The sequence below is a fragment of the Megalopta genalis genome, chromosome 15 (genome assembly GCF_051020955.1).
Source record: "Megalopta genalis isolate 19385.01 chromosome 15, iyMegGena1_principal, whole genome shotgun sequence".
NCBI lineage: Eukaryota > Metazoa > Arthropoda > Insecta > Hymenoptera > Halictidae > Megalopta > Megalopta genalis.
Genome location: NC_135027.1, coordinates 2,818,652 through 2,925,533, shown reverse-complemented (window position 1 = coordinate 2,925,533; position 106,882 = coordinate 2,818,652). Strand labels below are relative to the sequence as shown.

General features: G+C 44.6%; 9 protein-coding genes across 20 annotated transcripts; 5 read left to right on the top strand and 4 right to left on the bottom strand.

The window, feature by feature from the left end:
* Nucleotides 1-821: 821 nt before the first annotated feature.
* On the top strand, nt 822-42,789 carry LOC117228144 (uncharacterized). Of its 2 annotated transcripts, none has more exons than XM_076526694.1 (3): nt 822-1,938; nt 33,922-34,566; nt 36,123-42,789. In XM_076526694.1, exons 1-3 carry the CDS (start codon nt 1,518-1,520, stop codon nt 37,403-37,405), a joined length of 2,349 nt encoding a protein of 782 aa, XP_076382809.1. In that variant the 5' UTR covers nt 822-1,517; the 3' UTR covers nt 37,406-42,789. The 2 variants fall into 2 exon arrangements, with proteins under 2 accessions (XP_076382809.1, XP_076382808.1); XM_076526693.1 differs by having other exon boundaries at nt 823-1,938; nt 33,922-34,653.
* Nucleotides 42,790-55,514: 12,725 nt separating this feature from the next.
* On the top strand, nt 55,515-57,543 carry p53. 4 transcript variants are annotated; one of them, XM_033485772.2, is made up of 3 exons: nt 55,515-55,721; nt 55,888-56,140; nt 56,220-57,543. In XM_033485772.2, the coding sequence occupies exons 1-3, from the start codon at nt 55,639-55,641 to the stop codon at nt 56,943-56,945; spliced, it is 1,062 nt and encodes a 353-aa protein (XP_033341663.1). In that variant the 5' UTR covers nt 55,515-55,638; the 3' UTR covers nt 56,946-57,543. The 4 variants fall into 4 exon arrangements, with proteins under 4 accessions (XP_033341663.1, XP_033341664.1, XP_033341665.1 ...); XM_033485773.2 differs by having other exon boundaries at nt 55,518-55,721; nt 55,917-56,140; XM_033485774.2 differs by having other exon boundaries at nt 55,684-55,810.
* Nucleotides 57,483-59,354, bottom strand: LOC117229338 (uncharacterized). 2 transcript variants are annotated; one of them, XM_033485770.2, is made up of 4 exons: nt 59,108-59,354; nt 58,815-59,031; nt 57,881-58,732; nt 57,483-57,805 (listed from the first exon to the last, which is right to left on the bottom strand). In XM_033485770.2, the coding sequence occupies exons 1-4, from the start codon at nt 59,350-59,352 to the stop codon at nt 57,566-57,568; spliced, it is 1,554 nt and encodes a 517-aa protein (XP_033341661.2). In that variant the 5' UTR covers nt 59,353-59,354; the 3' UTR covers nt 57,483-57,565. The 2 variants fall into 2 exon arrangements, with proteins under 2 accessions (XP_033341661.2, XP_033341662.2); XM_033485771.2 differs by having other exon boundaries at nt 57,483-57,796.
* Nucleotides 59,354-61,169, bottom strand: LOC117229342 (oxysterol-binding protein-related protein 11). Its single transcript, XM_033485777.2, has 2 exons — nt 60,797-61,169; nt 59,354-60,617 (listed from the first exon to the last, which is right to left on the bottom strand). Exons 1-2 carry the CDS (start codon nt 61,029-61,031, stop codon nt 60,265-60,267), a joined length of 588 nt encoding a protein of 195 aa, XP_033341668.1. The 5' UTR covers nt 61,032-61,169; the 3' UTR covers nt 59,354-60,264.
* A 99-nt stretch (nt 61,170-61,268) lies between these two features.
* vret (vreteno) lies at nt 61,269-66,802 on the bottom strand. The gene is made up of 15 exons (XM_033485767.2): nt 66,449-66,802; nt 66,201-66,255; nt 65,777-66,039; nt 65,513-65,692; nt 65,315-65,447; nt 65,047-65,216; nt 63,711-64,982; nt 63,434-63,647; nt 63,189-63,356; nt 62,975-63,089; nt 62,721-62,908; nt 62,417-62,648; nt 62,176-62,342; nt 61,843-62,083; nt 61,269-61,771 (listed from the first exon to the last, which is right to left on the bottom strand). Exons 1-15 carry the CDS (start codon nt 66,493-66,495, stop codon nt 61,581-61,583), a joined length of 3,636 nt encoding a protein of 1,211 aa, XP_033341658.2. The 5' UTR covers nt 66,496-66,802; the 3' UTR covers nt 61,269-61,580.
* Nucleotides 66,803-67,217: 415 nt separating this feature from the next.
* On the top strand, nt 67,218-79,559 carry mbc (dedicator of cytokinesis protein myoblast city). Of its 6 annotated transcripts, XM_033485762.2 has the most exons (23): nt 67,235-67,316; nt 67,385-67,443; nt 67,987-68,234; nt 68,328-69,073; nt 69,267-69,423; nt 69,506-69,676; nt 69,739-70,119; nt 70,199-70,414; nt 70,482-70,804; nt 70,879-71,227; nt 72,120-72,218; nt 72,469-72,659; nt 72,722-73,072; nt 73,135-73,411; nt 73,492-73,739; nt 73,815-73,946; nt 74,025-74,304; nt 74,368-74,591; nt 74,677-75,283; nt 75,346-75,455; nt 75,980-76,105; nt 76,851-77,109; nt 77,219-79,559. In XM_033485762.2, the coding sequence occupies exons 2-23, from the start codon at nt 67,395-67,397 to the stop codon at nt 77,678-77,680; spliced, it is 6,006 nt and encodes a 2,001-aa protein (XP_033341653.2). In that variant the 5' UTR covers nt 67,235-67,316; nt 67,385-67,394; the 3' UTR covers nt 77,681-79,559. The 6 variants fall into 6 exon arrangements, with proteins under 6 accessions (XP_033341657.2, XP_033341654.2, XP_033341652.2 ...); XM_033485763.2 differs by having other exon boundaries at nt 67,220-67,443; nt 69,270-69,423; XM_033485761.2 differs by having other exon boundaries at nt 67,220-67,443.
* LOC117229340 (uncharacterized) lies at nt 79,408-81,720 on the bottom strand. Of its 2 annotated transcripts, none has more exons than XM_033485776.2 (8): nt 81,412-81,720; nt 80,937-81,307; nt 80,404-80,853; nt 80,222-80,281; nt 80,100-80,141; nt 79,933-80,016; nt 79,788-79,841; nt 79,408-79,682 (listed from the first exon to the last, which is right to left on the bottom strand). In XM_033485776.2, exons 2-8 carry the CDS (start codon nt 81,291-81,293, stop codon nt 79,581-79,583), a joined length of 1,149 nt encoding a protein of 382 aa, XP_033341667.2. In that variant the 5' UTR covers nt 81,294-81,307; nt 81,412-81,720; the 3' UTR covers nt 79,408-79,580. The 2 variants fall into 2 exon arrangements, with proteins under 2 accessions (XP_033341667.2, XP_076382713.1); XM_076526598.1 differs by having other exon boundaries at nt 79,788-79,848; nt 81,412-81,718.
* Nucleotides 81,721-82,461: 741 nt separating this feature from the next.
* On the top strand, nt 82,462-85,387 carry Nelf-A (Negative elongation factor A). Its single transcript, XM_033484845.2, has 6 exons — nt 82,462-82,710; nt 83,043-83,475; nt 83,551-83,964; nt 84,038-84,234; nt 84,318-84,417; nt 84,506-85,387. Exons 1-6 carry the CDS (start codon nt 82,477-82,479, stop codon nt 84,736-84,738), a joined length of 1,611 nt encoding a protein of 536 aa, XP_033340736.2. The 5' UTR covers nt 82,462-82,476; the 3' UTR covers nt 84,739-85,387.
* A 219-nt stretch (nt 85,388-85,606) lies between these two features.
* Tpx-3 (thioredoxin peroxidase 3) lies at nt 85,607-87,070 on the top strand. The gene is made up of 3 exons (XM_033484858.2): nt 85,607-85,992; nt 86,148-86,368; nt 86,440-87,070. The coding sequence occupies exons 1-3, from the start codon at nt 85,948-85,950 to the stop codon at nt 86,894-86,896; spliced, it is 723 nt and encodes a 240-aa protein (XP_033340749.1). The 5' UTR covers nt 85,607-85,947; the 3' UTR covers nt 86,897-87,070.
* The last annotated feature ends 19,812 nt before the right edge of the window (nt 87,071-106,882 follow it).

Below are 106,882 nucleotides of genomic sequence, written 5' to 3'. Positions count from 1 at the left end.
CATCGCCGAGGGATCGAGGGGAGGGGAACAGCATCCGAAGAACGAAGAGAGGCGCGCGAGGGTTCGGAAGACGTGGACGAGGGACAGAGGCGAGGCGAGCAACGCACGCGAGGAGACGCGCGAGCGGAGAGGATCGCGAGAGTGCCGGAGAAGGAGCCCGAAGAGGGACCGCGGCGCGGCGGCTCGGCGTGGTGTCGCCGAAGAGGAGGGGCGGACCGCGGCGGGGGAAAGGAATGAATGGAAATCGCGAGAGACACGCGGGAGAGACGGATGAATCCCGGGGAACGGGGAACGGTGAGACAACGGGCTCGGACGGACCCGGCGAGGGCCGGAGAGGCCCGGCGGGGACCGACAACTTGTATGGGGCGATGTCGACGACACGTGACGCCGAGCGGATCCTCGCGAGGACTCTCTCGCCACCCGCAACAACAGGAGCGGCTGGTTCGCGCGGGAAAACGGTCGCGCCTCTTCAGCCGAGGACAGTGCGCCTCGAACCGTCCTGGACCCCTCCGGAGCCGGCTCGCGGCCTCGGTTTTGCGCGCAAAGCCGATGCGAGCCGCACCAACAACGGCCGGAAGATCCTCCGCGTGGAAAAGGGGGAGAGGAACCGGAGCGGAGGCCGTTTCGCCTCGATCCAGACCGGAAAACGCTCGAGGAGGGAACGAGACGGCGAGAAGACGGGGCCCGACGTCGGACAGGGAGGGAGAAACCGACTCGCTCTAAGCGGTCGCGGCGGAGGAGGAGAGGAAGAGGAGTAGGAGGAGGCGGTGGAGAAGGAGGAGGAGGTGGTGGAGGAGGAGGAGGAGGAGGAGGACGAAGAGCGAGAAAGAGCAGGATCTTCCAGTGATACGATACCGGGCAGCACGCGCGCCGGCACGTCGGCTTTATCGCGCGCCAACTCGAAACCAACTTCTTCGTACGCCTCCGACCGAAGCGCGCGATTTCGAACCCCGCTCTCTGCTCTATCGCCACGCGACATCGATCCCGATTCCCGAGGCAACGTCAGTGTCGCGATCCCTCGATCACCCGAAGAAATCCGGCGGCTCGATCACGTTGGGATACGGATTCGGGAAACGGGGACAGAGGAGCACACGCAACGACCAGCCCGCCCCGAACGGAGAAGGAAGCGAGATCCGATTGTGCCGCGCTTTCTACGAGAAGAAAGGTGTCCTTTGTCGGAAACCGTCGTCCTCGTCGAGTGGAAAACGTGTTCCGCGAGTGTCTTCGGGGACGTTGGCCGGCGTGGTCCTCCGGTTCGCCTTGGTCCGACGAGCAGGTCGCGGCCGGGGGTACGCGACGCGGTGTGCCCGCGCGTCCTCGGCGACGTCGTGACATGTGCGATTGCCCGTCGTCGTCCTCTCTGCGTTGGTCCTCGTCCTCGGCGTGGTCGTCGTCGACGCGAGGAGGGCAAGGTTGGTCAACGGCGGTGCTGCTGGTAGAGGACCGGCGGCGCGACACCAAGAGCACGTGGACCCGTGGCACCGCGACGAGGGCCGGCGGCGCGACAGGTTGAAAAGATGCTGGCACTGGCGATGCGCCGCGAACACACGACCGGCCGCAGCAATTACGAGCCCGCGAACCCGCTCGCGGGTTTCGATCACCTGCAGCACAACACCGGCAACCCGTTCGCGGTCGTGCCGGCCGCATCCGCGGAGGGCCGGCTGAGGGACGCCGGCCCGGAGCCCGACGGCGAGCTGCAGGAGTTCGTAGACATCGCCCAGGTCCAGCAACTGTTGCAGCAACAGCAGCAGCAACAGCAGCAACAGCAACAGCAGCAGCAACAACAGCAACACCATCACCATCATCAGCACCAGCAACAGGTGGCGGCCGCGGCCGCGTCCTGCATTTGGGGCGCGGTCTACCCACCGCCGCCACCCACCCTGGGATACCATCATCATCACCACCATCATCACCACCATCCTCCGCCGCCACCCTCAGGTAACGCTCTTTCCACCTATCGTAGCAAACCGCCTCGTTGTTCCTCGCGGACGGTTCCCGGTCCGTTTTCTGGACGCTGTCCTACAAGCTTGCTACCGGGTCGTAGCTCACTTCCCCAGCGATTTGTCACAGTTTCTCCGGATACCGATATCCGCGTGCTCCTTATCGCTCTGATATTTCGTTGGCTCGCTCGAGAGGATGTTGTACTCGCTATCCGACCCGGCTCCGTGGCGTTTTTCACCGGCGGCCGAGGTACGCGCGCTTGCGCCGCGGCTACCGGTATTGGCGCCGATCTAAACACTCGCCGATAATCGATCTTTACGAGCGTCGGCACGTCGAAACCTGTATTTCAAGACCGGCTATTAAGTTTCTTGTCACCGGTCGAGACCAACGCGCACCGTCGTCGTACCGGCGCGGCGGCGTATCGCGCGCCGTGTCAACCTCGCGGAGCCTCGAATCTCGGGCCGAGCCGGGCCAGATTGCGATGCCCTCGATTCTGCCCTCGCGAGAACGCTATCGACTACCTGTTGATCCTTGCCGTTGATCTCCTCGCAACGCCGCGATCGTACTTCGTTCGAAGTTGTACGATGATCTAGAACGATTCTGGGGCTTGACAGTTGGGAACCGTCCGCGAGGTCCGTCAGGACAGAAACAACGAGATTAGCTGCGCTGGATTGCTGGGAAGCTGAGACTGGATCTTCGCGCATTTGCAAGGGAATTTTTGTCGATCGATCTACAAAGGCTAGCTTCTATCAGAGTTTCATAGCCGTCGCGTAGTTCCGGACGCGAACTGGCATCGAGGATCAACAACCTCGAAAGAAACGTGACGTCAGCTTCCCAGCAATCCTGTAAGATTAAGTTTCTGAACAACACAGTGCCACGTAATCGGACCGTGGATGTTTCTACGGAGAGACCGATCGAGAGTCACCTGTCCCGCAAACATCCACGGTTTAATTACAGCGAATCGCGCGGACTCGGCGATCTCGTGGAAATCGTTACGGCGACGGAACGATCGGTCGACGTCGGAACGTCCACGGGATCGCTGCGTCTGGTCCGTCGAGACTTGAACTCGGTTCATTGTCACTATCAGCGACTTTCCTGCTGTCCCAGCTGCCCGGAGCCCAATAATCGCTTGCATGCTCTTCCGTTTGCTTCGCTTATCAAACACGAAACGCTCCGCTTCGCGCGATCCTCGCCGGTTTACGGTGCACTCGATCGGAAGGGCGCGCGATCGATCGCGAAAATATGCACGGCCGACGCGAGAACACCGAACATCCGGCGAAAGATCAGCGCGATCTTGCCGTCGGATCGCTGCGGTCGCTGTTAGATCGGCCGCTCGCGGGACATCGACGTACACAGACCAGTCTCTGCTGTTCAGAAAATCAGATAATTATCCTGCGCGATAATTACTACGGACAACTTGCTACATAATTGAAAGCTGACGCTGAACAGACGCCGATCTCGCTGTCGGAAAATCAAAATGCGAGAGCAGCGCGCGTCCGTTGACATCGTTTCATTCGCGGTGACTCATGCGCGGTTGTGCTTTTCAACAAAACTCGTGTTGCGTCAAAATCATCACGTCACGTGTGCACGTCGCCACGGCGTCCTTTGCTTTCTTTCGTTAACAATCTGTGATCACCGGACGTCTATTAACGCGATTTTCAATCTTAACATTCTTTTACGGTATGATAATCCCAAACGAAATTACTAGATCGTGTTACCCTGGAGCAACCTGCTGCTGCTGGTACACGACTGAAATTGCTGTTCCGGTCGAACGATTCATTAAAAACTTCTTAACCCTTAACTACTAAATACCAATTAAAAGTTACGCGATCGTTATCACCGGCCTCGCGGACTGTTAGCGTTTATCGCGTTGAATAATAAATTAGAATCCATTGTTCCTACTTTGCGCATCGATAACGAAGTGGTGCAAGTGCAAGTTTCCTTACAGTTACGGATGAGAGATACAAATAAAAATGTACAAGTAATTTGTAGCGGTCTCGCAGACCGAAGAACGACAGATAAGGATTAATTATAAATTATAGACTCTCGGGAACGATGAAATTATCGGCAGCAGATAATGCGTTAGAATCTCGCGAACAGTGCGGACAAATGCAAGTAACAGGTTTCCCTGAACGAGGCGAGCAGTGTGTAATCGTCGCGGATTAATTATTTACGCGCATGAAATTGCTACTTCGCGAAATTACAACTCGGTCTAGAACAGCTGTCTCCGAAGAAAGAGGTACATGCCGTGCGATAGAGGAGCGACTTATTTCTCTTGACCAGAGGCAAACATTTCTACAAAGAGCCGATGAAACTCGCGCGTGTTTTGTAAATTACTGCAACGGTTCGCAGTTACTCGAGTTTGTTGACTCAACAAGCACACCTTGGGTTTCCGTCGATTCCCCGGACTGGTTCCGAAGTTTTCTCCGCCGGCAACGAACACACTGTAAACCATTTTATTATTAACACGTTAAATATTATTCAATCGTTTGCAACAACTCGCATGTTAGATCGACGTCGCGCAGCACGAGATACGAGTGGCAAATATTATGGCGAAGCGGGCACCCTAGATCACCCAGTCGACAGACCGGCGAACCCGCGGCGATAGTGTTAACGATAACGTTAACCGGTGATTAATCGCGTGATTAACTCTTCCGCCACGAGGCGCCATTGTCCGCCAGGTGTGAATGTACGTGTTCTAATTCGATAGCGGTCGCGGACCCGTGGGTTTCGTCGTTGCGGTCTGCAAAAACGATCGGCCGGCTCGCGATTCAGAGATCGATACCTTCGATGATCGATCGTTAGCAACCGGTTGCACGGAACCGTTTCGAACGGGGCTGCTTTGTCCGCCATGTCTTCACCCCGGTCCCATTGTGTTCTTTTGCCGATTATTGATCTCGGGTTCCTTTTAATCCGCAACCGCCCGAATCCGCTCGTCTTCTAGAGGTTAACTTAACCTGTTCGATCGCGGCGAAAATATGTCCTTGCTTGACGTGGGTCTTCTAAGGGATGTGCTTCTAACAGACCATAAACAATTTTACAAACTGACGCATTTACGCGTCGCTTGGCTGAGGATAGAAGGTTCGCTTTCATTCGATACTTGCGCTATCGAGCCGATAAATTCGATTGCTCCTCGCGGCAATGGTAAAATTTAAATATCTCGGGAGCAAGGAAGTCCTGTAATCTGATGTGTTCTTCTTAACTTGACAGTACAGTCAATTTTCAAATCTGTTGAGATACTTTATTATATATTAAAAAAGGTGACAAGAAGTCGCATATATGCGTCGCTGGTAGCAAAAAGGGTTGATCAGTGCACAGTAATTTTGGTACTCGATCCGCCGTCTCGGAAACAGTGCCATTTTCCTACTAAATTGTCGGATTATGAAAGGTCGAAAATTGGATAAGAATCTCGTGTAGAGTAATTTGGCTGATTAAAATTGAGGGAGCCGAGGGGTCTCACCCTTAGGGCGGCAGGCTATGGTTTTCGCGGGGCCCGTGGTCCGGTGCGGCGCGAGTACGCGTGCACGCGCCGGGGGTCGATTCGAAAGATAAGAGAAAAGAGGTCAAGCAACGCGGTCTTCGATCTTCCGACGCGCCGTAATGTCATTAAGGATCCCGACCGTGACGATTAATGAAAGAGGCTCGATCGTCAGTGGCGTAAAAAGCCGGCGAAGCGAACCGCCGCGCGCCGTCCAGCCAGGAACAGTCCGAGACAATGCGATAAACCGTGGAGAAACTGCCAACGGCTTGCCGGTATCCTTATCCTTCTTGCGATGTTGCTAACGCGGCACAACGAATATTTCGAAAATACCGACGCGGTATAGCAGTTCGCGCGTGCTATAAGATGGAAAACAACGCGCGATCGTTTCCCGAAAAAAGTCCGGCGGACGAAAACTACTCTCGGGGTACAAGCTCGCAGGATATTAGGGATTCCGATAGTTTTCGGGGACGGTTCCTGACATTCAGGTGTAAATTATGTATTCTCGAGGCCGGACCCCCCCGTAAACACGAACGCTCGACGCCGTTGGCCCGAATTCGTACGGAAAGAAAGATTGGAAGACGGGCCGGGATCCCCCTCCGAGTGGAAACCATTAGAAGAGCGGAGGATCGTTGTTGTCGGACCACGCCTAACCTATCCATCCTATATAAATGGAATTATTCGCCCCTACATCAAGAATACGACGAGCACGGGGCTGGGGAATCTTTATACGGAATTAATCTTGTCCCCGACCTGGCCCCGGCCGCGCCGCGCCGCACCGCGTCTCGTCGCGTCGGCTCGGCTCGGATTCTGTCGTAAACACGACGAACACGCATAATCGGCCTGATTCGAGACCTAACCAAAATCGATCGTTAAACCGTGGTCACGTTCCTTTCTTAACCCATTACCACCCACCAATAACGCGATTTTGATTAGAGGCTTCGCTTCTTTGAAATCCGCACCTCGACCAACGCAGATCGTTTTCTACAATCGTGTTAGATCCCTCAATCGAAATCGGCCGATTTTTATTAGTGCCAAAGAGTTCGTCTTTTTTAATGCTGTTAACACGATTTACAGTGAATAAGTGAAATAAGAGGAGCTCGATAGTTTTCTTTGCAATAATTATTTCCAAAGAACTTGTTACATTGTAGAATCTGATTACAGTAAATTCTCCCTAATTGACGCTCAGCTTGGAAACAAAAATGGACAATTTGGGAAGTGGAGATACGTTTTTATAATTATATTTTCGAATAATCGTATCTCCTCTTCCCAAATTGTCTATTTTTGTGTACAAGCTAAGCGTCAATTGGGGGGATTTTAGTGTAGTTTGATGGTTTATGAACGAGATTATTCTAGTTTTTGACAAGGTTTTTAAGAAATGCTGATTGCCTTCGATCTTAAAAGATATATTATAAAACTGCTGGTAGTTCAAATCTCTAGTTTAATCACTTTCTAATTCTCCAGAATGAGTTCAATTAGTAAAATCGATTTAATAGAGTTGCCAATGGCGATTCGAATTTTTCTGTCACTGTTTGACAAGATCGTCGGCGAACTTTCCATTCGAACAAACACTTTATTCGAATAAAATGAAACAAACTGGGATTCCAAGGATTTCAAGAGATCCTCGAAGAATTTTATCTTCCAATCAAAAATGTATTTCTTACGGTCGCTGAACAGTCGTTGAAATCGATTACGCAGACTTCTCTATTTTTCTGGTTGCTTAACAAGCTTCTATAAATAAATCTACCAAGCCGAATAGATTCTTTGTTGCACCAAAATGAAAGAATCGACGCCAACATTTTGTCAAGTCACTGTTCCGCTCGATGTCGACCAAATCTCCATATTCAGAAACATAGGACCACTTATGAATACCACACTGGGTTCAATCGTGTGTTCTTAAATGTAAAATAGCGTGCGCTCATCCATCGATTGTTTCAATCGTCCACCCCACAATTTAAGGCCGTATGTACTTAATATAGATCCAACACATTAATGCAAGAAGTTGCAGTTATCTCATTTTTATTTAGCCTCTATATTTTTTTATTAAACCTCTATATTCTTCGATTTTGCAACAAATCGGTGTCCTTCCATACAAATTCTGTGAACGAATACAAATCATTTCCATCGAACGACAAATCAAAAGATCGATCAAATCGTAATCGCTTTCCAGTAGATTTATCGGATAATCCTAGATGTTCATGCAATAGTAACGAACAAGATATTGATCACATTGTCTGACAATGTCCTCTTTACGAATCTGAAAGATCTAAATTATATGAGCATCTTAGTAGCTGTAGCTGTTTAATAAACTGTTTCTACCAATCATCATGTCTGGTTTCACTTGTCGAAGCGTGTGCACGTATCCTATTATTCTTAAAAAAAAAACATGTAATATAAATGCATAAATAACCCATGAATTACTATTTAAGCTTTACGATTAAGTACGATTCGCTTCACTGTGCTAGCGAATAAATCTCATCTGAGATTTGAAAGCTAACAATAAAAAAAAAAACATCGTAATCCCGACAGCGAAAAGTAGATCGTCGTTTCCCACCAAGCGTACAGCCAGTCCTAGCCGAGAAAAATCCGCGCGAGCCCGTAGCGATCGGTTGATCGACGTGTTGCCGATCGAAAAATCCGATCGTCGTCGGATCGTTATACCGTGATCTCACGGGGCACCGTGAATGGCCGTTGGAATTCCGTCGTCGAGTATCTCGGCGAGTTCGCAGGTAGCCGATAGGCTAGAGGAATTTTTTCCCCCGGCTGGTTCGCCGGAGGTAGAAAACGGGCGGCGGAGAGAAGGGGAGGGGGGGGGGGCAGGGAGCTTTCATAGATCATTGTTTAAAGTGTCGTGGCTTTGTATGGTAACGCGGAGTAAATCGTATGTACACTCCTGACATTTCGTTATTATTGTACGAGCCGTAAGACAGGAAATCGTACATCATGCACGAACCTACGGTGGGCGGGTAAAAGGGAACGAGTCACCTTCTTCTCTCGGGCGTTCGGCTCATTGGCGTTCCCCGCGATGCTAAGTGTTTATACGCCCTCCGTCTTTCCTCTTTCTGCTGTCTGGAAACCGAGGGATCGAACCTCTTTCCACGTGGTGGACCCGTTCCTCGTTAAAAACGGCCGACGCGCTTCGTTAACACCTGCGCTCGCCTCATGGTCCCCTGCAATCGTCGCCACGGAAACATCTTCGACAGCCCGCGGAAATCGCAATTTATACAGGATTTATAAGGCAATCGATTCCGACCGGACTGTCGTACGAAGCGCGAGCCCCGCGCTTTAATAGCAGATTTTTGACGAAATTTGGTCTTTTAATACCGCGCGCCGAGAAACGCTCGTAAAATTTTAATGGGATTCGCAACTTGTTTCGCGACGTTCAGGTGACGGAGCCAGATTGCGCCAATGAAATCAACGGTGTAAGAACACGATTTACATAAGTTAAAGAAGACCGTCTTCCTGCAGTCGCGTCACGCTTTAAAGGAGGAATCAATGTCGCCTGTAGTTCGTTCCGAAGATATAAATTTTCGTCGTCCTACAAGAATGTAGGATTCGTAGCCGAATAAATCGGTGTACGTTCAAACCGTAAGTTTCCATGCTCGTCGGGCGGCAAAATATCAGTCCTCAAAATTGATCACCGGCCCCGCCAAAAGAGAAACTGATGATACATTTCACGAAGCCGGTTCATCCTGTAATCCAGTTCACTGATCGAATTAGCTGTTATCCGCAATAAAATGGAATACTATCCGACAGGCGAATCATCTCGGAGATCAAGCCGGATCGTTCGATGGAAATGATCCAACCAGACGCTGCCATCGCGCCTCCCACGGTTCATTTCCCTCGTCTAGCGAATCGCGAGCCGACTCTTGACCAAATGACAACCGTCTGGCGGTCTGCATTCCGTTTCGCGAACCGTGTCGCCTAACCGCGTGTCTCGCCTCGTTCCTTTCGCCGAAGGCATTGTCTTCTATCCGGCCGGTCCCCTAAGTAATTAGTTTCCCTTCGGTCCCGCGAATCCGATTCCTCTACCGTCGATCGCCCAAGAAAGTTCTTCGGCGCTCCCTCCTTTCGATTCCGTCGCAAAGAGCGCGGACGTGTTTTACACGAGACGCGTTAATCCTGCGAAAGAGGGCCTTTCAATTACGCCGGGCGAAACGGTAGCGTCGAGTGTTGTGTTCTGCAGCCGCCATGTTTTCGCACGGAATCGTAAACCGTGATGGCGTCTCGCCCCTTTCCCGATTTCCATAGAGATTGGCCTCCGCGATTGTTCCGCCGAATCGCTGCGAGATTGTCTCTTCCGAGCAAATATGAGGGACGCTCGGATATTTGCGAGACGAGACGATTCTACGTCTTCTACTGTGGGGCTCGAGGGGCTCTCCGCCAGCGAATGGGTCTATCCTGACCCGTGGTTGCTCGAGTCGCTGCACGGCTCTGCGAGATTCTTCGTAGTTGGCTTTCGGACGAAAGGCAAAACAAACGTCGGTGAAAGTCAATTCAGTGGAAGATAATAAACTCTGTGACAGCGTGGCGAGAGTTTTGCGTCATTCGCGTCTTTCATTCTGCCAATTTCTACGTATCGTGTGCGCACAATTAAATCCTTGCGCTAGAATCTTTTTCACGGCTACGCTGGTTGACGCGTCTTTGTGGCCGGAGAAAGTTTATATTTATCGCTTGTCCACGTTAAACACGGAACGACGACGGAAAAATTCAGGATAATTCGAGTTTCGATTCCGATTAAAGGAACAATGCTCATATGTAATAGAATACTCGAGATCTTCGTAACGATGTTACAGCGATGATACAGCACGGAGTTAAGCGATGACATAGCAAAAATGATGTTTCCCAAAAAGGAATCGCTACAGATCCGAACACGCGATTCGATCGCGTCTTTCGACGTTTCCAAAGCATTGTTTCGGGTAGTTTGCCGAACAGTTCTGCATAAAGACGGAATTTTCGAGTCGGAAGCGCTGGTCCGCCGAGAGCGCGATTTCTGGCGGGCGATCATTTTCTCGAGCATTGCCAAATTTCCCGGGACCGTGGGATCTTAGATAAATCGTTGCGTAAGCCGTCCCCGCGATTTCCATCCGCGACACCTACGTCCTCCTCTCGACACAGCGAAAAACCAAGCCGTGAGTCACGAGCCGGCGGATTCGATTCCAGACGATATTCTCTTCCGCGCGAAGGATCCGCGCATCACGGACCATTAAACTCGCGGATTACATATTTTTAGCCCGCGCATTTCCCGGTCCGATTGCGAATCGGCTTTCGAGTTACTCGATCGATCCGTTTTCTTCGCGAGAAATGCTCGTTCTCGTGTCCAGAATTCGCGGTGAAACCGTTGTTCGATAGCCGGCTAAGCCGTGTTAGCAGGCAACACTCGTTACGTCATTCGATCGTCAACACATTGGATATAATTTTCTTGGTACAAGATTAACGAGGCTGTTATGTTCACGCTATAATTATTCTCCTTAATTCGTGCATCTCCTCGTTATTCTCATTAAATGTCTCGCTATTCTATCGTTGTTTGTCATCTTGCTTTCCGTAACGAGTACGAAAACGATCTGTTCTAACGCTTTTATGCGATTATGGTAAACAACGACTGTAAAGTTTCGTTAAAGCTGACTCGTATAATTGACGCGGTCTAGTAACAACGCGATCCACGCGCGAAAATCTTCGTGCGACAATTCGCGAAAGATTTTTCATCCAGTATATCAGCATACTACGGATTTTATGCATTTATATAGCAAAAACGAGTGTAGCGGATGTATAAAATTGCGAACAAGAAGAATTGAACAATATCGTCGCACCGTTTTCAACATACCAAAATTTCTAACAGAAACAATTTATCTTCGTTCAATCTCTGTTTCTCGCGATCGCCTTTGAAAAGCTTTATTTTGCACGAAGATCCGCAATCTAGTTATCGGACACGGCGTCGTCGCCGACGACATCGCCGATAAACCGCAATATCGAGCCACCTACAGTTATCTAATCAGGTAAAAGTAGTTCAAACAGCTGGGTAGTAGTTCAACAGGGGTTGCAATAAAGAGTTAATATTCGCCGCGTCGTCTCCGTCGGATCAACAGCGTTGTTCTCGCGACGTTTATATTCGCGGTATTGAATCATCGGACCGGGGCGCAAGTCCAAAAAGCACTTTTGTGGAAAACGCACGACGCTTTTCCTCGGTTTTCCTCGAGGAGGTGAATCAGTTGCCGGTATTAAATACAATCGAGCAACGTCAATGCTCGCCGATGGAGTCAGAGAGAAAACGTTCGCGCATTGTAAACACTGGTGTAAGCTCGTCACACTTGGCGCTCGCCGTCGGCCGGCCGGCCTGCCGGCCCCGCTTGCCAAAATCATTCTCTCCGTCGTCGTCACCGATGATGCCCGATGCCGTCGTCGTAACGAACAACGTCACTGGACCGTTGAATCAGCCCTCAGGAATAACGATCGGATTGGATTCCGATGGATGCCGCGGATTTTGGAACTCTCGCGCGACTAGAAATAATACCCTGACGAATAACGTCGGATTCCGTTCCGGTGACGCAACCGAGTCGCATCCTTGGAAATTCCGACGATTTCGAATCGTGATCTTTTACGGCGATGCAACGGTCCGTCCCGGTCGCCATTTTTGGTCCTACGAACGGCAATAATAATAATAATAACGCCGTGGAACTGTTCTTTGCCGAACTACCGTTAACTTCAGCGCTTATCTTGACGCTTTATTTGTTATTCCCCGATCCTGTGATCGGTCGATACCATTTTTTTTCCTTTTTTTGGTCACCGTGAACTCGTATTCTCAATTTCGATCTTCCGCAGGGTAGCGGAGCCGGTTACTTTAAGCGCACTGGTTACTGTGCCTGGGGTTTGTTTTCGGGCACAATTAGCTTTTAAATTGTCGAATGAGACGCACTAAATTTCTTTTTGTACGGAGATAAACAAAATGAAAGATTAACAAAATTTTTATTGAATAATATACATAATGAGGATTCAAAAATTTGTGTTAAAAATAAACGAAAATAAAAGAATAAAAAATGTAAATTTTAAAACATTTATATAGTCGATGCAGAAGACAGCTTTTACGTTTTATAATAATTTCACGAATTCAAGGTAAAAATTTTGTTGATTTCTTTGTGATTTCTTTTATTGAGTAGTCTGTGAAAATTGCGTGCATCGAGGGCGAGCAAGAAATATTTGTATAATTATTAAACTGCGGATTTATCTACGAAATAAAAGCTGTTTCAGTTAATTGTAAGAAACGTAGATTAGATGAAAATATCTTCTTCGAGTGATTTGAATAGATCGAAAGTAACGTAAAGAACGCTTTCACAGCTTCGCATTTTGTTGATACATTTTTCATAAAACCCGCAGTCCAGTTAATTATTCTTGAAGCAGCCCCGCTCAAAACGCATTGAACTGTACGACATCTACAGTACGGCCACGGCAGCAACAGAGAATAGTACTTATAGACGCGAATGTGAAAGGTCACGGATCATTGAAAACGTTATTGGCGTAAATGATGGACCGCGGGTGGCCCGTGATCGTCGAACAGAAGAAAAAAATCATTCAATTACGGCGCGACGTTTTTTTCTTCTGTCGCTTCGTCCAACGGCCCGTCGACGAAACAAAGACCGGAAGGTGGCCGGCGATCGTAAACGCGATTCGTTATCCTTTCGCCTGGCCAGGACATCGCGAGGATTCTCCGATCCCTCCTCCACTCTCCGTTAGACTCGAGTTCGACGTACGATCGGGGTTTCATTTTCGTTAAAACGATCGCCGGATGATCGTCTTAGCCACTCGCAAAAATGGTAATTTTTCTAAAAAATCACGACGAGAAAAGCATCATTTAATTCAAAGTAATAGCTTTCAGTGACTGTATTTTAATTAATCAATTATATACATGAATTTACATATTATTTAATTCAAAGTAATAGTGTTTTCAGTGACTGTATTTTAATTAATCAACTATATACATGAATTAGAAATTATCCACTGGAACGTCGACACTTCAAAACACCCACAAAATAATAATTTGCCTAAAAATTTCTTTCCCTTCTATTCTCTTATTCATCCATATTTCCACTATATAACTATTATTTTTCTTTCGTATTTTATATTTTAACTTATTCTATATTTAATGTCTTTCTTATATATAATCATTGTTCTTATTTCTATTATATATTCACTTCTTCTACGATCACTATACTCGCGTGATTGCTTTTATGTCGCCTGTGTTGCAAAGAATCGTCCGTGCATGTGCACATAAATAGTTATTATAAATTATAATTATAAAAAGTCACAGTGTGAAGGAAACAATTGTGTGTAAATTGAGTTGATCACGCGTCAAGGGGTAGAACGGTGATCGATCAATATTTCTCGACGTTTCAATGGATCGGTTCTCGAAGCAAAGAAGAAAACGAATCGTTACAGTGTCGAAGCGTCGCGACGCGACGCGCGTCGTTCGAACGACGCGACCCGTGAAAACGGAGTCGCTTACGCGTGCGAGCTAACGACCCGTGGGTATTCGAGCAGAGTCGCGTTATTCCCAGTTTCATCGCAGGTAAAACCAATTTCCGCGAACGCCAACTCCCGTTTCAACCGTCGTCGCTCCTCTTTATCCGGGGGACCGTTAATTAAGACGAAACGTCCGACGGCACGTCGCTACTCGATCAGACCAAAGTTCTACAACCTGGCCGTTCAACAGCCAGTCAACAAGGCTCCGAGTCATGTCCGCGGGCCATAAATGTAATTCGTATAATCTCGCGTACACACGTGGCGCATGAAATGGCACTTGTGAATCGTCGTACGACCACGAAGACATCGAGCGAATTTTTCCTAGATTTCAAGTCCTATTCCCAAGCATCAAGTATGATCTGTACGATCCGAATGTCAAGTTCGAACTATCAAAGGGATAATATGACACTTGCGAAGAATCGTGCGGCCGCCGATATTTCCAACAAGTTTTTCTTACAATTGAAATGCTATTTGCATGCTTCGAAAATACTTGATAGATCCTAGCCGATGGATAAAATGGCCCTTTCGTAAAATCACACGACCACCAATACACCTCCAACAAGGTGTGTACTAGACTTTAAGTCCAATTCGTAAGCTTCGAGAATACTTGATAAACCCTAAAATGCCAAGTTTAACCTAGCCGATGGATAAAATGGCCCTTTCGTAAAATCACACGACCACCAATACACCTCCAACAAGGTGTGTCCTAGACTTTAAGTCCAATTCGTAAGCTTCGAGAATACTTGATAGACCCCAAAAATGCCAAGTTCAACTTAGCCGATGGATAAAATGGCCCGTTCGTAAAATCACACGATCACCAATACACCTCCAACAAGGTGTATCCTAGATTTTAAGTCCAATTCGTAGGTTTCGAAAATATTTGATAGACCCCAAAAATGCCAAGTTTAACCTAGCCGATGGATAAAATGGCCCATTCGTAAAATCACACGACCACCAATACACCTCTAACAAGGTGTGTCCTAGATTTTAAGTCCAATTCGTAGGTTCCGAAAATATTTGATAGACCCCAAAAATGCCAAGTTTAACCTAGCCGATGGATAAAATGGCCCTTTCGTAAAATCACACGACCACCAATACACCTCCAACAAGGTGTGTCCTAGACTTTAAGTCCAATTCGTAGGCTTCGAGAATACTTGATAGACCCTAAATGCCAAGTTTAACCTACCCGGAGGATAAGGATGGCCCGTATGAAAAAATTGAACAACTACCAATACCACCGACAAATTTAACCTGTACTATAAATCCCATTGGTTGGCGTCAAGTATACTTGCGGGCCCTAAACGCCAAGTTTAGCTTAGCCGGCGCGTAAAACGGCCGTTCGAAAAAAAACCGTGGGACTGCCGGGGACGCGAATGGGACCGAGGTTCCCGCTCGCATGATCGTCCGTCCTCTCGCGTTTCTGAAGTCCGCGCGCGAAAATCCTCGCCGGTCCAGCAGCGTGTCGTCGGTCAATGACACGGACGCGGCCCCGACGCCGTTGGACGCCCGCGAATCCGTGAACCTTTCGCGCCGAATGGATCCCCCGACCCCATGTAAATCGTCGATCGAGGCTGCTCGATCATTTCGAAGCCCCGGGCTGGTAGCACTGACTCGCGGACGCTCATGGTATCGAGCGGGGGACATTTTTATGTAAAACAGAGGGGACGGAGAATGATCCTGCGACGGTCCTTCCAATTCAGAATGCATCTCGCCTAACCGAACGTGAAATCATTCTTGCCTCTCCAGTATTTCTCTCTCTGTTCTTCTTATCGTTCGTTCCAAGTCGGTGAAAATCTGGATATCGACCACGGAGACCCGAAGACGTTGAAACTAGGATCCTGATTTTATCTGTATTTCGGAGTCCAGATTTTTTTAATTATTATTGATTCAGCTGTTAGGCTTGCGTAGTATTGTTGCGAAGTCCGTTCGATGTCACTTTTATGCGACTCTACGAGCACAAAAGGTGCGAACGACGGTTTATCGTGGGTGCTCTTTGAAAGTAGCGCGAGCTACTTTTTCTGTAACTATTGCAGCCTGCAGAACTCGTCTTATGTTTGCCATTCATGTTCTAATAATGGAAAGAAGTTTCCTATTGTTACACTGTAAATTATTATTATTATTATTGTTTACTAATTTAAGGGCGACAATTAATTAAATTATATGTTAATTATTTAAGGCTATACAGTAATGTCTCCCTAACTGACGCTCAGATTGTGCATAAAAATGGACAATTTGGGAAGAGGAGATACGATTATTCGAGCCTTGCAGCTCGTTTTTATAGTTGTTGACAATCGATAATTATAAAAACGAGCCGTAAGGCTCTAATAAGCGTATCTCCTCTTCCCAAATTGTTCATTTTTTTTGGACAATCTGAGCATCAATTAGAGAGACATTACTGTACCCTTTGGTTTACGCACACACACACACAAATAGGTCAACAAATACGCATAAATAGAATTATTACAGGTAAATATGAAACGTTAGATGACAGTGTAAATGTATAACATATGATCGTGTAGAACACCGATTCTTGATGGACGAAAGAGAATTTATGATGCCAGAAATGTTGTCGCAGTCCACAAGCGGAACCTGCATTCGGTTTGTCAAGGGGCCGTGTTAATTGTCGAGCGTTTCGATCGTCGCGGTAACGCTGCACCGCCCATGGATCACGGGCGCCCAGATTACGCCGAAAGTGATCGATGGGCTGCATCCGAACGCAGTCGGACGCGGTCTATTTCTGCGACGCTATCGATTCGTCCCTTTTTCCCTTTCCCCGTGGCGTGGGCACGTCTCGCCCGTGCACTTGGACGTCAACGACGATGTGTGCGACGCGTAGCTCTCTTATCGGTCAATGCTGACGTAGGACCGTAGCTCTCGCCTCTATAAACCATGCATAGACGATAACGTCGGACCTATGAATATCGCTCGCGCGATTATTTTCGCTCCGTGTCCACGTACTACGACCCTCTCCTTCGCCGGGCTTTGCCCACGATCGAATTCCTCGCGGAACTTTCCGACCGTTTCAGAAAACCGCTTTCCCCGATTCGAGGGAACGCGTCGAATTTAATAGTCATCGAGACCGCGAGTCTCGGAAAGGGGGTGAAAGCGTTTAGAGTGGCCGAAGATGTTCGTAGTTCGGGGAAATCGATCGACGAATTGGCAAACTTGAGTTTCAATTTTGTGATCGAAAAGCTTCTCTTGAATCACTTTTTCGTAGATTTTTGTTGGACGTCCTTTGTCGACCATTTGACGGGTCACTGAACATTGGAAAAACTGTGTTCCATCCCTTTATGCAAGAAATGTGTGTAAAATGTGCAAGTATGTGTACGGAAGAGGTTTCCAAACGTGCGAAGTGAAACAAGAAGTGTATACCTTAAGTGACCGAAATTTTCGAAACGATAAGAACTTGATTATGAACGAGCCTATTAAAATTGGTAAAAATTGCTGTTAATCAGTGATTGAAAATTCGTCAGATAGTGTTGTTTACCAATAAAATTCCACGAAGATGGATATCGGTCCCCGAATTGTGAGAAACGTCGAGGATGAAACTGTTCGAGCGAAACCAGAAAATGTCTGAGCGAAGAAAAAAAAACAGTCGAAGAAGAAGCAACGTCGAAGACGTCGTTGGGAATCGTGTGGCAGAGCAAGGAGGCTTAACTGGACGCGTGTAACGCGCTCGTATGGCGAGGAATCAATAGGAATCGTTTGAAAATAGTTCATTGATTGACGTATGCGGCTGAATGTTACTCGGTGCCGACGAACCGCGAGTGAAACGCAACCCGAAGTCGCTCGCATTGTCTTCTGACGCAAAGATAGAGCTTATTAGAGCCTCTGTGACTTGGGCACACTCGTTTCTTCGATTAGAATTCCTTGGGAATCCGTGTAAAAAGCGAAGGGAATTCGTTTCGAAACGTTCCGGAGAAACACACGGCGAAAATGTTCGTGTCGGATTTTTCGATAAAGCGGTATTTGCGGTCTCGCGTGGGTGCGAAAATTGAAGTTCGGTGCGAGAGCATGGCGGGAGAACGAAAGGGAATCCAAGATTTCCCTCCTAACAGTTAGACAATTAATCCAATTGACCTATCGCTCAGACAGACCTAACCCAGACCTGTTGCTTCGATCTCTGCACCCAGCCACCAGCTGGGAAAGAACTATTGGATTCGCCGGAAAGTTCGCGCGGTTTTCAGCGATTCTCGAAGCTGTGCCTTCCGAAATGCGAGCAATTTCAATTTGTTTGCCTTTTAGACAAGGTAGTGGTTTGTCAGGTAGCACTTCTGCCTCAAATTACATCGAAAGATTTTGGCAATCTAGTTCAGTTGGCAAGTTCGGCGATGATTGAAAGATGGAAAACGAAAAGAAACATTTTCAACACATAATTTTATTTTCTTTAAAAAAATACGGAACGCTACGGAGACTTGTAAAAAGAAGATCTCTAAGCTAAAAGAATGTAATCGAAGAACACGTGTGCCAAATTTGCGGCCTAAAAAAGGCTTTGTATTCGGTTATAAAAAAAAACCGCACGCATTTTCTAGTCAACCAAATATAATCGAGCTTTCGTGTCCCAGAAAATTGCGAATACAGCGAATGCTCGAAGATCGAAGCTCCTTCGAGATAAAAGAGCGAACGTCGCGTCGAATTAAAAGACTCGATTAAAAATCGAATTGGCCGGCGAGGCGGAACCCTCGGCCAGGGAAACGCGTGTCTAGACGGCTCTCTCCCGAAGCCCGATTCGATTTTTCTCGGGCGCGGATCTATTCGTGGCGGAAAGAGGCCGCAATGTCGAGGTGAGCTCGTAAACGACACGTTTCCCTGTTTTATTTCATTGCCATTCGCCGGGGCGAGAGACGCGGGCGACGCTCCGCGTGAACCTGTCTGCGGGACAGGGAACGAGATAGGCTCGAGAAAGAGAGAAAGAAGGAGAGAGAGAAGAGAGACGAGCTCGCCCGAGGGATAGAGAGAGACCGATAGGACACGGGTCAGAAATAGTCCCGGGACGATTGTGTGTGCCGTTGGATCGTCAGTCGAATTCCACCGACGGTACAAGCCTCGTCGATTGATGCTGTGCCTTCGGGAACGCGAGCCCCAGCGGCTATTTAAACGCGGATCCGCCGATTTTCGTTTCGCGGTGAAACCGTCTGCCATCGGCGGCCGTCTCCTATTGGCTGACACATGGGGTGAACCGCGGGGATCGGATCTACGAGCGATCGAGCAGGATTGATCCGCAGGTAACGGTGATTGCTGTGAAACGATGCTCGGCCGTTTGTTCGAGTGCTATAATACTCGCCAAAATTTTTACTCTTCGAAAGCAATGTTGGCATTCTTATTGGACCTAAGTTGAGAACAATGAAATTAGGGTGGGAATCTCTCCTCTCTTTAAAGGTTGTTCTTTGAAGCAAGACCAGCCAATACATTCAGTGTAATCGAGACAAGAAGACAACACAGTCTATTTTCAATCGTGTTTTATTGTGTTCGGCTCGCTCGCATTTGCAACGAACGCATAAAGTCTGTCAGCAAGCGTTCCCGGTCTATCGTAGTTTACCAGATTAAACGAAAACAATCTGCGTGCTGCCTAAGGCCATTTTGTTTCTAGGACAGCAGGAATGTCTCACAGTAAACAATAGTTTGGCAGTGTCTCGTCATGACTCACCGTTTCTGCTTGCAAGCGGCTGCCTTCTATTTCGCACGTTCCAATCACGCGCGCTAGTAAAAACGCTACACTGTTGCTTTCGGGCATCAACAATCTGGGAAATAATCGTCGTTCGACAGACACGTGAGCCGAACATCAAGGCCAAACACACACGGTGACCCACAAATAGATCAATTTCCGTGGGAAATTGATCGTTCCATGGAAAGAAAGTGTATCTTCCACAAGCATCTCGTAGCCTGAAAATGCTCGCGTTTTCTATATTTAAACACTGTGAAAAATGTATCGTTTCCTTTGTTTGCGTTGCAGAACGTGCTTCTACGAGATCGCATCTCTTCCGTGCAATTGTTCCCCGGCATTCGATAAAATAATATCGCGTGACGAACTCCGACTGCTATTTTCAGAAACGATTTCCGAAGCGATTATAAAAATTCCCCGCGAGCATCTCATTGATAGCGTGCGGCGCCGGGGTCTCGAAAGACGGTGAGAACCGTCTTTGATTCGGTGTAAAAGCTGAAGGGAAGAAGCGCACCGGCTGTCGCGGCGACAGGTATTTCACCTAACCAGCCTTAGGTTCGTGCCGGCGCGCCACGGCGGAACGTCACCCTCTCGAGTTCCACGCGACCCGACTATTTCCACCGGCTTATTTTTACCTCGTATTTTACATAAAGTATTTCCATGCTGCGTGTATGCCGGTCGATCGTATTTTTAGTGGGTTCACACGGCCCCCCGGCGCCCCTCTCGTTGCCGCGGTCCTCTCTTTTCCAGCGGCGACGTTGACGTTATCGCCGACAATTTATAAATACGCGTATCCGCGTCGGCCGCGATCTTTTCGCGGCTCTATCGTTTATTAATAACGAAGACACCGGCGCGCGGCGAGCGGCCGGGGAAAAAAGTGGAGCCTCCAGCGCGAGAAAAGCTTGTGGAAACGCGTAGGCACCGCACGTTTTCCCCGAACCCGGGGAGGAAAGCTCTTGACGCGAGTGCACAGCCGCCGCGCGTCGTCGCTCGATCGGCCATCATAATTTTAGAAATAGAACGTAAATACACCGGCACGCCGCGTGAAACTCGAACGTCAACATTCCGGCCGCACGCCCCCCCCCCCCTCCCCGAGGACCCCTTCGAGACGTCGAGGATCCGAGGATCGAGGGATCCCGATCGAGGAGACGCCGCGCCGCGCCGCGTGCAAGCAATTAGCGCGAGCCAGGATCTTCATCGATCCTCGAGTGACGCTCCGCAACGGCTTTGCGCCGTTTTAGATGACCGATCCGGTTTATAGACGCTTCACGGACTACGGTGATACACCTGTAACCTCCTGGTGTCAGCGGTGCTGGGTGCTGGGGGCGTCTTTTTCTCGGCCGCCTCTGCGAAGTCAATGCTTAAGGGCGAACGTGTGGGCTCTTTTTAATTGCACTTTTTCTGTGAACAGGATACGCCGTTGTTATTTTTGTGGAAAGGTTATCGCTAACTTCGGTGATTCGAGCGTATTTTTATCCGCAGCGGACGCTTTGGGGTGGCAGTTTCTAGAGCAGGATTTCATCCCTTAAAATTGTGCTCGTGCAGCTGAGACGAATATGCGTCTCGAGCATCTTGCTATTTTACGAGACTGTTCGTTATTGAAAGAGCAACAATGTTGTTGTAAATGATCGTTGGAATAATGTACTTCAGCTGTCTAAACAATCTGGATTCATTAATCAAGATTTAGCAGGCTTCGATGAACAGTCAGTGCCGTTTTAGACTGAGCGCCTATATTAGCGCCCCTTTATATCTATTTTAGATATAAAGCGCCTAAAAGATTCGCGTGTATTCTTTCCGTAAAGAGGAAGTGGGGTGAGACGCCTACCAGGGGCGAATAACTAGAAAATCTTGACATCTCGCGGAAAAATGTACTTGAACGACATCTTCTCCCTCGATGCAGTCCTGGTAGGATGTAATTCCTGCAAAAATACTCGACACGTATTTTCTTTGTCTCCATCAATCTTATGAAAGAGCCGGATATCTTGGAAATCGAAGAAGCTAAATGAACTCTGCAAATAGCAAGATCGTGTATTTTTTAATAAGCAAGTCGATTTACCGTTTGTCCCTTCGTGAACGAAAATTGTTTAACACGATCGAAACCTTCCTCATTTTACAATGATACAAACAAAATTATCGTTCGAAATCGTCGAATAAATCACATTATTGAAGCAACTACTGTCGAAAAAACTGTACAAAGTTTAAACAAGTCGGATTTTCTCAATTTTATGAGACACTGCACGAAAGCATTGAGCACATATAAATTGCTCGCAACACGTGGAATAAGATGTGCAAGTCCCAATGTCGTCGATACGTCGTCAAAGGCTTAAGAAAGAAAGGGCAGCAGCTCGACAGAAAAGTAACTAGGAATTCTCGCGTGAAACGGGCCACGCGTGAGCCCGTCGCCGGCATTTCCCATAAGTCTGGCAAAATGGACTAGCAGCCTAACAGTTTCCTGCACAGTTTCTCGCTCTAAAAAAAACGAGACGAGGAGAAAAGACGGCAAGGAGCGCGTCTCGCGGTTTGTCTCGTCCAGTGTGTACCCTCGACGGGGCCCGCTCATTGTAACGAGATTACGCATTAAACGGCCGAGAAACGAGGAAGTGCCAGGTAAATTACGGCCCTCTGCTCGATAGTAAATTCACCTATACGCCTCCGCGGCGCTGGATTTACAGGCTCCTCGAGTATCGCCGTTTTAAGAACGCGACCCGGCCGTCCGGTAACGCTAATATCGCTCGTAAATATAATGTCGAACGGATCCGCTGAAGTCCTCGACAGGATCCAGCTTTGCACTTTGACAAGTATGTCCTGTCCCCGTCCTCTTCTTCCCTCCCATTCTTCCTCCTTTCCTTCTCTTCCATGCGGCACACACAAAATACCCCTAAACTTGCGGAAAATCTACGGAACTCGGAGAACCATGGATTTTCATCGAGAGGTTAAATTCGTTCACATTTTTTAATCGTACGATGAGAACGACAAATTCGTTGTAGCCGACGCAAATATTGGACGCAATCGTCGACGCTTGATTTTCGAAGAAATTGGCGACCGGTCTTGACACTTTCTCGAAAGCTTTAAAATCCACGTGGTGCCAAGATGAACCTTTTGATGAGATGAGTCTTTTCGTCCGTATTCTCAATCAAAGACAAAAAAAAGAAAGCAAGCGTGAGAGCTCGAGTAAAATATTAATCGCAGTCTTCGGCGCTCAATCTGCAACCAAAATGGCGGCCAGCCGCGAGTCCTCCCTAAAGATCCACGTGCTAAGAAGAACCACGGAATTCTTTCTTCGAGAAATCTTTCCAGCGACGCGCGCGATCTCGGCGTCAAATGTAGCTTGAATAAAATATAGACCAGGATCTAAGAGACCAGGACGCTAAACAAAATGGCGCTCGTGCTCGAAGGCTCCCCAGAGCGTAAAATTCAGGTGGTTCCGAGAGGAGCGTCGGAATTCTCGCTCGAAGAGATGATTCCGTCGGCATTCCGTCCCGTTGACCGTCGTCTCCCTCTCTCTCTCTCTCTCTCGCTCTCTCTCTCTCTCTCTCTCTCTCTCGAGTATTCCAAGTTCCACGGTGGAATCCCGAGATGTTGGGGCTCCGTCGGCGAGTCGGCCGCGTTGACCCATTTCCTGTAAATAGACGCGCTCGTTCGCGCGCGTCTCGTCGCGGGAACCATCGCGGGAAAAAGAAGAAGAAGAAAAAAGAAAAGGTTGGATCATCTCTCGCGTCTCGTCGACGCGATCCGGTTGGTTTTCGCAGCGGCCGGGATCGTTCGCGAGACCGCTGCCCACGTAATTTCCTTAATGGGCCGGCCCGATTAAGACGAAAATCTCTGGATGGTCCGCGGCGAACGAGGCGCGGAGCGACGCTGATGGATAACGGAGGCAGCCGGTCGCGGGCAACGATTTTACGAGGGCCCTTGAATCGCCTGCGTTTTGTTTGATCGTCTAAAGAGGCTCTCTCTCTCTCCCTCCCTCCCCCCTCTCCCGTCTTCGCCGCCGTCCTCGTCTTCTTCAGCGACGATTACGACCTTGCAACCGGCGTTGCGTCATCGCGATCATCGAAGAAATCGGCGGACGATCGGCGTTTCGCGCGAGACGCGGTTACGCGCTCAAAAGGATCTTCCCGCTATTCATTATTCTTCGTCCGTCGAACGATTAATCTTCGGACTAGATTCCTTTATTTTTCGCCGGCCGATTCGTTGATTCGCCGATCCCGATCCGAAGCGGGGTCTTTAAATAGCAAGCAAGCGCGAGCATAATGCGCGACGCCGATGGTCGCCGAGAGGAAACGGGCAATCAATACGCGATAACGTCGCTATAAGGAACGTGTGATTGTCGGGAAGCGACCGCCGGGAATCCTCCGGGGCCGCACCGGAAACGATCGTTAATCGAGGAGACCTGTCGCGCAAAAACGTGCGAAAGAATAGACCGAGCCGTGCTTCGTGACTCACCCGCGAGACCTGCCGACAGGATCGGACTTAAATGGCCGGCTCTCTTGCTGCACCGAGATAGGCGGAATCGGCCTGTCCGAGTTTCTCTGCATAATTAGGTGCGCCTCGGAGATTGCTCCATTTATTTCTTTCTCACGGGCCGAGGAAAAACGCGGTCCCTTCGCGGTCCCTTTGGACCCGGACCCGCGGACTGAACGGATTTCAGTGGACGGTGGTCCCCGCGCCGGGCAAATTAACCGTCGACTCGGACAATCGTTGTGCAAGTTTCGTGAATTTCTCGTACAATTTATACTGTTATTGCGGAATGGCCGGACGTAAGCATTATAAATAGGCGCATAATGCGAGCAATATTATGTAAATTGTCCTCGTGGTTAGGTGCACTTTTCCGCGACCATATTTTTCTTTCGTTCTGACACGCTGAAAAGCTATTCTCGTCGCAGACGACGACGCGTGCACCGTCCCGGAGGGCTCGGAGATTATTAACGGGCCCGAGAAAAATGTTTCCGAATTTCGCGCGAACTCTGAACGCTGTTTCCAAAGTATCCGACGCGAAATAATCGCGCGTAATTCGCGAGAATTCGACGTTCGTACGCGTCGAGAAGCGCCGCATCTTCCAGAAATGGACTGGAAAGAAGCGCGTTCCCGCGGAAGCGAAGAAAAGCTTCGCAGGATACCGAGAATCCTAACGGCTCCAGGAGAAATGTGAATGATACGTATGGTTGTTCGGCGTCCTTAATCCACCGTTCGCGATCGAGGAATCGATTAATGCGCCCCTGAAACGGCGAGCGGCCGGCGGTTCTGTTGTGTGCGTGAATCACGCACGGCGGGCTACCACGAAAACACGCTCGTCCCTAATTGCGTTCGGATGTGGGTTACAGGCATGCTACTACGACTTCTTGTTCACCGTTCTCGCGATTACGCTCCGGTGGAGCATTGAGTAATCAATACGAGCGTCTCGAATCACGATATACCGAAGAAGAAGCGGGAAAGCGAAAGAAAGAGAGAGAGAGAGAGAGAGAGGAGAGAGGGGCGGGAGAGTGAGAAAGAGAGAGAGAAAGGAAGACGGAGGAGCGAGAGTGGGAACCTCGTTAACGCCAGGATCAAACGTCCTTTCTCTAATTCAACGGGCATCCTTCGACGAACGGTCGTGACCCTCGGCGAGCGGGCTCTAAACGTGAAACGACTTCATCGGGGGGATAATCGATTTTCCCGAGGCGTTGCCCTTGACGCGCCGTGTGTTTTCCACGATCTTACGCGTTTCTTGCCTGTTTAACGACGCCGAATGATCGATCTCCTTGGGAACTTCGTCTCACGATCGCCGGTAACGCTCGCGCGGCCTCTGGATCGCTCGAAAATAATCGCCGCGCGACTTTCCACGTTTCCCGCGCGCGCGAACCGGACATCGTTAACACGTTGATCGAGGTGTCCGCTATTTGCACACCGTCTCGTTGCCTCCTCCGGACCACGTTTTTATCCGTGTATTTTTACCGCGGTTGTGTTGCGTTGACAGAACGGTAAAATGTTTATACAGCGAACGCATCGATCGCCGCGCGTATAATGTAATTTTGCAACGAGTGCCATTTACGACGCACGCCGGACGACTGTTGTTAAGGATGATTATCGGCTCCGCCGTGCACTTTGTCGCCGTCGGTTACTTACGGCGCTAATTAATTTTTGTCCGATTCGTTGTACTTGTTTCTGAAGTTCTGCTGCGTTTAGCGGTCGAGATGCTGCCGCGGCCATTCGTGCACGGCAAATCCGAGGACTCGTTACGCAAAACGGTAAATAATGGAATAAAAAAAATGGGCGACTGGAATTTGTTTGTATAAGGTTTCGTCCCCGCGCTCGGTCGACGTGTCTCTTCATCGCTCACGTTTCCACTTCTCTAAGTCCGACGACGACATTGCGTAACGGCGAAGTTTCCGAAGTCGGACCGCTGGTGCTCGCGCAGCTTGCACAGGGTGCCGCGTAATCGTCAACAGTTCTCAGCTTTGCTTGGGAAAGTGCGACAAGAGAGTTCGGAAGGTTGTGCGTATCTCGTTGGCCTCCGTTTTCGGGCGGATCCGGATCGACCGAGTAGAATAGGCCAGCAAGCGACAGACACGCGAATCCTATCAACGCGTTTGGTATCCCGAGGCTTCCGAGAGTTCGCACTCGACAACAAAACCACCAGCTTCGCAAGCGCGACGATAAACAATCTTCTCCGCGACCGTTCGTTCCTTAAAACCTGTGCCAAAAGCCAAGTCGCTAGACTACGCCAGTAAACGTTCTATGAAATCGTGACGATTTGTGCACACGCCTGACACGTCGAACGAAACTGTAAGCCTCCAAGAGTGAACCAGGTCTGAAATCTCTCGGAACACTGCATCTTCCCGAAGTCGCCGAAACTGTCGACAATTGTTATCCGCGACACCGACCATATTTCTGTCACCGAACCGGCAACCGTCCCCTAAAATCGCAGGAATCTCTGCTCGCACGAAACAAACGGTGCGCCACTAAAAACTCAACGAGGTCTCGCTCGAAAGCGACCAAAGTCGCGCAGTCTGCGGACGAGTGCCAATCGCAACGGTGGCCATTTTTCCCGCGCACGATCCGGGCCGGGCCGTTCCCGAGGCTGGCCCGATCGGCGATCGTTCGCCGAGACCTCTGACCAGGTGCCAAAAAATGTTCTACATCGGTTGACTGACTCATCTCGAAACGGTGGCCGTTTCTCGCGGGAAGATCGGACGGTGCGCGTAACCGCTAGTCATCTCGGGTATTTGGGGATGCTGGGTGGCTCAGGTGGTTGCGTGGCGGCCCGAAATAGAGGCGGTCGCCCGCGCAAAATCGCTCGGAGTCGCGCCGCGAATAGTCCGCGCCCACCGGCTTCACGAGAGCCGCCGTTAATTTTAGAAAACGTTTTGTTTTCGTGCCAGAGCAGAGCCGCGACAGAAGCGGAGAGAAGAAGCGTAGTTGCGTGAGTCGCGAGCCGCACGTACACGCGCCGCGTGCCTACTCGCTTCTTCCTCGCGGGATTACGTCGCGCGTTCCCGAGATCGATGCACGCGCGACACCCACGCCCCGCCGCAGACAGTTTCGCTCTCGCAGCCGAGGATTCGGATGCCCCGACCCGGGGACTATAGTTTGTTGCTGGTGCCAGCGAAGTTCGCGGCCGACGAGACCTGGCCTCGCGGGTAGCCGGAGATTCACCCGGTATCGTACCTCTTTGTCTCTCAAAAGTTAACAGCCTTGCCGCCGATCGACCGGGCCACCTGACTAACCCCGTGACCTGTCCGTGCATCTTCATCGCGTCTCCAAATAGCACCGGGAGAATCGAATAGTTCGTCGGAGCTCGTTCGTCGGAGAGGATTGGGACGCGATAACGTGTCGAGGGATTATAATTTGTTGTCGGTGCATCGTTCTGTTTAGCATCTTTAGAGGCGACGCCTCGATCACCGCTGCGATAGGCGTCGCATGTATACGTGTTCATTCATCCTGTGCGCAAGTGTCTTCCGACAGTGTCGAATGCTTCGTTGGAGTTCGCTTTTAGAAAATAGAAACACGAGTCGCAGCTTCGCGGACTTTAGTTTGTTGCCAGTGGTTCGTCCTTAGCCGTCGAAGTGGGCGATTTAATCAACCTTGCGACCCCCTTTAGACGACTTCGTCGTGTTCGCAAATATGAACAATAGATCGGGCTACCTCGTTGGAGTCCGTCTATGGCTTTATCAAACGTAGCACGTGGATAAGAAGAGGAGTGTGGGCAACTATTGTGTGTGCATTGGTCATGCGTTTTTTCGGGAAACTGGTTGCGGTGACTCGCGTAACGCGATTAATTGGTTCCGCGTTATCATAAACTGTCTCATACGAGGCTCTATTTCAGAAAACGAGATCGGTGTAACATTGTGGTCGGCTACCGCCAAGGAGACCTAACGCTTATCGGGATGATTGATCAAAAGCTAATGAAAAAAAGGCGGTCCGAATAAAATATGGTAACGACATCAAATGAACCAAACCCGTCGTTTACGCGCAACTGGAAACAATTAGTATATCCCCGCGACGAGGCGAATGCGGTGAAAGGAGTAGATTGACTCGTTACTCGCGCGATACCGTGAAAAAGATTGCGAGTAACACACGGTCGAGTTTCCGAATTTGGACCGGCTCCCAGATCAAGCATGTATCTGTTATTGGCGGTATTAATTAACTAGGAATTACAAAGTAGCTACAACCCGGCCGTCTGTCTCCAATAAGAGACATATCCGCGGAGTTATTGATATTATTAATTAACTGTGAACTACAGATTGGGTTCGGTCGGAATCTGGTCTACGCGGACGACTTTCTCCTATTCGCAAACAAAACAGATCTAAACAGATGTTAGACCATGGACACGTGACTTTTAGCGACTATTTAATTGTTCTAGAGTACTGCTGTCATAAAAAGGGAGGTCCTATCTGCAATATTTGGTAGTTTGATATATTAGTAAACGCGGATATTTTAGTCGAGTGGGACGATAATATTATGTAATTTATTAAATCCTAAAACCTCACGTGGAAAATTGAAACTTAGTATAGGTATTAGGAAATAAATCTAATAAATATAAATATATATATAGCGATCTAGAAGCACCAAAACGTCAAGTTACCAAATTTTGCAGATAGTATCTTTGCTTCAGGACGGCGCAGTAACGTAATAATATTATGGTATGACGCTACAAAACGTACATATATGAGATAAAAATCATTCTCGAGCCATCATGCTTCTCTCATGACAGGCGATGAACGTGACTCACTTATCACATAGTCCACAGATCGATTAAGCATCATGTTTCTGAGTCAGTCCGTAATGAATAGTGGCATCTCCAGAAACGACCGATTCCAGATTCTTTATTCTACGCCGCGTACTCCCATCTGCTTCTCAATTCTCCATGTCGAATTGATCCGAATTATCGTAAAGTAATCGAGTTAGCGAATTCATTACATGAGATTGCAAAACTGCGTTCGAAGAGACACGATTGAAACTAGCTTTTCAGGACACCGTTGTGAACGTATAAAATCGACCCAGGAAAAGGCCTCGGCCTTTGTCGGGTCGATGTCATCGTGCAGGATCTGACCGAACGAACTCTCGTGACTTTCCCCCGATCAGGAAGCAAAACCAGGAAAAGGGAAAACTGTGGGAAAACAGAGCAAGAGTGAAATAATCCGGTCACCAGGAAAGAATGCAATGAGCCTGTCCAAACGAACAGAGAAAGATGAAGACTGTAATCCATCGTCAAACCGCATCAAATCAGGCCGAGCGACGTCTCGTGACTTTCCAAATCCGAGGAGGATAAACGAGGCAGGATGAAAGGGAGGAAGGAAGGAAGGAAGGAAAGAAGGAAAGAAGGAAAGAAGGAAGGAAGGAACCGCGACCACGACGATTCCCTGACGGCGCCTGTGACTGCGTGTTCTCGCCTTTTTCCCGTGTCGTGAATCGTCGCGCGCTGCTTTATCTCCGTTAGTCGTCGGGGAGAAGCCTCGTGCATCGCGAGTGAACGCACGTCGCCCGATAAACGCTCTTCCGTCTTATCGAATCGCTTCCGTTTACGCGTCCCGCGGACGTGCTCGTAAAAGGCTCGGATTAAAGAGAGAAATTACCGAGTGGCCGTGTCCCAAAGGCGAGCGAAACGGGCGGGGACAGTCCGACGGGACGACAAAAAAGTGAAAAATGAAAGACGGCGGGAGGGGGGTGGGGACCGGCCGGAAAGGGGGCGAGGAAAAGGAGCGAAACGTCGATGGAAAGGGGGCAGAGGCGAGCGAACCGGAGCAAGCGAACAGGCAGGGAATGAAGTTGAAACGGCGGAGTGATAGCCAAATCGAGAAACACGGGCGCAGCTCGTTTTACACCGATCGGCTGCCTCCTACGGTGTGTCTTTAGTGCCGTGAATTGACAGCGGTAAATCCGATGGCCTTTTTTAGTCACCGCGTTTTGTACCGCGGCCCGAGCCGGGCCCGGCTCTCGGCACCGGATCGCCATTCCGAGCGAGCCGAAAGAATCGCGGGATAAACAAAAGAGAAGACGCCGGGCGAGAGGGAGAGCCACGACGGAGCGGGAGGAAAGCTCACGAAGGATACCCGGCCCCGGGGAAACAGGGAAAACAGGAGGAGAGAGGCGAGTGTCACCGTGCAGGACGTAGGACGACGACGGGGAGAGGAAAAGAAAAAGAGACGGAGAATGGTCGCGTGGCCGTGCGTGGCCCCAAATAGGGCATCAGGTGGTTGCGCGACGCCCGCGAGAGAAAAAGATCGTTCGCGCGTGCGCAGAGGCGCGTGTGCCGCTCGTAACCGGGCGAGCACGCACGCATGCACAAGCGGCATACGCTAGAACGGCACGCGCGCTCTTACAGGTGGTGCCGGCGCGGCGAGACGCGGTGCGAAGCGGACTGCTGTGCACAGGAAATTGCTCCTTTGTCGAGCGAACGCGGCCCGGGACGGAATCGAACTGAGCAGAGCTCGTTCGCGAGGATTATACCCTCCCGCGGGACGATCAAAACACTCGCGCGCCGGGATCGGGACCAGCCAGACGCGGAGCGCAGAGCAAGCTCACCTGTTGCTTCCGCTCCGCGAGTTTGGACGACCTCGTTTCGAAAAAGAACGATAATTAACAAGATCGCAGTCGTCTAAATTTCCTCGCAGTACTGGGTGTATAAGTTTGATTCAAGAGAGGGGGAGGGGGAAAGTTGTAGAAATGGACACGGGACGATTCCAGATGCAAAAATATGTAGAGAAGAACGAGTGACGTTTTCGCGGTTTCGAGAAAATTAGAGCGGAAGTTAGGCTTCGTGGCTCTACGATCTTGCGGAAGTAGATGCGGTATGTTATGGTCGGACGTGCCAGCTGATGCTTGGTCAATGGCACGCGGGTTCGCTGAATCATCAAACTCGATTTTTTTTCGAGAATCATTCGCCTCGCGTACGGCTATTTCAAGCGGACGCCGTTAGAGTTTGATATTAATAAGTTCAAGAAGTAATTGGCGAGTTGTAAGACGAGAGCGTCTAGAGTTTCAGCCTTAGAACCAGTTGAAGCTTGAACGAAGTACGTTGACTCGAAGCCTGAGAAGATGGAGAAACGAAGACTGCAAAATACCAGACCATTGAGGAGCTTCGTGAGAGAGAATCGTAGTTGAATAGGCCAATCGAAGTAACCTTCGATCGGACAAAACTCTGTCTCTCTGTAAACCTGGACCAAAAACGAACATTTCTCAAACTTAAACGGAATACGCCAACGGCGATACGTTTCGCGGAAAGTTTAAAATCAGTAGTCCTGCCCCGTGAGTCCAACTTTGATCAGACAAACCTCTCGTTCGACACTCGTAGACGTACTACCAGGCCGAGGCATCCTCGCAGCATCTAAAAATCAGTAGTATAGTCCAACACCGGTCGGCCAAAAAATCGCCGTACCCCATTGCTCGAGAAAATCGTGCGCCAAGCAGGCATGATAACGCATGCTTTTCGTACGCTAACAGAGACTACTAACATGGGCAAAGTACACCGAACGGAGCGCCGTTTCTGGAATCCTCGCGAGCGACTAACAGCTTCCATCCCCCGGCGAGCGTGCTTCGATCGATAGCGTTGCGCGCGAAGGTACACGGAGTGCCGGTGGCCGCGGGATCCCGAGCGTTACCCGACGCCTGTCACAGCGTCGAGAACGACGCTAGCCGTCCATACGCCGGCGCCAAGAGCGCGTCAGCAGCGTCGAGCCGCGTCGAGCCGCAAGGCTACGCGCGGTATCGCGGGGAGGGCGCGGAGGAACTCCGCATTCAGTGGATTACAGGCCGGAGAACGCGGCGGAAGACTATCGGAGAGGAGGGAAACTTTCCTCCCCTCCCGGATAAGGGAGGGGGAGGGGGTTGAGGAGGAGGGAACAAAGGAATGCCACCTGACGGTCCACGAGAATAGAGACCATAAACAATGAGATCTAATTTAAACGAGCGGACAGCGGCGCGACGGGAACGCGACTCGAGCGTTCCATCGATCGTCCTCTTGCGTCACTTTCTCGTCATCCGCCGAATCGGCCATTCCCGAACTCCCGTTTGCCCGCGCGAAAATGCCTGACAAACGTCGCCATAGAACGACGCGGTTGTGACGGAAGCGTCACGAAAGTTTCAAAGTCAGCCGAACGAGGAAAATGCGGCGTCGGGAAATAGGACCGCGATTCAAACTCGCCTCGCCTCGCCGCGAGGGAGAGCTCGCTCGCGCGCCAGTACCTACGTCACGCTCGTCTACGTCACTGGAGAACCGAGATCCCCGGAGTGGGGGCCTCGCCGAGCGGTGGGGCGAGCTGAGGGGAAGGCAGGAGCTTGCTGAGCACGAGCCGGTGGTGGGAGGGCAGAGAGATGCCAGCTCGCAGCGGCTCGCAGCGGCTCGCTACGAGGAGGGCGGGTGGTGCGGGGTGGGGGCAGCCGGCGCGTGTGTGCGTCGGCACGGACGCGCGCGGCCGTGTACTTGTCCCCAACACCGGTGCGCGTTGATAGGGGACCGCAGAGCGGGGATTGGCTGGCGGTCGGCTCGCCGCTTCCAAATATGGGACAGTCTCCGCGGTCCATTCATAAAACTACGGGGCGCGCCGCCGCTCGGCTCAGTTCGTGCGCGACCCCCACGCATCGCGCGTCCTCCGACGAGATTCCGGACTCGCGCGATCCGCTTCCTCTCGGCCACGCACACCCAGCCACCGACAGAGAGGTGTACATACCTCTGCTGCCTACGTCCGCGGGTAAAACCTGAACGGACCGGAGAGACAGATAAAGAGCGAGAGAGAAAGAGAGATAGAGAAAGAGATCGGTGTAGAGAGAGAGAGAGAGAGAGAGAGAGAGAGAGAGAAAGAGAGGAGACGTAGAGGGGGAAGAGACGAAAGAGACGAAAGAGAGAAGAGAAGAGAAAAGGACGGAAGACAACGGAACGACAAATAGGCGCGCGGTCGCGCGCGCCTTCACCTACGTGACAACACAGGCGCGCGAGATCATCGTCGCGCACAGGACTCGCGAAGCGAAGAACCGATCGCAGGAAGACCTCGAAGAGAGAGATCGGTCGAGCGTGCCTGCGACGTACCGAGAAACCGGTGACCATCGTCGAGGAGGATTCGGGTACCGTTCATCCCCCTCGCGCCGCCGGCTGTAGATCCTCCTCGCGCGCGTTTATCCCTCGCGCGAACGATCCTCAGGATCGGAAGGACGATCGGTCACGACCCTCGGTGAGATTGGATTCTTTTTGTCGTGCGCACACATTACTGTTTGCGGTGGTGGTTGTTGGTGGTGGTGGTGGTAGTGGTTTGTGGTTGGTGGTGGTTGTACCGGTGGTGTATTTACCCGGCGGCGAGAGATCGCCCGAGTGCGCTCGCGCGCGACGCTCGCGTCAGAGGGAGATAGAGGGAGAGAGAGAGAGAGAGAGAGAGTGAGAGAGATTCGTATAGAGAGAGAGAGGGAAAGAAGGACGGAGAGCGATCGAGGTACACGGTTTTTGCCGCCCGGCGTCCGCTCCCTCGTGTCTGCCTCGCCGAAGCGGAGGAGAGACTCGCGGCGCGTGCCGCGCGACGGATAAAAAAGGGGGAGAGCGCGTGCTACGTTCGCTTGACTACTAACCCAGTGACTCTAGAAGGGAAGAAGGGAAGAAGGTACTCGAGGAGAAGGACGAAATAACCGATCGAGAGTTTCCCGAGGATTCTCGAGGGACATAGGCGACCACTAACCGATATCCGCGCGTAGAGGCTTCGTCGCGAGAGTAAGAGAGTGAGAGAACGATTAACGGGCGATAGTGAGCGAGAGAGAGAGGGAGAGAAAGAGAGAGTGAGAAAGATCGTGTTAACCGTACCGAAGGCGACACCGAAGGAGGACAAGATTTTAACCATAATAATAGCGTTGAACGATACAACCGCAGGCGAGGACACGCAGTGCGGTACCGAGGAGGTTTCCGCCGGCGGACAGGCAGGCGATCAGCTACAGAGGATGACGATGGACGGGATGGAAGTGGTGGGCTCGCAGCCCCACGCGGCCACCAGCCCGTTTTTGCTCTCCTCGCCACCCCTCGGGCATCATCACCATCATCATCATCATCCCACGTTCAACCTGCAAACGGTGCAGCTCAGCTTCGACGCTTGTCTGCCTTACAACACGGCGACATCGTCGAACTCGATCGTGTGCGGCGTCGGGGGTGGCACCTCGTCGCCGGCACCGACCACTTGCCCGACCTCCACCGGATGCAACAACAACAACAATAACAACAACAACAACAACAACAATAACAACAAAACGGTGCCGACCCTGTCGTTGGCCGGCTGCGTGCCGTTGCACGCGCAACACCAAAACAACGCGGACACCACGGACCACCATGTCCGGCACCATCATCACCATCAGCATCATCAGAGGCTCGACGACCACCAGCAGCACCGGCACATCGATGCCTCGTCGCCGTCCAGCGACACCGGCGACGCGAAGCGGCGCCTGCAGGCCGGAAACGAGGAGAAGGACTGCTCGAGGGACTGCCGGGACGATCTGCAGGAACCTGTCGAGAAGGATAAGCCAGGTGACCTAAACACGCCGGTTACCACCAGCAGCGATTTACCGTCCTTCTTCGGCCCCTCCGCGCTCGTCGAGCCACCTCCTATTTCAGGTACCTAAAATCTGCAGTCCTTTAAGAAACAAACAAACAAACAAACAAAACGAAAGACATCGACGTCTGACTTCTTCTCACGTGCCGCCCTGTCCGCATACACACGCATACATGCGCACGCACGCACGCACACACACACGGACGCACGCACGCACGCACGCACGCACACATAAACAAACACAGGTTCTCGCGGGTCCTCCGATCGGGTGCGCCACGCGTCTTCCACGAAAGAGAATCTTGTGCATCCCGGAGCCCAGTCTTCGCGCGTAATGCACGGCTCGAACTCCGGCGACCTTGCACTTGCACCCTGCGTTTCACGAACGCGGCCGTTCCGCCTCGCCCCGACTTTCGCTTTCCGCATATCCGCCAACTCTTGCCGCTGCTGCTACCCTCGTGGCTGCGCGTCGCACCCCTCCGAAAACCCGGCTTTCCCGCTGTCGATTTCACCGGGGCCTCGGGGAAATCGGCGGCGAGGCAGCGAGCTCCGAGAGCGCGGCGCGCGAGGCGTTGTGCGTACATGTATAGTGTGGCGGCCGTGTTTGCCGACGTGACGTATATCGGTCCGCTCCGCGAAAACGGCTAATATCGAGCCCGCCCGGCTCTCGCGGATCAATACTCGGCGACCCCGACATTCAGAAACCCTCCTCCGGCGTCCCTGCATCGCCGCTCTGCCGCCTCAGCCTCCACCTCCACCTCCCACCGCCCCTTTGCCGGTTTCATTCATGCTCCCGTCTGCCCCCACCCTGCCCCCTCCCCCTCCGGAGCAACACAACCACCCTCCGCCACGGTAGCCGGTAGCCGTATCATCCGCGAGTTTCTCTGCGAGTACCAACGGTGTTCTGCCTTATCGTCTTATCGTTCGACTTCCAAGTCGATTTCTCGGCATCGATTTGGACTTCGACGTCGATCCAGTTTCTTCCGCTTCAGGCTGGATCGTTCGCTGACGCCCGCTCCCGGGCGCCGGTTGGCCTGGGTAACGGCGACATGTCCCCGATGAATGAAAACAGATGTTGCATTCCCGTAGGGTCGCTCGTGGCCAGGACGACTTCGCACTCGTTAAGATTGCGCGCGGTTCGGAGGGCTGTAGCTCTAGGTTAGGATGCGCCGGATGACTCCGATCAGTTTCTCCGGCCGTCTGGGAGACCGACTTTGTTCTCGGTAGTCGGCGAGAGAGACGATGATTGCGCACAGTTAGGAAGGAAGTAACGGGACGACAGGATGCAGACGACAGATAGAGCCGGCCAGTACGCTCCCGGCTGGCAGATAAAGCCACCCCCGTATCGCACGGTTCTTCCTGTCGATTCGCCTAGCTCGGCCCGGTGCGCGCATGCACGACGTCCCGATTCTCTTCGGATACCGAGCACGACGCGCGACCGTTCTCTCACCTGTTGTCTCTCACCCCGCGAGCACCCATGCACCCGGCTACGTTGAGCACGAGACTGATCGTGGATTCGATGGATCGTTTTCAGGCAGCCTGGCGGGCGAGGACCTGTCGCTGGAGGAGGCGACCCCGGAGGACGATGAGACGGCGGCCTCGGCCGGCAGGGACCACCGGCAACACCATCATCACCAGGACTCCCAGGACACCGGAACGCCCGGGGCGCCACCTTCGACCAGCCCGCCCCGGCATCATCAGACGCAAGAGGACGCGGACCGGTGCAACGTGCTGCAGGGCGGCGTGATCTTGTACTCGTCGCCGCACTCGACCTCCTCGGTGTCCTCGGCGCCCGCGACCAGCGTCAACATCTGCAACGTGCCCACCCTGACCTACCGCGGCGTGTTCACCGCGACCTGCACCCAGTCGTCCACCCTGAACACGCTGCAGAGTCAGCAGCAACAGCCGCAGCAGCAACAACAACCCCAGCCGACCAGCCAGGAGCTCTGGGGACCGTTGCCCTCGCCGACGCTCACCTTGACGGGTCAGCCGTTCCTTCACCCCACGCTCCATTCGTCCCATTACGGCGGCGAGACCGTCGAACTTCTCCAGGTCGAGTCGAAGCCACCCCCGCCGCCAGGTTACCACGACACGCCGACCACCACCCCGGCCGGCTGGCTGACGGCGCACGAGGACGCCTACGACCCCAACCTGCTGTCCCACCATCACCCCCATCACCATCACCAGGAGACCCAGCTGAAGCAGGAGCCGATCGGCACCGGCGGCTACGGTCCCGCTGTCCAGCAGCAGCAGCAGCTGCAGCAGCCCCAACCGAGCCAGCAGCAGCAACAGCAACAACAACAGCAACCGCCGCTGCCGGGCGGCGCCACCAGCGTGCAGCTAGCAGCGATCAACCCGAGCACATCCAAGGGCCACGAGATCCTCACGCAGGTGTGCCAGCAGAGCGCTCTGCCGCTGAGGCTAGTCCCGGTGAAGCCGAGGAAGTACCCGAACCGACCCAGCAAGACCCCGGTTCACGAAAGGCCGTACGCGTGCCCGGTGGACCGATGCGACCGCAGGTTCTCCCGCAGCGACGAGCTGACGCGTCACATTCGCATCCACACCGGCCAGAAACCGTTCCAGTGTCGCATCTGTATGCGCTCGTTCTCAAGGAGCGACCATCTGACCACCCACGTGAGGACCCACACCGGCGAGAAGCCGTTCTGCTGTGATCAATGCGGCCGGAAGTTCGCGAGGAGCGACGAGAAGAAGCGGCACGCGAAGGTCCACCTGAAGCAGAGGCTGAAGCGCGAGGCGACGCACGCGTCCGCGAGGAACCATCCGCAGAGCCACGCTTCGCCGCCCTGCAACCAGTAAGGGGGCGATCGCGAATTTAACCCTGTCGTTCTGGGCTGTGCAACAGTGCCATGGAGCACCTGGGCGGACACGGCTGCCGCCCACGGCTTCGGTAGGAAAATGTAGAAGGGTGCTGGAAGCACCCGGACAAGCAGATCGCTGCAGAAGATGCTTGGCTCTCGTCGACGCGGCAAGGTGTCTGGGATTCTCGAGTCCGTCGCTCTGACCTGTCCTGTCCTGCTTGCCATTCTGTCTGTCTGTCTGTCTGTCTGTCTTGTCTGTCTTGGCTGTCTTGTCTTGTCTGTCCGTCACGGATCGACGCCCATTCCCCTCGACCTTGCCAATTAGTGCTCACCCAAGGCGCAGCTTCTCCCCTCGCCGGGCGACGAGCAAACGACGGAGACCTTTAGGCGGAACGCACAGACTGCCGTCAACGACTGATCCGTCGTCGATCGTCGTCGGCTCGCAAGCGATCGACGGCCGCAGCTCGCGCGAGGATCCGCTTCATCCATCGTGTCTCAACAAGAATCTGTCTGGAAACGATCGCGGCTTCGACGGTCTGGACCCAACGAGTCGCCGCGCCGAGATCCTCGGCTGTCGCGTTATCGTAAGAAATCGTTCTGGAACATCGTCGTCTTGTAAATATCGAGAGCTTTATTTCGCGAAGGACGCGGCAGCGTCGTCGCGCGATCCGCTCGATCGTCTCTCGCGCATCGTCGCGTATCCAGGGAACATGAGAGCTGGGAATGTGCGGCGCACACCCGGTATTCGATCACTCGACGACGGGTAAACGGTTTGATAACCTGTTCGGTCGAAACGGAGCTGGCTGGAAAATTCGTTCTCGCACTGTCGGCGATATTCGGATGCTTGCTGACGGCGATTCGACCTCGTTGTGATAGAATCAAAAAGAAATAATTAACTGCGTTTCCTAACGCTAAACTCGCCGAGTTTCCAAGTCGCTGAAATTGTAGGAACACTTTCGCAAGTTCGATGAATCTCTTAAAATCGAGGCATACGTTATAATGAAAATTGCGAGAGATCTATCGTTTTATTTATTGTTGTAAAAAGAAAACACGTTAGTTAATTTTTAGGGCTCGGTGGGTTCGGCGTTCGAATGGTTTCTCCTCTTTGCGGTTAGAACATTGGAAGGAAGATTGGGAGATTGTCTCCCGTACTTGTGATATTCATGGATGTCGAAAACATCTGTCTCTGTGTAAATGTTAGAGACACTTGATCGCGTCCATATTGGCCATCCCATACATGTGATTCCGAAACAGGAAAGAGCCCTCCATCTGGCATAGATAAGAGTCGAACGAAAGGAATTTAGGCAAATCGTTTCAGCTAGCGTTCGCTCGACGGTTTCTCGGCTGAATTTGCTGTTCGGCGTGGAACTGGCGCAATGATAAAAAAAAGCACTGGTACGAGCATAATTGAATTTGATAATTGCGCGACACGCGCGTCGGTTCCCGTTCGCTGGAGATTTCGCGGGAGACAGAGAACTCGAACGTTATCAGCATTTCAAGATTTATGCATTTCAAGATGGCTCCGGAACTGTTGTCGCATTACGCGCAACTTATCGAGATCGTTAAAAATGGAAATCAATTTCAATTCGATTCTTGCTGGTCGCAGTCGCGACAGAAAGAGCTCGCACAAATAAGCGCGTGTAACCGTAATAAAGCGGTGTAACGCCACCGTTATCGTAGCAATCTCGCTTTAATTTCGTCCGGTCTCATCCCGCTTTAAGTTCGGTCCCGCGAAATCCCGAACGATCGAACGCCGGCGCGCGGATCATCCACCGAGTCACGGCCGAAGAAAAACGTCGGAACAATGGTCCGTTTAATTCTACCCTCGGAACTCGAGTGATCGAATACTCTTCCGGGATAGGGTAACGCCGATCCAGAAGGATCTCGTCTCGCATTTTTCGCATCCGGTTCTTCTATCACCGGGGTCGTCGGCGCAGGATTCAGCTTTCGAGACCAGCTTCGGTCGCGGGAATTCCTAGCTCTGTCTCTCTCTCTCTCTCTCTCTCTCTCTCTCTCTCTCTCTCTCTCTCTCTCTCTCTCTGCCTTTCTGTCTCTCTTTCTTGGCGGCGTAAGCACTGTGTCGTAGTCGTTTCCTCGACGACGACGACGACGACGACGACGGGATCGGTGTCGATTCTCCGAGCTCTCCGAGTGTTTTTCGCGGCGAGAGAACCGCGAGAGAGCGACGAGGACGGAGATCGCGAGGCGACACGAGCCTGAGAAGGATGGAAAGATGGGGAGAGAGAAGCAGAGAAAGAGAGACAGAGGGAGAGAGAGAGAGAAGGAGAGAGAGAATACTCGGTTACGGGCAAGCCGTTGGGGATCGTTATTTACGGGGCGGTCGCGTTTTATGCCCTTGTTTGCGATCGAGGAACGATCGAGATGCAGATGCGAGAATCGCGCGTAGATACGCGCACGAAATATTCCGGTGTCACGAGATACTGGCGACCAGCCACTCGGCCGAACGACGTCGAATCGATACCGCCCGCAGCTTCCGGGAATCAGGGAAGGAATTCGTCGAATTAGATAGAGAGAGAGACGGGGCTGGGTCTCGATCGCCATGCAAACGACCGCGTAAAAGAAACAGGAAAGAAACCTCACTCTCGCGCGCGCGATCAGCCGAGCGAACGAGCGAACGAGCGAACGAGCGAACGAGCGAGCGAGCGAGCCAGCAAGCGAGCGAGCGATCCAGGGATCTCGAGATCCCTCAGACGATTCGCGATCGAAACCGGGCCCCGGTCACACCGTTCTACACTGGTGCACGGATAACTGTCGCGTCGTGCGCCGGGAGCTGCCACGGTTCTTCAGGTATTTCACCTGCGAATCACCTGGAAACAAAGTCTGAAACACAGAACACGCCGGAGAGTAGAAGTTACACGGCAGCAGTCTGTAAGCCGACGGACCGGAGAAAACGCGCACGCGAACGAAGCGGATGATCCAAGTTTTGTTGCACGGAGAAATTGTTGTTGGACGAATTTGTTGATCGTTGTTGATGTTGATCTAGTTGTGTTACCGCGATGAGAAAATTTTACTTACGTTGATCGTCTTGTTTATACTTTATTTGGATGTTCCAACCGCGTTATTGGCATCAAGATCGGCTATCGTATATGCGCTTCTTGGGGACGTCTGCGCGTTCTGTCTAGAAATTATGGGACCGGACGGACGGCCTCTTGTTTCGGAAATTAAGGGATCTTTGCGAGAAAAACGGCTGGATAGAACGTTGATTATGCTAATGTGATTATATTCGGCGATAGCGTGCCGATTCGCCTTGCGTTCTTCTATACCTGCTTTCGCTGCTTCGCGTATCGTCTACTCGCGTGAAACGCGCGGTCTACGATCGATCGGTATTCGTTGAGGTGAAACTCTGAAGGTTTCCGGCGAAGCAAGCCGGCAAATAAATCGCGAAGAATGCAACGGTTGTCCATGAAGGACGGAAGGAAGGAGAGAAGACGATTTGAGCGACGATTCGAGCGACAATTTCCGATGCACCACGGTAGTTTCGTGTGAACCGAGCGTTCGTCCGTCCTCTCGTCGTGCCGCGAACGATTCGACATGCCCGCGCTTTCTTGCCGATCAGGGAATCTCTGTGTATGTATATGTATGTATATCCAAAAATATTTTCTATGTATTTTTATAAGCGCCCCGAGAGAATTGATTCGCAGACGGACGATCCTCGAACGATCGTGCGTAAAGAGAATTTAGTTCGATAACCGACGAGAGAGAGAGAGAGAGAGAGAGAGAGAGAAAGGGCGAGACGCACGGCCTGATCTCGTCGCGAGAATCGATCCACATGCATACACAATCGTACACACGACGCGCACACACATTCACAATCTCGCGCGCACACAAATACATACACACACACATTCACGCGTACACATACTTGTACACATTTTTGCGTCCTTGAACCTCGTGTCTTTCAATCATACAATCGAACAATCGCTTCGTATCGTGCTCTACCTCTTCGAACGCCACGTCCACGTGTCTCGTTCCTAGTTCGAACACCCTCTCGTGCTCCGGACACGCTAAAATCTCGGATCCCCCACCACCCCCCCCCCGCATTGTCTTTCACCCCTTCGGTGATCCTTACTCTTTTCCCTCGGTGCTGTCGCGATCCTTCAACGAAAGAGCCCATCCAACTTTTCTCGGCTGTCGAACACTCGAAGTGAAGACGACGAAGCAGAAGAAGAAAAAGAAGAAGAGAGAGAGAGAGAGAGAGAGAAAGAGAGAGTGTGTGTGCGGGTCCTCTGTTTTTCACCGCGAAGCAGCAAACCCCACGAGTGAATCTTAATTAGTGATCGGCGCGGTGATCATCGTTGTTTAACCACGGGAGTTTTCCTCTGTAAATATGTATATATATATTATCAGGCGTGTTATACATATGTATACATAGGTTACGTGTTCTAATCAGAACGGGGCAGAGACAGTGAGCGTAGGAGAAGAACCTGTTGAAAAAAAAGATCTCACACCATTCTTCTCCGTTTGATCTTGTTCGCTACTTTCCCGACAATGAAACAAACAAACAAACAAACAAACAAACCAACCAACGTACCCCGTTCCGCCATCATTTTACGTGTAATATAAAGATATGAGTTTAGCGACGATTAATATTATGTATATGTTGCTCTATTTATTAACAAAAGTCTCTCTCTATATATATATATATTATATATATATATTGAAGAAAGATCTATATATATACATATATATATATTGTTAAAATTAAAGGATTATTTTTATTATAATTATTCTATTATAATTCTATTAATAAACGATTATGGTTATCGGCCGCGTCGGACGCCTCGGATATCCGGACGCTCTGGTCGCGCGTTTACTCGCGTCATATTGTCCGCTATTGTTCTAGATAGGTCGGAAAATACTTGTAGAACGAAGGAGCGTGTAACGCGCTCGCGCGCGCGCGCACACACACAGGCGCATACAGCATACACACATACATACACACACGTCTCTTCGAAGCAGCGAGAATCCGAGAGAGATAAATATATATGTGTATATATATATATGAGAGGTAGAGAGAGAGAGAGAGAGAGAGAGAGAGAAATTACGCGTGCGTGTACATAAAACGTATCAACGTGTGAATGTGTTGAGGAGAGAGAGAGAGAGAAAGAGAGACACGGAAAGAAAGAAATCATAGTGAGAACGGTACAGAGACGACACTTTTTTTTACGAACGATATTACGCTATAGTTGGATAAATTATGTGTAACTATTATGCCATACACGGTGCTCCGAGTGCTACGGCACACCGGGAAAAAACAATCTCTCGACTACCTGTATATTTTGTGTTGTAATCATCGTTGCCGTTTAATCTGGCCCGGTTCCCCACGACGATTATTAACAAAAATACAAAGTTAACATTGAACGGATATGTCTTGTTAATTCTCTCACCAATCGATCCACCAATGCGGCATCCTTGCGTCCATCGGAAACTGTTCCCTTACGTGAAAAATTTCGTTCGATTCGTTTCATTGTTCCCATTCTCAGAAATTATCTTGCACCAGAGCATCCAAAAGAGTGTCCCAATGCTTTCTCGCGCCATTCCAGACTTTTCTTTTCGTTTCGCACGCAACGATGAACCACGATTAAGGCACGCATTATCCTCGTATCTCGTGAAAGAACATTTCTCGGTTTCGCACGTGTTTCCTCGACTTTCATCGCGCCTGCCCGAAGATTTTTTAATCGAACATTTCCTCGTTTAGTAATAATCAACTGAATACAGTTGTATGCACCGGCGGCGACAGAAAAACACGGCCGGCTAATTGCAAGGCGCGGCGCAAAAAGATCGGACAGAAGCCGAGCCGAGCCGAGTTTCCAGCGATTATCGGCATTATCGCGGCAATAATCCGCCATATTGGAGACCGGAGAGTAACAAGGAAATTCCATATTATTAAATGACCGTTCGTCCAGTTATCAATTAACTGTCGTGGCCCCCGGATCCCGGGCTGCGATCCGAACGCCAGCTTGTAATTACATTCTCGCGGGAGATCGCGGGATCGAGGGAGGCCGGCGATCCGGCGAGATCGAGCGCGGCACGAACGAAACCGTCGGTTTTTACGACCGCCATCGATCGCGGCGTCCTGGGCCGGCGCGATTTTTTTCCCCCGTTGCGATCTACCGTCAGGCGCATTCATCGGCCGCGGACATCTTTATCGATCATCGACAATTACCGAACAGGGGCCCGCCGATCGGGGACGTCGATAGATCGAGCCGCGTCCTACGCGACCGAACTATTGTTCGTCCCGTGGTGTTCGTTTAAAAGCCAGCCCGGGAAGATTAATGAGGACCGGTCCCCGTTGCAAGAGAGTCGCCCGTCTGAATGCGACGGTGCATTTGCACTCCCGTGCGAGCCACGAACGCGAGCGCACCTTTTCTATATTGCAACCTTTCACCGTAAACACGCGGCTTGGCGCCTAAACGTTGCCCGGTGCTCGCGCGCGCCCGCGCGCTCTCTCGGTTATCGCTTATCGATTCTTTTTCTTTCCGTCCGCCGTTCCCCCTGATACGGATCAAGAACGACCGTCAATTAACGGTTAGTGTCAATTCAGCCGGCCAGACACAGACTTATTGCTGCTCAATCAAGCGACAGTCTGGCCGAACGGATCGCCGATCCGCGGGAACCAGTACTTCCGGGTACTTTGTACGATTCGACGCGAAAGAGAGCTCCTCGCTCCGCCGTGTATCGTTTGTTTCCGCGTCATCGTCGGGTATCGTGTCCATAATCGCGGACACCTGAATACCGCGCGAAATTGAGGATCTAAAACGGATCAGCCGGGTACATCGACGGACGGATAGACCGTTCCGCAATTAAGGAACGCGCGCGCCGGCCGGAGCCGATCCTTCCACCGATTCGAAAAGACTCGTTACCGCGGGACCGTAGAACTCGTCGTTTTCCCGAGACGGCGTCGTCGAAAGTGAAATTAATCGTGCCACGTAACGAGAAAGTAAAACGGAACTCCTCGGTAACGGTGTTCGGGCTGCCGGGAGGCGAGCGGAACGGAGCGGCGAGCGTTTCACGAAACCGTGAGGAGGATATGGAGGCGGGAAGAGGATCTCCGGAGATCGTTGGAACCGGGACGGTTGGTCCGACCGATCGATCAAGGAGAGGGAGAGAGAGAGAGGGAGAGAGAGAGAGAGAGAGAGAGAGGAGGTAGAGAAGATATAGCGTTCTCCAAAAAAGGTGAGATCCGAGTATGATTCAGAACCGTGAAGAAACGACGTCGACGAGATCGCGCTACCGGCGCGCCGCGCGCGGCCAACCGGCGACCAGGGATCGGTTTCCGTAATCGGCCAATTAACGGAAAACGATAAATCGGTTCCCTTCGGTGCGGGCCAGTGGGGAGAGGGGCATGAACGGGCTACCGGTGGCGGGCGTCCCGACGCTCTCGGAGCGGCGGGTCCACGTCATCGATTCCATCGCGGTCGAACGGGCAGTTTTGGCCGGCTGACTGGGCTGGCCGGCTCTCTCGCGTGCGGAGAACGTGCAATGGCCAGCCGCGCGCATAGGTGTATGCACACCTATATAGGAGAGACAGTGCAAGAAGTGGGCAGGAGTGAGGCTGTGAGAGCACGTCTATAAATAGGACCAAGATCGAGATGAGGCCTCCTCTGCACTTCGTGATACCTTCTCTCCTTCTCCCGTCTCTCCGGCCTCGCTCCGTCTCCCTCTTCGACGCTGTTCCTCTTCCTCGCGGTCTTTTTCTTGCCCTTCGTTCGTCCTCGTCTCGCCACCCTTCACCCTCTTCTTCTTCGTCGCTCTCTTATTCTCCGGGCATCCCTCTCGCTCTCGCGCCCGGTCTCTCTACTCGCCTCTTTCGCTTCTCTCTTTTTCGAGGACCGTCTCTGTCCCTCCGAAACCGCTCTCTCCCTCTCTCTCCCTCTCTCTCTCTCTCTTTCTCTCTCTCTCGTTCTCTTTTTCTATCTCACGCTCGCTCTCTCTCTCTCTTTCTCTTTTTCTATCTCACGCTCTCTCTCTTTCTCTTTTTCTATCTCATGCTCTCTCTCTCTTTCTCTCTCTCTCTCTCTCTCTTTCGCTCTGTCCTCCTCGCGATCTCTTTCTCTCTTGATCTTTTTCCCTCTCGTCCGTATCGAGCGTCTGCGTCGCGCGCCGCGACGTCGGCTCCCTCGGTCTCCGTTCTCTCCTCTCCGTCCGACCGCTTCGGTTCCCGCTCGGCCGACCCGTTCCAGCTTTCGGAACAAAACCTCCCACTCTAACGATCGACGACGACGCGCTCCTCGACACGACACATAAGGATCGCGCGTAGAACGCTGTGGCGCGCGCCTCCAGCCCGGCAAAAAGAACCCCGTAAAATATCGCTCCGCGCGGCGCAGACTGGCCCACGACCCGACCCAACCCGACCCAACCCTCGCCTCGCCACGAAACCACCGTGAAAAAGTCGCGGCGGGTCGCGCGACCCACTGCCGCTTCCACTGGAAACATTCGATAACTCAGTCGGTCCGAATCCGCGTCGTGGGTGTCGCTGAAATTTGATTCCCGCCACGAATCTGGAGAACTTCCGGCAATGCGCGCGCAACGGTCGCGCGACGATCGCTCTTGCGACTTCTGATCAACTAGGGATGAACCCTACGGATCTCGAATCTCTGCTACGTAATTTGGCTGATTGAAAGCTGCTCTTCGGTTCAAGATTGACTAAATTACAAAATGAGAAACTGAAGGGTTGATTTTCTTCTTCGTCAGTGGTGGAACATATGTATTTCGTTGCATCGCTCGGTAATGTGTTTAATTAACATCCCGTGAATTGGCATCACGTTTTCCTCAGACTGCGAAGTGAAACTTGGGACTTCCTCAGTTATTATATATAATAGTATATATGTAATAAATATAATAATAAAAATATATAATAATATATATGTATTATATATATTATATTTTTATTATATACACTACGCTATTTCTCACTGCACTTGCAATTCGTAAAGAAATCAATAAAGTTTGTTAAATCGCACAATTTCTTACTTTTTCTTCTTACTTTTGCATTGTGTCATTATAAATATATAATCATATTTATATTTTTATTCGTTTTTATTTTATATATTATATATATATATATATATATATATATATATTTCTCTTTTTTCATTGTATCCGTGTGATGGCTATACAAATTCTCTTTTTTTTAAACCTCTTCTGCAACGAGGGCTTTTTTACCCGTACACATGAATCAACTATTACAATAATAATAATTATTATTATTATACTTGTTTCATGTATAATAATAGTTATTATTGTAGTTGATTCATGTATAATATTAATTATCGTTATAGTTGACACGTGTAAACGGGTAAAAAACCCCGTTGTTGCAGAAGAAGAAATAAAAAGAAGAGATTTTGTACAGCGATCACACGGGTACGATAAAAATAATAACAATAATAATTATCATGATTAAAACCTCAAATGTATTAAAATACATTTGATGTACTTTGATTATGTGTGTGTGTATTTGATTTTTGTACTTTAAGAAGTAACATCGAGGATCGAGGTCACAAAATCCAAAATAAATCGTCCAACCAAGAGGCTAAATTCCGTAGAGGCGCAGAACGATTTCGAGAAATCCCGGTTAACATCATCGGGGAAAGGAGGGTAAAATTGCGACGGACGGTCCTTCGTGCGGATGATCTACCGTTCCCGGTCGCGCCTGAAAAATGGGTGCGGAGGGTTAGAGCGTGCGGAAATAAAACCGCGATGCTAGGAACGGCGGGACTCGTAGAACGGGGCTCGGCTTGGAAGCATCACGGGAAACCTCGGTTTCTCGCGCCGGCTATAAAACGCGATCAACGAGAGAGCTACCGCTCACGTCCGCGTTGTTCTCCTTTTTCCCCTCCGTGTGTCCGGCGCTTTTTTTCTCCCGCCGGTTCGATTTTTTTCTCGTCTAATTTCCAGCCGGGTGTTCAGGTTCTCGTGTCCCCCCCCCCCTCCTCCGGCCTCCACCGGACGAGCGGCGGCGCATCGCGTTGCATCGCGTTGCATCGACGACGACGACGACGCTGCAAAATGAGCAATCCGCTTTTTCGTTCGCGCGCCGTGCCGCGCCGCGCCGCGCCGCGGCAACGATACCCGGTGTCGCATCGATCTTATAAACCAGCATCGCGAGCGGAGAGCAGCCGAATGAGCGAGCCGAGCCGAGCGGAGTTGGCTAGCGAGCCAAGCAAGCCGAGCCAGCCAGCCAGCCACACCCCGACGCGATTAAACCTGTTGCTGCTTCGCCTCGTGGCTCGGCTCCATAGACACGTACACACGTAGGTGTCCGACGGCTCTGCGTGTGTACGCCGGGGATCATTCTGAAAGTTTTCAGACGCGAGAGACGCTGAGAGAACCGTCGCCGAGTCCCGTGCCCGCTTCGGGCGAGCCGGCTGGGAGGAGCCGATCCGGGGTTGCGCGCCGATCGATGCCGATACCGGCCGCAGGATGCCGATAAACAATTTAGAAACCCTCATTGGAATCGGCCGCGTGACGGTACTCGAAGGGGTTGCGAAACTTTCCCCGAGATCGACTAACTTTCCTGCGACTTCGATTCCTCCGATTAGCTGGTAAACCTATCAGAACTGTCGGCAGAGGTTTTAGAACTATGGTATCGGGATAGTAGGGAAGTAGAACTCGCACGAACCATCCCCTTCTTAGCTAGTTCCTCTCGAAAAGGGAACAGACCGTTCGGATGACAGCCTTTAAAGGGGATAGACCGAAGGGTTGAGAGTTGATTTTCCTAGAGAGACACGCTGGGAGCTTTCTATGGTTGGATCAACAGGTTCGTCGGAAGACGTACCTTTCTTAGACGCCGCGCTATCGGAAAGAGAAACTGTTCGGCCTTGAGTCTACTTTCGATCTAAATGGTTCCGTTGATTCACATAGAAATTTGAAAGCCGGAGAAAGGATTAAAAAATCAGCTAATGCCGCGCGTTCGTTACGATACGCAAACAATCCTCGACGAGCGACTGTCGCAGAGTGGAAACACTAGACCACCGGGCAAACAGCATCGATCTAACAATATTTACGTTTCCTTTCAGATCGATTCACCATCGACGGATGCGCTCTATTTGTTCGAAAGGATTCACTGAATAGCCTCGTCGACACTTCGCTGACTGGTCTATGATCGCATCCTCTGCGACGTAGGGGTTGCAACTCCCTGGGAAGAGTCTTCAACGTTTCAAATCGCACCTTCTAACTTTTGTTATAAATTCTTTAAAAACGCAGCCTATTAATTACCGACGTTCAGGTTATTGTTATTATTATTGTTGTTGTATATGTTATTATTATTTTCAGGTTTTTATTATTATTATTATTATTATTATTATTATTATTATTATTATTAGCATCTTGTGAGCAAGGAAGTTCTTGCACCATGGTGAGTGTTCACTGAAAACCTCTTCCACCCCGTTAACACACAAATATTTTCATCTATACGCGTCATTCGAGAACAGTAAATTAATTTTCAAAATTTTGTCGCTGGATTGCTGAAAGAAAATTTACATCCCCTGATTACCTCGTGGCAGAAGCTTTTGTTTATGCATAAGAAATGGAATCATAGCTTCGAGTTCAATAAAGTTTGTACAATTTAAGTTATTATTATTAAACAAAATTATTATTATTATTAATTTAGAACGATGTGCACAGGCATGGGCGTCGAGGGGTTAACTAAACGTCGGCTCTGGTCCAACTTAATTCGAATAATAATAGAAAAGAAGGAAAAATACGTTCCAAGAGCTCAAGAAATTAAAAGAATATGGAACCAAGAGAAAGTGACGATAGTACCATTCATAATAACAGCAACAGGCATTATACACCAAAATCGTACATACAGAATCGTTCATACACTTACCAACACATATACATTCGCGTATACAGAAAGCAATCATTCTAAACGAAACGACAATAGCAAGAAAATTTCCACAATAAAGACACCTACATGAACAAAGAGGAAATCCTCTAAGAACTCACAAGATAATAATAATAATAATAATAACAATAACCCGAACGTCGGTAATTAATAGGCTGCGTTTTTTAAGCATTTATAACAAAAGTTAGAAGGTACAATTTAAAATGGTAAAAGAATTAAAATGATTGAAAAATATCACTACGCTACCAATTAAAATCATGGAAGTGATTAAACAATCGACAGTTTCATCGTGTTCGTTTCCTCGACGTTCGATTCTAACGACGCGCGTCGATCGCGTCTAAAAGAGTCCGAAAGGTTAGGGGATGCTACGGCGCGAAAAAGTTTTCCGTCCCGGAAACGCTATCTTCGGATCACGCAGGCCAGAAACGGCAGTACCGCCGTGCCGGTCAGAAGGCAAAGGATATAAAAAGCACAAGTGGCAAACCCCTATTTGCGCTGCAACGATCGCCCTCGCGTCATCCTCCACCCCGCGGCACGCCGCGCGCTGGGCGAACAGCTCCTCTCTACCTTTGACTTACGGTTTTTGCTAGTCTTACGTTATCCGCGGAGATCGATGCGAGAGCGGCGTATAACGAGCCGGCCGAGGTCTCGAATTTCGCGTCTCCGGTAGCGCGATGACGCAATTCGGTAAACCGCGCGGGGGTGAAGTGTCCCCGGCCTAGGCAGCGCTTGAATGACAGGAATTGGGAGGGACGGGTCGCTCGCTATGAGACCGGGTGTCATCGGTGGGAGAACTATCGAGAAGCCCGCAGACCTTGATACCGGCCTCCGGTTCTCGAAACCACCCCTAAGTCACCTGCTGCCCCGTCCAATTACTTCAACGGAAGAATACGTCGGGTTCGCCTATTTTTTCCGCGGCTTTCAAGGTTCCTGCCTTGATTCGCCGACGAACGAATCGAAACGACGCAGCGTGAACACGGTATACAGTTGAACAACCGCGAATATTGATCGCATCAGCTCGGCTATAGAGTTCCTCTTCGAAAACTGTCCTGCTCCGAGCAAGACCCTGCGGACGATTTATCCGAGGTTCCGGTGTCAGGCGAACGAAGAACGTCCGAACTTCAATTCGCGAAAGTTCCGAGCGCGAAAGCGCGGGAACTTTGATCTCCAGCGCGTCGCAACCCCCTGGGAAATCTGTGCGAACCGTGCAGCTCCGATGGTCGCCGCCCCGACAGTGTTCGCGCGCCTTTCAGCTCCCGCTGAAAAGGTACAACGTCTCTATATCCGCCCACGACGCGCCGCGAAAATGCACGCGGACGTCCGCGGTTGTGACGCAGAGTGGTCCAGAACGCTTCGCGTGTTCGTACGAACGATTTGTTCGCAGGGCTCGTCAAGGAATGAACTCGAAGAAAAGCGACACTTGCTGCGATAGAGAACGTAAATCGATAGACAATTTATTCACGACATCGAATCGCAAACGAAAATTAGAATTCCAATGATCGATTCTGCGTTGTTGAAAATCGAATGAGATCAGCACGAATTTTATCCACGAAGCCTTTATTTTCACGGAAACCGTGTTTGACAGCTCCTCGGGTTTGCGCGGTGTATTATTCGCGTTAAGTAGATCCGGAAGATTATGATCAGCCAGCCAACCCCTATCGGACACGTAGGGGTGTCCGTCCATAGGGGGATGCCGCGCATCCTCGAGTTCGATTCGAAAATATATTCCTCTCGTCTCTTTCATTTTTGCGAGAACCACCCTGCGCAAGTTCGAACCCTTGGCACCCAGACCGGCCCGAAGGGTGAAAGGTCGACGAGAGGCGCGTCTTCCAACGCGATCGACCATCCCGATCTCTGAAATCTGACCGGTTGTTTTGCTTGTTCGGCAGGAAGATCAACGTTGACGGGGTCTTCGAACCAGTCCGACTTCCGTCAACGGAACTCGCCAGCCCCTGGGTGGAAAGCCACCGACGGCCGTGTTCGAGAGGGATCCTTGGATCGGGTCGGGTGCACGGCCATCAGTATCCAGTCGAGGGAGTCCTCGCTGGGGGTTAGGGTCACGTCGAGAGCCCACGTAAAAGCAAGGTAGATCGTGGTAGCTGGCGTATATGCGGCGACCGATGGAGGGGGTGGATGGACGGAATGGCGAGGAGGGAGAAGAGGGGTTCATTGAGGAATGGCACGTGCGGCTAGAGCAAGGGGGGAGCGGGGCCACGGCAGAGGGTACGGTCACCGCAGGGGGTAGAGAGAGAGAGAGAGAGAGAGAGAGAGAGAGAGAGAGAGAGAGAGCGGGAGAGAGACGAAGAGAGAAGAAGCATGACGGTAGTGCGGGGGACAGCACAACAGGGTTGCCAGGCGACCGTCAGCCGACGGGTTGCCCCTGGCGACTGTTGCGTCACTGCAGCGCCGTATGACGTCACGCGACGCCACTGCCCTTGACCGCTCGAGTCCGGGGAGAGCGTCCCGACGACCCTCCTCGGCATCGACCAACCCCCTGCGCCCCGTCGCCGGTCCGGCTCTGACGCCGGCGTAATCTCCGGCCGGGAGGGGGGGGGGGTGAAGTTATCCGTGGAACCATGCAAACACCTGCACAACCCGTACACGATACGTACTACGCGCGTTTTGCAGGCCGAACGACGTTCCCGGCACTACCACCACCACCACCACCGTTGGCTATGCCGGCCGCTCCACACCCCCCGCGCGGCCGTCGCCAAGGGGATGCTAAACGCGGGTACGAGAATAGAGCCGGCTCGTTGCGGATTATTTCTGGAATTAAACGTTGATCGGTTCCGCGGTATTTTTAATGCGGCGCGGACGCTCGAGCCGCGGCTGACGCGGATGCCAGCGGGACGGCGAGCCCTGATAACGGGATTAACCGTCGTTGCGGAGCGATAAGGGACCCAATATAAGGGTGCCGGCGATTTTTCCGGCGGTTCGAAAAATTCGAGAATTCAAAAATGCGTTGGGAACAGATGCTTTCGGAATGAGAAAATAAAGAACCGGACGATAAGGTATCCGGCGAAGTCGTTCATCAGCGTCACCGTTATCGTCGGAAGCAGCTGCGATTTCCGTTTGTGGCCAAAAAATACAAGTCAACCCTCGTGTTAATAACACGGTCGACCAGTTCCGTGCGGTAACGAAACCGTGTTAAATGAAACGTAGAAATAATGTAGATTATACGGGAATGTGTTGCTTGTGTTCTACGGGGATAGTCCAAGGTTGGCTAACCGTGCTGCGTGGAAACTGTTTTATGAAGATGGATTATCCGCGTTAGGATATCACGTAACAGGAGGACGGCGGCGGGGGGCGGGAGGGCGGTCGCAATTTTTGCAACGTGTTTTCAGAATGCCGTGTGGTAAGACGGTATCTAGGGTTCTCGGGGAACGAAGAAACAACCAGACGCGCCCGGAAACTACGATCGAAGCGTTTCGCATGAAATATCAATCGAGTTTGAAATCACTGTCCAACGTTAACTGTCCCGGCGGTAAGGCCGATAAAACGGCCGGCAGAAATCTGTTCCGATTTAGTGCCGGGGCGTTTTTATGTTCCGATCGGCCGTGCATTAGTATTGTTTATCGAGTCGGAGCTAGACCCGATGAAGCAACACCTGCCACGCGAGCCGATACCAGCCGTGAATACAGGTTGTCGTGAAAAATCGGCAATTTATCGTAGCCGGCTCCCGGGGCCCGGTTATTTATGCGCGGTGCACGCAGAAGTATTTAAACCGCGACCTGGGAACAATCAAAGTCGCCGGGCCCGATGCCGTTATGGCCCGTTTCACCGGCCCCCGGGACGATAAATAGTTACGGAAAAATGGCGCGGGTTAATATCGGGCGCTTTACATTTCATTAAAATATTTTATGCTGCTGTAACGCACCCGTTCTGAACGGCGAACGCCGAGCCGAGCCGAGCCGGGTCGGGCCGGGCCGGGCCGGACCGGGCCGTTCGTGGGCGACGATCGCGTGCACGCGCGTTTTACCGGTCTTGTCGCGTACCCGCCGCTTAATCCGAGGCGATGAAAAAGAAATAATTGGTCCTCGACTTTCTACCGTTTGCGTCACCCCGGCACGGTGCATCTCGCGCGCGCGAAAACGGAACGTTTCTGCATCGAGCCGTGGCCCGAAACCGAACGTTTCCCCGCGATCGCCGTTTCTCGTCGAGGCAAGGAAATAGATGTAATTTCTGTTTCACGCTTCAAACCCTTCCACAGAAGGTGGTAAGACAACTAATCTGTAAGAAAAGTAAAGAAAAAGACGAAAATGATCAGGTTTTCTATCTCCATCATTCTTGGGCGAAATCAGCGAATTGTATTTTATTTGTACAGTCACAAGTTCTGAATTATATTACATCGTTTGCAACCCGAACAGGCCAGGATCGAAGTTCCAAAGACAGTAAACGATGGCATTTTCGTCGTGAAGAATGTACATTTGTTAAAAATCTAAGAATAAAGTGAAAATTCGCCAATTTCCCGTTTCAGACTGTTGATTATTTGCTTGCAAATAATTGAAGACAGAGTTTTAGGTAAAAGTATATTTATTGAACACACGGAAACACAAGATCTAATATACAGGCTTGCTCGTAAGAGCTTAGAGACAACGAGTGTACTCGTAAGCTGCTCACCGACGACTGACTAAAAACGCGGAAGACCCGCAAACTGTGGGTCGGAAAATCTTTGGTGGTCATAAATAACCAATCCGGACTTTCGAGTCAAAATTTGCTCGACATCGAGTCGACGCGCGTTTAGCGCTCACGTGCCCTACAGACGGGCCGCAAGGGCCGTCTTGCCTAAAAAACGGACAAGGCCGTAAAACATACGAATTACCCATTTTCAATACAGACACCATGGAAGCCGTTTGTTTCGCAGCAATTGCGTTGCACTTGAATGTGCTCGTTTGAGGTGTCGGTAAGTAAGACGCTATGGTTGTGAAACTGGAGGATCTTCGTCGCGATCATTTTTCAGAGAGGGTTAAAGGCCGCGATTTAAAGAGCACGGTCCCCGATCCGCGGGTACACACCCTTTCTATTTTGCGGATATTCGCTACGTGTCGGCTTACTTCTCGGCACGTCGGTGTGCACACGCCAGTGCGTGTGTGCACGTGTGTGTGTGGGCGTATCGGTGTATGCACCGAACCAACCCAGCTGACGTCCGTTCATTCACTTCGCTCATCCATTCATAAAATGCAGTAGCGCGGCGCGCATGCGCCCGCGACCCAGCTACTTTCTGTGTTCATTCGCGATTTTCTACTTCACAGATAGCCGAAACTGTCGCCACGGTTGCAGAGGCGAACACGGATCGAACAGGCTTTCACCGTGTCTCCTGCGAAGCTATGCGAGATCGCTGAAAAAAAGAAACCAGAAAAGAACCGGGCAAATCGTGACTACCATTCCCTCTGGTAGCACGATGCATGCTGTTTATCGTGTTCTTCTCGATGATGCATCAAGCTTGCTGCACGTAGTTGCAGCTTTTTCATCGATGTCAAATGCTACGTACGTTTAACAATAACGAGAGAAGCATACGAAGCCATCTGCGGCCAAACACTCTGGCTGATAACCAATCCGGCATCTACTCAGGAATAAAAAAGTTTAAGACCGATGGACGGATTTGATCGCTACTGTTCTTGGTCCTTCTCACGTGCATTTTTCTCTTTCATTCCCAGAAATCACGTTTATGAGCGTAGTTTTAGACTGAAAACTAGACTTTGTTACTCTTTATTTTTTTTACAGTAGTGTGCTTGTCTCTTTTTCTTTCGCTTCTAGCTTCTTTTCTCTCTGCTTTCTTTTTTTTTTATAAATTCAAGAGGGTGCTACCCATATGCAGCCGTATAGTTTAAATAAACCGCCACAGAAGCGGCAGTTGCGCCACTCGTGCCAATATTTCGAACTAAAAATAGGAGGTACGTACAGCGCCAAAAGCAGGTAGTGGCAAAACTCCCAAACTTTTGGACAACGTGGTCGACGGAGTAGGAATACTTGAGCGATGGTGTTGCCACTTGTGGCAGTATTTTGAACTACAAATATGGTGAACAAATTTACCTACAATATCTGGAAATGCATAGTGACACCATCTGTTGTCTATGTAAACTGTTAGCAGTCAGTAATCGTTTAACAGTTTCAGCGTTTTCCCACAATGTGGATTGGCGCGTGTACAGACCTCCAAATCGAAGTTTCAAAGATTGCCACAATTGGCAGCACTATGAAATGATTTCATATTACATGTATACCGTCTTATTGTCGATGAAAATGATCCTTTATTTGAACAAAGGATTTTCCCGCTAATACGGATGGTGTTATATCGTCGAAACGCGATGAAAAAATGTTGTTGATAATTGGAACAATCAGTGATTAATAATAAATATTTTGATATGACTAACACAAACGGATTTTCAGACTCGCAAGAGTCAGCATTACTAGATGACGATGCATTTTCAGAATTACAGAGAGAAATGTAAGAAATTGTTTAGTCACAGAACTTTCGCTTTCGTTGTCATGTTAACCTTTCTCAGCTTTCGATGTGTGATCTAAGTGCAGGCTAATGTAAATGAAATCCTACATAAATTTCTAGAAAACACTATTCTCACTATTTATTTATTTTTTTTTGTCACATGATTTAGCGGAAGCAATACTTTGCCATTATTAACAGGGAACATGATTGAAGAGAGCATCGAAGAAAAATTTGAGGCCGATCAAAAATACGATGTAACAAATTTAACTCAACAATACGTTGAAGGAAAAGTAATGAAAAATGAAGATTCTCCCGAATATTATCCATCATCAGAAGCCACAACTCCAGTAAGGGAAGAATTTCCAGGATGTTACAATTTTCAGTTTTCATTAGCTAATCAAGAATCTACCAAACATCGAATTGTAAGTATTTTTGATTGTTTATGGAAAAATCGTAAAATAAAAGTATTGATCTAATATACTTCTCTTATTTTGTTAATAGTACTCTCAGTCATTGAGAAAAGTATTCATTAATATGGATGAAACATTACCATTACGTTTTAAATGGGATCCACCTGATGATGGTTTATATTTGCGCACTACCATGGTTTTCAGCTTGGATCAATATGCGAGTGATCCGGTCAGACGGTGCCACAACCATATGGCATTAAATAATACAAACAATCGAGATTATGATCCAAGAGTTATAAAACATGTTGTTCGTTGTTTGGATCATTCAAGCATGTATGAAGAAAGAAATGAGCACTTATCTGTATTGACACCCCTTCGTACACCTCAACCAGGATCTCAGTATGTACTAATGAATTTTAAATTTTTATGTAAGAACAGTTGCCCATCTGGCATGAATCGTAGACCAACAGATTTAATTTTTACTTTGGAAGATCATAAAAGAACAGTATTGGGTAGACGCATACTTCCTGTTAGAGTCTGTAGTTGTCCAAAGAGAGACAAAATGAAGGAAGAATCAGAGATAACAGACACACAACCTGAAGCTAAGAAAAGGAAACATTGTTTACCTGTTTCTAAAAAACTTATGCCATCATGTGATACGCATGTCTTTAATGTTCAGCTAAACATTATTGGAAAAGAAAATTATTTAGCTGTATTAAAATATGCGTACGATATAATGGCTGGTCAGGCTTCGCGAACGGGTCAATACGAATTTTTTAAACCATATATGGACGATATATTGCGCAAAACTCCATAATTATACTAATCGAATGTTTCTCACTATATCTGTGCCTTATAGATTAAAAACGGGCATAATCCATTGTTATATATTTGAATACTTTACGAATGTAGTAGATACATTATACACCCTGATGGTACCATTAGATTATACTTACATAGCTAATTTTTACATTATATATTAATCCTTTGCATACGAAGCCATTTTAACTGTAAATCTAAGTTGATTTTTCTGACCTACGCTGTCTCTATTTTATATGATGGAGTGCATATTATGCATGTGAAATTGAGTCTTGTGACTTATACAACAGTTATACTTTCAAACAATTTTTCAAATCTAAATAACCTTGACGTAAGAATTATTTTAGAATGTGATATAAACATTTTTTAGTGGTGCCTCGGTGTCACCACTCGAATGGAAAGGGTTAAATCTGTGGTCATAAAATCCAGTGGACTAGTATTAGTTTAACTGAAATAATCTCACAACCACAGAAATAGTATTATTATTATATGTGTTAGTATTGTGATAATCATGTATTCAGTTTTTATATAGAAGTATGATGTAGTTGTTAATTTTTTATTATAACAATTAATAAATGGTCTTGTTACTTTTTTTATATCATATATATACACGTGATTTTATACCTCTAACTGTTCGTGGGAACTACATTCTTTCAACTGAATATCCAATATTCGCAATGACAATGAGTTCGGCAATGGTGCTATATGTTGAGACAGTACAGTCATGGGAATTTCGAGGCTGACTACATTTCTTCGCACCTTTATTTCAGTACTGTTTTCTCCTTGACCATGCAAAATCCATTCCCATGAATTTGTTCCTCCCGTCGCACACGAAATCCAGACAGCTTCCTGTTCGTACTGTTCATTTACAATTCATAATACCATTTTCCATATTAAAAAATAACAATAGAAATAACAATAGAAAAAATATACCTGCAGGAAGAAAAGTTCTCCAGCATAATGTAATATATAAACAGCGTTAATACCAAATGGAAGTGGCAACGGAATCTGTACAGGAGTAGAATAGAAATGAATGTGTGGAACTTCATGAACTCCAATCAAGTGTTCCAACACTAAGTCAGGAGTAATAATATCTTTACAACCACTTTGTCTTTCAAAAGGACATGCTATTTGTATACAAGATACAGAATCCATTGAACCTTTCTGAGACATGCTGCACATTAAACTGGCAGTGCTTGAAATTCTGCTAGTAACCCTCGATATTCTATCATTACCAACAGTTTGTAAAGATTCATTGATAACATTTTTCATTGTTTCTTTTGACAATTCTCCAGTGCTAGCAGACTTCGTACGGTCAGATAATCTTAAACAATCCTCAAACTTTAAGTTGTTCTTTAATGTTTCGTTCATATTAGATACTTCACTGGAAACTGTTGCTAGATTATCTGCCGAAGCAGCTTTCTCCACTCCGCCAAAAAATAGTTTAGATAATAGTAAACGACGCGCCTTCAGAATCGCGCCATTATTTTTTGATTTGTCTAGTGGCGTAATCTTCTTGTTACTTTTGCCAAAAAGACGATCTTGGAGAGTCCAACCTTGGTATTCTATATTATCGCGTGAATTGTCCTTTATTTCAAAAACATCTCGAAATACCTTGTGGAGTTTATCTGCGAGCAAGCATCTGCCTTGACCTAATCTAACTCGGCAAACTGGACAACGAGACGTTCTTGGTCTGCATCCTACACAAATGATGTGTCCGTGAACACATTGAGATACTGGGGGCATGGAACTCTCCAAACAAATTGGGCATTCTAGAGCCTTCACCTAAGAAAATATGATTTCATTGAAAAAGCTGTATAATATTATGATGCTTCAACCAAGAAGTTATTTAAAGAAATTTATTTACAACTCCAGAAACCGCATTTGCAAGTTTATTTGCTACATCAGGCAATGGTCCTTTTATAGCTACTCCTGCTCCTGCTTCTTTTTCTTCTTCATTAATATATCTCCAGATAAATAGATTTATATTTTGTTTCTCATGCTCGTGAATCAATGTTGCAACTTCTTTTATTTTTAATCCTATTAAATCCTTCCCTTCGATGCTCACTAAACAATCACCAGCTCTGAAAAACGACAAGCAAAACCATTTAGGTCAATGATATTTCTTAATTTTAATTGTTTAATTTTATTTAGACCTACCTAAGACCGCCTGTATCCGCAAGACTTCCCGTTTCGACGCAGCTTACCCAGGGATAAGGATCCCATTTTGATTTTGTCAGATGAAATCCACAAGATTTCGCTTCCTTAATGTTTTGCAACGTTACACAAATTTTTCCCGTAATCGAAGCTACATTCGATAGAAATCCTTCCTCTAGTAAAGGTGTCATAAAGATTTTAACACCTGCTGCTTCGGTCAACAGTTCTGGAGTAGGTGTAATAGACATATTTCTTTCAAAATCTATTTTATTTGATGAGTATTTTTTACTTAACTTTAGATAACATTTCGAATAATCGTCGAAATTACATTTAATGTTAACTTAAAACACAGAATATAATTTTTCGAAAATACGATAGAAATGTTTTTGTGCCATTTCGCATATCTCTATTTGTTATCATAATTATGCTAACAAGAACATTAACTGGAGTTCGATATTAGAAGAGTGACTAACTGTGATCTTTTCATGGACCATGCCATGATCAAACTGATTGAGTTTGGTCTTTAAGCAAAGTAAAAGTCTGTTGCTGCTTGTTCACCTTCACCTAATTCCATGACCTTGACACTTATTGTGAGATGAGAAACTGCAGCTTCTGTAGTTTCTCATAGATTTTAAAAACACCAACACTGTCAGAAAAATTAATTTTTTCGTGAACATTACAAACGTGTTTTATATTTTTATAATTATATTTTAATAACAAATTTTTTGTAGCACCAATTATCACTGGTGCTCATTCTTTGTTCTTTATCAGTATGTCTATACAGAATAATTGCAAACACTTATCCAATCCTAATTAAATTCCTAAGGGTGGAATTATATCAGTTTATTTGTTTATTGCAAATTCACTCTTTGCACTAATGTGAAGGCTGTGATCTTTCACATGTTTAAAATATAAAGATTCTTAGAGATGTTCAATGTATTATGTTTAAGTCTTATAAACAACATGATAATTATTCTTTTCTACCTACTATTTGGTAAGAAGGCAAACTCTCCCATAACTCTGACTTGGAAGAACATACAATTGGATTGTCGATAAGAGGTTTAAAATATATTATGCTGGAAATAATTGAAATGCATCTGATACGTATAGATAAAAAGTCCTTATAAGTCTTCGATTGATAATAATATTTTCAGTAGAAACTACTGATATAATATATTTAAACATTGACTTAATGTGTGTAATGTGGTATATGCTGTGGCTTTAAGAACTAGTAGGTCAGGGTCCAGGTTTAAGCTTGAAGTTTCAATAGTTTGTGCCAACGCATGATTATGTTTCTCTACTTTGCTCAATTGTTCCTGACAATTAGCAAAAGCATCTAAAACTTCTAACTTAGCTACTGGGTTCCTATTGGTATTTGTTGAGTGTTCTCTAGGAGGCAGGGGAGGATGACTGCTGGCTATTGCTCTGGTATACATTTCTGTGACAGCACGTAATTTATCTACCCACTCTTGACGAGCACGGGCATCAGTAGCTCTCAACTTAATCATGTCACCTAAATTTGTTTAAAAACATTATTAGAAAAAATACTTTTAAAAACATATACATTGTTTATACCAATATCCAAGCAATTATTTACAGAAAAAATGCAGTATTTTGATTCACACAATTTGTTTCTATAAAACTTCTATATGTAAACAGTGATATATAATACAATTTAATATATTAACATACCTGTAGCAGAATTGACAGTGAATGTATTGGAATCTTCATCACTTGGTGCAATTACTGCCCCCGCTAAATATATTGAGCATCTTGGTCTTTGATTCTTTTCAGATTCACTAAGAAAATAATGTAGTTCGCCAGTTTCGGGACTAAGGATAAACCAACGATATTGCCAGCCTTTCATGGCATTAGTATACTTGTGTAATAAACCCTCATAAGGGTGCCTTATTTGAACGTTCATCATTTATTGTTTCTATTCTTTGGAAGCCTCGTGTGTATTTAAAAACCGGACAGTTGCGTATAGCAATCTATCACATCCGAACTGTCATATCAAGAGAGGTTAGTCAGGTACTTTAAGTTAGGTTAGAGTGATAGGTAAATAAAGCACAGCAGTATGTAATGGTTAATCGACTTATCCTCATTCCCATAACAAAATACCTAGTACGTCATCTAGGATAAATCAAAATACTATAAACAATAATTTCAATCTTTTATTACTTTTATTGTTAGTATGTAAGGTTATAACAAAATTTTGTTCTTATTATAATTATTGTATCTTAATATTAATCGAAATCTATGAAATAGAATAAAAATATAGACGGATAGTAAAACTGCTTAAAAAAATAAATGAATTCTGTGTAACTAATGCTTTCTTCATAGTCTTAAATTTTTAAAATAATCAAACTTCGTCTTCAGTACTGATTAAACTTTTAAAAAATATTTCTTGTGATTTTATTGTTTTCTGTCTTTCTTTTATTCGCAATGGACATTAATTCCGATGAGTATTATATTTTTATTCTGGTATCAGACCCTCTTCAATTAATTGAGATCGAATATCTAACATGTCCACCTTGTAACTTCCGTCCTTTTCGTCGTATCCAATGATTTCTATTCTGTAGCTACGATTGGGCACAATCAATTTTTTAATTCTCCTGCGTATTAATATTGCTTCAGCTGAATTCTTAAAGTTGATAGGATCTAAATCTGGATAAAAGAACGAGAATGTTTTTAATTGTAATACTTGAAATAAAGATATACGTATACCATATACTTACTTGTAATGAAGCAAGTGTTTGCAAGTGCTTTAGGAGTTATAAAATCTATCGGCATAAGTCGTAAATTCTCATGATCAACTGTTGCGAAATTTCCATTATCAATGAAAAAAACGAGACTCGCTGTCGGTGTTTTAGAACGATCAACACAAGCAGCACGACACCAGATGTCATCATAGAGAGCTAAACAAAGTTCGTTCTCACGAGGAATATAATACTTGGATTTTTTGCAATATTCAGTCATCTATAATGCATACGTAAATTAATGTAATATTTGTAAAGAATATTACATACATGTACATACATATAAGCTAACTGTAAAAATCTAAAAATTACCATGTTAGACATAGTGTCAAATATATGACTCATTAAATCATAATCTAATGGACACATCGAATAAGTGTAATCATCATCATGAGAATGTAATACACACGCCTCTGTGATGTCACCTACTTTTCCTAGGGGAGCAACCTCTATGTCATTTAACATATAACACGTTGTATCTGTAATAAATTTCAGTTTTATACTAAAGGTATGATGGTCATTTTGAAAGTAATTATTATTCTTTAATAATCACCTTCCTCGCCAATTTTATTCCATATTGGTACTAGCATTTCACTTATGATTTTATTAATACTTTTTCCGTTAAGATGAAGATGAACACCATCTTTCAACGGTATACCTTCAAAGGTGCAAATCATAGGTTCTTCTTTTCCTACTAATTGATTAAGGTAATTGCTTATTTCTTTGGTCATAGGGATATCTTGTGGTACATCTTTCAAAATAATCTTGGCCGTACAAGATGGTAGCTTTTCAAAAATTTTCCATTAGTACGTTTTACCAAATATTGTGCTATTATATTGATATAAATCGTAACAAACCTGTTTTAATTCATCACTTAGGATCATGAGTTTTTTTATAGTGACGATTTCTATATTACCGAAATCATAATACACAATCGTAATTTCGTTTCCCTGCAGTCTAGTAACAATTGCGCGATAATAATTGTTATCTATATAATTTGCTAATACCATTTGTCCAACAACTGGTGGTTCGTTTAACGACGAAGCTAGCACATCAACATATTATGTTAGTTTGTAAAAATGAAAAAATTATTATGACATATTTTAAATACCTGTTTGTGCACATTTAGCAGCACTTTGCATAATATGATTGTAGTAATTTTTGCTCGCGGTATCTAGAGGTCGAGCATACATATGAACATGACTTCGATAAGCAGATAGGCATACCTATTATAACCATCGGAGATTTTAATAGTATAATGTATAAATATTGCAAGTTTTTATAATTACTATTCATATTACTTAAGTTGAAATTAACGTTCAAACCTCAGATTTATTTTTTAATGTAGCGTATCGCAGTCCTACTTGTTCAGGCATCGGCATCCATGGCTTCACAATAGCCATAATTTTTTCCTGATCACTGATTCCAATTTCTATTTTGACTTCGTTTTTATTTCTACGCGCCAATACTTTAAGATCGTAATGCTCACCTGTCTATAAAAAAAATTTAACAATTAAAGAGAAAATAATATGAATTATATTTCCTAAAACAATATATATTATAAACCTACTGTCAACTTATGTTTGGTGTCCATTATTTTACATGTAACACCAAAAGAACAAATACTCAAAAAGCCATCAGGACATGGCATAGTTTTTGTAATTTCCATCACCCTAGCTTCATCTATTATAGCCATTTTTAAAGGTTTGTCCAGTGATAAAACATATCCTCTGAGCCAATCTCCGTCGAGCCTCTGACCACATATCAATTCCCCTACCTGAGGTCTATCAATTAAGCAAATTTGAACTCTCTATCATATGTTGAACTCTGTGAATATTATTGCCTACCTGTGATCGAAATTCTCCACTTTTTCTTCACATGTTGCAGGCAATTCACTTAAAAGCTTTTCAAAATCAGGCGATAAATCATTTAATAATAATGTAATGCTATAAACAGAATTGCTCAATTCTGCGTGTATCTCAAGAAAACCTAATTCTCCAACAGATGCAATATTTACTACGTTTTGTGGTTTTGTAAAAGTAGTTGCCCCTTTTTTATTAGTATCAATTTTCGAAAAAGTCGGACTTTTAACAGATCTCAAGCTCCGTGCTTCCAATGCTGAAGTCTGAACTTCTGATACTGAATTTCGAATTGCTGTTTCATCATTCTCTCCTTGAACTTCCACGTCGATCACTCGATTGGCATCAAAGGATATCAATTTTACATACAGTTGACTTCCGTAACCAAGATCTTTATGCTTTTCATATGCTTTCTCAGAAATACGAATTTTTGTAGCGTATCTCTGAACATTTTCAAATTCAGGAATTAAGCGGAGGTCGATCGTTTTTACGACTTCATCATTACCAAAATCTATATAATGCACAGTTAAAGGATCTAATGACTTTACCAATGCTCTATGCCATATGTTTTCATATTTTACTGCATATAGCTTTCCAACAACTGCTTTCGCTTTCTGCTGTGCTTTCTCTGCCACAGATTGTAAATTGATCATTAATTCACCCATTTTGGCAACATCTTCTAATTTTTGAACCCAATATTCACGACCTTCATTTAAAATTATTTTTACCTCTGTAAACTTTGACTTTGATAAAAACATATTCTTCGGAAAAGCAATTTCTGCTTCCATATTAATTATATCGTTAACATTAAAATTTTGTCTCTTTTTACCGTTATTATCGGAATTTTCAGATCTTTTATGATTTACTTTTTTATCGGAATATGGAAGAGAATCCTGTGACTTTTTAAACGAATTGTTCGCGTATTTTTCCATGTTAATACTCTGGATGGTATTTTTATCATTTTTTACCTCATTTATTATTTGTTCTGTGGGAATACTTTCTTCTTCGTTCTGAGATCTTTTGCATTGATCAGTACTCTTAGCATTTGATTGTCTCAAATCTTCTTTAACATTGTTATTAGTGCTTGTAGATGTTTTGATCATGTCTTCGTTGTTACTATGATGTTTTGTCAGATCTGTAGTAGTTGGTAACTGCTTTGGTCGACGCAGGGGCAATTGAAAAGAAGACAAATTTCTAGTATGAGTTTGTCCAATTTGAATTTGTAACGTTTTTGTCGAATTCGTCATTGTCACCAAAGCTCTAAAAATAAAATATTTCAATACTTTAAATGTTAGCAATGATCAACATCTTTGACCATACTTACGGAATAGATTGACATTCTATTTTATGTTGTGGCCAATCAATTTCTTGGCAGTTTCTACTGCAATAAAAAAAACCAGGACATCCCTCACAAATAAACTTTGTTATTTTCGAACATTTTCTACATTTTCCAATTTCACATTCTAAGCTATCATTACCAAATTCATACAATCCCTATTAAATTGAATGACTATAATCAGTACTCATGACTTTATTGATTAATATTAAAGTTACATTGAATGTTTCTATACTCTGTCAATATCTCTACTTACTGAGGTTCGTTTTTCATACACCTTGCTGATATGATTCAGAATTTCAGGATTTGGATCTGGAATTTCATACTTTGTATAACCGCGTCCAAGGGACACATGTCTTTTACCATTTTGTGTAATGCACAAATGACCTCTACAATATTTTAAAAAGAAATTTATGTCTGTATATATATATTGTAGATAATTCTTCAAAAATACCTTGTCCATAACGCGTTCGTATTTGCATAAGGTTCTGTATTTTCATATGGATTATATGTGAATGGATCAGTAGGATAATTATATAATAAATCACTATCTGCTGTATAATTTGGTAATCCCACATTTGGTTCTATTTTTTTGAATATGTCCATGGGTTTCCCTGAGCCTGTTCTTGGTGTTCTATACATAATTTAAATCAATGTATTATTTATTATTTATAAACATGATACATCTATCAATAAGAATATATAAATAAATACTTACAAAAGTGTGTCCGTACATCTATTTTCTTGGTTGAAACTATATTTTTCGTTATTGGAAACAGGTGCTTTTGCAAAGTTAACTTCATTAGACCTGCCTCTAGTGAGTGAAACTTTCAGACGCAGAGGCAGTACGTTATTTAAATCTTTAATGGCATTTTGTGCTTCATAAGAATTGCCATATGTAATATAACCCCAGACGGCATTTGGTCGATAAAAGTGTCCAATGACTTTTCCATAGTGATTAAAGATTTCCAAAAATCCATGCTTTAAAGTTAAGAAACATGTAAATTTTCTTTTCAAATTCTACTTGAGAAATAATGTTTATAATGATGAACATTTTTATTTTAATAAATAATATAAATATGATAATAAACAATTTACACGAAACAATAATAAATTATATTTGAATAATTGCACCCACATACCTCACTCAATTCTTCCGGCAAATTGTTCACGTGTAGTGTGAATTCTGTACTAGTACTGTTTTTAAAAAGAAATAATTACATACGTAAAAAATGGTTACATTTATTAGAGGAGAGCTTAAAAAATACGAGCTGCTAAGTAGAAAACGAAAATAAAAATCAATTCAAATTGAAAATCGTATAAACAGATATCAATATTATTTCTAAATTAATTAATTATTTCTAAATATTATTTCTGATTTAATTTTTACCTATTAGATACCGGAGAATTTTCTGCTAAAATGCCAGAATAAGCCATTCCGTATTTTGTAATATTTTATTACTTATCACAATTGACTAAAATCAAATGATAGCCGCATCCAGACGTATCACAATGTATGAAATAATACTCGAACAATGTATGAAATAATACTCGAACAATGTATGAAATAATACTTGAACACTGACTGAAATAATACTCGAACACTGATTGAAATAATACTCGAAACAAATTAATTTTCAATGAAAAACTAAACCGCCTATTACTTGGTATTCAACCAAAATCAGATTCGTTTATTTCGACGCGAAATGCGAACGATGCGTGTACACTATGTGTTAACCTATACTATACTATATATGTAAGTAATGTATGAATTATGAAGAAAGGAAAGAATGCGATGAAAAAATGGTGACATTCTGTATGGAAACAAGAATAAGAAATGTACAAACAAAAAGGTGTTCCTATTACGGAAATAAATATTTACTATATTGTTACATATCTGTATCTATATATGAATACATTTTATGTTTTTATGAAAAATTGGAAATATTTTTGGTCATCGTAGAAATACATTTCATATATTTTATTCATCTCGGCTAATTAAATTAGTTTAGAAACGTAGAAGATGTGTACATACATACATATGCATGTTTATGTACGTACATATACATCATTCATTTTTCCCGGTTTTTCACGAAGAAGAATGTGCGCAACGTTAAAATACGATCTATAAAATGAGATGTAGTTCATGGTGTATTTAACTTTATTCGTGTTTCCATTGGTTTCCATCACTGTGACAATATTGAGGCAGTAGTATCGTGTTTCGCTGCGTATAGTTGTATTAGATGTCAAGATAAAAAGTATCGTATTTTACTCGCACGACAACCGTGTCCATCGAAATGTAATTAGTGTACATATATTGTTATAGCTAATTTTCAATGAGGATGACAATGGCATGGGCGAAGGTTAAAGGACATCTAGGAGTGGGTAAGTAATAATTCGTAGAATATTATTAATTTGGCCTTTGTAAGCTCTAACATCCTGGGAGGTGCCCCAGCCTGATAAAATTTTAGCTCTTGTTTAACGCGCCACTCAATAACTCGCAAGAATTTTCCCATTTAAGTTTCATTGTTCTTTTATTTAAACTAAGATATAGTCAGTTTATTTCCATCATTGAGAAATGTTTAATTGTTTCGTGGGTATCGTCGAAACGATTCATAACGTCATTAACATTATCGTTTGCATAATAATTACATGACATGTCACTGTTTTTGTTAGTCTCTCTTTTATTCTTTTGGTAACCTTTTTATTCTTATCAACTGAAAGATATATTTATTTTTGTTTATATATGTTAAAATAGTTAGTAGCCTATATTGTTTTATTTATTAGCAATAATTGATAATAAAACTTTATTCTCTATTGCTTATTTGTATTATTGATATTATTCTTGTCATTCAAGTAGTTTAAATATTAAAAGGTGACATACTAAATATGATACTTAAGTGTACCTAATTATTTATTATTGCACAGCCATTGATAACTTTGCATACGCGCGCGAGTCCCCCCATACCATACAATTAACAGTTGGGGAAGTGGTACATATATCAGCAGAGTGTGGAGACTGGTATTATGGACGAAGCAAAATTAATGGAACATCAGGAATCTTCCCAAAATCCTACATACATATTATAGAAGAATCAAAAAGTAAGGATTGTCTGATACATGAAATTACTAATGTTTTGAGAGAATGGGGGCATCATTGGAAGCATTTATATGTGGTATGTGCAATAAAAGATATTTACTATAGTTGAAAACATTTATAGTAATTAATAAAAAAGATTTTATGTGACAATTTCTGTATATCTTTATAGATTCATTCAGAACACTTCTTAAACATGAAACAGCAACTTTTAGAATTAATAGAGTACAGAAGCAAAATTTTAAGTGGCACATTGACAGTGGATGAGTTGAAAGACATGAAAAGACTAGCAACAGCTAGGATTGACACTGGTAATCAGTTATTGGGTCTGGATATGGTTGTTCGGGATGATCAAGGAAATGTCCTTAATCCTGAACAAACAAGTACAATTCAGTTGTATTATCATCATGAAACAGCTGCTGAAAGAATAAGAAAGGCAGCTAATGATATGAAAAAGAAGCCTTCAAAGCCACAAGCACCTGTTTATTCACATATCTTCTTTGTTAGTGTAAGGAATTTTGTATGTAAAATGACTGAAGATGTTGAATTATTATTGACACTGTATGATGGTCGTGAAATGAAAGCAATTACTGAAAACTATGTAGTTTCATGGAGCAAGGAAGGATTAGCCAGGGACATAGATCAACTTCATAATCTTCGAGTTCTATTTACTGACCTTGGTTCTCGTGACCTGGCCAGGGATAAGGTTTATTTAGCTTGTTATGTAATTAGGGTAGGTGGTATGGAAGCTAAAGATATTGATCACAGACGCTCAAGTGTTGCACAGGCTCATCAAAAAACTAAAAGCGCTGAAAATATGAGGAGACCTTTTGGTGTAGCAGCCATGGATATCACTTTGTACGTTACTGGCAAACTTGAAGGTGATTCAGATCACCATCATTTCATTCCATTTATACAGTAAGCATAAAATTCTATTTTGACATAATCTAACAGTGATGACTTAATAGTTATCTAAAAGAACATAGCAATTTCATTCATAAACTACATTTCTTATAAAGTGTTGATTTATATTGTCAATGTATTCATAAGAACCTACTTATGAACACGACTTGGATAGATCTATTTTGTTGGTGCTGCTTATTTTTTTCAGATGTTGTGAGAAAGAAAGTTTAGATGGCACATTACGAAGAATTCTTTCCCAAAAGGAAGCAAGCATTCAAAAAAGTGGTAACTGCAATAGTGGCAGCTTTACTGGTGGTCAGGGGCTGTGGGCTAGTATGAAGTTACTCAGAGGAGATCCAAAACAGGTAAGTACGATTTTAAGTTCTAAAAACTATAGATCTACTATATGCTTTTTAAAAATACTTATAAAATATTAATGTGACTTAGGTTCGAGATGAAAATCCTCACTTAGTACTCGGTAACGTTGCTATCGCAAGGAAGATGGGCTTTCCGGAAGTTATTTTACCGGGTGATGTGAGAAATGACCTGTATCTAACTTTGATTAGTGGTGAATTCAATAAAGGATCAAAGTCTACCGATAAGAATGTGGAAGTTACGGTTGGTATTATTTTGCAAAACTTATGACTTTGTCCATCTATTATCATTTTATATTTCCATAGGTTAAAGTATGCAATGAATTTGGTACTCCAATACCAGGTGTTATGACCCTGGGTGGTGGAGCATCACCAATTGACGAATATCGTAGTGTCATTTATTATCATGAAGACAAGCCAAGATGGTGTGAAACTTTCAAAATTGCTATACCCATTGAAGAATTCAAACAAGCCCACTTAAAATTCACGTTCAAACATCGTAGTTCGAATGAAGCAAAAGATAAATCAGAAAAACCTTTCGCCTTAAGTTACGTGAAATTGATGCAACGTAACGGGACCACATTGCGAGATATACAGCACGAATTGCTAGTTTATAAACTAGACCAAAAAAAATATGAGGAAATTGATATCTCGTATTTGAAACTTCCATCGACTAGGGGTGAATTGGTAAGAAAGTTTTTGAATCAACATTTAAACCACAATAAAAACACATTTAAACATCGCATACAATTTGAGTTTTTTTTAGGTGGAACTAAACGTTGAAAAGAAACCAACCTTAGGAGCACTTACTTTGAGTACTAAGGATAGTTTTCTCATAGCCACCAATATTTGTTCAACAAAACTGACACAAAATATAGATTTGTTAGGCTTATTGAATTGGGCATCGCATAACACGGATTTAAGAGAATCTTTAGCTGCTTTGATGAAAGTCGATGGTGAAGAAGTAGTTAAGTTTTTACAGGTAGATAAATTGGATTAGATAAAAAAAAATGTATTAATGTGTGTAAGCTACAGCAGTCGTTTTACAGGATGTTCTGGATGCTTTATTTAATATACTAATGAGTAATTCGGATAGTGATGTCTACGACGATATGGTGTTCGAATGTTTGTTGTTCATTATTGGTTTAGTGTCTGATAGAAAGTATCAACACTTTCAACCAGTATTAGATTTATACATTTCTGAGAGCTTTTCAGCGACACTCGCTTACAAGAAATTAATTGCAGTATTACGTAAACGTATAGATAATGCCTGTAACAATGACGGACAAGAGCGTGATATACTTCTTAAAACAATGAAAAGCCTTCAATACTGTATGCGATTTGTGGTTGAATCTCGTCTTCTATTTACCGAGTATGTTCTTTTCTACGTCAATGCCGTAAAAACATTTAATAGTTGTTTTCACCAAAACGATACTATTGTAATAGGTTGAACCAAGACGAAGAAGAATTTTCTCAGACCTTAACGGAACTATTGAAATCGATAGTTGAACTTATGAGACATGAAACGGACAGTACCTTATTGGTACAAGGAGCGTGTCTTAAATATTTACCGACAACTATACCTCATTTATTGCGAGTATATAGTGGCAAACAGTTAAGCACAATATTAACTGATTTACTAGTTACTCTGCCAACAGGCAGATTAACTAAACAGAAAATGATGACAGTAAACGACATCGTTCACAGTCCCCTCTTTTTAAAGGCAGAATGTAGAGCAATTTTATTGCCTAGGATTACTATTTTGGTTCGAGATTTATTGGAAGCTAAAGAAGAGGTAAGATATACTGCGAAGCTATTAAATTGTACATTATGGAAGAAATGAAATATTCATGTTATTCATTAAAGTGCATTCATATTTTGTATCCATGTTAATATATATTGAGAATTTTTTCGAATGCAGAATACTTTCATGAGTAACTTGATATATTCTTGTTGAAGCTTCGTTCATGTTAATACCAGTGTGATGTAACAACGCTTAGACCCAGGTATGCGTGACTTGTGTTCGAGACAATTGCGATTTCTTCATGTCGCTTGTCGATTGTCATAATGAAAATGTGAGCGGAGCTTTTCATTTGCATTTAAAACTTTCCTGTACAACTTGTGATACTTAATAGTACCACTATTCGTGCTTTCCGTGCAGCCTGACATCCTCTCGCCACGCATCTTTCTGTGAATCTTATATCATTCTTCGAAAGCATTCTCTACGCAAATTTGTCTAAGAGCATGAGGAATGAAGCATTCATTTCTGTTCTTGGTACAGCATGAGCTCATAAAATAATGACATGGAATTGTTGCTTATTTGAAAACGTTCACAAAATATCTAGATTTTATATATCTTGTCTTTTTATTCTGTTCTACACAAATTAAAAAAAAAAAAAGAAGCATCATTGAAGTAATGATCAGAACCAGCTCAGCAAAGGACATTGCATAGATACCCTCTATATTGTTTCTTACATTTAGCGTAGTTCGACTATCCGACTATCCTATTGTTTTTGGGGACATTGTGTTTCATTTGCATGCGGTACGACTTCTCTTAGGTGGTGGTCAGATATTGAAGTTATAATTGTAATATTTTTCTCTCGTATAAGCTGGCATTATATTCTGACTAACATAGGGTTGTTTCATTTTTTTGTGTTTGGTTTGGTTTTGGTTATTGGCCTAAAAAGGGGCTGTCAAGTACGACTGGAAAAAGCGTGGCGAAGGTAGCCAGGCTGCTTGGTGAGAATCGACATCGACTCAAACAGCACCGCGGCTATTCCGAAGAGGTAATTGCTGAGACATACGTGGCGAGTTAAAGTGCGAGATTTATTTTGGATTATTGGCACGGTGGTTGCTAATGACATGAGAACTATACTGATATCTACGTAGGATGAGTATTTTATGTTAGACTTTCAGGATTGCTGATTATCGTTATATTAAATTTTAACTTATATTCTTTGATTAAGTTTTCACAAGAGTATTTAGAAGTGACTAGCAAGTATACTAAGGGCACATTTCTATCTTGTGTTTATGTAGGTTGAACTATGTGTCAGGATTTTATCTGACATATTGGAATTAACATTTAGAAAAGACATAGGAAGCACAATGCAGGATGTTAAAGAGATCATGCTTACAGCCTTACGAACCATTATACAAACCGTCATATCCATGGATAGAGAAAATTCATTAGTCGGAAATCTAGTTTCAGTTATGTTAGCAATATTCAGGTAAAGAACCAAGTATTATAATAAACTATAAAATATATAATAAATGAATATAAATATTTCAGACAAATGACTCAACAACATTATGAGATTTATATAAACCACTTTGGAACTAAATTCGACTTGCTTGACTTCCTCATGGAAATATTATTGGTGTTTAAAGATTTAGTTTCAAGAAGCGTGTTCCCGAATGATTGGTGTGACATGATAATGCTTCAAAACAGCATAATTTTGAAGTCACTGCGTTTTTTCTCTGGTACGATCAGAGATTGTTTCTTTACTAATTTCGAGCAGCAGGCTTGGTCAAATTTTTTCCATTGTGCAATCGCGTTCTTGACTCAGCCGGCTTTGCAGTTGGAAACGTTCACATCATCGAAACTCAATCGCATTGTTTTGCGTTACAACGATATGCGCAGGTATACCTATATATCACAATTACTTAAACGCAATAGAAAAGAATATAATATTTTTATTGCAGAGAGACAGCTTTCGAAATTCGTTCGATGTGGTTCAATTTGGGACAACATAAAATATTGTTTGTCCCTGCGCTGGTAGGAGCGATATTAGAAATGGCGTTAATTCCGGAAAGCGAATTAAGAAAGGCAACCATACCCATATTCTTTGATATGATGCAGTGCGAGTATTATAGTTCACGCATTGTCGAAGGGTACGGGGACACGAAAAGGGATGCTACTCATATAAAAGCTAATTTTACAGAATACGAGAACGAAATGATTGCGAAATTGGATATATTGGTAGGATTTGATCTGGTAGTAAATATCATTTCTTTCCCCCTCAGTTGACTACATCATATATTTATATAATATCCTAATAGGTTGAGGGGGGAAGAGGAGATGAACAATTTCGAACTCTATGGACACAAGTGATGGGTGATCATTGCGAGAATCATTCAACCATGCGAGAACAAGGTTTACGTTTCGTCGATACAATATCCAAACTCATGGAGCGATTGCTACAGTACCGTGATATCATCCATTCAGAGTCTCAGGAACATAGAATGTTATGTATTGTGAACTTATTAGAATTTTACTCCGATATAAATAGGAAAGAAATGTATATCAGGTGAGAATGCTATCAATATTTTGTTGATAATGAGTGGTGTCAGTGTTTTACCAGAAAATTTACATTTTATTTCAGATATGTAAATAAGCTTTGCGAATTGCACCTAGAGTGTGATAATTACACCGAAGCAGCATACTCATTGAAACTACATAGTCAATTATTAGCATGGAGCGATCAGTCGTTGCCACCTCTATTACGATCGCACAGGTATAGACATGGAATGAACAATTTTATATCATCATTTTGAATTTCTCGATTATTATAGATTATGGTTTTTCAAAATAGGTACTTGTCATGTCAAACGCATCGTGAATTGAAAGAAGCATTGTATAACGACATGATTGATTATTTTGATAAGGGTAAGATGTGGGAATGCGCACTCGGCGTGTGCAAAGAGCTTGTCGCGCAATACGAAGAAGAAACGTTTGATTACCTACAGCTCTCTATGTTGTTGCAACGGATGGCTAAGTTTTATGATGCCATAGTAAAACAACTACGACCGGAACCAGAATATTTTAGAGTCGCTTATTATGGTCGCGGGCATCCTGCATTTTTACAGAACAAGGTATATTAATGAATCATTTACAATTGTACATGAATTATAGGGAGTTATAGATATTTGTTTTAGGTATTTATTTACCGTGGAAGGGAGTACGAGAGACTAAGCGATTTTTGTTCGCGAACGTTAAATCAGCTACCAAATGCGGAACCAATGAACAGACTGTGTCCTCCTACTCCAGAGATACTAGAGTCTAATCATCAGTATGTACAAATTAATAGAGTGGATCCTCTAATGGATGAAAAAAGGCATCGACTCAGCGGGAAACCTATAACAGCGGAAGCAGTTCTCAGGTAAAAATATGGTTTTGATCTAGGAATTCGAACTTATTTTCAAACTTGTGCAGAATAGTGCATAATAATGTTAATTGCGGTTTAGATATCACAGAGTGAACGATGTTCAACGTTTTCGATTTTCGAGGCCAGCGCCGAAGAAGGATATACTCTTAGTTATGGCAAATTCTGGTGACAAAGAAAGGGAGACTGTTGCTAACAATGAATTCGCTTCACTATGGTTGGAAAGGACAGTATTAGTTACAAGTTATCCCTTGCCAGGCATTCTCAGATGCTTCCCTGTTACGTCTAGCGAAACTTACTTAGTTAGCCCCCTTCGTAACGCGATAGAAACGATGGAAGCTACAAATAGTATGTTGCGAGATTTAATTATAGCGCACAAAGCGGATCACAGTCTTCCACTTAACCCTCTCAGTATGAAATTGAATGGCATACTGGACCCAGCGGTAATGGGTGGCATAGATAACTATGAGAAAGCTTTTCTTAATCCTGAATATCGTACTTCTCATCCAGAAGAAAACTCAGATCTTCTCAAGCTAGAAGGATCGATTGCTGATCAGATACCGCTGTTGAGCGTTGGTTTGCAATTGCATAAAACACGCGCTCCTTTCGAATTGACACCGTTCCATCAACGTCTGGAACACTGTTTTGCATCCATGCGAAGTCAAGTTGAAGCAAAATACGGAAAAAGGGTATGTCGACAGAACTCATACTTTTCTTATATAGTTCTCTCATCAATATGTTATTATTGCAGACTTGCGATTTACAATTCGAAACTTTGTCTCAAACTGTCACTATGCGAAGACCGCAGTCGTCAAAGGGAGACAGTCATCGTTTGTCAGAGTCAAACATAACAAATTCAGAGTGAGTAATACTTATTTGATTTTCATAACCGTTATTTGCTGTTAAATATCGCAACTATTTGTACTAACACTAGTTTTGTTTAATGTGCTATTGTGATCACTAAAATGTCATTGGCTTTGGTACGGGATCATAAATATATGTGTTTTTGAAATAATTTTTACATTATATTGTGAATACTCATACGCATGTAAATATAAAAGAAGTTCAAATATGTACATCGTGTAAAAACAAAGAAGAGGTGCGTTGTATAAAATAAATCGCGAGACACAACATTTTAAATATCTTTGGCAGATTTCGAAGTAATAAGAAATGAGTGTACAAGCAAAATTACATAGTAATAAGATGACCAATTTTGTCATTCGAGGTCGCGCTCTGAATTATAAACGCTGCGGTCTCATTTTATTAACTTCTTTCCATTTTTAAATGTTAATATGTTTGTGAGGATATTGTCTTTCTTCTTTTATTAGTGCTTCCTTATTTCTCATTATAAAGTTATGTGGTTACTTTCTAATTATGTCGTTCAGCTGTGGAACTCACTCCAGGGTATCCTCTCTTACAAGATCTCAAGTTGCAACATTCAAGTCGTTCGCATCATTCAATTTTAACAACAGTACACCGCCTTCCGGTACTCAGAACGTCAGTTTATCAAGGTAAACACGTCACAATCATATGAGAGAATTGTTCTAATCATTAATATATATCTTCTATTACTTTTTACTATCTCTAATACATACATACTGGTCTATCATTTTTCTTATTAACATTTTCCAAGAATGAATATTAGAACAATGTATATATGATTTCAGGAATTTCGCTGTTGGACCTGATAAACACAATATCCTATTATCCTTTCTTCGCACTTAGCATTATTTTTTGTATATGCACGTACATGAATATGCATGTGTTCAAATTTCTTTTGCCACTTTGCTTAAATTTTTTAATATACTGTAGCTAACATATCCATTGTACGTATGCGTTTCATTATTTCCTTGTTACCATTTTATAATTCTGTATTTATTTTTTTTCGATCAATGCATATCATTAACTTACTATAAAAAGGAAACAAGTTATGAAAACCACACACACACACACACACATATATATATAATCTATATATAATATAAAAATATATATATATATATTCAGTTTGCTTCTATTTTCCTACTACTATATTTTCCATTTGCATGGCACTTTTTGGTATAATTTGTTTTTGTCATCATTTTTTTCCCTGGATTAAGCACCTCCGATACCAACTGGTTAACCCGCTAAATAGGTAAATAGTGAATTATTAGTAAAGACACTAATATTAACGCGGATTCTAAACATTTGATCTTCCTATCAGTAAGTAACTAAGATATGAATATTTTGTATATGACATGTATCATTGTTATACAGAAACGCATCAATACGTTCACACATCTTGTCAACGGCCTCTCTGCAGAAGGCACTAGGAAGCCCAAGTCCAGGAACAAATAAAAAAAAGGATTCAAAGCGTAGGAGTTCACGGAAAAGTGACTCTTCTACCTCAACCAAAAATGATCAACCAACGAGTCAATGGTACACCACACCGGAAGTCTCGCAATGTATATCAAGTCCTATTACACCATTAATATCCAGTTTTCCTACAACACCAATATTCGAACTTCGTCAAGAGGTACAAGCGTTCCATTATTTACAGTAATAACAAAGTTGGGTCATGTTTACCTCTACATGATAAAGTAATGTGTTATAGTAGCTAAAATAGAAATTCTTTTTTTCTGCAGCTAACACCAAAACGTCCTTTGAGATCGGAAATCGAAAAAGAGAGGAGAATAAGCAATCGGTTGTCTGGCCAATCTCAACATTACTTAAGGAATATAAACAACGGCACGGATTCGAGTAGTTTAGGAAAAGGAAATAGGGACAGTATTGGCACAACAGATAGCACGGCGTCCGAGGACGATCCACCGCCACCTTTGCCTGTAAAAACACGCGAAGCCGATTATTGTAATCTTCCGGACGAATTACCTGCTTCCCATTGCGGAACAGGTAGCTTGAATAACTTGAACAGACCTCTAGGGCATTGGTCAAAAAACAAACTTCCAACACCAACAGATGATCTTGACGTTCAGACGAAACCGCCTACACCACCACCGAAACCAAAAAGACCGCCTTACAGTTTAAATAAGCTCATGCTTTCTACCGGTGATGCAGATAATTTTAGTCGAGATCCGTCCGTAACTTGACATAATTTCTTTTCATGATCATTTTTCTTGCCAGTATACTGAGTCTAATAATAATATTTATAGGAATCTTTTATCCCGAACAATATTTAGAACGAGCTTGAACATATTTTGTGTTCAACAGTGTCGATGCGGTTTAGAATATTACATATTCTAAATATAACCTTAACATATAATGGAAAAGGATTTACAATCCTTTTAATTGATAAAGACTTCAAAATTGAACGCAGTAAAAATTACACGTTAATTTGATTAGGAATAATATAAAATCTATTTTACAATATTTTTATGACATCAGTATATCGGAATACCTGAGAGATAATAGATCTATTCTATACTTGTTCTGTGGTTTCACAGTGGATGAGTAGAAAGTTACCATTTATACTTCTTGTCTGTACCTTTGTCTCCTGTATAAATACGAAAGCGTTTACTAATATCGCCAGTAACTAACAAATTATATAAGATTATTAATGTTCTTTATATATAAATATTAGTTGAGCTTTGCCTTTATTCCATCCAATTTAAGGAACTTCCGAACAAATTATGTACATCACTAATAGAATCGTGACAAAAATATGCGATTGTTTATGGAAGCACATTTTTCCATTTATATAATTTAATAATTGTACAAACATATCTACAGAAACGAAAACAAGATGTCCTCCTTACATTTGAATGTTAAATTACATAGTGCACGTATTTAAAAAATCAATGTCATCAATATGAAAATTTGTTCATTCATAAAAGACTTCATCCTTCGTAAGATATATATATATATAAATTATGCATAACACAATGATTAGAGGCTAATATTACCATTTTTACTGCGTATTTTTATAAATTTTTATATTAGGCATTTATACTATCTTCCGCACAGTAACACCATTTTAGAACGAATTTTACTGTTACTGTTGTTAGTATTTTCTACTGTTTTACTATATCGATATGAAAAATTCGAAAGAGCTATTTTTAAAGTGCAAAATATTTTTGGCGTTTACCGATTTTTGATGTTCAATTTTATATCAGAAATCTGTTTCATCCACATTTATAAAACTAAATGTTGTCAATACATAACTACAACATAAGCATTACCGATTAATTGTGATTTAGTAATGTAAGATAAGAATTTATGCTTTTTATATCGATTGACGAAAAGATAATCATAGTCTTGTAAATGTTGAATTATTTAATATATTGGAATATAATTTTATAGCTTCTAACTATACAAATCAGTAAAGCATCGATTTCATATGTGGGAGGCAATTGATTGATCATGATTGAATTTACAATGTTTATTTATTGTACTGCTGTACGATACAAATTAAGAATGAAGAAGTGACGAATTTTAATAGAAATATATGAACCAGTTATGAAGCACTATGTTATGTATAAGAGAAATGTAATACAACAATTTTAATTGCAATTCTCGAGTGAGTCTCATACCAAAGAGATTAGTGCTTTATTTATTTAATTTGTTAATAAATGGTTTGTATCAGTTGGTCAATGTTATATGACAGTATCTGCTTAAAACGTGAACAAACAATAAATGTATTCAGTAATCTTTAATAATGAGCAGAAACATTGTAGCTATATGCATATAGTTTTAATTAATTTTCCAAAATTATCATAAACTAAACAAAAGACGATAATATACACTTAATGTGCCATTTATTTCATTTAATGTTCCCAGCGATCGATCTTAATTTAATTTAGGGACCAATGTAACTGCGTTGTATATCAAAGTTAAAATTTATTTACTGTTGCTCATAATACATAATTCTAATATATAAATTTGTTTTCTTACTGCTAATAAACATGTACTTCAGTTTTCTAAATTATTCAAATTATAACCAACATAAATTCATATTGTATTTTTAAAATATTTAAACTTGTTTATTTATTATTACGATATCCTACACGAGTCTTTTGAATTCGCCTTATTTGATTTAGTTGGATTAATTGGTGTATTATGTATATTGCCATCACGTGCTCTAGGATTTGGAGGCTGCACATATAAAAATCAGTGGATTTTATCGATTTATATAATGAAATTAAAAAAGCATTATAATGTTTATAATGCTTTAAAATAATAATAATTTAAGAACATTACCAATGGTGGTGTATTTTTTTGGAGCGTTTCATTATACTTAATATTTTGATTTATCTGTAAACTTATAAGCAAGGTGTTTAAAACTTTTAGAAAATATCAAAACTATTTCGATTGCTATAATCTGTACAAATATCTAGAATCTTACCACATTTTTAGCTGGTTTTTTATAATCATTTAGATTCGGATATAAGGTATTATCAATTTCAGAAATAGGTGGAGCACTGGGACCCTAGAACAAGTATAGGTATTTTACTTCTCTTGAAATGTTACAAATTAAAATATCATTAACATTGGAAATGTTGTAAAATATACCATATATGCTCCTCTCATATTGTTTGGAATTCCAAAAGAGGGCTAAACATTAAAAAGCAAGGAATATAAAAATTAAATAGAAATGAATGGAAGTTACACAAATAAAATCTTTTATTTTTTACCTTTGATGCATTGTTTTGGTGATTGATATTGCGATTTGATATGCCTGGTACTGGATTTATCTAAAATGTAGAACAAAATATAATTGTAACAGTAATTAATTTAATTCTGCAGAAATATATAGAGTTCATATTTTTCATTACATATTTTGTGATGCAGTAGAGAAGATATTGTTTAGATTTACCTCTCTCTCATTAATATTTAATATGTTCATTGGACAACAATGAGTGAAGTGATGACGCTCACCACACTTCTCACACTTGTATCCCCAAGCAGGACAAGCTTTCAGCTTATGTCTTTGATTACATTTCCGACAATTTCGTTTGAACTCCATAGGTTTAGTCTCACAATTTTGATTATCGATTTTCTTAATATTACTGTTATCATTTTTAGGACTTGTCTTAGTTTCATTATCAGTATTCGATTTTATTAAATTAACATTCTTTTTAGAAGCTTCAATCTGTGCTTGCTTAAGTTTGTCATAATCATGACAAATGGACATTAATTTGATCAAATTGAGATCTTCTGTTTTCAGTAGTTTTGACACAAGCTGTTTGTCTTTTATATCTGTAATTACTTTATCTCTAATTAAACTGTCTGTTAAGCTTTCAAATTTACAAGTTTCTGCTTTCTCCTTAAACATGAAATAGTAGTACAAATATAATATATGTTCACTAATATGAAGAAAGTATAGAAAATCTTGTTAAGAAAATTTACCTTCAATTCAAGTATGTAGTTATCAATTGATTGACCTTTCTTAAGTGATTGAGTGAAAAAGTTGTATCGTTCTACAACTTCACTTTTTGGAACTTTGAAGAATATATTAAGTTTCTCTAATAATATTTCTAAATTATTTAAAGCTTTTTCATTGTAGTTTTTATTAATTGCATCTATGGCATGTAGACCATGTTGTCCAATATTTTCTTTTAATAAATGGATTTTTAAGTCCTCTGATTTTGCAGTATAACTATTTATTTTTAAATACTCGACAAATTGATTTTTCCATTCCAGCCAATTTGCTGTCATATCTCCAACACCAGATAAAGGTGTTAGTGATGTTTTACTCACTGCCATTTCTCTATTAGTTTCTTCACCAAAATAAAAATATATGCATGCAAAGCGTCGATAATAATTTAGAAACGATTACATTAATTTATTGGAATGATCTTAATAATTTGAGTTTGTTACTTACTTATTTTTTACCAAATGTATTTTATTTTCGGTTTTATGACTTGAAAGATGAAGTTATTTGATAATTAGTTATATGGCAAGATACAAAAATAATGTTCTCTACTCGACAAAGTTATTTTCACGAATGATAAGATGTGCATATAGATGATAAAGTAACAAAACTAGGGTATTCCCCGATTAAGAGGCACAGAGTAAGGAATCTGCTACGTCACGCTAGATAATCAACCGAAATATGTAAATACTGCGTTGTATCAAGAAACCAAAACCGAAAGCCAGGGACGCAGGGATTCGACTGAATGCAGAATGCGAGATTGTGCGAAATCATGCGAGACGTATCATGTGACTGGTACGAAGGACATGTGGGGGCATTGTTTCATTGCTTGCTAACAGTTACTACGTTGCTACATTGTAGTTATTATCATCTAACATCTTCATAGGTTGCACATCTTCCCATTGTTCTACTGTTCATGTGGGTTACACAAAACATAAATCTTTTGTTAATAGCGTCAATAGCGTAACCAATCATAGGAAATTCAAACGCGGGCCAATTGAAACGCCTCTTTTGGAAAAAAAATGAAGCTCCGTTCGGAGCTATTATATTCTCCGATAAATGGTGATAAGAGGGAAACGTTATGGTCAGAGTTATCTATTTCATAGATTATATATATTTTCATCCAGGCACAATAGCTTATACTATGTTCAACGAGAACTGCCATGAAATGTAAATAGAATGTTCACATGATCGGTGCTGCGAATGTAGTTGAGTGACCGTTAGATGCGATGCTCAGGGATGAATTTTAGGGTAATCGAGGATCCTTGCATGCAGAATATCCTCATGTAGAAAAGCCAAAAATGTCTTCGCACCAGACCATTGTGCACGCTTTACTTGTTTTCGTAATTTCGCGTGCTATGTTCTCCATGAATATGCTATGGCTAGGGAGAAACTTCCTATGTCATGATCTATGGCTATGTGAATCAGCGTCTATGTCACACATATTCTATGGGCGCGTGTCACGTTATTTTATGGCGGGAATAGCATGTGGCGCACCACGGTAATGTACGTCAAATGCATGAAGCAAACGACTCCAATATGGCGAATGTAAGGGATAGCGATACGTCGTTGTGGCTTCATAACAAGCTTGGAACGTCAAATGATAGCTGGACAGGAAGTTCAATTTGTTCACAACTCAATGCAGAAGTGTTACGGAATATCAAAGATTGTTTTCCAGACCTTCAGACGCAAGTTAAACTCAAATTACTCCTTTCATTCTTTCACATACCGAGGCGAAATGTTGAGGAGGTAAGGATAGTTTGCTTTCTACAAACACTGAACGCATGTGTAAAACGGAACAATAGTTTCTCTCGTATAAAAATCATGTAATCTACATTATTGTGTTTAATGCGGTAAATATTTGGTTACATTCGCGTACGTACTGTAAGCCCGCTACTTATTTAACTTTATTCAAGCGCCAGATGTTTTTGAAATGCTTAGTAAACAACTGTGCTATATATACGATCAAACTTTCTTGTAAAATTAACCGTGATTTCAATTCATGAATACCAATAGCGTTTTTGAAAGATATTCTAACTTGCTTCACTTTACTCATGTTGTAATTTCATTAAATTATACAGTGGCGTGTTGAACTTGAAGAAATCATCGAGGTGGCATCCCTCGACAGTGAGCTGTGGGTATCAATGTTATCCGAAGCGATGAAGACTTTCCCATCTACGGGTTCTTTAAACACAGACATCACAGACTTAGACGAGCATAGACCTATTTTTGGAGAGCTAGTCAATGACCTCCGAAAACTTCTAAAGAAACAAAATGACCCAGCAATGCTTCCATTAGAATGTCATTATCTCAATAAGACTGCACTTACCTCTGTGGTTGGTCAGCAGCCAGCACCAGTTAAGCACTTCACATTGAAGAGGAAGCCAAAAAGTGCTGCTTTGAGAGCAGAACTGCTTCAAAAGAGTACAGACGCTGCAAGTAATTTGAAAAAGAGTACCGCACCCACAGTTCCTGTAAGAAGTAGAGGCATGCCTAGAAAGATGACTGACACGAGTATGTTTATATATCTGTTTTTAATTACTATCCCAGAAATAATAACAACAAACTAACAAATTCTTTCATTTTCAGCACCATTAAAAGGAATTCCCAGCAGAGTTCCAACAAGTGGTTTTCGGTCTCCATCTCTTACCAATTCTTCTATGTCCAATAGAACACCACTTAGCAGTAGAATTCGTAAAGATGGTGGCATTAAATTACTGGACATTAATGAGCAACCAATTGGATATGCTCAGGCAAAAAAACGAAAGAGAATGTTGGAGATGGAGGAACAGCAGAAGAAAGTGGCAGAAGCTCAAGCAGCTGCAGCTGCTGCAGCTTCAACAGCGACAACCACAACAGAAACATCAACAACTCCAGAGTATGCTCAAGGTTTAGCTTCAATTAATCCACCAGCCACACCAATTACCCCTGTAGCATCTGTACAGACTTACGCAACACCTACTACTCTAAGTGGAACATCTACAGTAACTACTTCGCAAACTTGTACGTTCTTACATTATAGTATCGTGAATTTTTATTGAATGTACAGGAAATTAATGAAACTATTGTTACATAGCTACAACTCTAACTACACCCACTACCCCAACTACAACAGCACCAGTTACGACACCGACAGTTATTACCCCGGTGGAAAGCACGCCCGTTGGGGTACAAACCGTTAGACCGGCTCAAACTGTTACCCAGATTCGTATACAAACTACTGCACAACCGGCCAATGCTGCTGCAAATACAAGAAAGGGTCTATCTCTTACGGTTCGTACGAATAATACATTCACAGTGGCTCAAGAAAAGTATTTGTGTTCTTTCTGAAATAACAATTGATTTTATGTTATTAGCGAGAACAAATGCTGGAAGCGCAAGAAATGTTCAGAACCGCCAACAAAGTGACCAGACCTGAAAAGGCGCTTATTTTAGGTTTTATGGCTGGTTCCAGAGGTATGTACTTAGTTAAAGTTTGTTAACATCTTGCAGCACTTTGAATACTTGAGAAATTGCTGATTTTCTATTTGTTACTTTTAATCAGATAATCCGTGTCCAAAACTGGGAAATATAGTCACGGTTATGCTATCTGAAAATATCGAGGAAGTAACACAACCGGATGGAACAACTGTACCAATGCTAGTAGAAACGCATTTCCAAATGAATTACACAAACGGTGAATGGAAGAGGATAAAAAAGAATCGACGAATTGTTACGGAAGAATCCACATCGACCGCAACACCAGCTCCTAACGCGACTGCTACGGCTTCCAATTAAAAAAGAAGAGAAGAAAGAATGAATAACGAGAAACCAAAAAAATATTGTGGTCAGATGGAGGTTGCATAGGTCAATAATTTTGTTGTTTTCAATGTAAAAAGTCTGCCTTTGTGTATAGTAAAGAAAGAATTAAGTACGGAGTACACGGCCTATGTGTAAGCAGACGTGTGTATTAAGTTTCTGTAGTAAAACTTCAAGGCATATACATGTTGAAGTAAACATGAGAGACATATTTGTGTTAACCGAAAATTCATCTAAGATGTCATCTAAGATATCTACATTTTCATTTGACTAACCGAAGACGCGAGACTAGGTAAGAAACTTGAATTTTCTTTTTTACTGAAAATTACCTGGTTCATAGACGAAGATATGTTCATACTGTCGGAAGCATAACAACCTTATCTCTAACTGTGTGTCTGGTTTCATCAACAACGAGCTAATTCTCCAAATAATTATCATTCGATTAGGAAGTCAAATGCTGAAACCAGGTGCATCTGATTGAAAATGCAATGATTACTGTTCGCAATTTAAATTTATATATATATTATATATATATATGAATATATAAATATATGTTTCTCCATTTAATAAGAACGAACTAAAAAGTTATAATATTGTTATTTGAATAAAATATGATTATATTGATTAATTAATATTTATTTAATTAGTACTTAATACATCAAAGTTATTAAATTTGGCGTGTTACCTATCGTCACATTCACATCCCCGCCACCTCAAAATGCACCTAATCATAAGATTACGGCGAGTACTTAACCAATACGGGCTAAGACAAGCCACTCTTACTGTTCCTGAGCCTTACGCGAGACAACGGAGGAACAACTGTATGTAGATTTTTATCCCGCCCGACTGATGCTGCCCTCTACGTTGCCTTTGGTATAAGACGAATTTAACCTTTTCGCAAAAAGATGATACGAAGTACATAGTTAAATAAAATTATTCTTAACAGACGTCGGATCAGACAAAAACTGCACTGGTTCGAAAGATTTTTACGAGCTCCTTCGATATCCTTAATTGACATGCACCGTTCGTATGATAAGTGAGTTATATAAACTTCCCAAACCTCAAACAGACTTTTCTGCGTTCGGCTTACTGTTCAATAAAGTATTTTCGTGATTAACGGAATTAACAGTCCCTTTTCCTCATACAAATATTGTACTATTGAGGTAATCAGTAATTCGTACATTCATAATGTTACGATTATTAACGTCTTTGCGCCCTCAAGTTCACAAAGCGGTAAGTTACTTAACCTAACGGGGATAAGAATTTTTCGTTATTTGATGAAAGAATAGTTTGAATGTTATCTTAAAATTTTTAGGATGTTTTCAATCTGTTGAATACAATTAACGGTAAAATAATAGGTCATATAAATGCGTTTCTAATACTTACAGGTGACTACTGTGTTAACCGTGACAAAATCTAAGAATCCAATACTAGTTGAGAATGAACGCAGTATCTGCATCAGTTCCAAGCTTCTCTGTTGTCGACCTCAGGTGCAAAAACCTGCTCCTGACTTTGCTGGAACAGCTGTGGTCGATGGAGTGTTTAAGGACATAAAGCTAAGTGATTATAAAGGCAAATACGTTGTCTTTTTCTTTTATCCCTTAGATTTGTAAGTCTCTTCTCTATAAAAATCTAAGACAAATGAATCTTTAAAAGTTACATCAACATATTTATTTGTAGCACATTTGTATGCCCCACCGAATTAATAGCATTCAGTGAAAGGATCTCAGAATTCAAAGCTTTAAATACTCAGGTAATAGGGGTTTCTACAGATTCTCATTTTAGTCACCTGGCTTGGATTAATACTCCACGAAAACAGGGTGGACTAGGTGGTGATTTGGGCTATCCTCTTCTTAGTGATTTTAAGAAGGAAATATCATCTAAATACAATGTTCTGCTCGAAGATGGAATAGCCTTGCGAGGGTTATTCATCATAGATACGGAAGGTATACTGAAACAATTTAGTGTGAATGATTTACCAGTTGGTAGGAGCGTCGATGAAACATTGAGGCTCATCAAGGCCTTCCAGTTTGTCGAAAAGCATGGAGAAGTTTGCCCTGCCAACTGGCAGCCAGAGTCTAAGACTATCAAACCAAATCCAAAGGATAGCAAAGAGTACTTTGAGACAGTGAACTAGACATTATATCTTCGAACATAATGTACTAAAATATAAAAGAATATATACGAACTGCAACACTGAACTAACACTCCTCATTGGTATTCAGATCTAGGGTATTTATGCATTTTTGAATCTAGGGTTTATTTAAGCTTTTTTATATTGTACTCGACCCAATAAATTCTTTGAAAGCGATTTTTTTCGTTTCATCCCTGACCGTTTGCAACGTTGTACTGGCACATTCCTCATAAAATTGTGCTAATGAAATATTTAGAGAGCGAGAAAGAGGGAGAGAAAGATCTAAATAAACGATAGTATGCGCGCTTTATATAATCATGCTGTTGGTAGCTAGAATTTCTCCCGACAAGGGTGTACTCGGCCGTTTCAATCAGAAGCAAAGGGCACGAGGGCTCGCGATGCTCGAATAAAAAGTAAGAGGGGGAAAAGAAAGGTGCGTGAATCGCTCGTACATATACGTGAGATGCGGAGGATTGAGGGGTGGAATCCGAAGAGCTACCATGAGTAGGGAGAACAGCAATCTTGGCTGGTTAATTTGATTCTTTGTGGCGATGGAAGTAATAGCGACGGGTCAAATCTTTCAAAGTCCGTCTAGGATTACCCCCTCTGTTCCACGTTTTCTCTATAAAAGTGCCGACTGGTTCCCTTATAATCCATCCAACCGTCCGCATCAATGTAATAAAGAATTTCATGCGGTAATTACCATTAAGTACTATAAATCGTGTTGGCAAGTAATTTGAGCAAAAGGGAAAGTAATGCAGTTTCTTGTAGACGTAAAAACAATTTCGTTGCATTCAACACGAAATGCAACATAGTTCGACGCGAACTGGAAGAACTATTCGTTGATATGAAACAGCTGTGTTGTGGTAGTACCGATCAGAATCTAATTACGGCGGATCGAGTATCAAGGACTAGGTTCCCGATAAATTTATAAGAGAGAGCTTATTATTCCGCAAAGATGCTGGCGATGCCCCCGAGGAAGGGATGAAGTAACCGGAGAAGAGGGTTGGCGGAGGAAGGTGACGCAAGGTAGACGGGAAGCGGAGAAAAACTGAAAAGCGACGCCCGAGATAAACGGCTCATCCGCTCCCATCCCATAAAATCCAATCCAGTCCTTCGCGAGCCAAAATCTCGAGATTAAACATATTCGAGCGAGCAGACACGTTCCCCGGTATTCTCCACGTGACTGAATCTTCAGAGATGTTTTGGACGCGCGCGCGCGCGCGTGAACGTCCAAGATTCAGCGGAAGAAGCTCTTCATCAACCGATCGCATATTTAACTAAGAACTCGGTGCTCGACCAATTTGTAATTACACATGTATTCGAAGACATGATTCTTGGCAACGCAAGAATCGAATTCAATTTTTATTATTAAGCCAATTGCGTGTGCAGTTTGTCAGTGGCAATATCCGATGGGAACGAAGTTAGATGCGAATGTAAAGGTCGTTTAAGCGTTAGTTACGAAACAACAGGAGGAGCAATTAGAACGAGAAGCCGTACACCGACACCCCCAACAATCACGGGGGTGGAACAAACTGACGGCGATAGACGACTAGGAAGTCGATTAGACCGGGAAAATCCCCCCGGACGGCGACGACATAATCCACGCTCACTCTTAATCGGACGAACATTACGACGAATTGGCCGAGCGTCAAAAGGAAAATCGATAACCGGCCGGCATCGTCGAGGAACCGAGGCAAAACGCCAGGAATAGAAATTGTGGAAAAAAAGGAGGAAAGAAAAGGAAGAAGAGAAGAGTCGCGTGTAATTCAATTCGCAAACTTTCCAGAAGGGATGAACGCGAATCAATGGGAAAATGTAGCCAGGCTATTGTGGGCTGCGGTTTAATCCACAAGCTTCCTCCCACTGCTTTCCAGCGTGTCGCGATTTCAGCCGGTTGTTCAGCGTTTCCCGAACCCGGTTCTCCGTATTTCCGGAAAATATCGCGATTCTAAAGGGGCGGGAGAACACGTTCCAAAGACGGCACGATTGTACACTAACGAAACTCTCTGCGAATCGTCGAACATGGTACTTGTACCGACAGCAGCGCATTCTTGGACTTTGAGGAAGCTAGCTGCAATGCTAGCGCAACGTGGAGATCTAATTTCCTTAGGACAAATTGCACCTGGAAGTCTCAATCGGGATCAATTTAATCAAACCCTGACAGTCGAACCACCATTCAACATTTCTTCCTTGTCCATTTTCTTACGAACATGCAGCATCAATTTACGAAGCTTCATCGAATCGTGAGTATCTTCATTCTTTTATTTATAATAAGGAACCAGACCTCAAATCGGATCTACTAAACGTAAATGTTATTCATTTCTTTGAAATTGAAATAACTGTTACTTCCCCGTTATCAATATTGAAGCATTGAAGTGAATGCAGACATATGATAAATATGCATTTTCTTTGGCCACTAAGAGAATTATTGAGGATAAATTAATTATTCGAGCTCTGAAGAAAATAATACGGGAAAAAATCTTGCAACTGAACTCCTTAGAAACTATCTTTGCAAATTCATAATATTTTCGAAGTTGAAGCTGCGAACTTTCAAAGCGTTCCTCACGAAGCTCCCGATTTGGAAGCATCCAGCATAGATTCGCATGAAAAATCCTCGCCCTAGACGGCGACAAGGACGGAATCGCTTAAAGTCATTAGCTGGTGTCGCAAGGAGCGTCTCTCGCCCCCGGATGCGTGGGCGGGGGACGTCGGCCCGGCTCAAACTCGTCGGTTTATTGTCAGGCGAGCGATCGAAGCGAAAGCGCGCGCGTCAAAGAGGATCCTCTATCGTTTCTGGTGAAATAGAACTCGCGTCGTTTGAGCCTCTTTGGTCCCCTCGAGCCTCGTCCTATCCCTCTTCCGCTGTCTCTCTCTCTCTCTCTCTCTCGCTCTCCCTCTTCCTCGTTTTTTTCCCTCGCGGAGCCGTCTAATAACCTCTGCCAGGCTCGCGACTGCTCGCGAAAAGGAACATTTTCTTAAAGGAGCATTCAGAGCGCGGCTTGATAGGTGGATATTATAGTAGCTGGGGGGTTACCCTTGGTGGTTCGACGCCGGCGGGGGTTGAAGGGGTGGAAATGTGGCGCGGCCACGAAAACGAGGAGACAGAGTGCGCGGCGTGGGTGCGGAGCGGTGCGGAGCGGATCGGAGCAGAGGGGTTGCCCGGGCGGGATGCTCGACGGGGCCGGAAGAGAGAGAGAGAGAGAGAGAGAGAGAGAGAGAGAGAGAGAGAGAGAGAGAGAGAGAGAGAGAGAGAAAGAGAGAGAAAGAGAGAGAGAGAGAGGGGAATGCATCCATCCATATCCATCCCGGGGTGGCTACTGGGGCTTTGATTACTTGTTTTAATCTTCCGACTGCCGACTGGGCGAGCATCTGTCACTCAAAATCCGTAATTGCGCGCGGTACCGCTCCGCCGACCCTCCTCGCGGCTCCACCCGCCCCCGGGCCGCCCATGTCGGCACCAAGGGGGCTGGAGATCTTGCTTTGAGCATCGCCATTACTTTCTTATTGCTCGTTTAGCACTTTCACACTGGTTTGCCGGTTACCGGCTACGCGAGCGCATTCGTACGCGATCGGATAATCGGATTACTCGGCGCTCCTGAAATTCCCGCTTCCCCATTGAACCGATCTACCTTCCGCCGTCCCTCCTCCCCACCCCCTGGTCCTTCGGTTTCGATCATGCTTTCGACCGGGCTACGAGAGAGCTCCCCGCTGCGTGTAACCTCTGGCATCGTTACGTTGAATTAGGAAAAGACGACGGTGCGGATCTCGGCGCATAGCGTTTCGAATTCTGGTTTGGAATACAGAATTCAAATTGCAGGGAAGTGCTAATGGTCTTTGCTTTGGTAGATTGTGAATCTTTGGGCACCGTGCGAATTGTGCTGCGTCGATTGCCGGGAAATGCACTACTCCCCTCCGTCGTTTTAGTAGATTCATCGTTTGATGTTTGTAGTATTTTGTGTGTGTTTCATCTACTTGAATCTATGTACTTTCTATTCGATTTTTTATTTAATAGTCGTTACTGGTTTTTTATAGATCTCGCATCAGAGGACCTGAAGAGATGTGACATAAAATATACAGAATGTACTAGAAAATCAAAGATAGCAAGTTTGTTGCAACGCCTTGGTTTTCAAGTGGTTAACGATCAAGGTGGGATTTCCGCTCGGCAACAATAAGGGTAAGTTACTTTCAACCATGGAAATTTTAACGACTTCTGTCGTCCATGAGAGTGCTATAAATACAAGATACTTTCTTATCTGAAGATCTATTTTTGTATTATCCTGATAGCAAAACATTCTACTGTCTAAAAATTTCATTCTAGTTCTCTACTAGACGATAATGTATCTAAATAATACAATGATTAGATAATGGAACGTTTGAATAACAGAATATTGTAAAAAATAAATGTTCGGATAAGGGAGTCTGTACCGTAGTATTAATATTGATATCCGGACGAACTTATAACGAACCGAACAAGCTCCGTTCCAAATTTTTCCAATTGTCCAAGCTTTATGTTTCAAACTCTGCCTAAATCGCGCTAAACTAAATGGTCGACAATTTTGTTATTTCCGCGAGTTCCATCGCAAACTTTTCCGTGCATTTTCGAAACAATCCTCCTGCCTTAAGCAAAAAAAAGAAAACAAAAAAAAAAGAAAAATCGATTGTCCGAATCAGTTACACGAGAATCCATAGCGAAACCATGGGGCACCATTCGGCAAAAGTTGCAGTCTATTTGCCAGTAGTTTTAACGAGCCACGCCGCGACGAGCTGCGGAAACTTTTGCGCGTAAAAATCGTGGAGAACGCGCGGAGGATAATTCCGCGCCGGGGAATTTCGATCGCCATGCCGGTTTTTCATGGCTCGTATGTGGGCCCCCGGTTCGCGGTGTTTAGCGGTCTGCGGAGAGTAAAAAAAAAAACGTCCGGGCCGGTATTAAATGAACGAACCTACCCCCGGTGTAGCTGGCTCTTCGACAAGGCACCCTGGCCACCCCCGTCCGCCCTATCCACTTACCGCACGAATGGATGAGGTGGTCATCAGATCGATGAAAAGAGATTCGCGACACGCCACCGCCGCCGCGCGCTGCACCGACGCTAAAACCCCGTGAACGCAACCCCCGAAACCAACCCCCGGAACGGTGTTTGTGCGCCTACAACGAAGCCAATCGGCCCCCGGTTCTCCGTGCTGGCAGAACCAGCAGTCCGGTTGTTGCCGGGGGGGGGGGGGGGTCGGGGGCCGAGAGGGGCCACGGCGAACCTCGCAGCGTGATCTAATTGTGCCCACTCAAACCGGATCAAAACAATACCGGGGGCGCACTGTCGCTCGCCGCGTTGCATTTAGCTAAATGTATCTTTTGTGACGGCCATTGCCTGTTCACGTTCGCCGGCATTGTCGGCGCTGGTTAACGGCCGTCATCAAAGCCCACTTAATGGCACCTTTAATTACAAGTGTCCCCGGCACAATGACGCCCGGCTCCTGCGGAATCCGACCGATCGAATTCTATGGAAATATATCCGGCAGGGCGCCGCGCTAATTTCTTGCTGACCAATTATAGCTTGCTTTGGCGTTCGATGAAATAATGTAAACTTGGCCCAAGCGAATTTTCTCATTTAAAAATAACTATGTTTCTCAAGATGTATGATTTTGATTGCAAGATGCATCTGAATAGATAGCACAGAAATATCTTCATAGTGAACTTTATGCATCCCTAGTAAGAAGTAACATTTCTCGATAATAATGTATGAACATTATTATATATATTATGTCTCATTATGAAAATTAGTGTAATATAATAGTATAATGTAATTAATAGAGAAGGAGATAAGGGTTCACTATCCTCAAGTGTGTACGAGGGATGGCGTTAACGGGTGCTCAAATTGTAATAGCTCTTTCCTGTAACAATTGACGACGTTTAGGATCATTTATTATTCCATTCACACGAATTTCTTGAGCAAATTGGTTCATTTATCGATCCGGTCAGATTCTAACGAAATCATGGTGTTCTTAGATCTGTCTGAAAGTAAATTTCAAACTCCTGTTATTTACGAAAGACCATGCGGAGTGGTGAGCGCTCGGTTGTGTTACTATAGTATTAATATCTGAAATTTGACGGACGCCCGCGGATTTCCGATACGCAAATTCGAAGCGGCAGCTCTTGCCGGATCGCTTATCCGGGATCTGAGATTAGCCCTAGGAGAGAAGCCGAAGACGCGTAGGGCACAAAGAGTCCGAAAGGATTCGAAACCGGAATTCCAATCGCGCGGCGAATCAATACAGGGCCCGGACGAAAAAGTCGAGCATTCAACGAGTCAACGAGAAACCGCCCCTCGCGTTAAATCCACTATCTTTGTCAAAACGCGGCGTAATCGTTCCTTCGGTCGGGATTTAATCTTCCCGATTCGGTCCCCTTCCGAGGGCTCTATGGAGGCGGGGCTGCAATCTCCGTGAGCAAGAAAAGAAGAAGCACCGCGTGCACGCGACCGATTCGCCGGGATTTCTGCTGGTGCTCCTCTTTCTAATTGTCGGAGTCATTCGTTCCTTTCAAAACGGAACAGATGCACCGACCTGTATTCGCCGGGGCCGCCAACGGGGACCAAGGGGGGTGGCAGCCTGTCCCGGTGGCTGTCTCTTGGGGTTATTTTCAGTCGATTATCCGGCGAGAGTAGGGTCAACGCTGCTAGTTCACCATGCCGGAGCAACAGAGTGGAGACAGGACCGGTCTATTAGCGGCCAGGGGGTAACGATCGGGGATGACTTAATTTTCGTGCCCGGGACGCGATGCACCGCGCCGATTTAGCTGCCGATTGCTTCCGGGGGTGGTTTCTCGCGGTCCTGGCAAATTGACGGGGCGTTCCTTTCCGAGAGAACGCGTAGATTGCTTTCTTCCGTCTAGCATCTGACAGCAAAATCAATCCCGAGAGTTCATCGTCGCGTTAGCGGTCAAAGAATCAAGGATTTCAAACAGACTGTGGATGTACAAGAAAAGGATAATTTCTTTGTTCAATCTTTTTAATTAGTTGAGTAATACATGGTTGGAAATTCGATAAATCTTCTCCATCTTCTAAATTTAATTTCTTCATCTCTGTCATAAATGCATAAAATCCGCAACCAATAATACCATCTTTGTTAGAACTGATTTAACCTTCTAATTGCGGGGAACGTGAAATTCGCGTTCTAAATATTTTGTAAAAGTAAGCAAAAAGTATTAAATTAAAGAAATTTCAAATTTTAAATAAAAAGTGAAAGATAATATTTTTTATTTTTATTTTGCATCGAATACTCCGCCCGCAGTTAGAGGATTTATAGATGGTCTTCTAAGTTGATGTCGCCATATTTACGGTGTTTCAGATTCTAATTTCCAGCACTTCAAGTTACAAACGATTTGGCTATCCGTCTGTTTATCCGAATAAAATATTTCTGATGAATCTCTTCTAATTAGCTTGCTATTTGCTAAGTTAGGATTCGTGGTAAACTATAGGGGACGGTTGTGCCTCTGGAACACCCTGTAGAGACAGCTTGTAGCCCGATAAGAGAATACCAGGCCGATTAACAGAATATTGTCCGAGCACGCGGTGCCTAGACGTCGCGTCGCATGAACCGTGCAAAGGTGGAGCAGTTGTATCTTATCTCACGTTTAATCAACATCGCTGACCCCAACTGCGACGCTCCTAAGCTCCAGTAATTACTTAGATGGACGTGTCCAAACCTTTGACACGGGGCGCCCTTGGCCACCGAGGGAATAAAACGCGTCCATGCTGCTCGTGCTCGCGATAAAAAGAAGCTTAACAGTCATTTAATTCGCTGAAAAATTAAAACGACTTCCCTCCACCAGTCCACCTTTACGATTGACAATCACGAGCGTGTCCCTCCGGATAATCTCGATGTTAAGTACCGTTCCTATTCTCATTCCTTGCAAGAAGAGAACGGTTAAACATTCTCCGTCCTTTAATAGTTCGCGTGATCCCCGTTACGATGTTTCTGGAGATCATTTCGAACCGTGAATCTAAAGACTGAAGCGCCCGAAATTTCCATAAACCCATCTGTTATCTTTGTAGATATTCATAGAAGTATACATTCATAGTTATAATATTTATTCATAAAAAACCGTAAATTTATGTGTACAACCAAAAACGTCATTTACAAGTCGTTATTTTTAAATCGTTATTTATATAAATCGTGCCAGCGTTGCAATGTGCCACATTAATACTAAACTGCTGTTCATTGCTGTGGAATAATTATAATGTTTCACCAAAATATCAGGGGGTTTCATCGAAATTTCGGGCACCGTATGTATTATTCTCTAGCATTAAAAAAAAAATATATTCGAACCCGGATCCGTTCCGAGCCAGACCGGCAAGCGTTCCGTTCATCGCATCCTAAATATCTCAAAAGGAACAAACAATTAAGAGACAATGGTCTTTCGGCATTTCTGCCTTTTCGAGAACCGCGAGAGGAGCCGATGCGTCGTGCGATTTATCCATGGGGCATCATTTTCTTTTCAAGTATCCGCTTTGTCTACGGTAATCCAGAGTCGCGGTTGAAAAAATTTTTTCCCAATTCCGCGATATGCCCCTCTCCCCCCCCGTTTTGTCGCGGGGCGAAGGCATTGTTCGAAATAACAAGCGGCACGCTTTCTACTCCGTCCTTCGAAAAGTACATCGGTTTCAGCCGTTTCTCGCATGGCGTGCATACGTGGCCGCGCCGCATCGCGCGACGCATCAGCCGGCTCTTTCCCGGTCGCATATGTTGGCCGAGCACAATGCTCGGTGCGATCGTATTACAATTCACAATGCGCTGCGCCGCCGGGATCTAATGCGGGGGAAACGGCACTAATCAACCCTTTCGACGAAACTTCAATCGGCACTCTTGCGGCTTCGCTCGATTTCGTTAAATATCCGCCGATTCGATTCTCCTCGCTTCTCGCTCGTGACATCGACCGTCGACTCTGCTCGGGACGTTAATTAAATCGTTGGAACACAGGTTTTCCCCTGTTTCCACGAATTCCAATTGAGTTTCTCCAATCTCCCCGATCCAAAATTCCTCGTCCTGTCGGAGCAACGTTCGCGATCGGACCGCAGATTTTATGCGCCGAATAGTAACGAGTCGACTTAGTTGCAAGGCAAGGAACAATGAAACATAACGACCTTATCGTAATTTAATCCTTAACTGTTATTACCGGTCTGTGAGACCGCTATTAACTACTTATTCATCTGCAGTGATCGTATAATTGTAGGAAAAATTGTAAAGAAAGGAACGTTTTTAATAAACTTGCTTTTATTCAATTAAAATTGGACCCTCTCATTATTGATGTGCAAAAGAACGATTAATTTTAATTTTTTATTTACTATTTTTATGTAAGTAGTAACACAATAAACATTAGCGGTCTTTGAGACCGCTGGTTATCTAAGCTATAATTGGTTTTGTAATTAAGGATTGAAGTGGCCAGTGCATAGATCTGCTTTGCAGTTATCATGCTGATAAAGTGTATTTCATCGTGTTTTCTTTATCTCTTGTGATAAACCGAATCTTTTCTGGATGAAGTTGTTTCCATCTAGAAAAATTCGGTATCAGGAACAAAGATAATTGGACGAGATTCGAGGCAAGAAAGAATGAAAGTGATACAAGTTGATTTTATAGCAAATCGACTGAGATGAGACTAAATCTTGCAGACTTTATGCATTCATCGTAAAAATAATTTGGTGAAAACATGAAAATTCTTTAAGAATTCCGTTGCATTGCCTTCAACTTCTTGAAAATCTTAGTAAGAGAGCCGAGCTTGCACTGAACGAGCAAAGTTATTTTGTACGAAGATAAGCGGCAAAAAAAACGAATCCTCGAATCAACGAAGGAACTTCAAGCAATTGAATCGTGAAACGAAGAACGTTTGTCAGACGATGCGTTCGATGCAGGGACACGTCAGAAACATTACGGAAAATCGCGGAAATGAATCTACACGGCAGCTCCGACCGATGAACATTCCCCGGGTTCCGTACTCGAGTGTCCGTTTCCCTTTTTCCACGGGCAACTATAATTATCTGGTCCGGCGTTGTCTCCCGCGTTCATCCTGATACGAGGCGGCAAGAGATCGCACGCAGCAAGTAAATGGATGGATGAACCGGGGCGAAAAAGGGTGCCTTTGAGCCGGCGAGTCTCGTTGCTGCCAGATTAATTAACGAAGCACTCGCCCGGGGTCCAGAAGAGGATCAACAACTCCGATACCGGGATACCGAGGGCCAATAGACAGGTGCCTCTATCTACTTGGCCATCAGTCTGTTTCTTGATCATCCGTCGATCCTTAGCAATCGTGATTTAATCGTGTCACCGTTCAATAACTGTTCCTCGCTACGGATTCGATCGAATGCTGTTTTACGCAACGATGATAATGACGTTATTTGTCCGAAACGCGATGGAACCGTTGCGGATTCATCGAAAATTCGAACCGGTGAATGCGATCGAATCTAGAGGAATAAATAGATTGCATTTATGACGGAGATCGGATACAACACTGTGCCAATGTGCACAGAATTTGCAACTGCTGTTGCATTATTTTGGACTGGTTCTGTATATCTTGATAGAGTGCACAAATTCGTTCGATTTCATTTTATTTCTTGCTTATACAGGGTTCCGAAGTCTGTACAATTTTTGATTGTCGGTGTCAATTTTGATGGCAATGGATTGATGTAGTGGAAGTATCTCCGTAATTTAATAATAAAAATATTATTGGCGAAACTATGCAGACTGTACGATACTTCCATCGATTACAAGATCCACATATTGAGAGGAGGTTCCGGTCTAGAACTTTAAAAGAATAAAAACTTTTCTTTTCGTTTCTCACTTTCCATCATATGTGTGTGGTGCTTCAAGAATGTGTAGTTAGAAGGAAATTTCACAATTCTAAAAATTATCGAAGTCATAGGCCTTCAAGTGGCAGATGCCACTTAAACACGTTTTTCTCGAAACATCGTTTTTCGAACTGATGGGTTAAATATCTCGAAAATTAACTGATCAATTTAAGTGAATCTTTAATAGCCCAAGTTTCTCCAAACTTGGTGATTTTTAAGGAACGTGAAATTGTGGAAAATTGATTTAAAAAATTGATGTCTGACTTTGAAATGCCAGAAATGATTTAAAAAAGGATTTTTTTATACTTCCATAGGGTCACTGCCTCGGATATATTCAGAATATATTTGATTTTCGAATTTACAGACGACGAGCTAAACGTACGACCGTTCAAAGAGAATTTTTAGACAACCCCTATAGGACGAGGCCCGTTCATTCTTAATAGTTCGATCAAATCAAAAATTTTATAATTCTTGTCGATTTCGTTATAAAAGTAATCTTAAAAGTGACCTTCCTTTTATAGCTTTCTAAACCGGATCCTGCCCTTAACACATTGATACCTCCTCTGACGTGGGAGGGAAGCGTAATGCTCTTCGGCTAAGAGTCAATTCGCGGTAGTTAGATGGACTCGCGATAATTGCGAGCGAGGGACCGGGAATTGTGGCTGGCGCACTAACTTATCACAGTGACAGACGTTTTCATCTGCGGCCGGGCAAATATTTATGAGCGGCAGCGTACGTTCGAACGTGGAGCGTTCGAGGCACATGATGCGTGTGGGGCGCGGCGTGCAGGCATAAAAGAGCAAGCGAAAAAGGGAGCCTCTTTTTAATCTAGCGACGATTCGCAACCCCCGGCTCCTTTTATAGTTACGCGCTTAGTGCTTATACCCATTGACTCTCTCTCCTCTCTTGCTCCAGCTCTATCCTGATCTCCGTCTCTCTTCAGCCCGTGGCTCTTTGTCGTCGTGTCAGAGTCGGTCTCCTCTGTGACCGAGGGCCCCGGACCAGAGGCCTCCTCCACCCACTAGCCACCCCCGCATCCTCCACCTCATCCTCCTCTTCATCCCTCGGACCTTTCCACGAGTTTTGATCCGCCGGGATGAACGACGATCGTACTACTTCGCGTTTAGACAACTCTCGGCCCTCCTCTCTCCACTTTGCTACCCTGTGCTCGCTTTTTGTGCGCTGGCCGAGGGGTCGCGACGTTTTCGAAAGCGTTGTGCCCGGTGCACGCACGATTTCGCTGATGCCGGGGGTTAAATGAGACACTCGGCCGCTGGCTGTGTAACCGAGGCTTCGCTCCAGAAATTGTTGATGCAAGCCTCTTCTTTATTAGCTCCGACAAACGGCGATCCGATGTGCTTCACTTGCCCTCCGTTTCTTGCGACCTGCAGCTTTCATCCTTGTTCTAGAACTGTACGAAACTTGCGTGAATTTTTTGGGAACTGGAATTTGGAGCTACGCTTCCTCTATTGTCGTTTTACTGCTACAGAAATTGGCACCCTTCGACTGCTAGTGGCATAGGTGAACGACTGACCTTTCGAATTCGAAATTCTTAATATCATTGATACATCTGGGAAGTGTGGACTTTACAACATTTATTAAAAAACTGTGAAACTTAGGCAATGATTGGTTCTTTTTTATTATGAATTAAGTAGTTTAGATCTGTATTTGTTTATCATGCTAGTAGTGTAAATCGATGTTTCACTCTCCAAATTAAATCAAGTTCAATGATCGTTTATCTTGTGATCTTATGATCAACGTTTGACTCTTCAAATTTGAAATTCCTAAAGTTATTCAGAAGTCTTGCCACTAAATAAACTGTGCAACATTAAATAAATGACATTCCACTATGAAAATAGCCCATAAAATAAGTCCTCGCTTTACAGGTAAATCTCATCACCTCCAACTGAATTTTCCTTAAAAATCGTCCCGATAATCTGATCTTCACCGACCCCGAATTCCAGCGTGCTAAAGGATGCTCGAAGTCCTCCAGCCAATCCGGGCGCGTCGACAAAGATTTACCTTGCGCGACAATCAGCCTGGGGGCGCGATGAACCCCTCGAAGAATCCTTCTATCGCACCTCGAATTTTTCCAATTCCACTCCGGGTCCCCTAAGAACTTCATTCCCGTGATCGTAAGCAGCATAGGGCAACCATAACGAGCTTCTGATCGCGAGCATCGCGGCCGAGGGTGTGGCCGCGGCAATTTACCCGGCGCAATAGATTTTTCCAAAAAATTCTTCCATTAGAGTAATTGTGTCCAGCTTTCTGGCGTAATGACGGTCACGAAAGGATCGCGTCCGCGATAATGGCGGCCATAAATTGGCCGGGGATCGTCGCGCGGAGGCGTCATCTGCGTTGCTCATCACGTTTTCGTTCTCTCTATTTCTCCTTCTCTCTTTCTCTCTCTCTCTCTCTCTCTCTATCTACCTATCTATCTATCTATCTATCTCTAGCGTTGTATAGTTCTTCGTCATCGTGCGGCCAGCTGTCGCGAACTCGTCGAGCTTTATCAGGCTGGTAATTAACTCGATTAGCCGGACGATGAAGCTTCAAACAAATGAGTCGCCTTCCGCGGTACCGGCAATTAAGCGGCGCGACGGTATCGATTCGATTTCATCGCGAATCACGTGAATTACGCGGCACTTGCGTGAACACGGCGCGATACCGGCGTGTGTTTAAGCACCAGAGGCTGGGTCACGCGATCCTCCATCGGATCCAGGATCTCGTTTAATTTACTAACGACCCGGAGGATCCCTTTTGTGTCGCCAGCCTCGAGCCATTAGGAATTAACTGATTTCTTTCTTTTTTCGGTCTTCTTTGACGAAGGACGAGGGGGTCGTCGACATGGGGGGTCGAGGACCCCCGTGGCTCCGGAAATTCGCGTATTATTCGCGGGAAACGGGCTCGACCGTGTTTTGATGGCGAATCGATCATGAGATTTGTTGGGAGACAACGAGCTAGATAGAATGGCTCGTTCAAGGGGAAAATAAACCGGGGGGAATTCTCGTGTCGAGCGCGGGGCTTGTTTATGGGCTGTTCTATGGTCTTTTGGCGCTCGAATCCGGGATGGTTAGCCTTATGGTGAACCTTGAATGTTGCTGTCCAAGCTGGAAATCTGGGGTTGTTTAAATTCTTGGCTGTGCAGCTCGATTTTTCCGGTTTCTACGTCGCAAAACTTCTTACTTATGCTGAATCGCAACATATTATTTTAACCCTTAAAGTGGCATTCTTTTTTAAATTAATATTTCTGTTCTCATACCGTAAGGTAATCATGTAAAATACATAAATAAAAACGCAAAATCTTTTATTTATTAATTCCTGTAAAATTTCACAGCAGTATAATGATTTTTATTTTCATTCAACTTCGTACAGCAAAATCACAATTTTTGCAAAATTTGCTAAGAGTTGCTGGTAGGTACATCGGAAAAATCTGTCGAGTGCCAAGGGTTTTAAGGCTTGATAGATTCAGGGCTATTTTTGCGAGTAACTTCTTCGAGCAAGTGTAGAACTAATTTGTATTCAGTCAACGGTTTACTCTGATGTTGCTGTAAATTTCTCGTTAACGGAAGTTAGAGCTACGGGCGAGATTGTTATTTAAGTGCCTTCGGGGCTTACACGACCACTTGCAGAGAGTTTCACCATTAATTGGAGTTTGTGTACTCGTGGATATCGACTCCATCTAAACCTCTGTTGATTTTTCGTTATTAATGATCTGTTAGCACCGTTTAAATTTCTGGCTGCAACTAAGTGACCGTGCTGTTACAAAAATGGACTACCCGAATGTTGTACATTCAATTTAACCTTTACATCAATAACCAAAATAGTCGACGTCGTTACTGTTTTGTTTAACTTTTATATAATTATATAAACATTCATTTTTATTTATTTCATATCTATTTTTATTTACCACGATAAAGCATTGTTTTCAAGATTGAAGAATTTCTACTCCTTTCTGCACCCCTTATTCTCTTCTTCTATATGTTATTCTATCATGTTATATGAGTACCCGGATATTCCGATTATTAAACAAATGTATATCAAACTTTATCGTCCAAGTTTAGTGCGTTTCCAATAACAAAATTGTAGACTCGAAACAGATATCGATAGGAAATATGCCAAATAACGACGATTTATTCGGATATTGAAATTTTTTATCGAGAAAAAAAAATATTTTCAAGTGAATGTGCAAAACGCTACCCGTTCATTGACATAAGGGTTCACAAAAATCGTTCAGCAAATGTTTGCCGAGAACTCTCAGCTTGTTTAAAACCGAGCAGATTTCCTCTCAACTATAATATCAGCAGAAAATTATGCTCGCAAGCCCTGCGATCCAGTTACAACACTAATTCCCCACTTAATAAAGGAAATTATAAGAGTCCTCACCCTCCTCGCCACTGCAAACAGGGGCGGGTTCTGCAAATCTCATTCATGGCTCTCGGCGCACCCCTCAAAAAATCTATCTCACCTCGATAATTCACAACCGGCTTTTCTAAACGCCTACCCCCGGCCGTCCCTTCTTCCACACCTTGCTGCCCCCTCTCTATTCGCACCCCTCTATCCCCTCCCCAGCGAGAAAATTCGAAAGAAGCTTAACGCGGGTCAGGAGTAATGAGACCAATCACCGAAGGGTGTAGCCCGAAGAATAGATTCCTCGGAAGATTTCTGTGAATTCACCGGTGTAACACGATCGCCGCTTACGAGACCTCGAAGGACACCGGCTTCCAGACCGTTGTCATCCCCTTACGTGTTAAATTACCCCCGGCTGGCGACCGGAGGGGGTGCGCGCGGGAAAACGGGGGAGGAGTGCAACTCGACTCTAGATTGCAGCGGACAATGAGCCGGTGAACTTTCGATTCCCGGCAAACAGGATCTCAACACGGTTTTTCGAGTAACAGAGATCTCTTGGCTCTCGGCTGGGGGATGCCGGGAACGGAGGCTAATTGATGGGTGCCCCTGGGATTTCGGAAAGGTGCGAGGATCGACGTAACGCGCGCGCGCTCGATCAATCGTCAAGCGACGCGGAAAACGTGCACGGATCTTTCCGCACGTCTACTGGATGGCTCCGTTTTAACGGTAATTAAGAAACGAGGCGTTGAATGCCAGCTGAACACGGTTGAAATATGGCTGAACGATTTCGTGGTTGATGTCTCTTGTTACTGCACCGTTTCCAAGATAGATACTCGAATTTGATTTCAGAAATTTTGTCTTCAATCCGGCGGATAGCTGACTCGACAATTTATGAAAATGGGAGCTTGAATTTTTATTGTTAGACTGCGGATTGCGTAGATTTTGTGATAAAAATAAGTAGCTGGGAGTTAAAACAGTGAAAAGATACAAAGAATTTCAGACAGTCTCTATATTATTTTCAATTTTTCGAAATCGTTGAAGGAAGGAATTTTGTTTGGCCTCTTGCTCTTGGAAATTGTGTAGACGCTAAAGTCGCAGTTTAATTACAGTTTAACAGAATTATTATATTAGAAGAAACAATTTATGTTTATTTCATTTCTGTTTCTTATTATCGATGCAGGATGTTTTTCTTTTGCATAAAGAAAGATTCACAGTCTAGTAATCAACACAGATTGAGTTGGCGAGTCGAATAGACTCGTAATTCGTTAACAATGATTTCTTCAGGGTTCGGCAAGGATTGATCAAGGCACGATAACGATCCATCTCGTTTATCGTAGCACGCTCAGCAACGTGCTCCTTCCGATCAGTCCTCCGGGCTTCCGTCTGGCCGCGAATCGATCATTTATTCGATACAGTAACACGGCATCGAAGTTACACGTTCAATCTGAATAAATTCCTCCAGCAGCGTTCGTCATCGGATAGCAGGAATTCGTGGTTCGTTAGCATGCTCGCGATGCACGCCCTCCTTTTCGCGTTGAATGGCATGGAAAGAAATAGTTTCTTCCTTCTGTCGTCTCTCCGGTTCGTTTTTTTTCTCCTCCTTTTTTTTTGATAGAAACGATATCGACGAACGGCTGAATTTTCCGATCGGCTTGTTAGCGATAGGAAAACGTTGTTCCGCAACGAAGGTAATGACGGAAGAAAAGGGACGATATTGAAATCGATCGATCGAAACCCGCCTCTGCCTCGCCACCGGCAGTAACATCCTTTTCATCGCAATTACCGAGTTAATGAGTCGCTTTAAATATCCAATGTCATCGTTTATTAACGTTGATATAAATCATGTTTAATCAGTCGAGCCGCGTTTAATCTACCCCGCCCGACCCGACCGCGCGTCGCTAATATCTTCGACATCGTTGCGCCTCGATGCGATTCTGTTCCATTGCTCCTCTTTGGACGACCTTTCCCCCAGACGGCAATCTCCCGACTCGTTAATGCTTATTAATCGTCGATCGACCACTTACGATTACCCGCTGCTGCTCATTTTCACTCACCGAAATGCTCGGCGAACGTTCTACTCGAAGACGCGAATCTGCTACTTTTTTTCAAATTGTTCTCTCTTTCGCAAGACTCGCGGTACTTCATGTTATGCAGTAACTATTAATACTTTGCAGTGGAAGCATACGCCCGTTAGCTCTCGACTTAGATTATTTCCAACCTATGCGATTCGATAGCTATCCGTTCCGAGCGAGAAAATAATAATATGACAGTTCAATGCAGATATTCTATAATGTTGTTATATACATAGAAACAGGTACATATAAAATTTTGTTAGATAAAAGTTAATCAGTGCTTAATTTAAAAAAAAATTCAATAATGAATATTGTAAAGAAATTAATATATTGTAAAAAATACAATTGAATATTTTTTCTGCTAATCGGTGCATCCGTGTATTTCTTTTTAAAAAAAAGTGTTAGGGTGCTTATGCTGAAGATCCATTTAGTTTAGGTTTTGTCTCGAACATTCATAAGAACCGTGCACTGCGCGGCTGTATGACGCTTCTGTATCTTGCAACGAATGCAGGCAATTTTCATTTAGCAATAAAAGTCCGCGTTGTCATTGAATAGATCGAAATGTCCTTGATCGATCTGACGGAACGTTCGCCGGGCGAGGTGTAAAAGCACACGCGACAGGACTTGCGCGACAACAGGCTCCACAACCGAGTCTTCTGAAAGAACGTTGCGCCAGTAGAACAAGCAGAACTACCCCGGTCTTGGTAACCGATTTCCATCGCGTCGTCGATAAAGGGCCGTGGCAAGGATCTGTTCAAACGAGACCGCTGCATCAGACAGTGGCAGAGAGGCATAGGTTCAGAGAGAGCCGTAGACAGTAGCCCCGATATGATCGAGTCCCTAAGGGCGGCGAAAGGGCACCGCGCGCGTGTTGGGGTTCGCAAGGGGGGTTGGTCCGCAGAAAGGAAGACGGTAAACGGTGCGAAGAGGGCGGCGAAGAAAGGACAGCGGAGCCCGGAATAAAACTAAAACGTAGGGGGGAGGTGAGAGTGTAGAGGAGAAAGAGAGAGGAGAGAGAGAGAGAGGAGGAGAGTGTTAAGGGGGTGGTTGTTGAGAGGGCGGAGGGTCGGAGGTGGATGGAATCGCTCGACGGATGAAAGGCTCGTGGAGAGATCAGAGGCGAAAAAGAGGCGAAGGCGCGATGGCGCGCGTCGCCCTGTGAGAACGATGATTGAAGTGCACGTACTTACGTGCGCGTACTTACTCGGATATGCGGCCCGTGTGTATGCGGATGCAGCAGAAAACGTGGCGGTGCAGCGAGCATTGTCAGCCCGTGCTCCCTCGTGGTCGCCCGACACCAATGGCGCCTCCTCGCCTCGACCGAGCCGACTCGAATCGAAAGCGACGATGAATCGGTCGGATCCGCTCCGAATGACACGCGTGACACACACTTCACGGCGACTTGCAGCTCGCCCGATGCTCCCTGACCGATATCGAACGAATCCTCAACCCCCGCCACCCTCGGATCGTTCTTCTATATTCTACGCACCGGCAAGATCCCGAAATTCTCCCGGTTTCACAGCTCTACGCTGCGTCTCATAACTAGAAAACCACATCCAAAAATTTTCAGTTTTCATACGTAGAAGTTGATATTATAACAAACGAAGTACGCCATGTTCGAAATCGTATCGTGAAACAACGTATCTTTTTAGAAGAACAGATTATGTTTGCTCTAAAACAAAAGAACAGCGAAACACTGATCCGTTAGTGTTTCATAATTTCATTTTATTGTATTTTGCGACAGATTGTTATGCAATAGAGTGTTCTATTCTGTTGATTTTATTATAGTTAGGAAGCAAGAATACATTAATTTTTCTTCTTTAACGAATAAAATTGATCCCTTTTTAGAAAGACATCGTTTTTCGCTGTGATCTCAAATACGGCACACTTCGTTAATTATTATATTAACTACAATGTATAAAAGTTGATTTTTCTGTTCGGAGAACGTGTCTTACAAATTTTCGTCTACTTTGGCGTCTTCGCGAATTTGTAGTTGATCCGAGGGTCCTGACAGGGTCGAATAATGATGGACGGAGAGGGTGAAGGGTCGAGCATCGATCTTAACCTCCCATACAACTGTAAACCTTGGCTTTAAGATGAATTCAATTTATGGATGCTTTCAAGATCTGCTTCCTTCGACATAGAATTAACTATTCGACCTCTTGCGAAATGATTTGAACCAACGCTGATACAAATATCGAAGCTACGAATTCATTTACCGTCCGCGTTCAAGCGAACCACAAAGATCACCCAGTGTCAACGATAATTTAGAACGGTGGCACGAATATCGCAGAAATCGAGGAGACAAATGGACAGAAAATCGTGCCAAGAGGAAAGGCGTGGCTCAGGGGGTTAATTGGAGAAAACGGAAATATTCCGGGGAATCAGACAGCGGAGTCCTTAATTTCTTAAAACCGTCGCACCCTTCAGTCTCTCCCCCATAAACACTCGCGTCCCGCGGCGACACGTAAACCGTTTGTAACCGAGGAAAATATAGAACACAAGAACGCGGAGAGCGTGGAGCACCAATCGATGATCACTTTCCACTCTGCGACGACTCAATTACATCGGCGATCTACCGGGAAATCAACGGTTAACTTTGTCGAGAAGCGACGGTACCCGGGCGTGTTCGTCGCGTCGAGGATCCTCGCAGACTGTTGATATTTGGAATTTATGCCACCGATCGGATAGGGGATGCCCTCTGGATTAGAAACGATTCCGACGTT

Coding starts and splice junctions, on each gene's coding strand:
- LOC117229340 (XM_033485776.2), bottom strand. CDS start 81,293: ATGGCAGTGAGTAAAACATCACTAACACCTTTATCTGGTGTTGGAGAT. Junction 80,282..80,403: donor TAAATATTAATGAGAGAGAG/GTAAATCTAAAC, acceptor TCTACATTTTAG/ATAAATCCAGTACCAGGCAT. Junction 79,842..79,932: donor AAAAACCAGCTAAAAATGTG/GTAAGATTCTAG, acceptor ATAAGTTTACAG/ATAAATCAAAATATTAAGTA.
- Tpx-3 (XM_033484858.2), top strand. CDS start 85,948: ATGTTACGATTATTAACGTCTTTGCGCCCTCAAGTTCACAAAGCG. Junction 85,993..86,147: donor GCCCTCAAGTTCACAAAGCG/GTAAGTTACTTA, acceptor TAATACTTACAG/GTGACTACTGTGTTAACCGT. Junction 86,369..86,439: donor TTCTTTTATCCCTTAGATTT/GTAAGTCTCTTC, acceptor ATTTATTTGTAG/CACATTTGTATGCCCCACCG.
- LOC117228144 (XM_076526693.1), top strand. CDS start 1,518: ATGCTGGCACTGGCGATGCGCCGCGAACACACGACCGGCCGCAGCAAT. Junction 1,939..33,921: donor TCCTCCGCCGCCACCCTCAG/GTAACGCTCTTT, acceptor ATACAACCGCAG/GCGAGGACACGCAGTGCGGT. Junction 34,654..36,122: donor CGAGCCACCTCCTATTTCAG/GTACCTAAAATC, acceptor GATCGTTTTCAG/GCAGCCTGGCGGGCGAGGAC.
- vret (XM_033485767.2), bottom strand. CDS start 66,495: ATGGCTTATTCTGGCATTTTAGCAGAAAATTCTCCGGTATCTAATAG. Junction 66,256..66,448: donor AATTCTCCGGTATCTAATAG/GTAAAAATTAAA, acceptor TTTTAAAAACAG/TACTAGTACAGAATTCACAC. Junction 62,649..62,720: donor TAAGTGATGAATTAAAACAG/GTTTGTTACGAT, acceptor ATTTTTGAAAAG/CTACCATCTTGTACGGCCAA.
- Nelf-A (XM_033484845.2), top strand. CDS start 82,477: ATGCATGAAGCAAACGACTCCAATATGGCGAATGTAAGGGATAGCGAT. Junction 83,476..83,550: donor TAGAAAGATGACTGACACGA/GTATGTTTATAT, acceptor TTTCATTTTCAG/CACCATTAAAAGGAATTCCC. Junction 84,418..84,505: donor TTTTATGGCTGGTTCCAGAG/GTATGTACTTAG, acceptor ACTTTTAATCAG/ATAATCCGTGTCCAAAACTG.
- LOC117229342 (XM_033485777.2), bottom strand. CDS start 61,031: ATGATGAACGTTCAAATAAGGCACCCTTATGAGGGTTTATTACACAAG. Junction 60,618..60,796: donor CACTGTCAATTCTGCTACAG/GTATGTTAATAT, acceptor AAACAAATTTAG/GTGACATGATTAAGTTGAGA.
- p53 (XM_033485772.2), top strand. CDS start 55,639: ATGACTAACACAAACGGATTTTCAGACTCGCAAGAGTCAGCATTACTA. Junction 55,722..55,887: donor TCAGAATTACAGAGAGAAAT/GTAAGAAATTGT, acceptor CACATGATTTAG/CGGAAGCAATACTTTGCCAT. Junction 56,141..56,219: donor AATCTACCAAACATCGAATT/GTAAGTATTTTT, acceptor TTTTGTTAATAG/TACTCTCAGTCATTGAGAAA.
- mbc (XM_033485761.2), top strand. CDS start 67,395: ATGAGGATGACAATGGCATGGGCGAAGGTTAAAGGACATCTAGGAGTG. Junction 67,444..67,986: donor TAAAGGACATCTAGGAGTGG/GTAAGTAATAAT, acceptor ATTATTGCACAG/CCATTGATAACTTTGCATAC. Junction 74,305..74,367: donor CTGCATTTTTACAGAACAAG/GTATATTAATGA, acceptor TATTTGTTTTAG/GTATTTATTTACCGTGGAAG.
- LOC117229338 (XM_033485770.2), bottom strand. CDS start 59,352: ATGTCTATTACACCTACTCCAGAACTGTTGACCGAAGCAGCAGGTGTT. Junction 58,733..58,814: donor CAAATGCGGTTTCTGGAGTT/GTAAATAAATTT, acceptor ATATTTTCTTAG/GTGAAGGCTCTAGAATGCCC. Junction 57,806..57,880: donor GAGAACTTTTCTTCCTGCAG/GTATATTTTTTC, acceptor GTAAATGAACAG/TACGAACAGGAAGCTGTCTG.